Here is a 129,963-nt window from a genome sequence, read left to right on the forward strand (position 1 = left end):
GTTTTTACGATTCCAAGGGAATTGTCCTCAAGGAGCTCGTGCCAACAAAAAAAAAATCAAATATCAAGTTTCAATAATTGTAAAGCGTTTTTCTATCGTGTAAAATTTTACATCTGTCTACTTGACGAAGGTCAAACATGACATTGAAAAGGCACCGTCTAGTAAATATTCACTACTGGCATCTATGCGTCACTTTTGAAAGACCCCTTATTTTACTTTCTTCCTCCGAGTAATAAAGAAAATACGTTTATATAATTATTTAATTTCAGACCAATTTTTTATTTCGAAGAAGCTGTTATATTTATGTATATTGTATAGCTTTTATATTTTATTAATTCACGGCCAACTTAAAATTAGGTCACCAGATAGTTTACTATAGATGTCGTTGTAAATCTCCGCCCAAAGAGTTTACTCGAATATTGACAACGGGAAATAAATATGAAAATTATAATGAAAAGAAATTTTAAAAAGTAAATGTTATTTAAATGAAATTTGCTAAAGAAATCCAGCCACGAAACGTGCGCACACAACAAGTTTTCGCCGTACACTTCACCCCCTACTCGCAGTACTACATCAGTGCATCCCAATTAATTTCCCATTTATACACCGACTTTAATCAAACAGCAATAAAATAAAACCCATTCCAAAATCAAGTTATAGTCACGCGCGACAGTGAAGTGCAACGGACAATTATCGAATGCTGACACGCTTAACTAGTGACTGAATTTTACTTTCCAATCTCGTCATCCTAACGAACAAATCACCCAACGTCTGCGCCACCAGCTCTACCAAAAAATGGTCATATTTTTTTTGTTGTTGTAATGTTGAAGGGTAGGTGCGGCACAGAAACGTTCTACTGTTACTCCCTTCCTCTTTTATGGATAAATGTTCCCCACAAATAGCTGGCGACTCATTGACATTGCTCGGGTATTAATGGTGATTGTTTTGTATATACGTATGTATGTATCGGATGATCAGCTTTTTGCATCTTCCACTTATTCCATTGCCTTCGTCCGACATCTCCTACTGCTTTCTATCTTCCGCTAACTGTTGTCCATTGCATCGAATGTTGCCGCCGCTGCTGCTGCTGCTGCTACTGCTGAGTTGAGTTGAATTAAGGCTTCCCACATATGAAGCCGTTTCATTAAGAATTTACACCCAAGGAGTCCAGCCTTCGTACAGCACAGCTAGATTATCGGGGTTCATTGCCTCGCGTATTATGTAATCAACTTGCTCGGCAATGGTACAACGACGATTCGAGTCTGGATCACGGCCTTCCAATTTCATGCGCACACGCTTCCAAACGGAAACCGCGTATGCGTTGCGCTTTTGTTCACCGGGATTGTTGGAAGCCGGAGCTGTGATAGGACATAAAATATGAAAATATTACAATATTTTAAGTTGTATAAAGTTAATAGATTCCGCAGTAAAATACCACAAAATATACCTTTCTTATCACCAGCGCCGTCATCAGCGACTTCTTCCCTATTGCCGCTTGGTTTTTGCACTCCTTCCAAAGCTGCCGCATAGCTGCCTCTATTGCGCAACGGCGAATCTACAGTTGCGCTACTTGTCGAACTCTCACACTCTTCGGCTTTGAATCGTTGTACCAACTCCAACAATGCACCGTAATTTTGCTCATGAGCATCCAGTAGCTCGCGCACTTTCGACTTTAGCTCTGCGGGTGTGGTGTCGGTTAGGTTGCGCGCAAGTAGTTGCATTTGTAGTTCATTCAGTTTGTTGTGGAATATGCGCAACCCGTGTTGTAGATATCTTGTGTGCGCTGCCAACCCAACTCTATCCGTTGCAGCAGCGTTGCGTACATTACGGTCATTCTTGGTGATAGCTTTGAAGAGCTGACGCATATCGCTGCGCATTTGAGGCTCCGTAAGAGGCTGTAACAAAGAAATGATTGAAAAGTTATTTCGCATAACGAGATAAACTACGGTTCTCACCAGCAACTGTTGCCCCAGCTCGAATAGTCCCTCCTTTAATGCATCTTCTTTATGTTCGAGCGTGGCTAATTTGCGCTGCGCAGTGAACGTCATTTCATCCAGCAAACCGGCTATATTCTGTATCCAACACTGATCCACTTTGCCTTCCGGGTCCAACAGCTGTACAATTGATTGCTCAACTGGTGTAATGTTTGCGTTACTCTGCTCCATTGTTGTCATGGCATCCTGCCACTGCTGCAGTACCGCTAGAAAAGCGTTGTCAGCCTGTAGGCGATTGTCCTTACCCTGTAACATCTCAAACTGCAGCAAGACGTTAGCGTAATCGTACATTTGTGTAGTTAGTTGCAGCAGCGCATTATAGCGCAACGCTTGCGCCTTCACACACTCCACGAACCTCTCCTGCAATGCCAGCAGACTACTGTTCGATTGCAGCGCCCAGTTAAGTTGCTGTGTCACAGCCGTCGTGTATTCATCTACATCTTCGTGTATCTTTACCATTGTGTGCTTCCAAACGCTCAACGACTGACTGCATGTCTGCACGGACTTTAGCAGTTTTTCCTTCGGAAAGCCGTACATGAGCTGTGTATCTGTCTGCTGGAGCTCAGTTTCGTTTAACCAATAATGTGCAGTGCCCGCCAGAGCGCAATGCTCCGCTAATTTGGTATGCAAAAGCACCTGTGTTTGCAAGTGTTTACTACTGAAGCCCTCTTGTAACGCGTGCAGCAGATTTTGACATAAGGCTTTGGCATTCAGGTATGTGGTTGGTTCCATGCAATTAAAATTGAGAAATTTTGACGCGAGTGTATTGAGGTTAGCATGTAACAAGTGTGCGAACAGCGATGGCAATCCGCAGAGAGCCGAGCGCTGGATCGTGTTGATGTATTTGGTTAACGGTGCCGAAAAGCGACGCATATCGTAAATGAGTTGCAAATCGCTCTTTATGAACGCGGCCACATTATCGCAAGCCAAACGGAAAATGGTAACGATCACAACGTACTTCATTGAACCCTCGACCTCGGCAATAGTGTTTTCAAGGAAACGTGTTTGCTGTAAATATGTTGAAAAACAAGAATTAACAGTAACTTACTAAAGAAACTCAATTCCAAAACTCCATTACCACAAATTCTTTGAAAACAGGATCGTAGTTATTTTCCAGCATTAGCTCCACCTTTGGTTTGAGCAGCCTAACACGACTTTCGAAATCATCGAAGAGCGCGTAAATTTCGTTGAAGAGTAACGCCACTTCCGTGCTGTCATCGCTTAGCTGCAGTGCCGACTCGAAATCGTGTGGTTCGTATGCACATATCTCAGCCAAAGCCGTTTGCACTTCAGAAACATTATCCTGCATAAACAAACGCACAATACGTTCGGGCAGCGACACTTCAAATGCCGTTTTCAAATTGTACAACGATTGTAGCGTATCGGATAGTGCAATTAAATCATCGCAGTAATGTTGATTTTCATTTGGAAACGCTACTTCGCACATTTGCTGTAGCATTTCGAGGAAATTCAATTGTTGGTTGAGCAAAGAGAAATCTTCTGTCTCCAAAGCTTTCTCTTCGAAGTTCAAGAATGAGTCTTTGGCTTTTGAAAGCGTTTCCAGCATGGAAGATTGAATCGCTAGTGCATGGCTGTCCGGATTCAAGGCGATAAACGCCCGTATAGTCATGACGGTCGACTCGAATGACATTGACTGCAAGGAAAATCAACACAAAGACACATTAATAAGTAATTCCCCTTATTGTTAAAAATAAATTTGCGAATTCATTTATCTAAAAAAAAAACGTTTAAATTGGATTTCCTTTTCGCTACTCACCACTTGATTGGGGTGTCCATTCAAATCATTGATTGCCGTAGTCAATTCCATATTCACCTCAATCCATATCTTCTCCAGCGAAGCTGCATACTGCACGATCTGCTGCTTATCTTTGATCTCACTCACTTCTTCATCGCTTTCTTGCCACTCCTCCAGTAGCTGTTGCAGCTCTCGCACACTCAGTTCTTCACTTAATAAGCCGTTATAGGCTTTTTCATATTTAACCAAACGATTTTGTAGCAAACGCGAACGGGGATAGAATTGCATTACACCAGTATATTGTTGCAACAAATCAATGCATTCCAAAACACAGCGGCACTGCTGATAAAGTGTATTGTCCATTTCCTTGCGGGTGAAATCACACTGCGCATACAACCGCTCCTGGCCACTCTGCTCAAGTAGAGTGCGTAGTAGTTCGAACTCATTCGTTGGCACATTGTGTTGCAGATCGCACACCTGTAATTGTAGAGCTGGTAGTTCGTTTGCGACATAAGCGGCAAGCAGGTGTTCAAAGTATGTGCTCAGCAGAATGCGAGTGTCACCCTGATATTTCCTAACATTTTCCTTAATTGTACTAAAGGCTTCTTTGTCATGCTTTAAAGTGTTGTGACGATCGGTAACCGTATTCAAGGCGTGACTACCCATCGCTGTGCCGAGTGTTTGTAGTTCTCGTATCATTGCCGATTGTTTAGTAATGCGATCCCGCTCTTGCTCTTCCTGACGGATCTCTGCCTGCAGCGCGGTTAGACGATCAAGAACGTCTTCGATCTCAATCAAACGCACCTGCAGATCGTTTCTGGAAGAACATTTTTTGAGTAAATTGCAGAAATTCTATGATAGAATATATACAGTGAAATCGGGGTTGAAAGAACAGCGTTTTAACTGCACTTCTTTCATCGAGCAGAGTGAACAAACATTAATAATTGAATAAAAAAAAGTGCGTTAGCGTAGTGCACATAACAGAAGTGAAACTTTCAAGGCAGAGCAGCCAAAGAAAGAGGGAGCGACCAGAGAGAGAATAAGAGAGAGAAAGAGAGAAATAATATATATCTAAATAAACTCACAACATTTGCAGAGAATACAAATAGACAAAATTTACAAAAAATGGAGAAGAGTCGACCGGTGTAGGTAAACGCCGGACACAAACCGTGGCAACAATGCGCACTACTCCGAACGTTTATCAGCCGCACAAACGCAGCGATTCCAGGACCGCAGCAACGGCACAATTTACCACAAGGGAATACCAATAAATCCCACGACAGTCGGTTCTACGTTACCGGAACGACCCGGATTTATATCCGGCCAAGTACTGTCACTTCAGCAGCATTCCCCATATGCATATGTTGAAATGACATATGCTGGTAAACGTTTACAATTGTTTACATTATTTACAATTGTTTACAATACAAGTGTAAACAATCCAAAAAATGTTGTAAACACTCAACCCTGCTTTATAGTACGCACCAGCACTAGCCAGGAAACGGAAATAAGCGCCAAAAAGTAGGCACCAAAAAAAAAAAAAACGCCAGAAAAATTGGGACCAAAAAACGCCCCAAACAGTAGGCACCAAGGAAATATAACACCAAAAAGTAGGCACCAAAAATATATTTCCTACAAGTTTGCACCAAAAACAAGCGCCAAAAAGTAGGCAGTGTTATTTCTCACCAGAAATTAGCAACCATAAGGAAAAACGCAGGAAAAATATATAAGGTATAGCTCTCTCTCTCCCTTTCCTCTACGTTATATCTTTTTTCTCTCTCGCGGAACGAAAATGCCCAAAACGTTGCATGGCCTTGAAATTTTACTCTCCATTCTCGCTCGCCCGTCGACGCCTAAGAAGTTTCACTTCATGTTATAACGGCCTCAGAAGCTATTCCAGATTTTGACAAGGCCACAGAAAAAATTAATTCTCTTGATATCATACTACATATACTTGGCCTTCAAACTTTTACAAATTAAGCTGTAAAGACGTGGCACAAAGGAAAATAAGAAACAAAGCATTGTTGTTAAAGACTTTTTTGGAAAAAAATATTATTGTATTATTTTAAATATTATTATTACTTATAAATATTAATGTTTGAACTGAATGTATTATATTTGAAATAAAATATATTTTTTATGAGTAAATTAAATTGTCTTTAAATGCCTGATTTGAGTTCCGTGAACAACCTTGGTTGAGTGAACAGGTCTTACAAGAATTAGTTCACTCTACCCGGATTGTACAAAATATGTAGGCTTTGCATGGTGGTTCTTTCAATTCTGAATCAGTTACTTTAATTTCAGTGCCTCAAACCCACGAATTTCGTACGTCGAGTGAAAATAGCGCAACCTCCTCTATCTAAAGAGGCACAACTAAAAATTTAGAGAACTTTGTCATTGTTGATCTGTCTACACGAAATTCTATCTCACAACTGTTATTGAAAATTGTCGAAAAAAATTAAGCCTTTTTTGTTGTTACGAATTGACTGCAATGCATTTTATACTTATAATCGGACATTAATGTGATCATTCGCTGCCGCAGTAACTCTGGCATCTCTCTAAATATCAAAAAATGTTTTCATAGTCATGTTGCAATAGTCAAGTTAACTTTGTTGCGGCGTAATACCTCGAAGCTCTCGGACCCTTACGTTCTCAAATTAGTTTTTACTTCATTTGCTCGCTCTAGATTAGAGTATGCAACATTTATCTGAAGGTCTTGGCACCAATTTGCAATTGAGAAAATTGAACCTGTACAGAAACTGTTCCTGAAATATGCTCTGAAATCCTATCCCTTCCTATAATTCCCGTTTGATTTTAATTAACTTAAAGTCTCTAGAAAGTTAAAGGCCTATAATCTTACTGCCTTTTAGTATAATTAAAGGGGAAATTGATTATTCATCCCTATTGCGAAGCGTTCACTTTCATATCCCTATTAGATATCTATGCAACACTTGCCCATTTCATCTTAAATCGCTTAACTGGGAGCATAAAGGCCGCAGTTTAAAGGCAGTAGGCATCAAAAGGCACCCGGTGGCTATCCTGAATGTGATATTTTGATAGATATTTAGCTTCGCCCACTATATCCTACTAGTCTAAGGCGTACAAATTGAAGCTGGTGGTCTGAGAAGCTTCGCTTTGAAATGTTAGTATAGGCATGAGCTAGACTGAAAGGTGAATATCCACGCGTTTTTATGTGTCGGCCAATTTTAATAACTTAAGATTCTTTAAAAAAATCATATTAGATATTAGAAAATAAGGTTTCGTACTCGCGTGGCACTCGGTCTCGCCTAATGAAACCGGCTATTACAACATAAATTATTCTTCAATCACTAAAGGATTATACGGAAAATACGCGCGGAGTATATACCTGGCCTCTTCGGTTTGCCAAGCGTTAGCAAGTGGCGAATTGATGATGCAACCGGTATAAAAAAAAACGGTTGGCAGGACTGGAAAAGAGCTGCCAAAGATTACATTTGTTTGGAAGCACTTAATGAGTATTAGTAAGTCCGCGTTTATACAGGGAAACGTTTATTGCTTCAATTCGTTACTTGTGATGCTCGTGCTCCGTCAACACCCTTTGTGTTTTCGTTCTTCCCAATGTTGTCGACTTTAGACTAAAAACTAGCAATTGCTAAGTGTGTGAACACGATGGGCAATACCAGAATTCGCAATATTGAAGCAACAAAACGCGGTCTAATGAAACTCTCTTAAAATGGGGTTGCAGCATTGAAAATAGTGAATCAGACCAGTTTTATAAAGTAAAACCATACTCACTAGCGGTGAGTGTGGCTCGATAACTTTCTTTCACAAGCAAATTTTTCGTCAAGCAAGCATAGTCTAAACATAATGTGCACAACGAATCCACTAAGTTAGTCCCTGCTACTACTATACAAAATTTTCTCTCACCTAAATTGCGTCCAAAATGGTTTGAGCTCATTCAAGCGCACTTCCAACGATTGTCGAGTGCATTCCCAATTCTGTTTGCGCTGCACTGCGTCGTCGACGGGCCCGTTGGATTTTGGCAAACCCGCTGTTATCGCATCCAAAGCATTGAGGCTCAACGCAGCTGCATGAGCTGAGGTGGCGCGTGTTACCGTTGTTGTACCATCATCGCTCACAGTCCAATCTACCAGCGGATCATAAACAAATGCCTCCAGCAATGTGAGCAAAGTTTCGCGCTCCTTGCGCAATATTTTAAGCACATGCTCACAGCCCACACGGAAAGTTCCCTGTAAAAAAAAATTAGGAAAATGAAAGTTAGCGCTAAATATAGTAAATAAATTAAATGATAAAAGAATTAATGATAAATAAGTATATTACATTGAATGGAAATATCGAATACTGGAGTAATGGAATTACATAAATACAGAAAATATATGTATCTATATATGTATGTATGTAAATTATATTGTTAATTGAAAATACGCAGGTTCTCGGAATCTAAACATGTTTTTATATTTTTTATATTATATTGCACCTTTCAACCCATATTAATGAATTCCAGTATACACCTACACGCAGTCCTTATTTAATTATTGTATTATATGCAGTTGTTTTACAGGCCAAAAAGGATTAAAAAGGTGATTGATTGATATTCGAAAAAAAACTTTGCCGCCTAAGGGGTGACTATGAAGACCACATTAGCATAATACTTTGGTTAGAAAAATAAAAGTTATTCCATTGTAAATACTCTTGGTGTTTTAGGTTAGGTTAGGGCCTCGGCGGGGGATTTCACGATGAGTAGAAAATTGAAAAGTCAAAAAAAAAATGACGAAAAAATTTCGAAGTCAAAAAAGTTTCGAAAATGCATTGTTTTAAAGAAATTTATCAATTATTTCAACTAATAACAGCACACCTCTACAGTACTGAGATTCCGTTAAGTCAGTGCTTGAAAGATGGCATGCGATAGTTATTTGGGTCAATAGATTTTAGCATAATAATGTTAGAGATATTATTAAATAGAAAATTTTCCTATATACAACTCGATATGAAAATGCTAAAACTACGATACATAGTAGATATTTCTTTTGTATCAGATATGCACAATAACACGTACTGATACCAATTTTTTAGGTAGGTACCATTGATTTGCTCATTTTCGAATACCATCAACGAATGCCTGGCATGAACTATTTCGCCATCTCATTATCTGCTACGATTCACACTCAAATATTTATATGGGGTTCATAACATTATTTGATGGATCGCTAGAGTATTCGTATTAACAATGGCGGTACCTAAGCAGTGCTATGTCCTAATCCAGTGGTTTGATGAAAATAAACCGAAAAGGAAGAAGTTCCTGACGAGTCATGTCGTGCAGTGCTATTGTTTTTGATTAGATATGAAACCGCACTAAGTTCAAGAAAAACCCAAAAATAATTAATACAAAATTTGATCGACTTCGGTAGCTTTTTCAACTAATTTACATACTTAGTCCTGCCATAAGTTCTGTTACAAGTTAAGTCCGTTATAGATATGAAATTATCATATTTTTGTGATGAAGTTAGTTTCATTTAAGTTTGTAAATAAATATTAAAAAACAAAAATTTTAATTTTCGTTCGAAATGGTCACAATTTGCTTTTACATAAGCCTTCAAACGATAAGGCCATTCAGCTATTACAGCATGCACGGTTTCCATCGCTATTGACGTCGCTGCTCGAACCAAAGATTGTTTGAGACTCTCCAAATTTCTGTGAAGTCTTCGACAGGCCATGTTCTCCAATTCTTACCGCAAACTGTAGTCCAATGGATTCAGATCTGAACTTCTAGACGGCCAATCTTCTGTGGCTATTAACCCAGGAATATTGTTTTTAGGCACTGCTGAGTGGTTTTTGTCTTATGGGTTGGAGCGGAATCTTGTTGGAAGATCTCCAGCGCTCTCCATTGAAGAAAGTACTGCGCAACTGCTCCACCACGCCTTCTAAGACATTCTCCTGGTATACTTTTGCCTCGGTCTTTACCACTTTTTCGCAGAAATGACAAGACATTCCCCACCAAACCATTACGGAGGCTGGATAGTGGCCACGCTGAACCCTTGGAACAACATTTTTGCGTCTTTAGAAGATTTAGCATACATTTTGTCGTTTTGCTTATCAAAAAGTTCTTCAACAGTGAGAATTTTCTCATTTGTGAAAAGAATATTTTCATGGTCGTTGACCACGTGCGACAGAAGAAGCTGCTTGCATCTGTCGAGTCTAGTTTTCTTCAAACGCGTTGTCAAAAGATGACCAGTTGAGCGACGGGAGGCTTTCAGGTGGAGATCATCTCTAATTAGTCTTGGCATAGAACTGGTCGATACATTCATTTCCTTGGACATGATTTTCTGCTTTCTAGGGGTGATTCTGCGATTTTTTTCTCGAACGGCGTTTATGGCTGCACTGGTTCCAACCACGCCGAGGTTCGAGGACGACCCCACTTCTTTTTCTGTCTGTCACTTCAGACGTTTGGGATAAACGATTGATCATGCGGTAAACCAACATTCTCGAAATATTAATATTTTTCAGCAATTCGTAAATCTCACTTGCACTTTTATCACACTTTTGTAATGCAATGCTATATTCCTTAGCCTCCACTCCATTGTTATCCAGCGAAATTTGCCACGAAACTGAGTATAATTTGTGAGTAGACACTGCACAGGAGCAAAAGCAAAAAATAGCGTAACTTTTTTCTGCGAATTTGTTCTCGCCCTATGCATTGCAAAATTTGTCACAGAATTTATGGCAAGACTAAGTATACCTATAAGTAATACTTATTTATACAATCCGGACAACCGATAATCACGCACAAACACAATCAGGTCCACAACTGCAAGATCTCTGGCAGGCTGGCTCCTTCTTGCGTGACTCCTTCAATTGTGTTTTTGTGATGTAGAAAATAATTATCGCCTTTATAAGAGCTTGCAATTACTGATTTCTGTCGACAATATTGATATCATTATCTAATAAACAGTCAGTGCATTTACATCTCAGTACCCACGCCACTTATGCCTTGTTTTCATTCATCATTATTTTGACGACAAAATTTGACATAATATGCCATAATATCACTCAAAATGGCAGGTGCTTTCTAGCAATGGCACGCTTTGTCATAAACAATGACACAATAAAAAAACATTCAATACTAACTGCTAACTATATTCTCATAGACTTGGAATTGAAAAATCTGTGCGTCTCCCTAATACTAGCAGTGTCTTCCAGGCGAAAGTACTGGCAATTGGGGAAGCTTATAGGCGACTAATCATGGATTTCTCTTTTAAGGGCAATAGCGGATAGCCAAACTGCAATCCAGGCACTGGATTTAGCTACAACAACCTCTATGGTGGTGGAACAAAGTTCTCCACCTTGAGTGAAAACCAAAAAGTAACCTTAATTTGGGTCCCGGGACACCGGAACATAGAAGGTAACGAAAAAGCCGATGAACTGCCAAGAGGGGGATCAGCCATGAATAGCGTTCTTGCAGTACCGGTATTCACACCATTAGGTGCAGTCAAGAATGCAATTTCCCTAAAATGCCTTCGAATCGCAGATTGTAGATGGAGAGACCAGACGAAATGCAAAATCAGCAGGCGTTGCTAAATTATGTTTGTTATATTGGTACACTCTTCATATGAACGCTTGTGAAGTTTCATTTCAATCGGCCAATTCATTCTTTGTTTGCATGCCATTTAGTATCGACGTGTTACAGTGTTTTCTACAAGGGGAAAAATCAAGTATCGTGCATTAATTGAATTTTTATTTTTTGGGAAGATTTAAAAGCAAAGAAAATTCTTGAACGAATGTTGAAAGTGTACAAGGACTTTTCACCACAAATTAGTACAGACGAAAAATGTGTTGCTGAATATAAACGTGATCGTACAAGCCTATTGGATAATCGTCAAGTGACGAAAAGAGATTTAATAGAAGCTCTAGTCAGTGTAAGCAATACTTTAACTGAAGTATTGGGTTTCAGAAAGCTGTGTGCCCAATGGGTGCCGCATTCGCTAATGATGGTACAAAACCACATTCGATTGCGACTTTCTCAGCAACATTTAGAGCGTTTTCGAAAGGATAAAGTGAGTTTTGCGCGTCGATTCATCGCTATGGATGAGACTTGGGTCTATCACCATGATCTTAAATCAAAACAAGAGGTTAAAGAGTGATGTAAACTTGGTTCTTCGGCTTCAAAACGAGTTCGTGTCCAGAAATCGGCAAAAGTGTTAGCTTCAGTTTTTCGGGATGTGAAAGGAATTTTGTTTGTGGATTACTGGTTTGTTGGTTGGTTTGAGTGGTGATTCTTCCAGAATCCAACTAGCGCTTCCGCACCATTTTGTTGCCACATCCTCGTTAGCAACTTGTGTACCAGTTATTTACGGCATGACTATATCAGTCTGTGCGGTTTAAGAACCTTACTAGGCTGTAGACATCTGAGCCAGACAGTTCTTCGAGACTCTCGAACAGCGGTTTGCCCAGAGTTAACATTCTGTCCTTCCATAGGGCAGGACATTCACAGAGGAAGTGGCAGATTGTTTCCTTTTTCTCCGGTTGTTTACAACTGTGACAGTATGTGTTGTAAGGGATGCCCATTTTGGCTGCTTGTTCTCCGACAGACCAAAAGCCAATTAGGACTGCCGTTAGTCTCCAGGCGTCCCGTCGTTTCCTGTTTAACAATATTGATGATTGTTCGAGGTTGTAGGTGGACCATCGTTCTGCTGATTTTGCATTTCGTCTGGTCTCTCCATCTACAATCCGCGATTCGAGGGTATTTTAGAGAAAGTGTACTCTTAACTGCGCCTAATGGTGTGAATACCGATTCTGCAAGAGCGATATTCATGGCAGATTACCTTCAATATTCCGATGTCCCGGTACCCAAATTAAGGTAACATTATGGATTTCGCTCAAGGTGGAAAGGCTATTCCACTTTGTTCCACCACCATAGAGGTTGTTGTAGCTAAATCCAGTGCCTGAATTGCAGCTTGGCTATAGGAAAGAATAGCGATATTTCCCTTAAAAGAGAAATCTGCGATTAGTAGCCTACAAGCTTCCCCAATTGCCAGTACTTCCGCCTGGAAGACACTGCTAGTATAATATTAGGGAGACGCACAGATTTTTCAATTTTAAGTCTATGAAAATATTTATCAGCTCCAACACCACAATCCATTTTAGAACCATCTGTGTAGACTGTAGTGTCGAAGTTATTTAATGAGAATCCCTTATTCCATTCCTCGGATGACTTGCAAACTGGTAAAACAATGAATTCTGAATATTATTGAAACCTTTTAGACCAGCTGAAGGAAAAAATACCCAGTTTGCAGAAGAAAAAAATTATTTCAAAGGAAATTGGTACACATATTACCTTTTGGCCAAAGCAATTTGGTCATTTTCAAAAAACGTAATGCCTCTGTTTTAAACGAACCAAAATTACGCACATTTGGTACAAATAATGAACCAAAAAAAAGGCACATGTAAAACTTTGAGAATTGGGCGGTGTTACATCCATTTTTGGGTAAATGCGTGTATCTCGATAAATCCCAGCTCCCCAGATCTTAATACATATTCTAGAGATCAGATAGAAACCACGTCCACTCTTCATATTTTAAGAGTAAGCCCGTCTCCTGCCACAAGCTATTACTCTCATTGTTTATGAGTCTGGTCGATTCCAGATCAAATCGAAATTTATTAAAATGTGCACGCGTATTAAAGTTCAATTTGGACCTTTTTACTTATTGTGGTTTTTTTTTTGTGGTTGGGCTCCCAAACCTAATTCAACCCAACATATTCCAATACTCCCTAATATCTTGGGTTTTCTTTGATTAAATACAATTGATTGGGTTAGAGCGACTTCACTTCCATCGTTGCCAAAACTAAATTCCTGTTATCGCCAATATAGCAACAAAATCGCGAGCATTTACTGATGATTGAGTGGGTATTTATGGAAAAGCGGGGGATAATAAGTGGCGTGGGAAAAAACGCAGCTCCTCGTATTTTGCGTAAACTAAAACTCCCAGTTATAGATTTTACAACGAACACAGCGTTTAGTCTTATTCCACTTGCCCAACAATAAACAACAAATTATAGTAGAGCGGTAGACGTTCAATACACTTTTTCGCGTAACCACTTCGCCGCTTGGGTATTTTTACTGAATGACAAACACAACATTGTTAAAGCTGTTGAAATATTATCACACGTTGGACACAATTGGCCAACAAAAATGTAACGCATACGATTCAACATACTATTTAAAACCGCAACAACAACAAGAACAACAGCCATACACACCAATGGCAGCCAATGAATTGGAATTGCAAGTAATTATGAATGTTATGATGGTATCGTTAGACACATCTACGAGCACCACCATAGCCGAAACGACTACAACAACAACAACATCGTCAGCAGTGACCAGCACCACCATTTATGGCATCGATGAGGCGACCATCTTTTGGGCCACATGCAACGCATTGATAATGGTTTGCATTCTAGCTGGCAACGCCCTCACCATATTGGCCATAACCACTTGTCGTCGTTTACGCAGCTTAATCTCAAATATGTTCATACTATCGCTAGCGATATCAGATTTCGCTGTCGGCATATTGCTACCATACCACATCGCCTTCTATTTAGGCTCAAGTCTAGGCCAATCGCGCGATTTGTGTGTACTGCGATTTGTTCTTATCATCTTCACCTGTTGCGTCTCAATATTGACGCTCATTGCAATTGCTGTGGACCGGTACATAGCTATCGTATATGCATTGCACTATCGACGGTGAGTTGTGAGGAAGAAAGGAGGGGGAGTGAAATTTTCACAAATTCTTACTTTCTACATTTTAACATAAACATCGCTATTGCAGCTTCATGACGCGCCGCGTTTCTATCATTATTATCTCCTTTAATTGGATAGCAGGCGCGACGGTTGCTATCATACCGATTTTCTACAATCGCTTCAACACCGCCATTGAGTGCGAATTCTATCAGGTATTGCCCACATGGTATATGGCGGGTATTATAACCCCCGCCTTTGTGCTGATCTGGTCCTTAATGCTTTTGATTTATTGGCGTATAATGCGTGAAGCCGCAAAGCAATCGGAGCCATCGCGTTGCAATCATGAAATGCAGAGCCGTAGCAGCAACAAGCAGGGACGCCGTATGCCAGACTGGAAATCGATGCAGGTAAATAGGAGTTATAGTTTGCGATAAGAGTTCCCATCAGTGTGATTTAAACAATAAGCAAAAACATGTACATACACATACGGCCATTGAATTAAGCACGCATTCTATAAAAAAGACACACTTTCTTCGACAATTTTTCTATTTGTAGTCAGGTCGGTAAATTTGGCAGTTATCGAGCTAAGATAGGAGATCGGCTTGCCTAAACAGATTTTCAATTACGAGTGCAAAAGATTTGAAAGTGAAAATAGGTCTGCGCTACCGAAAAACAAATATTCATAAAAAACTTTCTGGCATTCATAAACGTCATAACTAAAACTGGTCCCTATCGTTTTACCCACAAAAATGTTGGGGCAAACTTTGTCTAAACACCTTTCAACGATGTCTTTATTAAGAAATAGAGAATTACTAAGAAGAAATTTGTATCAGTTTTCATATTCAAAATCTCACAATGTAGAAAAAATACAGATGGCGTTATTCATAGTTCCGCTGTTATTTGCGCATTTGACATTTGAGTGACATCAGCACAGAAAATAAACAAACTTTTGTATGCAAAGTTATTTGTTTGTGAGTCAGTCGGTGAATATTTTAATTTTTAATATGAAGAAAATAATAAAAATGAAGAGCCGCGTATTAAATTGGGAAATCACGAATAATAAAAAAAGCCTCAAAATGCAGTTGTTGTTGTAGCAGCATGAACATTCCCCATGCAAATACAAGGAATGCTGCTGAGGTGACAGTCCTTGGCCGGATACAAATCCGGGTCGTTCTGGTTACGTAAAACCGACTGTCGGAAATACTGCTGTCTTTTTCATCGCTTTCCACATGCTGTCGCTTATTCTACCTCTTTTATTCGTTTGTTTTATGTTTTTGTGCTGATGTAACGGTCTAGGGATGACGCCATCTTGAATTCCATCATTCTTGTCAAGAACAACTCAATATTAAAATCGAGATATTTATTGTTTATCTAATAATAAAGCATGAGAATTCTCTGTAATTGTTTGAGGATGCTATTAAGATGGCAATCGTTGGTAGCATGTGGAATTCTTGACGTTCCGATAACCTAGAACCGACTGTTGTGAGAGCGTGTCAACGTCGACTGTTATATGGTATTCGACTCTCTTTCGTATTTAAAGAGAATGGTAAATCGAGTAGATGATTTGAGCGGGCAGCCAAAATGTTGAACCAAAAACTAGACAAATACTTTGTTGAAGGTTTTCTGATACGTATGTTGAATACGAATCTGAATGTCGTAATAACCAGAGAACGTCAGACTTGCCAGATTTTTTAAAAATATATCCTAAAAGTGCAAATCGTGTTTCTATCTGAAGTCATGTAGCATGACGAGATTATTTTTAATTCGAAAATGGTTGTAACATTATCTGAAAGTCTCAGTACTTTACGCTTGCGAAACGAACTTTGAAGCCTAAAAAATCGGTAATTTTCTCGAAAATCATCCACTCAATATACTGAGCTTAGCGAAATCGTCGACTTTCACAAACTGTTGGTTGGTGAAGAGAACCCGAGTGTAGTGTATGGGGAAATGCCACTGAGAAAGAGATGAGCATTAAAAATATCGCGAAAATTCAGCGATTTGTGCCCAAACATTTAACCTATCACAACAAGGGACTTATATGCGATACAGGGCTTCAATACGGCAAAAAAAATTTTGTTTAATGAAAATAATTAATTCTTGGATCTAAATCCAAATCACACTGAAAGAAATAAAACTATTGAATAGTACAAAAATAAAAATAAAAAATATAATTTGATCTCGACTCGTCAGCAGATTTTCTGAAATTATTTTTTTTAAGTCATCACTACGAGTGTATAGTAAAAAATATGAAATTTTAAATTTAATATAGCATTATCTTCAAGACTCGCGGTAAAAAGTGTTTAAAAGAGTATATATTGGGTTGGCAACTAAGTAATTGCGGATTTTTTTAGAAAACCAAAGACAATTTTTTCATAGAACTAAATAACTTTATTCTGTAATGTATTGCTCACTTTGATCAATGACCTTTTGCCATCTTTCAGGCAGCATCATAATCCCACGTTCATAAAACTTCTGGTTTTTATTAGCAAAAACCGAATCAGTAACGATTTGGCATCATCAATATTATTGAATTTTTTACCATTTAAGGAGTTTTGTAAAGATCGAAACAAAAAGTAATCAGATGGTGCAAGGTCAGGAATATATGGTGGATGTGGCAAAACATCCCAACCAAGCTCCAATATTTTTTACCGAGTGGCCAAAGATGTGTGAGGCCTTGCATTGTCATGATGGAATACAATACTTTTTCGATTTGTCAATTCGGGCCGCTTTTCTTCAACTGCATTGTTTAATTTCGTTGGTTGTTCAATCTAGGCATCAGAATTGATAGTTCGGTATACAATTCCTTTGTAATCCCACCAAACTAATAACAAAACCTTCTTGTGATAAATATCAACTTTTAATGTTGTTTGAGTTGGTTTACCTGGCCTGTTTCACGATCTTTTCCGCTTGATATTGTTGTAAACAACCCATTTTCCATCACCAGTTATCAGTCGTTTTAAAAATGGATCATTTTCATTACGTTTCTTTAGCAAATAGCAGCTGTTAATGCGTTGCGTTAAATGCGTTTCTTTCAGTTTGTGAGGAACCCATGAATCGAGTTTTTGAACATAGCCAAGTTGTTTTAAGTGATTTCCAGTGCATGTATGTGATACATGAAGCTTCTCTGCAATCTCACGTGTAGTACTGTGACGAGCCGAATGGATTATTGCTTTGATTAGGGCGGCATCAACTTCAATTGGACGACCAGAGCGTTTTTCATCTTTGAGTGAAAAATCACCAGAACGAAATGTGGGAAACCAATTTTGACCCTGCCGTTCTTATAGGGATTCACCACCATAAACAGCACATTAACTTTCAGGATTTCTCCTTGCAGAAATAGCAAAGCAAAATCTGACGAAAATTTTCTTTCTGATTTTCGGGCTTGCACATCGTTATCTTTGGTGTAAAAATACAAAGGCACATTTTAGGGGCATCACTTTACATTTTGTTGAACTTTAGACATAGGGTTTTTCTAAGTTTCAAGATTCTCCTTTCTAGCAGTGTTTTTTTTTTTTGACAGCTGTCACAGTTTGATGTAACCTCTTTTGACAGTTTTTGACTAGAACATCAAAATCGCTCTATAACAATACATAAAAGCCACAACGAAAATGGTAGAGCGGAAAAAACTAGAATACTTTTCTGATCTGAAAAAAAAAAAAACTTTTCCACTACTCAAAACTGTGAATATTCTCGGTTTATATCCGCCCGGAATGAAAAAAATAATAGAAAATTTTGAAAATTTTTCTGGCTCTCAAGACATAAAAACATTAGCACCAGTCGTTTACTTCAAAATATCGCTGCTAACGGGGAAAACATTGAAGAAGATCAAAATATGTCCATTGAATGGCATTCACAGCAGACCGATATGGCGATATGTTGTTTAACAGGTCTGTGCGACATGCCATACAACCAATGAAACACTTCATTTATTGCAAGTTAAATTCCTGGGGAGAATAAAATCACGGTATTCTACAACGATTTGGCCGTCAGGATCGCCTTGCTTAACGTCTTTTTGTGGCGTCATGAATAAACCAGGCACAGCTGAAGTTTTGGCAGATACCGTTTGGCACGAAGTTCCAGATATACAGATAAAGATATCTGCGAGCGTTCAGGCAATAATTTAATAATTAATAATTCCCATTCAAAATATGGGTTAAATTTCAATTTAAAAAAGAAACTCTTGACTTAACTTGAAACATCTATTTAATTAAAAAAACAACTGGATACTGCATACAATATGCATTCTGAAATAATATAAGAACGCCAAAATTAATTTGATCAAGTAAATCTGGAAAAAAGAGTTTATTTCCTGTTTCTGCGACCTTGGGTGTATACTACACCCCAATGCTAGCAGGTTGTGCCCCTATAAATAGCCAAATAACATGCGGTTATCTGAATCATAAAAATGTGACATGGCGCTTTTCACCAATGACAGGCAACTGACAAGCAGTGGTGGTAAAAAAATACCGCTATGCGGATATACGAACAATAGCCGCGTTGTTTTTTTACGCGCATACAGCAAAAGAACATAAACACACAGTGACAATTGTCTATAATCCATGAAAACATTTGGAATCACTGTTCAAAAAATATCACACCAACATTTTCTTGAGTAAATTACGAGCAGAAAGTGCAAGCGGTAAGAAAAGTTAATATCTTAATTATGACAAACTTGACGGGAATATAAACTTGAATATTCCGTGATAGAGTTGTCGACAAAAGACGCAAATCTAATACAGAGCTGCAGCCGAAGAACCAGCGAGGAGCTCTAAAACTCGTTGAAGATCACATTATGGTGTGGGGTTCTCTGTCATCAGCAGGGGTGGGAAACGTAACTTTCGTAGAGGAAACTAATTTATTGCAAATTGATGAAAACTTGTGTTTTTGCGATAAAATTCTAGTCAATCAAGACAACGACTTCAAACACAAATCGGATATTGTTCAATCTTAGCTTAGCCGGGACAGTCCCCATGTGGTGGCAACGCCAGCGCAATCACCCGATTTCAATGTAGTTGAAAGTTTATGAAGTGCTCTTTGGCGAAATATAAGAAAATGTCACATAAGCATAGGACTTAAACAGGAAGTTACAACAAGAGGAGTGGAGAAAATACCAAAAAGCCGAATATACAAAAAGCTTGCAGGCTCCATGCAGTCCCGGCTAAAACCAGTTTTAAAACAAAAAGGCTACTCTACAAAATATTACTTTGTAAAAATCTTCATAAATTTTTTATAAATTTTCAAGTTTACGAAATAAGCTATGAATTTAATTATTGATGCTCATAATTCTCAATATATGTGAGCTGGTCTACGAAAAGGTACCTTACGTGCGAAAACAAGTTTTCGAGAAAACAGCAGTTAAAGTTTAAACTTCTAAAAACCCTTGTAACTTTTTTAAATATTAATATTTTTCAATCCGGTTTGGCTTATTTTCTTCAGCATAGATCACAGTATCAATAAAATCACAGAAGCAGTGAAAAACATTTTTTTTTATATAAATAAATAAAAAAAAGTTAATGCAAATCCCAGAAATCGTTTTAAAAAATAAGTTAGCTTTTGTATTTTCGTATTTGTACTTTTCTTTTTTTTTTACTTTTAACAAACTTTTAAACAAATTATGACTTTCTGGTTTTCACCATTTTAAAGAGCCTTCCACACACTATTCGAATCAACAAAAAAGTGAAAAATGATTTTTTGACACGTAAGGAACCTTTTCATAGACCAGGTCACATATATTTATTTTTGAATGTACCTACATTTAAGTTTTTTTGAAAATATAACTATTATAAAAAATGGCATACATTTTCTTTAAAACAAATGAACGCACGAAATAAGCAGTACCTCACTGTACATACATATGTCATTTATTACGATTACCGTTGCATACCAGTAAATACGTAGGTGTGTTTTATGTAAATGTTTTCTATTCAACTTCCTTATCACACAATTTTTACTGATTCAACTTTTCCGCTTCTCATTCACAGATGGTTCTCCTTATAATAGGTTGTTTTTCCATTTGTTGGCTAACTTATTTCATTGTTGTTTGCCTGGAAATACTACAAGTATACAAGATATCGATGGTCCTATATAAGATAGCCTTCTCTTTGGCCATGTTCAATTCGGCTATGAATCCGATTATTTACTGCTGGAAGAATACAAATTTTCGACGTGCTTATTGGCGTTTGTTACGTTGCAAAAATCCGAATCATCACAAGCCGAACAAAATGGATTTGATAGTATATAGTGGCAATTCAGTACAGAGTTTGCCGCGACGTCACAGTAACATTACAATATCTGTTCTACCATTGCCAGTGGCAGCACCGATCAAGGGAAATGAACATCTGATGGACGACAAGCAAATTGGTACGAAGGAAGGGGTGCGAAATGAAGAGCAGAAATGACTGAGGCGAAGAGCCACAATAGAATTAAGAAAAATATTACAAAAATGTATAAATAAAAACTTTCAAAATCAATAAAAGTCAACAAAGAGCAAAAATGTATGCCGGGGCTGTTATAAATATTTTTAGAATCCTTAGAAAATTCTGGGTAAGCAGTTAGCTCATAGTCTATTCAATTTTATTATTAAACTTTGAAGTCACTCAAACATCGCGATCGAGTGTGTTAATTTCTGACTCAAAATTAGCCGAATTCGCCTTGACTGGTTTGACTATTTTTGCTTAACTATTTGCCAAACATTTTCAATGGGTTTAGCATCAGTCGACTCTTCTCTTCTTCTTAATTGGCGCGATAACCGCTTACGCGATTTTGACCGAGTTTAACAAAGCGCGCCAACCGTTTCTTTCTCGTGCTAACCGGCGCCAGCTGAACGCACCAAGTGAAGCCAAGTCCTTCTCCACCAGATCTTTCCAACGCAGAGGACGTCTTCTTCTTCCTCCTCTTCTACCACCAGCTAGTACCGCATCGAATAATTTCAGAGCCGGAGCGTTTGAATCCATTCGGACGACGTGACCCAACCAGCGTGGCCGCTGGATCTTGTTGTTGTTGTTGTTGTAGCAGCATAAACATTCCCCCTACCTACATACGGGGAATGCTGCTGGAGTGACAGTCCTTGGCCGGATATAAATCCAGGTCGTTTCGGTAACGTAGAACCGACTGCCGTGGAAACGATCTTTATTCGCTTCGATCTGGATCTTTATTCGCTGCGCTATATTTATACCGTCGTAAAGCTCATACAGCTCCATTCCATCGGCTGCGATATTCGCCGTTGCCACGGTGCAAAGGTCCAAAAATCTTGCGCAGAATGTTTCTCTCAAACACTCAAAGCGTCGCTTCATCGGATGTTGTCATCAGTCGACTGTGAAGGCCTATTCAACATTTCGGTCCCATGTTGCTGTTTCCACTCTGCACACATTATTCGGCTTCGATGCTTGGAATCGTTGTCTTCTTGTGCAATACAAGTTTGGTTAGTTCTTTTAAACATTTTCACAGCTTACGGTAACAATGCTTTTTGGTAAATTTTACTCATCGAAACTGCATTCAAATTGGCAGTACAAACAAATGCACGACCAAATCTTTTCTCGCAGAATCAGCCTTAAGGGGGTCTTCTGGTCTCCAGCGAAAAAAAAATCGATTTTTTTTTTTTTTGCATAATTTTGTTGTATGTGTATGCGAGAATACGCCACAGAAAGGATTTTTTGAAAATCGCATTTTTCACATTTTTCTGGGCACCGAAGTGTACCCTCCTCCGGCCGTTTTATCATAAACTTTATCTTTAAACGCGTTTCCCCGAAAATCGTGTTTTTTAAGCATTTCGGTCACACTTTTCATAGTAGTTATACTCCGATTTCAATGGTTTTGGTTTTAAAAGGTTCGGAAAACTTACCGCTAAGTTTCCCCGTGTACGATTTTTGAAATTTTTTTTCATTCCATTTTTATAACCTTTTAAAGTTCAAAAAATGAGCAAAAAAAAATTTTTTTTGCAAATTGTTGCATAACTTTTGAAAAAAAATTAAAAAAAAAAAAATCTGTCACGGGAAAACTTAACCAGGGCAACTCTGAAGACAACGCATATCTAATTTTTGCTTTCTGATTACCCAGGTGGAAAAACCGTGACCAAAATGGAGACCTGTTTCGTTTGGAGGTGGACGTCTTCAGCGCCATTTCAAGGTCGCGGGTGTTAATTTTTTTCAAAGTCAAAACCATTTTTTAAAAGCCAAGACATGTACCTTTAAAATAAAAAAAAATTTTTTTTTTAATATTCACAGGATTTGTCACAATCAATCCCCAAAAAAACCCTTCATTTCAGGGCCTCGAGACCAGAAGACCCCCTTAAACATGAACCATAACTGGGTGCTTAACAGTTCGTTGAAGTTGTTGATTATCAGCAGTACACCAGGACCGACGTGTGTAACTATTCGCTTAAAAAGAAGAATATTACTTTTGCCTTATTCCGTTCTGAATTTGCCCATTCAAGCCGACATAACAGCAAATCTTTTGCAATGTATGATAATGAGAGCAGCGGTTTTTTAGTGTGCTCCGAAATTTGAGATCTTCTGCACCTAAACGTCATCAGATTGTGTATTTGGATATATTAACACCCCTTTTCCTTAAAACTGATTCAGCTTCAAGCAACGAGAAGTTCGGCTTTGTCAGAAACAAACAGAGCACAAGCAAGTTTCAGCCAGATCGGTATATTTTTTTGTGTTTGGCATTCGTCTGAATCGAGGAAGTCGAGTGATTTTCCTTTTCCATCACGACAACGCACCAGCTGGCGCTTCGGCACTTGTGGTAGCAAAATTAATGGAAATAGGGTTCCAATTAAGTAGTTTTTGTTTTTGCATGGACTTTTCAAACGACCTTCGTAACAACAAAACTTTTACCAGGCTGACAAAATATAAACCAAAAATAACGTTCATAGTTAAAACGAAAAACAACAGTGAACGGGTGTGGATATCACGCACACTTTTTTATGGAAAATAATAATTATATATTCCATCATAATCAGATAACCCGATCTAAAAAACTATAAAATTCCCAGCTCAATATGAATTTATAAAGTTTATGTATTAGTCGCACTTGTTTTGTTCCAAAGAATTTCCAAGAATTTCCCTCTTTTCTCTATTTTCAATATAATAAATTTCATTTCTACTCACCTCTATGCCAGTTATGCCCAATGCCTCCTCTAAGTTGGGTGTCAAACGGAATGGCACTTTCTCGGGTACACGCAGCGTCTTGCCCTTCTCAAAACACACATTATAATCGATATGCACAATTTCGCCCGATGTCAAGTTAATTAGCACATTATCCAAGTGTCGATCGCCCAGTCCGATTACATAGCCGATAACGGACATCACACACATTGATAAGCTATAATTACGCACCGAGTTTCGCCAATCGGTTGCCGTATTCGCAAAGCACCATAACTCCTTGGCGAGCAAATCTCTTGGGGTCTCTTTAATCAGCTCTTCCAGCACACGGCGTAACGTTGCAAGTGGCCACTGCTTCCGTGGGTCCGTGATTTTCATACCCTGCTCAGCCAGCAAAGGTGTCAGTTTGCTATAGAAAAGCTCAGAGGGACGCGTAGCAGCGGGCGCTACTTCTGTTTGTTGTCCGCCACCTTGTTGCGGTGTTTGACGTTCCTTTTGTTGCTGTTTTATAGCGGCGTCGCGCTGTTGCCATTTCTTGTAGATGCCAAAGAGCGGTGTGACCCCATCAACCCAACTGATCAGTCCAGACTGTGAACCCAACGGAATGACGGAATAGTGGTGCGCTTTGAAGGCACGCGCTCGTTGTAACGAGTCGACGCCTATATTAGCGCGCGCCATCATGGAGTTGGAAATGGAGAGAAACTGCATTATGCGCTCATCCAGATGCAAATCTTCAAGGCCTTTAAATAAATAGGTGTATTTGCGTCCGTCACTGCCATAGAAAGCCAACTTCTTAGGCTTGGTTTTGGTGGGTAAAATATGCACCGTGCTGTCTACAGATCGTATATAGACCGGATCCTTGGCATATGTGTCGACGCCTGGCATAGATATGGCCGTGTTGCGCATATTCTCCAGCACTGGACTGAGGTCGGCGATTTTCAGAGTGGACGCATAACCTCGCAGTGAGCGTTGCTGAAAAACGCTGTACAATTGCTTGATGCGCATCCAGCCCTCGAACGGCTTGGCAATGTTAAAAGGCTGATTCAGCTCATTTATTGTGCTGGCGATTAACGCGCTGTAGCGCTCTTGGAAATTACGTTCGTAGTTAGTGTCAGCCGATGTAGCAGTGACCTTGGCAAAACGTTGCATATCGTAAACCAAGTGATTCATAAGTATAGAATACTTGGAGAATATTTTTTCCGTCCCTGTACCGCCAGTTTTCTTCAGCTCGGCTTCAAGCGCGTTAAAAAGTGCCGCATATTCGCTGTACACTTGCGAGAGCGAGTGCACCCAATATTCCTCCCAAAGCAGGGTCACACGCTTCAATTCTTTCACAAGTAGCTGCACATGAGCGACAGTGTCCGGCGCTTGCTGTGACAGCGTTTGAAGCAATGAGCGGAAGCAGTTCGATAGAGGTGTGCTGCATTTCTGCTCTTTGTTGTTGGCAGTGATGTTATCTTTGGCCGTATTTCCCAACACCGGGGTAGACTCTTTTGATTCCTGATGTGCACCTACCACAGCAGGGAAAATTACTAAATGAGGTCGGTCCTGTGCCAAGCGGCAGAGTAGATCCGACACACTTTTGCGTACGTATGGTTCATGATGATTGAGGCGGCTGAAAAGCTGGGGTATGATGACCTTCCAGGGTCGCAGTGGTGTGTTACGCAAGCCATCTTCGAGTACCTCCTGTAGCCCAGCAGCATATTTAACAATTAGTCGCAGCAGGCGCAATGTAACAGTGACAGGAGTACAATCGCTAGGCGCGTTCTTTACCTCCGACTGCGTGTTTCCGATTGTTAAGTAGTTGAAGTATGCTTTCGTTGCCATTTCGTAGTAGACGTAGACGCTACGATGTGCTTGTTGCCATATTTTTATTATGCTCGCTATTTGTTCCGACGGTCTAAACGCCAATACGTCAACACGACGCAGCGCGCACTCAATTAGTTCACTAGAGCTGAGTTCGCTCTTTTCGATATCCTCTTCCGCATCAATACTGTTTAGCTGCTGGCCATTCAGTACGTTCACCACTTGGTTGATCTCTTCATCACTGGCATTGCCGCCCAACACTTCGCGTATGGCTTGCATATCACGCTGTGATAGTCCGCTTTTCATTTCATTCGTACTCTTTGCATCCATCAGACGCTTACCCCAGCGATAACACCAATTGCCATAGGCGAACCAAGCTTCACACGAGTTTCTCTGCTGGCATATGCTTGCATTGATCAACTTGCCTATAGCCTTCTCCGCCGGTGGTATCAGCGTATTAATCGCTTCGTCGCCGCACTCTTTCAATAAGTGTACCGACACATCGGGTAGATACTGTAATAATTTCTGCATTTCCGTCAGGGCCAGAGCCGCGCTGACGTTGTTGTTTGGCACACTTGGTGGACTAACGATATAACAAGTTGAGTTAGCACCAACACGCGGCGACAACCAGTCGGCCAATGTGAGTAGCATATCCGCGCTGCTGGGTGGATATGTCGCGAGTGGTTGCTCCTGTACTTGTTGTATGATTTGGGTGCAGTATGCAGCTCCCAGACTAATTGCGTTCATTTGATTGGCCGAACTAATATACGAGCACTTGGCCAATTCGCTAAATCCACGAATCAAATCCGTGTCATGAACATTTACAATGTACTCATTCTCACGCAACTGTCGAGCCACTTCGGATAGCGATTCTGTGAATCCTCTTAGCCGGAAGAAGCGCTGCAGCATCAAGCGACAAAAGCCAGAGTTACCCTCACGTCGTGCACTATTCGATATATCCAAGTAGAGAGAATGATGGCGCGGTGCAACAGCAGATGAAGATGAGATTTGCTGCTCGAACAATAGTGTCCACAACAGAGATTTTAACAAAAATGTCGACTTCTCAGTATCGTTTGAACCACATATGTCGTTTATTTTGTCAGCACTCATGTGCTGCGTAGATGACAACCTTTGCACCACATGGTTAAGAATGAAAACATCGCTCAATGCATTGCGCTGCTCACCGACACGGCCATTGTTGTGATAGGGCAACTCTTGCACCCCACTGCGTATACCTTCTTGCACTTCCTCGCTGACCGGAAGCGCTGACATAGCGTCCCACCTCAACGCATGTGTGATGCAAGCATCTTGCAATTGTTGACTGATGTAGTCATAAGAAAATGTATCCGGCGCTTGCGCTATTTTACCAACATCACTGTTGTTTTGCGACCAGTAAGATAAATCCATGATAGCATTTTGTAACGCCTCACTACGCCTGGCCTCACTTTCGTAGTCATTCACGAGCGCCTCCGCTAATTCGAAGTAGAAACCTTCTGGCTTTTCACCCTTTTTATAACGCGCATGCACTCTACCACAACGCGCCCACTGGCTAGTGTAGTGCAGACAATACATTAATTGATCAACGACAAAATCTTTGGTGCGCGTATCCAAGCTAGACTCGTGCTCTGCAAGAAAAGCTTCGTAGTTATCTGCAGCTTGTTCTTTATGCCCAGCTGCCTGTTCAGCGCTATACAGTATCCACACGCAACGCTTAGCGGCTTTTGGGTGATGCGACTTAAGCCAAATGTGCAGGCCTTGCAACGTACACGGCTCGTCGCAGCACAGCAGGGCCCAGACAAATGTTATAATGATGTGGTCTAGCTGCACGTCACTCAGTTTATTCATGCGAAGAATAGCCTACAAAGAGTACAGAATGAAAAATTTGTAAGAAAAAAAAATTGCAAATGTGTATATTTGATAGATGCTCTTCCTCCCACTTACCTCCGAGTTGCAAATGACTAGCTCTGGCATCATGCTGTGCATTGCGATCATATTCACGCTCGGCCTAATGCGATTCAACCACTCATTGCAAGTGTGCGCGTTTATGCGAAAGAATGTCTTCACCGGCTTCTCCAGCGATGGTATAGCAAACGCGGTTCCTTCGGCCGCATTATAAATATGCTTCTCTAAACTGTCGATAAAGCCAAGCAGCAAACGCGTATTACGTTGTAGAGACATCAAGTGAGGTAATGTTACTCTGCGCACATTGCAAGCGCTCGCAATTCCACTCTTGGTAGACAAAATACGCGCATACTTGGAAATGACCGCTTCGATGGCGAGGAAAGTCTCCTGTGGCTTTCCGATTTTGGTGCGCAACTTATTGCGCACACATTGCCGCGCCGCTTCATATTCCAGCCATAGAGCGAGCGCACGGCAACTCCGCCGGGCTGCTACTTCATAAGCTGTTGAGTTTTCACGGCAACGCGCCAACCAACATTTCGAAAACACTTCGATGGCATATTGGCAGAGCGGCTCATATTCACCACATGTTGTGTCACTTTCCAGACGCTCTAGAAAGGGTTTGAAATATTTGTTACGCAGTGGCGCGTAGTAAACAGTTGAACGATACCATTGCATTAGATCAGTAAGCTGTGACTTGCGCAAACTTATGTCGTTGACTAGTTGCGCAGACGTAAGGCAAGTTGAGAGCGGCAATTTTCCAAGAATAGTGGTATAAGCGCGTCGTGCGTATGCGTCGCTTGAATCAAGCATAACGATAGACACATCACGGAAGCTCTCCAAAACTTCTATATTTATTGTGTCATAGTCGAGTACAATTTCTATGCATTTGGCACATTTTAGCGGCGACATAAAAGCCGATTGGCTGATAAGCTTACAAATATTTAGAAAGTTTGTGTGTTGTTCCAGCACAGCGGCGTGCTCATGGCACTCTGCGAGTATGCATCTGACCCAGTCAAGCAGTAAATTAAGGTTAGCAACAGTTAAATCATTTGCAGCGCCTAAAATACCTGCTAAAAATTGCAAAATCAAACTGAAGTTCTCCGATGTTGGTGAGTTATTTTCGTCTAGCGCGTGTTTCGATGCAAACAGAGGTTCAGTGAGAAGACGTGAAGTCGGTCGGAAGTTGTGATTCTTCTGGCAATGAACGACAAGCACATTAAGCAACGCATTGTGTAGAGTGGGATGATATTGCCACAAGCACATATCGCCTGCTTTGCAATTTGTAATCAATAATTCCAATATCGATGGGTAGAGTGCATACATACTGATAATAGAAGACGTTTGTGTGGCCAGCGCAGACAAGGCAGTCAAATAGAAATTTAGAGTTGACTCCGCTTGTAAAACATCACTGAAACAACCTGCAACTCCACCGCCGTACCTTTCCAATATCGCTCTTGCGTTAAACATATCGGCAGTTATGTGGCGATAAATTTCCTGTAGTAAGGGCACATTTTTTATCATCAAAATTTCATGGTAGACTTTCAGAAACATGCGACGTAGCTTAGTGTTGTTGGTAAATTTAATGATGGCAAGTGGATTATGTTTAGTCTCGAACACCAAAGTGACCATTGATAGAGGCAGTTTTGTGCCTAACTGCCTAAAAACGCAAAGTATCAAATAAAGCAAACTAAGTTTTTGTAAATCGCTGAAGTGATGAAGTTGTTTCAACTGCAGTACTATTAACTCCTCGATATTTACCAGATTTATTATATTGTGGTTGTTAGAGAAAAGTAGACAAAAAAAGTCATTGATATTTAGGATGGTATCTTCACTAACCAAAGTTACCATCAATGTTTGCTCAGTCGTTTTTGAGATTGTCATTGCTGCTTCATTTACAATATTTTGTCCCACAATTATGCCTACAAATTCGACACGGTTCGACAGCGATTTTAGTATAGAGTTGAACGCGCCAATAAAGCAACCAAGACGCACTTCTACTTTATTCTGGCTCGCCTGGGTGCCTCCTTCGTCCGTTAAAGATGCAGTGGGTGAAGGGGCATGTGATATTTCATCGCCCAATGCAACGATATCTTCAAGAAATTGGCCTAGCAAGCCAAAGGTGAAATCCAATTCTTTTAGGAAATATTGCGCAAACTGTTGCAAAGCAACAGAACACTGAAGTTTAAGATTAGCCGGTTGCTCTGCTTCCAAATGCCAGCCAACTATAATATCAACTATGTCCGTGAAATGTACTTCAAAAGCTCTTTTATAATTTTTAGAAAACGCCACGATTGCTTCGCTCACAGCTATAAAGTTATTAGCAATTTCAGCATTTTCCAAGTAGTCCTTCAGTACGGTCAATAAGCGTTCGCTGTATACAGTCAAGTCCAAATTTACAGCATCACAGCTACGGTAAAACGTTTGTGCATTAAAGTTTAATGTAAATGCAAAGTATTATCTACTTTACCTGAAAGTGGTCTTCAGCGCCAGCATCACATATTTCCTTAACGATTTATACGCCTGATAAGTTTTCATAATATAATTTTTATAGACTGGAAAATCTTTGCGGTTTATGTAGCCCATTAGACCCATCACTGTGCTGGCCTTTTCCAAGCAATCTTCCGGACATTGCTTCAGCACAGTTATCATGTTATCCATCAATAAATCAAAAGAGCGACAAATGTATGCCGCATTTGCTTGCGCACGCACAGCTATTTCCAACTTGTTGCAAAGATCCAACGCAGCAGTGGCTCCATTGCTTTCCGATTGCAGGCGGCGCAGCAATTTGGAAATTTTCATATCTTCTCCGAAGATATGTGAACCAATAAGTGATGGCATCTTTGTAGACGACATCTTTTCCACCATTGACAAATAATTATGTTGGGATTGTATTCGCACGTTGTTGGCTGAACCTTAACCGCATACGATAGCATGAAGCGGGGGAAGACGTCGGAACTTCAGCACATGTACACAACTGAAATGTATTCGATCTTTTTATTTACCGCCCAATTTTCCATCCTGAATTCTACGTTCATCACTCATACGGTCAAAAGTCTATTTGATATTAACAGTTAACAAGAGATTACTCAAATTGATTTCACGGAAATTACACAGCAATGTGCAAAAGCCACGAAAACAACAAATGCAAAACTTTCAGTGGTGTAATCAAAGTGTGGAGAATGCGTCCAATATGAAGGCTTATTAGAAATTGTGTTCACATAAGTAATAATTCCTAAAGCTGGGCACACACTGATCAATTTGGCATGCAACTCGGCCATTCGATTCAAACTCTGTTTATGCTATGTTCCCACGGCACCCATTTCCACGGGACATTCGTAATTTACTTCGACACCTCTCCTTCTTCTTCGTATTCTTTGCCTTTTTAATATTATTTGCTGTGAATATCGGCGTTGGAGAAAACAAATGAATTAAAAATAAAAGTGTTTGTGTTTTTACCGAACAAACTGTCATTACGAAAATATAACCATTTACTTGACGAAAATATTGCGTATTAAAGAGTAAGAAAAACACAACAGTTCCAAAAATTATGTATTTAATATAAGAAAATATTTATGTGTTCGTAATTCGCAAGGTAATTTTTACCTGAAGTGAATGATGTAATTTTCTTTCAAAATGTTGTCTTGCGAATTGAATTATGTATGGCGAAAGGTGTTTGGGAAGTGAATTATGAATGATAGATGTAATTTCAAATGTGATAGCGAATTACGTGTCGTGGGAACTTAGCATAAGTACCACTAGGCATGATGGGATACCAAACGAGTATCGATATCAGTATTAAAACAGGTATCCGAAGATGAGTATCGATACTAACATTTGCCTTGGTACCGAAAATAAAGTATCGATATTTTAACCTTTAGATACAAAAATATAGACGATACATGTAATTTAATATGAAACTATTTACGTAATAAATAAAGCACAGCAAATCTGTCAAGCAAATTTCCCGTAATGATGGTTTTTCTCGCAAGGTAACATTTCACACTAAACAAATATTTTGCTGTTTGTTCTTTGTTTCATTCAGTTGTGAGTTATAAGGTTTTAACAATGGAAGTTCACCAAAGAGAAAATTCGGTACATTTTACAGTTTTTCTTTGATAAAGCCAAAAATGCAAGCCCAGCCGCTGAAATTGTGAATGGTGTTTATGGTGCCGTAACAGCTTATTTCGTGCAATTTTGGTTTCATCGACTCCGTACAGGCATTTTTGATGTTAAACATGCACCTCGCACCGGCAGGTCTGTCGTCAAAAATGTCAATATATTCAAAGAAATAATCGAAGTTAACCGGCATCTTAGTAGTCGTAGCATTGCTCAGAAGCTAAAAATCTACTATGAATAATGGATTTCTTTTTCCCCAAACTAATATATTAAACCTTAAAATAAACTTTCATAAAATGAATAAAAAATAGAAGTAGAGCTGAAGCTTTTATTTCAAAATTCATCCCATTAAATCCCTTTTTGGTTATAAATATTTCTAATAAATAATATTTATAAATTGAACTGCGTATATTTTTATATCTAGAATCACAGCTTTATTCACAACCATTTTCAGATTCTTTTAAAGAAAAAAGTTGTTAAAGACTTGTCAGTATCAGATGGGTCCTTTATCCTGGAACAGTCGCCATGATGTTCAAATACTTTCTTGCACTTTGTTATAATAAAGGTATCGCCTCCTTGATCAACATGATCAGCCTAATAATCTATTCAACAATTGGCTGCATGAACTATTCGTCTGCGGAAGTTATCGTCTCTGCTTGTAACCTTAGGAGTCTTCGATTTGGCACTTCTCTGCTTGCTCGCTATAATGGGTTCTGCTTGCTTCACAAAAAAAATTGCATGTGGAAGCAACAATAAAGTTATCGAGCAACATTTGTCACAAGCGAGTATGATTATGTCTCATAAAAGTGGCACTAGTTATGCCACCCAACTCTCCTTTCTGATATTAGGCGAGTCTCATTATTAATACCATTAATGGGTAAATATGTTTAATTATGCCAGTTGCTTCATCTATTCGCACTCACTACCGGATGGCGAAACGAAGACCGCTTTTCGTAGTTATCGTCTCGATTACGTAGCTTTGGACTGTAACTGAATGTTTTTAGTGCATTTTCAAAGAATTTTTCTTAGATTTCTAATAATTTTAGTTTATTTCAACACTTTTCACTATAAATGGGCAACATTCGCCCTCATTGGAATGAGAATAGCGAAAAATTTTTTATAAACGAAATTTTGTTATAAAATATATTTGTGTTTATATTTCAGATACGTAAAATTTAAAATTAATAAAGTGTCAACATATAAATAAAAAAAAACATCTTTCTAGAATTAAAAAAATATTTACACTAAAAAAACAAAGCATGATTTCAGTACTAGGTGAGATTAGAAACATAACACAGGCCGACAAAATTTAACCAACATTCAGACCCAGAAACCAGACTATATATTTCCGAAGGTTTATGATGCGCTGAATCCAAATCTGGCCTCAGAATTGCTCTATTAGTTTGAGTTTTCGAGATATCCTAACCTAAAAGTGCAAAAAACCCCATTTTTGCCCATATTTGAGGTTATGTAGCCTTGCAGATGTTTTCTTTTACCAAAATTAAAGGATGGCATCTTTAAATACAATCCTTCTTTTTTCAAATGGCGGTTTGTTTGCTCAAATATCATTTTTTTTCGCAGAGATATCGCATTTTGAAATTTTCATGTTTCGAAATTTTCCTACACCTGAAAATCGATTAAGATAACATAGACATGATATATTCGATTACTAATTTTCTTGAATTGAGTCTTATTTTTCTTAAAATTTTGTCTCACACCATAAGTGTGCTGACTCACCACATCCCTACACTATCTAACCTTTGGGTACCGAGTCACACACAGCCCTAACCCCTAGAAACCACCCCTATCATACCGCGAGCAGGCTAACCCACATAACCGCAAGCAGGCTTTCCCACAAACTCCAAATTTACATACTATTAACCCATATATTTCAGGCCCTCAAACCCAAGAAAATTAGTAAGCGACTATATCATGTCTATGTTATCTTAATCGATTTTCAGGTGTAGGAAAATTTCGAAACATGAAAATTTCAAAATGCGATATCTCTGCGAAAAAAAATGATATTTGAGCAAACAAAACGCCATTTGAAAAAAGAAGGATTGTATTTAAAGATGCCATCCTTTAATTTTGGTGAAAGAAAACATCTGCAAGGCTACATAACCTCAAATATGGGCAAAAATGGGGTTTTTTGCACTTTTAGGTTAGGATATCTCGAAAACTCAAACTAATAAATTAATTTTAGTTATCAATCCGAATTTTGCATGGACAGAGAAGCAGATATTAGTTTAAATTATTTCGGATACTTTTCCTTGTAGACTAGTGTAATAAGTGGTTTTGGAAGTATCCCAAGGGATTCCCAAATTCGAACAGAACACAAAAGAGAAAGGATAATCGTTCAGAACAGACGCAAGGTTGGTTGTAATCATCATCAAGAAAAGTAAACAGGTAACATTTTTTACTTTATTTAAGAACAAATATTGGTATTTCAGCTTATAGCGCTAAAAAAAACTACAACCACTCTAATTGAGTAGTCCCCATCGGATCGAAAAAATGTAAAGGAGCGACGGGAGGAAATTATGTAGAAAATTAATTCTCTTGGTCCACCTAAAACTGCGTCGAATAGAAAAAAGTCTGCATAAATTGCAAGCCGTACTTAAATAGTCAAAATCTTTATTGTCATGGTATTGTTTATATGAAAAAAGAGGGGCGAAAGTGGGGTCCTTTCCCATATGAAAGATAACCGTGTGCTCACTTAGAATAAAATTAGTGAAAAAGTGGCCTACATCTTGCTGTAATGTCTGCACTTCCCTCAGTAACATCGTGCACCATACAGGCTGAAACTAGCAAAAGTTTTCCGATAGAGCCCTCCAGGTTTATAATAAACACGTCCTCATTGCTGAAATTAGGCCAAATTAATGACCCAAGTACTGGTGGTGTCATTGACATAACATATTTGGCAGTTTCATCTTCCTCCCTACTGAGCCTGCAAGTTCCATTGAAGTATATTCCCAGGTTAGTAAGATAAATCCAGCAGGACAAACCTGTACTTTGCTCTTTGAATGCATGCACCTGTGTTTCAAGCGGAAGTGTATGCGGTTCAAGAAGCAATGAACTTTGTTGTTGAAAACAGATGGAGAAGAAGATCTACACGTGTCTGCAGCGACAGCCAAGCTGCGCTCATGGCCTTAGACAGTCCCCCAACCACATCAGGGCTGGTCGAGTCCTGTAAATCCAGGCTGAACTATGTCGGTAGACATAATAGCCTGATGCTAACATGGGTCCCGGGACACGTGGGTATCGTGGGTAACGAGAACTCTGACTTCTTAGCTAGCATGAGCTCTGAGGGCAACTTCTTTGGCCCAAAGCCCTTTCTGTCAATCCCTTCTGCAGCCATCAAAGCGACGGTTAACAAATGGGTTAATACAGCCCACAAGCAAGCTTGGAATGCAGGGACAATGGACTTCATTGTGTCTGAGCGCTGCACTTGCTAGTTGTCCCGACAAAAAAAGATGATAAATTAATCTACAATGCCCTGTTCGAATTTCTAAAATTATTCTTTGCCCTTCCCTTATTTGAAGTGCTTTCGGGTGTTTTTTTAAAAGCTTGAGAACTGAAAATTATAATGCAATACAAAATGTTGGAATGAATTTTTTTATTATAATCTGGTGGATAATTTCATGAGATTCATTCTGTGAATATGATTTTCGGCATATGTATGTCCGCTGCGGCTACGAGTTACATAGCCTATTCGATCAGTCCAATTTTTGACTACTTTTTCCAATAACTTTGGCCGCATGACATCAATGATGGCTTGAATATTGCAAAGAAATCGATTTTTAAGCGCGCTGTATGGCAAGTTGCGCCGTCTTGTTGAAACCAAATGTCGTCGATAGCGCTTGCCATTCATGGTAATGATAGCTCATTCCTCACGTCGAAAGAAATAAGGACCAATAATGCCGCCAGTGCTCTCTGAACTTTACAAACAGATTTATTTTTTTTAAATTTCCACAATTTGGAAGCTTTATTCTGGCGTTCAACGAATTATGATGACTTGCCAAACCTTACAGAACAGAAATGTCAATAGAGTTTGTTATTCTCAGCTGTTACTGAAAGGCAAAAACTCGATATCACAAATCCCTTAATAATTATGAAAAATGATTTTGTATCTCCAAAAATATATTCTCCAACCTATTTTTTAATTTTTAAAGAAAGTACTGAATAAGGAAGCACTGATTTGACAAGAAATAAATGCATGCTTCATTACTTCGGTTGAAATTTTCGACAGCTATGAAATAATGGGAAATTGCTCTTGCGCATTTTCTTGAGAGGTGTGGAATAAGTTATACAATTGAACGAAATCCAAATAAACCTAGTTTAAATTTTTCGCGCTGGTAATATAAACTATGGCCGCCATAGCCGAATGGATTTGTGCGTGACTACCATTCGGAATTCAGCGAGAATGTAGTTTCGAATCTCAGTGAATCACCAAAAGGAAGAAAAAGTTTTTTCTAATAGCGGTCGTTAGTTAATGGCAAACCTCCGAGTGCATTTCCGCCATTAAAAAAGGGAAGGAAAAAATCAACTTGTCACAGATATCTGTGTTTACGGGCTGCGACTAAGATAGAACTGGTGCATATCCGGTATAAAACTGATTGCTTCGCGTTTATGAAAGACGCACACCACAGGGTGTATTGTAGAGGAAAGAAAATTTAATAAAAACATGATTAAAACATTTTTAATGGGAAGCAGTGTCTACGGAAATGCTCTTGTGCATAGGCACTCATGAACCGTAAACAAAAAAAAACCGACAATTGCCATAAACTGATTATCTGTTACAGTCAACAAAAGGTAGACAAATGAAGCAAATCAATTTATTGCAGAAAGATTGCAAATTATCAAATTAGGAATAAACTATTATTTTTTTAACAGGTGTATACAAATATAAGGTATCCCACCATGACTGCATGCATTAATTATAAAAATGACAGAGAAGGTTCTGTGTACAACACAAAATGCGATAAATGGCCGCCTCGAGACGTTGGCGTTGGTATTTTGACAAAATTTTCGCCAGGTCAGTTTCATGAACGGCATTTCAAGTTTCATCTGTTAGCTCAGCAATTTGTATTTGGTGTTTGCCATGAATCTGCTTCTGAAATAAACGACGACTTTGCTGGTACAACTTTTGTGGTTAACTTATTTCGCCACAGTGCGAAATAACGGCGTTCAGTTTCTGCAGTGGATTTTCAAAGTGGCTATGCGTTATGCCGACGAGCGATTCTCTAAACCTCAATGTTTCCTGTACACATGGCAGTTGTTCACGAACTACGCTGAACGGTTGACACCAAAATAGCAAGGCGGTGAATTCAAAATAGGCGGTCTTAATATGGCACCCAATAATTAAATATGTTAAAGATACGAATATATGTATGTATGTAGTTTGGCGAAAGCATATTATCTCCTATCCAATACGTAAGTCGGTATTAAAAAAGCACTGACATATTTTCCAATTAAAACACTGCACAATCTTTTTATATTTTAATTAATTTTTAGCTTAAGGCGCTGCAAAAAAATCCAAATATGTAAAATACATCAGTACATAATATATATTTTTGGAAGTGTGAGTGTGTAGGTGCGCAAATGGAAATGAAAACTAACTGTGGTAGTGTGATAAGAAATGTGAAAGATAACTTCGACGACAACAGTTTTCGAACCACCTATATAAGCTTCCTCACCTTAATATTTGGTTTAAGTTAACTTATGAATGGTGTGAATAAGTAATTTTGTTCACAACACAAATAAAATGCAATACCGCATCGCTTTGATAGGCCTCTTGGCCACCACGCTTTTCCATTTGGTAGAAAACGTGGAAGGGGAAAATTTGATTGTGAAAGTGGTTACGCCCGAGGAGATGAATAAAATACTCGAGGAATATCCGGATGCTGTAGAGATGACGGCGACAAAGACAGCAATTGAAGGTCGTTCGATGCATCGGCAGGCCAGGAGTGTGACCACCTATACTTTGGGTACCGGGAGGGTTTCTGGTGCGTATAAGTGTAATTGTACAAACATACATACATACATATATATGTATTGTTCTAATATTTTATATCGGGTGAGTGTTTTTAAGGGGTTAGGGGTAGTCAGAGGCCCGAAAAAATGATGATTTTCAATAACTTTTTTTGCTAGTCAGTTGCTTTATTTCTAAAATAAAACCATAGCATTAATACACCATGCTTGGGCTTGACTTTAGCAAAATTTCAACAACAAAAAATTAATAATGTAAAAATTATCGCTGTTTGTGTGGAGCTCGTTTCTTCAGAAGCCTCTTGCGGTAACCATCCCAATTCCTTGGAAATTCATCTAAAATCAATCAGACAAGGGAATTAGTTTAATTTTGTTTTTTATATCCCGTTTATTACAGTCTGTTATATATTAACAATATGTAATTTTTGTACAATTTGGGCCTATTACGTTCTTTTACCAATGTAAGAAGAATCTGTTATTATTATTGTAATTACAGTGTAAATTTTATAGTCAGGTCAGTCGGTGTGAGGCGCTTTAATCTTCGTTTGATATTTTCTTCCGGTACTATTTTACGCATTTGTTCGTTTTGGTGGACTGACAGTCCCTGTATTTGCTTAGTGCTACATTTTGTGATTGTTTCTTGGATTGTGTCTACGTTTAAGTCACGATGGATGGCTTCATTGGAAATAAACCAACCAGCATTTGCTATATAGTATTTCGTAATACTTTGGATGTGCTCGCTGTATGAGCTGAAGATTTGTGTTTTTAGCCGTTCCCCATATTTCTATTCCGTATTTCCAGATAGGAGTAATAATTGTTTTGTATATAGTCACCTTATTATAGAGTGATAGTTTTGATGCTCATCCGATTAGCTGTTTAGTGTTGCCGTCTAAATCCGAATTGATGGCCTGGTATCACTTTTTTTGCTGTCAAAATTGGTTCTAGTCGGTCGAACAATATTTTTTCAAATACTTTGGCAATAAGCTGGTGGGTCGAAATAAGGCAGTTTTGGTGGCATCTTTTCCTGGTTTGGGTATGGCGGCAATTTGAGCAATTTTCCATAGTCGTGAGAAGTATTTAGTCTCTAACATGCAATTAAATATATTTCTTATGAATTGCAATGCTATTTCACGTAACTCTTTTAAAATTTTTCCATTTATTAGATCATATCCTAGAGCTTTTTTATCGTTTAGCTGTCTTATTTCATTTTTAATTTCGCATATGGTTGTCTTTTTTGTTTTGATTTGCGGAACGTTTATTATGTTATCAGATTTAATGTTAATGTTTTGATTATCCATTTCGCTTATAAATGTGTGTAAGAAGTGTTTGGCTAGGGTATCGGCTTTTTCTTTGCTTGTTTTTGCCCATGTGCCGGCTTCTGTTTTGATGGGAGGTTTATGTATTATAGCGCCATTAATGTATTTTGTTGCTTTCCATAAGGAGTAATTTGTAGATGCTGCTGTTCCAGGTTTGCCAAATAATTTTGAAGTTTACTCTCCTTGTGTTTTGTAAGTAATACTTTTAGCTCATTTGTCGCCTTATAAAGTTTGGTTTTATCTGCTAGATGTCTGGTGGTTTGCCATGCTTTGCGGAGTTTTCTTTTTTCGCCGATTTTCTCTTTAATGTAAGTTGGGATATTTTCTTTTTTTGTCATTTTCGGTGTTGGTGTAGAGGAAGCAACTGCTTGTATTACGCAATCATTGAAATATACAATAGCGGAGTCAATTTCATCTTGAGTTTTCAGTGATATATTTATTTTGAGTTTTTGTTCTAATATTTGACAAGCATTAGTCCAATTTGTTTTGAACTACAATATATAGGCCCAGAGATTGTTTTATTTCAATAGGTCCAAGTAAGGTCATAATTAATGGTGAATGGTCTGAGGATAGCTCTAAACATGATTTTATTGTCAGATTTTCATACGACATATTTTTAATGATGCAGAAGTCAATTAAGTCCGGTTGTTTTTTCGTATCTGTTGGCCAGTAGGTTGGCTCACCTGTGCTAATAAACCGACCATTATTTTTTCTAATGACTTCACTTAATTGCCTCCCTTTTTTATTTGTTAACCTTGACCCCCAAAGTATGTTTTTAGCATTGTAGTCTTCTCCGGCTAAGTAACGATTCCCTAGCGATTTTAGATAATGCATAATTATTCTTTTGTGTTGTTATATTTGGGGGGAGATAGATAGATAGGGGTAAACAGACAGCAGATATTGTTATTTGCCCTTTTGAGTCTTCTATGGCTATTGTGGTTGCTTGGATGTTTTTTTTTTCTCTGTATACCTTCAGTTCAATGTATTAAAATATTTCTTTTGATAATAATAGCTGTCCCACCGTGTACTTTGTTGTCGGGTTCATTTGTGTAATGTATATTATAGTTCGGTCTGTTAACAAAAGTTTTGTCAGTGGCATGAGTCTCAGAGATCAACATTATATCGATTGATTTATTTATTAAAAATGATTTAAGTTCCAGAACGTGGCGAGCAAGTCCATTCGCATTCCATATAGCTAAATTAATTTTATTTCTTTCGTTCATCTAGTTTGGTAACGAGCATTGTTATGTTCATCATACTTGTCATTTGGGTTGTTTCATCATTTCTTTTAGTTCGATCATATTAGTTTTATTAGTTTTAATAGATAATCTTGTGCCTGATCGAAGCTTTTTTTCAAAACTAACAATATGGCGGCCTCAGGAAATATTTTTCAGATTTTCGAAAAAAAAACCGACAATTAATTGTTAAAAAAAATCGAAATTTTTGAAAAAAAAAAAATCCTTCAGGCACGAGTTTTTTATGTTTTTCAAAAGCAGTATAAATTTTATTGAAACCTACCAAACGGTTTTTAAGTTACAGTGATCACCAGTTCAATAGTTTTGAGAAAAACGCATTTAAAGTTTTATTATCGACTACAGGCATACGGGAACAGAAAAATATTTTTCAGCACTTGTACTACCTAGAAATTGTAAATATATATAGGAAATATATATATTTAGGTATACTTCTACATACATAAAAATGCACATTCATAACAATAAACCCGAGAAGTCGGTTGCTTGCAGCTGCTGCTAGCTACTTGCTCCCGAAAGCTCCGGAGCGCCCTTTGTTATTTGTTCGAAAAGTATTTGCCGGATTTACTTCAAATTTTCACACAATATTTTTAAGATATTATACTTTAAGAAAATGCAAAAATAAAAGAATCCAATTTTTTGCAAATTCTGACTACCCCTAACCCCTTAAGAGCTTAACAACTTAAAATGATAATACGAAACAGAAATATTTTTGGAAGGAATTTTTTGTATTATAAATCTGGTAGATAATTTCATGACATTTATTTGTTTAATATGATATCCGGTATATGTATTTTTGACTACTTTCTCCAATAAATCTGGATAATAAACCTAAATGAGCCCAATCGCTCATTGTAGGTACGTAAGCCAAGATTCTCTCGTAACATTTTCCACGTAGTCCTACAATTTGAGAACGACGACGAAACGGCATTTCGGCGCTCCTTTCAACACTTTGCGCTATGAACTGCGCGAACAGTTTTTTTTCTTTTCAAAATAAATACACAAAATTTGGAAACGCTTTTCTGGCGTTAAACGATTCGTGATGACTTGCCAAACCTTGCTGAATAGAAATGTTAATAAAGTTTGCTATTCTCAGGTGTCAAACCATAGTTATCGATATCGTTAGTTCTCATGCAGCTAAAAAAAAAAACACCCGATATATGTACACATAATATATCTTTTTTTTTTTAATTTTTAGGTGACAGTTTAGTCTCGAGTGAATCGAGCACAAACGACTTTGATGTTGCAACTACCGTGTCAGCAAATATAAGATATCCCTGCACTGGCACTGGCACTGGCGCGGTCGTAACCTATGTGAAAATCAATGTATATCAGAGCAATAGCGATGGACGCGCTTATGTGACTAGTGGTGGAATTGGTTCGACGTACGTTGCTATTACTGTAGAGGCGGTGAAAACATACTACTTTGATTTGTATACTTTTGTTTATGGAAAATAAATTATAATAATAAAGGTATTTGAATAAAAGGGCTTTTAAATGTCGCGCCTACATGTTGCTTTATAAAGAAGCATGTAAAAATTGTACTATTTTTATTCAAACTAAGGCTCTTAACAATTACAAGTTAAAAATGGCATAATTTAAATGTCTACAGTCGATTCAGGAATGCCTTATTGTTGAGGACTTCGAGATATCGATGTTGACTGGTTGAAGGTTGTTCAGCCGTACTTTGCGCTGCAGCAACAATATTCTCAACAGAACGTCCAGGTATTTGGTTTGTCAGTCCTTTTTGTATCCCCGACAAAACCAGTCTGGTGAAATTTTGCAACCCACCTTTGAATTGTCGACTCATTCCGATGCATTTTTTACCAAAAAAATAACGTATTTTGCGATATGTTGTTCTTAAAGAGCGACCATTTTCATAATAAGTTTCAATACTTTTGATGAGTTGCTCTATCGTACAAAATTATACATTTGTCTACTTGTCGTAAAAAAAGTTACCGTGCAGTTATTATTCGTTACTGGCATCTAGGCGTTACTTTTAAAAGACGCTTTACTTATGAGGAAGTGCTTCAAAACGTTGCGCGCTACCACAAGCGCCGTCAGTATATGCCGACGACATCGACATTCTCGGCGAAACCCACCGCGCTGTATGCTCGGCATACTCCAGTTTAAAAAGAGAGGCGAGCAATGTGGACCATGCGGTGAATGAGCGTAAAACAAAGTACCTGCTATCAACACATAGGGAGTCTTCGCGTCTTGGACAATATGTCTGTGTTGGCAACCAACAATTGGAGGTTGTGAAGGACTTTGTCTACCTTGGGACCAGTGTTACTAACAAAAATGACGTCAGCTTGGAGATCAAACGGAGAATAACTCTTGCCAGCAGATGTTACTTTGCGCTCATTAGGCAACCAAAAAGTAGAGCTCTCTCGCGTAGAAGGACTAAACTGGCACTCTAAAAACGCTCATCATTCCCGTTCTAATATATGGCGCAGAAGCGTGGACTATGCCAGCGGCGGATGAAAAAGTTTTGGGAACCTTCGAGAGAAAACTTCTACGTAAGATCTTTGACCCCCTTCGCGTTAGTGAGGAGTACTGCGTACGGTGGAACAGCGAGTTGTATGAGCTATATATAGGGACGCCGATGAAATCCAGGACAAAACTGACCGCAATCTACTGGACCTGACAGTATTTAGACAGTCAATAAACGACATTCACCATGAGACCGTCACCACCTTCTTAAGCTCCCGTCCTGTGAATGCCTTAATCGGAGCTCAACCACCACCTACAGCAGATGAAGAGCTCCAGCTTCCTTGTGAGACACGTGTAACACTGGCACAAGTACGTTCTGGATACTGTGGCAGGTTAAACTCCTACCTATCCAGAATCGACAAACATATATCCGGCACGTGAAGGCACGGGGCACAACACTAACCAGCTTCTCACATGCCCCCTAAAACCGACTCATCTAACACGCCTCTCCCTCTGGACCCATCCCGTCGAAACAGCATGTTTTCTGGGTCTACCCCTAGATGAGGTAGACGAAGATGACAGGTGATATACCCGAAACTGGCGGGGCTACTATTACTGTTAACAAACAAACAAACAAAACTATATATAGGGACATATACATAGTTAAGGGTGCAAACATACAACGGTTACGCTGGCGTGGCCATGTCACCCGTATGAAAGAAGGCGCTCCAGCCAGGCGAATTTACGACACGGTACCCCAATAAGGAAGGCGCGGAAGAGGAAGACCACATCTCCGTTGGAAAGGCCCCAGTGCGGCAGGACCTGTCTTCACTCGAGATTTCCAACTGGCATAAACATGCGTAGGACAGCTGGTGCGCCATTTTGGATTCGGCCAAAACCGACACACGGTTGTAGCGCTACATAAGGAAGGAAGTGCTTCAAAGAAATTTTGGAGCAGAAAATAAGAAAAAAATTGATTTTCTGCCATCTAAAATAATTTATTGCGACAGTAAGGATTTCAGTCAGTAAATATTTCTTACAAGTTTTTTTGGGTAACAGACTTTGATCCCGACTGTCTTGCGAACCAAACAAAACGCCATTACATTTGATTACTTTTTTTTCCAACCCTAAGTTTTTTTAAATTTCAAGCACGATATGAAATATGTGCATTTTTCTTAAAAAGTTTGTAAGAACCTTTGATTTTCGCCCCACTTGTCATGTTGTCCAGATTTATAATTCAAATATAAATAGGTACAAATACAAATACAAATACACGTACGCGGCTAACGTTTAATTTTAAAACTTAGTCTTTATTGCAGTGACTTTTGCAGGACTATACACATATTTTTCATTAAATACAATACAATAATTACATAGTATGTACATGCATGTATGTTTGTGTGTAGTCGTGTATCATTTATGCGTTCATATGATAAATACATATTATTAGTTGTGCTTATAATAATAATTACATTACATTTACAAATAGCTATAATTTCAAATGTACAGTCTGACATGGTATTACATACATATATATTGCATATATGTACATCGCCTGGAATATTCATATATTGTACACACATATATGCTTACATATGTACGCGCCTGATGGGTTTTATAACTAACTATATATACATACAACTATTTTTACAGTAATTTGCTTAGCATTAACGAAACACTTGAAGAAAAGCTGACAGCTCGCATACACATATAAATACTTAAATACATAATGTACGTATATACCGATAGATCCGCATATGCACATATGAACACAGCGATTATAGGCATCCCTATAGAATGGCGGGACTGGGAAGTGATTTCCTATAAGAAACTGGCTCACAAAGCTGGGAGACCGGCATCCCTTCATATACATATATCAGCGCAGTTTTGTTTCAAACATTGTTGGGAAGCGGGACAAAGTGGAAGAGTTAACAATGAAAGCAGTTGGTGGAGCAACGCTAATAAGAAACTAAGGTTTAGATGCTTTAGCATAAGAGAGACTCATTTTCCAAAGATTACGTATGACTCAGCAGCACGAAATTTGACAGCCATGACGAAAGTATGCGTAAACAGCTGAAGAGGTGAAAACGCCTTTAAACACATATATGACGATGCAGACGCAAATATTTGGGGAGCTGCGTACAAAGTTGTGACGTCAAAAACTACTTTTTATGCCTATTTGTACGCAAAATGTAGTGTCCAAGTGTATGCATTAAAAAGTATGTGCAAAATATTCTGTTATTCTGTTACCGCTTCTGTGCTGTACCCAAACCCAACACACCCTAACTTTGACATACTCCCACACGAACATTGAGATCTTTTGCTATTTGTAGTTTGTTGAAAAATCACAGTTAAATTGACCAGTCGCTGTCGTCACAGCACTTGGCGTATTGGTCGGCATATAAGGCTTATAATTGCAGCTCACCGCTGCCGTCGGCGCGGACTTTTGCCGCAATGGCGGTTCATAGTGGGCCGCTTCTCCGTCATCGTCGTCGTCCTCACTATTGGAGAAACTTTCTGGCGCCGACCAACGGCGTTTTCGTTCTGACGCTGATGCAGACGTCGACGCTGATGTCAACTGCTCGCGCTGCTCTGGTCTGATGTTATTCGATGGAGGTAACGACGACTGCGACTGTGATGCTGCGGCTGTTGTATCGTGCGTATGTTGAGCGTGCGTAGCATGCATGGGTAGTGCGGGTTGCGCTTGCGTCGTGGGAAAGGAGAAGCGCGCATAGCCGTCCGTAGCTCCATAGGCAGGATGTATCGGTGCATTAGTAATCAGATGTGGTGGCATGAAATGCATTGTACCATGAGGGCTACGTAGTATGGGATATTGTGCGGTGGGCGGACATGCGCTAGCGGGTTTCAAATGCGTGGTATATACATTTTCACTGAGTATGAGTGGTTGGAGATCGCGTTCTAGACATTGTGTTTCGTTTGTTGTTGGGCACGTTGTTGCCGCTTCAAGTGGATATATGTGCTTATTGCTATTACTGCCTTTATTGTTGTTGCTTAAATTAATATTCGGTGGTTCTCGTTTTGTGAGGGAAATGCAAATGTCGCCGACTTGTAAGCGTTGACATTTCAAGCCGTAAGCTTTAAGAGATAACTCGGGATTGCAAGATGCCCAGCCTTGGCCGTAAACAAAAAACGGGTGATCGGTGGTTACCTCCATGTCAACCTAAATGAAATTGGGAGAGATTTTAGTCATTTGAGTATGATTCGGAAAAAGGTTTGAAAAAAGTTAACAGAAATCGCTTAAGGAAGTAGCAAAAGAAAGCCTGGAGAAAAAATTATACAAATATGTACATATGTAATCGCTGATTCTCCAAAAATTCTATATATACTTTATAATTAATAATTAGAATTACACTAAAAAACAAGTGAAAACGAGAAAATGAACTGAATGTCATGCAAATTTTGATATAGTTTTCTACAAGGCACAGAACTCAAAGCCTTTGAATTAATATATAAGGTTAAATTCCTGCATTGAAAGGAAAATCACGTAAGGAGACTAAGTTTGGTCCACACCGAACTTTACATGTATATAGTTGCCGGCGCATATTTTACTAGAATCTAATTTATCCTGGCTAATAATTTTTGGAATCAAACAAACTCATAGACAGCGAGAGTTGTAGCTCGTAACATCAGGCGGGCGAATAGAAATTTAGTTTTCACGTGGTTTTTATCCGTTCTAAATAATATTTATGTCGGATCTATGTTAATGAGGTACATTCATTTGGTTTAATTGCCGTTTTTTTTACTTTTATGAAAACCGACCGGATTCGTGCACTTGCAATAACTACGTTGGTATTACACACCTTTGACAGTGGGTGCCTTTATGTACTAGCACTATGTGATTCTTGGAAATATACTAATTTTACGAATTATCGTCCTGACCGACGGACAGTCATGGCTAAATCGACACTTCTTATCATGCTAAGCATTTTTGTACACATAACTCTATATCCATTTCGATTCCTTTATGCTGTTTCATACAACCGTTATGTGAATAAAATTATAATACCCTTATCTACACGTGGGTAAAAATTATAATACCCTTATCTCGCATGGGTATAAAAATAGTCGAAGAAACTAATTAATTCTTTAAGTCTGTTTGAAATTTGTAATCGCATAATCGCAATCGCTAAAAAGATACTTCGCTTAAAAGCATTTTTCAATGCTTTCACTTCCCCTCGACTATTTCATTTAAGTGACTTTCTCCGTTGTTTTCTTCAGGCGATTCCTTAACAGCATTTATTTGCCTACTCACCTTTGATTGATTCCGATCGTAACTAAATGCAATGACAACACTATTCGACGCCGAGTTATTATTGATTTTCACCACCGTGGACTCGATTAACTGATGATATGGGCTGCGCTCAGCGCATTGTATGAAGTCCTCTGTGCGCATATCCTCCACACGACGCAATGAACCATTTGAAAGTTCAATATATGAACCCTTCTTGAAACTCGACGTGGAGTTGTGAGTGCTAAAGAAGAATAAATCAGAGTAAAATTAAAACTTCTCACACGGTTACTTTAAGTGATAATTTCACTACACAACTCACCGCATAACAGGTGTCTTCCCGGGCGTCGTGGTAGTCTTGTCAACACTCGCCGGCCTTGTGAGTATGCGATGCTTTAGCGAGCCTTCTTTACCGCTGGGTATCTTGAAGAATTTTTCTGTTTCCGCCGGCTTATCAGGTGGTGACCTCTTCGCTTTTTCATATAAATAAGTACCCGTGGAGAGTTTTGTCGTCGTCGCGGTGCGTTGTTCGCCTTTGGCTGGCGGTGAGGCCACAGTCACTGGCGCCGACATAGTGTTTGCAGCGGGGCTACGTAATCTCGACTTAGTTATACCGGCAGACGCCGTGGAATTGCTATTGGCTAGCGGGGAGGCTTGAAAAACGGACGTTGAATGGGGTGACGCCGCTTGAAAAACTCCTGCCGCTACTGCGTTCTGCAGCGCTTTCAAGTATTCGGCGGGGTAAACACCGCTTTCATCAGGGGAAATCGCTGGTGAATGTGTGCCCATTGCACCGAGGTAGGCTGGTGGCACGTGCGCGCCATGTACGGCATTTGGATGCTGAACTATATGTTGTGAAACATGCGGATTGGGTGCTGTAAAAATAATGGGTGCATTGTAGAGGCCCGCTGGACGACCGCCCCCATAGATTTGAGAATAGTTGTATTGATAGGCGGCTACTACCGCAGCAGCAGCTGAAGAAGCGCTGGTTTCGCTATAGGTGGGCTGTTTGGCGGCAGATCCGCCACCGAGCAACGTCGCATGATCTAAAATCTTGCGTCCGACTTGCGCTGAATTACTACTCACAGGTGACATGCTCTCATCATTCTCCACATCTACGGATGAGGAAGAGGAAGACGGGCGACTATTGTCGATGGATGCGGGATTGCTGCTGTTGCTGGTGTTAGCGGCCAATTGGTAATTCGCATTGCCCGCGTAAGCATTGCTCGCATTTGTGACCAGATTTATGGGGCCAGATTGGCCATTTTCAAGCGTATGTGTGTGTTGTTCGTGTTTCAGTTTTGGTGGTGGGGTGAATTCAGTAAGTGGCATCATTGTTGTGGTGGTATCGCGCGCCGAGCTCATATACTTTGGCGCGTTTGAGGAGCGTGCCAAATTAGCGCCGATTGACTGTTGTTCTCGCATATGCTGTTGCTGTTGTAGGTGATAGTGGTGCTGTTCTTGTTGTTGCTGCTGCTGCTGCTTATGAGCCAATGAGATGTCTGCTTCGTTAAGCGCGCCCACTGGTGCCTGTGGGCGATGCGGTAGCACCGTAACGCCAGCTATTGTGGAAGACTGGGAGGAGGCGTTCAGAAAATTTGTCAGGTGTTGCTCGTACTGTTGCTGAATTTGGTGGTGCAACTTAAGCGCTTGCAACGTATTCAATTGCGTTAACTGTGTATGTGTGAGCGGAGCTTGTGTGGTGATGTTGACGGCAGAGGGAACTGACGTGGGTGGCGATAGCGCAGCCGTAACGCGCACAGTGGCATCAGCGGCTGTGGCGGAAACTATGTCCAGTGCATAGCCACGTTGAGCGGGATGCTGGTGGTGTTGAATGGTTTGAAGATGATGCGTCGCGGCATGAGGATGGTGAGAGAGTGCAACAGCCGGACCGACCAACGGGCCAAAATTTTCAACAGCCGATAACATTTAATACTCTGACGTTAATGACAATGACAAATATTTAGCGCACGCTTTTGATACAGCTACTACAGCCACCGCAGCGCTAACTTGACAAACTACTGCTACCCGATTTACTACTGCTGCTGCTACTGAACGCCTGACGCGACTCATGCGCTTCGTCCGTTGCTTATACTGTTGATGCGCAGCTCAAGGCGCTTTAAAACATTCCACGCGTATAAATCAGTTCACAGAATTGATGCATAAAAAATAATGACCTCAACGGATTAACTAAAAAATTTAAAAAGAAAAAAGACAACAAATTATTTTTTCGTAATTTTGAAGATTAAATTCGAGATTTCTTTTGAGCACAATTCCATTTTTATTTTATTACTTTCGTTTAACATCACAAAAAACAGAAAATAATCACATAAATGTAGCATATAAAACCTCAAAAGAATTTCTAATTGTTGTCCAATGAAATGCAAAATAAAAAGAATCCGACCAGACAACACAAAAGCTCTAAAAGTTGGAAAGAAGAAGCACACAAATCAAAGAATTTAAACAACCTTTGGGGCAAGTTGCTGTCGATAGGTCGTTTGGTCTCTTTTCGGTGTTTTGATGTTTCATCGACATCGTCGTCGTCGTCGTCACCGTCACCGTCGTCGCCGTTTCTAAAATCGTTTGTCTCGTTTGTTCAATGACTTTACGCTTTGATTATTGAACTTGTACTGAATAGGTGTATACGAGTACTAACCAGACGTGTTGAGATGAGCGCATCGCTGGACAGACGTTGGCCGAAGACGAAGTTCATAACGAGGTTTAAACATAGATATGAGTGTGCATCTGTGTATGTACATGGAGTGTGTGCATAGCTCACAACATCGATAGAGCAGACAGCTAACAGACAAACGGAGAAACAAACAAACAAACATGCCAACTGATAGCTACCTCTGCATGTAAATATTCATAAAGTTGTAAGAACATACACGCACGCATATGCACACATTTACCCATAAATGTATTTTGGTGTGTAGTTGCTCATAATCATAAAAACGGAGGTAGAACCAGAGAACGTTCTTTGGCTCAGTAAATTTTTTGAGCTCTACTCATCTCCTAAACAGTGGGACACTGTGTTAGTTTTGTAACTACTAGTAACAGAAATTAAATAATCAAATTCACGTACGAGGGTGGACTAAAACGTTATTGAAAATATTAGCAGCTATATAGACTTTAAAAAGTTTTTTTCAGTATCTCTGATTTAAATTTTCGGGGAGTTATTGGTCCACCCACGTACATATAAGAATTATGAAAAACTATAGATTACATCGGCCGTCGTAGCCGAATAGGTTGGTGCGTGACTACCATTCGAAATTCACAGAGAGAACGTCGGTTCGAATCTCGGTGAAACATCAAAATTAAGAAAAACATTTTTCTAATAGCGGTCGCCCCTCGGCAGGCAATGGCAAACCTCCGAGTGTATTTCTGCCATGAAAAAGCTTCTCATAAAAAACTATATGACGTTCGGAAACGGCTTAGGTCCCTCCATTTGTGGAACAACATCAAGACGTACACCACAAATAAGGAGGAGGAGCTCGGCCAAACACCCAAAAATGGTGTACGCGCCAATTATATATATATGTATATATATAGATTAGAAATATCTGCGGTAAGATATTCGATCCGCATCTTGCCTATGTCGATTTTTTTAAACATAAGTTCGCCCGGTTGAAGGTTACTCAATTTGAGGTTAGGCTCAGGGGTTGATATTTTGACACTCCACAAGCTTAAATTCGATTTGTGTCCTGTAAGTAGTTAACTAGAAGTTTCTGCTCAAAATAATCTATACATTTCTTGACTAAAAATGTAATCTAGTGAGCACCCCACTACTTACATATATTAAGTGCATGTTAAGTTGAGACTTTGCTTAAGGTTGGTGCTTATTCCCAATGTTTAGTAAGCTGTAAACCTTTTCTTCACTTCTACTTTGCGTGTATTGAGAGCTACTTTGCATCGGGGCAATATACATATCTAATATCGCGGAAACTCATTACATTACAAACAATGGATTAATTGGTAGTGTACTCACTCCATCTGTTTGAAGTGGCGCAATAACGACTATTAACAAGCTTGCACATACCAATATTGGTTTTATAGCATACTTTTTGACTGCCATAATCGAATACTTCAGACTCAAGCTGGTTATTTAATTAAATTAACACGTTCCCTGTCCGCTGAGCCACATATGGTTCAGGAAACGTGCGCCTGATAAGCACTGATACGTTCCTGAGCCATATGTGCGTCAGGGGGTATATGAAACTTCTAAAGCAAATGATTCGACTGGATGAAACGGAACTGTCCAGTTTCTGCACTGGACGTGGTGGTACGATAATAAAGTAAAGAAAAACGCCGGGACATACGAAAAAATATTTTTATTTTACGCAGAAATCACAAATTATTTTTAATTATTTCTTATTACGACACTCCCAGGCTTATCCAAATCAGCAATCTCGGGGTCACGTCCTATGTAAATATCATAATTCCAGACAAAACACTCTTCTGTGCACAGTTTATAGATTTTCAAGCCGTATTTATGAGCTTTTCATGGGTTGTATTGACGGAAAGATATCCTGCCTCCAAACGGCATCATCTACTCGTCATTGACGGAACATTCACCAGGTGTTAGTAAGCTCTTCCAGTTATTGATAACAAGGTCCAAAAGTGGTTTTATTTTGTATAGACGTTCGTTTTGATCCCTCGGAGCTTCATTATCAACAAAGTGCCAGCAACGTAATATTAACGAGAACCGATTATATGACATGTTTATGTTGTGAAATATTGGACTTGTCGGTCAATTTTGCATTTTTGTATTGGGACAGAGATACTTTAAATAATATCAGCGGCAAACATAGATCTTTCTGTGCGGAACTACTGGTCTCCCATCGGATGCGTTCTCAGGTAGCGGATAGTTCAATGTTCGGACCAAAAAAGGACCATCATCTGGCCTAGGATGGGCGACTGTAAACAGCGTATGCCTTGCATCAAGCGGCTAACTAGCGATACGGCAATATGTGCCTCCAATAGACGCGACAGCAAGAAATAATACTAACAATAATAAACGTAGATCTTTAAATACCCATAGTTGATGGCGAAATCAAAAACAACAGCAAATTGCAGACCCAGCCGAGTCCTCTTGCTACGGCTCTCGTAAGACAATCTACATTTGCTTATAATTATCTCCACCTTTGATAGGATTGAACCCAGATAGAGCAATACATGATACCTCACGAATATTGTGTCGAAATTTCAAATCGCTGACAACAAAATTGATTAAGTAATGAGTTGCTCCGGGTTTCGAAACACGCTCGACTTTAACTCACATAATTCACCAGGTATTCCTGGTAGCTTTCTTGCTTATCCGAGATTTTAGAAGGAACTTTGCGGTCGAGTTTTAAGCAACTTACCGAGGAACCAGCGACTAGAAACAGCTGCAATTCAATATTTAGCAGTTTGTTTCAGGTTTTATCAAGCTTTATAAAAAATATAGATGACAACTATAATAAGTATGAAACTGGTATGAGTTGAGGTTGGTTAATTAGTGCGGAAATAAGGCGATACAACTTTTTTTAGTGGTACCAAATGGTTCGATGCAAAAACAATTTGGTATGTTTTTGATAATTCATCTGGCTTAAAATAATCTAATAAAGAAAATGTTCTGCGTTATTGTTATGACCTATTGAGACATACATTAGAGTGAACAAACAATGCTTGTATTTGGCGTCAAAGATTTAGACGCAGTAGTTAAATCAATTGGTTTTGTCATTGGTGTGGAATAGGGCGGCTTTTGTGTGAAATTTCTTCCTTACTGCGCGCGAGACTTTAAGGATCCTTATATTAGGCAAACGCTTTATACTTAGTTCTCTAGTATGGTCAAAGTTGGAGTCCAATTTATACGGTTTACTCCCAAAGGATCGAAAGAGTTCAACGCAGCTTTGTACAATTTGCTCTGCAATCGCTTCATTTTAAGGAGCCACGCCCGTCTTATGGAGACAAAAATAACATTGCCTATGATACGATTGTCCAGATCTACTGGAGCAAATAAGCTTCAATATTCCCGAAAGGGATGTGAGTTAAAATTTTAAAATCAAATTATTTGAAATTATGTTTAGTTTATGTTCAGTTTGTTATCCAAAGAAGGCGTATGGATGTATGCATTTGAGCGTTAAACTATGTACCATTATCATCGTATTGCCCCACAGTGCACACAATGAATGCTCGCTCTCAAGTAGGTACCATATTGATTTCTCCCACCGCTCACTCTCTGTGTATTACTATGTGAGTAGAGCATGGAAGCAAACAGGTAGACAGATACATCGAGAAAAAAATTCTTGTTATGCTGGTTTTGCAATCTGCTGCGCAGGCGCGCAGGTTGATGCTGAGTTGCTGAGATGCAGAGATTCTGAACCACTGAGATGTTTGTTATGTATTTATCGATGTGTGCATGTTTGCATGTATATACATATGTATGCAATAGCGTATGTTGCAGACGGCTGAACCACACAAACGTGCAGTGTTTTTTATGATGCTGCATTGCAGATGACTATGACGCTGGAGTTGATCGTGTTGGCGTGTCGCTGTTGAGGACGTGTTGAAGCCCTGTACCGTGTTTATCAATATCGATTGTATCAAGTGCTAGCTGGACGTAGACTGTGATTGTTGGTAAATGGGAGTTGAGTTGTTGTTACATTTTTTGTTTCATAATTTGCTACGTATTTGTTATTGCCTGAGGTTCGTCGTACTTTTGGCCCTTTTTTGGACTCTACTATGGAGCACCGACGATGACTACCTCGGCATCGGACACAAGCACAGATCCATATGTATATATGTATGTACATATACACACACACATACCGAAATACTTTTGTAAAGCGACTTTGATGATGTTTCGGTTTTTGCTGTTTCTAACTCTTGTTCTTTCTTTGCCCTTGTGTTGTTGTTGCTGTTGTTGTTCACTTTTCTTCAAACAGCCGCATACTTGAACACTTGAATGCGCTGTGCACTTGAGTTAATGCCATTGTTTTGTATTTTATGGCTTTCTTCTTCTTTTGTACTCCCGTTTACGTCGTTTTGTTCCCTATTGTTGCTTTTGTTTCGGCTTGAAAAAGCCATAACAGCATTTTCATTTTTTCTTTCGCACCTTTTGGGTAGCCGTGCAATATGCAGGAGCAGCAACACAAAAAAACAAAAAAAAAAACACTAACAACAATCAAAAGGAAGATAAGGGGAGATCTGAGGTGTAGATTCTTGAGTGCCGATTGCGCACAAGGACACGCTAATTCATAAGATCGACGACCGAAATATTATGATCAATAAGAAACAACAATGCAAAACGATCTAAGCCGCCAATTAGACTCAGGACGCTTCATTCTACAACTTCGATCCATACATTGTTCGTTCATTGTACTGCGCATTCATTCTTCATTTAGATTTCAGTTTTCTTTGATGGTTTTCTTTATCACTTTTATTTATAATGTGTTTTTGTTTTTTTTTTATAGTGACCCTTCAATTCCAGGGAATCACTAACCACTTGGCCAACTGTGAAAAAAAATCTAAACCCTACATTATAAAAATATGTAATCGACTTCAGAATGAGTATGCACTGAGTGAGGCATTAATATTCGCTTTTGATTTACATGAAAATTGCTTTAAGTGCTTTATGTACATATTTTCTCTTGTGCTTTATTTTGATTGGCAATTCAAAAGTGTATACTCAAAGTACAAAAAAAAATAATATAAATTCCTTAAAAACCCAAAAATAGCACCAGTTACGCAAATAGCAACGAGTCAGTAATATTCGATTTTGTATATAGATAATTACAGTACTATCTCGATAATCCGGACACGCGGTAGTCCGGTCACATCTATAATCCGGACAACTGCATAATTCGGACAGTTTAACATTTTTTACTCTATAATCCGGACATTTTTCAAATTTGCTTCGCAATATGTACATACATATGTATTTTAATTTTTAGTTTGCTTTGTGAGTTTTTCGTAAAATAGCGGTACTTTAACAACAATATATGTATACGAAATGCAACAGCATAAATCACGCGTTGTGTTTATTCTTTAGTGACAAACTGAATTGAGTGGGCATTATTATTATGAGCAGTGGAAAATTTAATAAAAGGGCTCATAAAACCCTTACTCTTCAGAAAAAATGTGAAATTTTAGATCGCCTTGATAAAGGAAAATCATTAAGATGGTTTGAAACAGAATTTGGTGTCAACAAATCTACTGTTTTTGACATAAAAAAGAAACGTGATGCCATTAGAAAATTCGCGACTAAATGTGAAATGAAATAGTACATACTAAATAAAAAAAATGTTTGATTATGTACAGATGTACATATTATTATGTAAGTATGATTGTACTGTATTTAATAAAACTATTTATGTAAAAAGCAACGTTTAGTTGAAAAACAAAAATCATCTATAATCCGGGCACCCCCATAGTCCGGACGACCCCTAACATTAAAGGTGTCCGGATTATCGAGATAGTACTGTACTATTTTAAGTGTAAGCTGATAATTAATACTTAATGGTTTATCATTTTTGGCATATTTCCCACTATTTTAGCTGTATTTAGATGATTTGCACCCATTCCCGCTGTGTAATATATTTCAACTCAGCAGCCCCTGTGCTTGCGGATACGATAATCTAATTCATCCCACATATTCTCTATGGGGTTGATGTCCGGAGATGGACGGATGAAGTACTTTCGGACAGTTATAAAGAAACCATTCTTGAATTAATCACGTTTGAGGTCCAGGTGATTGATTATCTTGATAAAATTTCAATGCTTTCAAAGTACCCAGTCTTTCTACGCTAGCTTTAAATTATCTTTCAAAAATCATCTTTTAGGTATGACTCCTTTTTCAAGATTCTCTAAATGAAAATCAATTTCCCAACTACACATTCATCCATAGACAACCGCACAATAATAATGATACAAAATAGTAAATAATAACTACCATTGCTGCGTATAACAGTAGGCAAGAGAGAGTGCAAAGTAATCACTCCTGGTCACTTACAGATCTATAGCAGTCAAAAACTTTATCTATATTAGCCATTGTGTGAGATAAGCTGCTATTTAAAAATATTTTGCGCCCGATCAAAACTAATTGAAGTTTAAAAGTGTTAGTACTAAGATTTTATACAATATGTCGACCAATTTTAAAGTTATACATGCCTAAATATAACTCGATTAGTGGTTAGGCGTAGTCAGAATTAAAAAACATTGATTTTTTTGCATTTTCTTAAAGCATGATATCTTAAAAATACATATTGTGTGAAAATTTGAAATGAATCCGACAAATACTTTTCGAGTTGTTCAACAATTAACAAAGGGCGCTCGGGCGCTCCGCAGCGTTGGAGAGCAAGTAGCAAAACTTTAAATGTGTTTCTCTAAAAACTATCTTTTTTGAACTGGTGATCACTGTAACTCCACCGTTTGGTAGATTTCAATAAAATGTATACTGCTTTTGAAAAACATAAAAAACTTGTGCCCGATCGAAAGATTTTTTTTTTCAAAAATTACGATTTTTTTAAACAATTATTGTCGGCTTTTTTCTCGAAAATCTGAAAAATATCTCCTGAGGCCGCCATATTGCTAATTTTGAAAAAAAAAAAACAGCTTCGATCAAGCCCAAGATTATCTATTAATAAAACTAATTTCCCTTGTCCGATTGATTTTAGATGAATCTCCAAGAACTTGTGATGAGTTATCCCTTGCGGTAACTTAATTATTAATATTTTTTTTTTGAAATTTTGCTAAAGTCAAGTCGAAACATGATGTAGTAATGCTATGCTTTTATTTTTGAAAAATACAGCAGCTGACTAGCAAAAAAAAAAGATTGAAAATCATCATTTTTTCGGGCCTCTGATTACCTCTAACCCTTAGTCAAATGCCAACCAAGAAAAAAGGTAGGAAACCCTTCCTGGAAAGGAGATGCGAAATAACATTTTGTGTTATTTGAAAACTGGTGTGTTAAAATGAGTAAAATAATATTTGCGATAATTTTATTTCAGCAGACCTAAGAAAATGTGTAAATAGGCGAAAAATCTGCAAAACAGCTTCATTTTGAATTGATAACCCCATATTTTTGAAGTCGGCTAATAAATAAATTGTTAAAGAATTATTTCATCGTGTTCGTTTACTTTGAAAACCGCATGGCGAGATAACATATTTTCGAGATAAGCGTATTTTTTACAATTATAGCTGGGCTTGTTTTGACGAATGTAGGTGCGTGTGTGTATGCTTCAATATTTATTTATTCGATTTTTCGTTTATTTGCTTATTTTTCTTTATCGTTGAATAGTTGCAGAGAAAGTTCACCCCCACTCCATACCCTGCTACGCTCTTAGTTAAATCAAATATGGGACTTTTAATTTTTTGCTCTCTGTTCACTTTCTCCCTCCGCGCGGCCGCGCATTGACTACGAGTAAAGCTGGTCACTCACTGGTGTTGTGCTTCCTTGTTTGTCTGTTTGTTTGTTTGTTTGTCACACTCGAGTTATTTCATAACAACAAAAACAATAGCAATAATGATAGTAATACGTGCAGGTACCCCATGGAGCTACACATCCACGTACACACATACATACATACATACATATGCATACATATGAATTCGAACCGAGTTATACTCATACTCGTATCTAACCAGGTCCATAAAGCTTCAGTCGCATAGTTTTGTTGCTGTTTACAACAGATAGCTAAGCAGCGCCAATTGCGGTTGTGCTCGTGTAGCTTTGTTGGCCGTTTGCATAGTATGACTAGTAGTGTCATTGCCAAGGCTAACAACATGGCTCGATAGCTGAAACAAGTTAATTTCTTCGGTAGCGTCGTCGCCAACGTCTTCGCCGTCGTGGACGCGGTTGGTTTGGTTTTTGTTGTTGGCTTTCCTTTTATTTCGGTATTGAATATTGTTGTTGCTGTGGTCGTTCTTGAAGCTGTTGTTGTTTTGGTTAACAACAAAGCACAGCTTCCTTCGTTGATTTCAGTGGCAGTTTTATTGCTTTGATTCTTTAACTTCTACTTCGCTTCATTTCGTCTTTTTTCGAACTGTGTTTTTTTTTTTTGCATTGCCGCCTCTAAGAAAAATAACACACAAAAACCACACAATCGTTTTGTGGTCTACGTAGTAAACGCGCGCGGTAAAAGGAGGAGAAGTTAAGGAATTCGAACATTCTTGTTCGGTCATATGCAATTAAGTTTCTTCTTGGTGAAAAATACATGCATTCATATGTACACGCATAAGTATATGTGTATGTGCGTACAAATTTCATGGTATCAGTGGTGTGGTGTGGGAGGAGAGAAGGCCAGCTACTAGTCTTTCAAAGCCTTTTCAAGTAATTTTCTACACGCAACGGCTCTTAACGAGAATCTACACTATAGCGCCAATCAGAGTTCGTTCTCGGTCTGGTAAAAAGTAAAAAAACATATCAAATCAATCACAAGTTCCTTACATCTAAGACACAAAATATGAACAATAATGTTATGTAGAATACTGCGAGGATCAGTTATTTGGAAGTCATTATGCCTATACCTTTCTGATGACCTAGGCAAAATTTCAATGAATAATGACTTAGTGATTTCGCTGGCTAGCTCACGTATGGCCTCCTTCGCATTACAATGATCCAGTGGCGTCGACTAAGTGCTTTTATTGTAAGTGATTGCCTCAGGGGTTTTCAGTGCAATCAAGGGCTTGACATTGGCGTCCGTAGCGCCAGGCTTGTCGTGTTCAGTTTTTTTTGAGTATATAGCAATCAACACAATCAATAACTCTAAATATAAGGAGTCAAAATGACTAAAAGACTTTCGGGCATGTGCTTTATATGGAAGGAAATTCTCAGAATCGTATACAATAACTGATCAAAATGATCGGGCAGGTTCTGTGATTAATTTCCGAGTGAGTTTGATTGAAATTTTTTGTCAACTGCACTGAAATTTACAGGGAAGTAAATTACAGAACCTGCTCGAATGTTCTTTGATTCTGCTTTCGAGAGAAGCTTTATTTTTAGATGATCATCCAGAATTCTTTTTCACTTACTGGTCAAGTTTATGCTTTGCAGTTTCGTTTTTTACTCTACAGAATTTCCGCATTTTCGCAATTAAATTCCTACTTTATTCGGTTAATATGGTACATAGTTCAGCAGCATTCCTGTAATATTTCATGTGTTGTTCTTGGATAGCCTCAATTATAGAATTCTAAAATTTCATTGGAATTCAGCAATTATGCCAGATTGTTATATTATAATTTTCTATGAACTTCTTACTCTTCTTACCTCCTTACCTATACTATAGAAGAGCTCTGGGTGTGTAAACAAATTTGATTATCCTTTATTTATGTGTTTATCAGCAATCGAAAGAAGACGATACTCAGAAAATGTAAACTTTATTGGTCATGCCAAGGTCAGCTTACTAAGGCAAGTTTGTTAGAATCAGAACATTTGAATGATAGATGGAGCATGAGAGGTCTATAATAAAAAAGATTCCAAAAAGGTATTTACTCTAAAAAGAAAACCCATGTTGCCTACGGCACTTGCAAAGTAGGGTTATGACCCAACTGGGCCCAACTGTACATATACATATTAAGAATTTTCATAGACTAATTAGGCTATTCATTCAAACGCGTTGTATTTTGCTATGATCAGTGCTGTGCTGAACTCAATGTCTGAAGTCTTCCAATTCGAAGTGATAAATGTTTAAAGAGTTATTTATTATTACCGCTATAGCCGTAGCCCAATTAGTTGGTTTGTGACTACCATTCGCAGGTTCGAACCTCCGTGCATGAAACACCAAAATTATAGAAAAATTGTTTTCTAGTAGCGGTCGCCTCTCGGCAGACATTGACAAACCTCCGTCATAAAAAGCTTCTCCTAAAACATATCTGCCATTCGGAGTTGGCTTAAAACTGTAGGCCTCTCTATTTGTGGAACAATATCAAGACACACACCGTAAAAAGAAGGACTACCAAACACCCAAAAAAGGGTATACGCGCCAATTATATACACTTTATTTTATTTCAATAACACCTCAAATCTCTTTTCTTCCATTTCTTGTTGATTTTGACCAATAACTTCCCCCCAACTAACTATAATACGCCGGACTGTGATCCCTTAAACAAAATGTGCCGACACAGTCACTGTCTCCTATTTGTTCATGAAATACGACTGCACCAACATTGCCCACATTACCATAAAATGGACGGCAGCTACAAGACAACAAAACTGAAGACGATGACGCCGACTCCTAGCAGTAACCACGAAATGCCTAGCGCAGTTCACATAATAACAAACAAACTTTTTGTGTGTGTACGATTCAAAGACAATGTACCCCACAGTAATTCGTTCTGGCACAAGTTAAAAACAGTTATGAATGATGTTCAAGTAAATGCAGTATAGGACTAGGTGGCGAACGTAGTCGAAACGAAGATAAAACACGACCTTAATGCCAACTGACAAGCGAATCTCCGAGTGGATTTCTGCAGTGAAAAACTTTTTATAAAAACAGTATATTATAGTCCGCCGTAGTTGAATAGGTTGGTTGGTTGCATGAAACACCAAATGATAGAAAAAGTTGTTCAATCCTCTGAGTAAATTTTTGTCATAAAAGAGCTGCTCATAAAAACCACTTGCCGTACGATTTTTATCCGCTTCAGTCTTATCCTAAAAAAGTAAGCACATGGACTGGCACTGGTCCAAAAGCGGCAAGTTCCGTGTTCGTCCTGAGACAGTTCATTTTACCGTCGGGTATATAAACATGTACTCGGAATTGTGTATGTACGATAAAGAATCTAGGTAGTAACGTGGTTTTTTGTTTACTATCTTACGGCTACAAACACGCTGATGCTCTAGAGTTGGCACATCACCAGCCACGGTCTACTGATACTCGTACTCACTCTACTCGAATGGTCGTAAAAGAGGTTACTTGTATGAATGTGGGCTCATAATAAATACTACTATTCGTAGCAACGAACAATCACAACATTAACACCAACAACAAGAAAAACAACAGCAACTGAAATGCCTACTTTTTACAAACACTTTGCTTAATCATTTATATACGAGTGTTTACGCTTAAAGCCCGCTTGGTATGTGGAAAAACTAGGTACGACTACGTTGTGTGCGTGTCGTCGACGGAAACGGGTTCTGGCACTGAAATGCCAAAGAATACGCCACAAACCGTGTCGTTGGACCATTGGACCCTCCCCCTGTCACCTTGTGGAGTTTTGCACACTTGTAATGTTGTTATGCGTATGAACGTAAACGTGGAGTAAGCACAGCAGTCATGTTGTTTTTGTTTTGTATTGCTTTATGGTGAGTGAGTGAAGGGGAGTGAATGGTGAGTATAGTGTTTTGTTAAGAGGAATGCGGTGAGGTATTACATATCGTGGCATGCTGTTCTCGGCAACAAAATGGCCTTGAACAAAAGAAGAAGAAAACGAGGAAGAAGAGTCCGGTAGCAGAAAATAATACGTTTGAAGTGGGACTTGCATTTAAACATACAGGGTGGTTCTTTGGACTGATTTGTAAAAAATTAATAAAAAAATGAAAGATGTTAAAAGGTAAAAAGTAAATGCAGCAAATGTAGTCGAAAGGGGGGCGAAATGAAAATGTTACTCTACTACCATGCGTAGAGAGGCAGTTGATATACAAAATTCAAGTACGTCTGCTAGTATGCATTATCATGTTGTATTGAGTTATAAGCAACATATACCGGATCAAACTATTTCTCATACCGCTGTACTTCACGAGATTCATTAATTTTCACTAAGGTGGCTGCAACTATTAGGAAAATGCAAAATAAGCAGGTCCAATGGCACAGTACTTACACCCTATGTAGCCATTGAAGCAACCAAGGCTTTATTAGCGGACCATAGTAAGTTTGGGCTTAACCGAGTACTACTTTGAAAGGCATGTGGCTACCATGCAACTTATACTTACACTTATAGTGGCTCGTGTGGTTTTTTATGAGAAAAAAATAATAGTAGGGACTGGTGAAAGAGCGCATCGTCCGACTGCTCGCTATCATATTCATAGGCATATTCTACACTCGAAAAAGTACTTCCGTCCTCTTCTTTGAGCCTTTCAGAATAAGGAACAGTTGACAATGTCTCTACTCTCCTTCGGTAAATCCCTTCCCAAGATGAGTTAGGCACAACATTATGTATCACAGAACCATCCGCGTCTCATACGAGATATTATTCTGGCTGACTGCAATACTCCAGTGAATTCAAAGGTATTAGCAGTAGTGTCAGTGGAGCTCTCTTATTTCATTTTCGTTATCAGCTTTCTCTCCTTACACCTCTCTTCAGAGTGCTCAAGGTAAACTTCTTCCTACTATTAAAAGGTCTCTGACAGTAAAGTTATTACCGACTTTTATCCTTTTCTGGCAACAAAATCATCCTGAAAAATATCTGATCAATAATAGCAATCTACCTTCCTTCGATATCGGATACTTAGTTCGTGGTTGGTGTTTCCACACTTAGCAAGTTTCACCAAATTAATCTACCTCCCACCATCCCCCAACTACCTGGGACATACTGGATATATGTAATAGGACTATGAATAAGTTCGTGCGGTTTTACAACAAATGGCGTAACTTGATTATTATTCCATCGATCCACATTTCCAAACATTCATTGGAGAGCTACTGTCGTAAGGCACAAACGTCAGTATAAGTTTTTTATTTGAAGCGTAAACAACAATATTTTTACCACACTTGAAAATGTCGAATTTCGTGCCAAATAATGTGTTTTTGCGGGGAATTCTTCTTCATTATTTTAATATGAAGAAAAAAGCAGCCGAAAGTCATCGTATCTTGGTGGAAGTTTATGGTGAGCATGCTCTATCTGAGCGAACGTGCCAGAAGTGGTTTGCACGCTTTAAAAGTGGTGATTTTGGCTTGGAAGACGAAGAACGCGAGGGTGCGCCGCCAAAGTTCATGGATACCGAATTGGAGGAATTGCTCGATCAAGATCCGGCTCAAACGCAAGAAGAGGTTGCAAAAACTTTGGGAGTTGATCAATCAACCATTTCCAAACGTTTAAAAGCCATGGGAATGATCCGAAAGGTAGGCCATTGGGTGCCGTATGAATTGAAGCCAAGAGACGTTGAACGCCGTTTTATGGCATGCGAACAACTGCTTCAACGGCACAAAAGAAAGGGTTTTTTGCATCGAATTGTGACTGGCGATGAAAAGTGGGTCCATTACGACAATCCAAAACGTCGGGCAACGTATGGATACCCTGGCCATGCTTCAACATCGACGTCGGCGCAGAATATTCATGGCCTGAAGGTTATGCTGTGTATCTGGTGGGACCAGCTGGGTGTTGTGTATTATGAGCTACTGAAACCGAATGAAACGATTACGGGGGATGTCTACCGACGACAATTGATGCGTTTGAGCCGAGCACTGCGAGAAAAACGGCCGCAATACGCCGATAGACACGACAAAGTTATTTTGCAACATGACAATGCTCGGCCACATGTTGCACAAGTGGTCAAAACATACTTAGAAACGCTCAAATGGGATGTCCTACCCCACCCGCCGTATAGTCCAGACCTTGCGCCATCCGATTACTATCTCTTCCGATCGATGCAACATGGCCTGGCTGACCAGCACTTCCGTAATTACGATGAAGTCAAAAAATGGATCGATTCGTGGATTGCGGCAAAACCGACCGAATTTTTCACAAAGGGAATCCGTGAATTGCCAGAAAGATGGGAAAAAGTAGTAGTAAGCGATGGACAATATTTTGAATATTAAATTTGTAACCATTTTACGTCAATAAAGTTTCAAATTTCGAAAAAAACCGCACGAACTTATTCATAGTCCTATTACGTACATACGTCACACTCCAGTCATAAGTCTCCAACTTTTGGAACCGAGATTGAGATTAACTTGAGTTAGTTGAGTTGAGCTCAACTAAAAGAATAGGTCTTAATTCGCACTTTTTAATTTCTGCGGAGTAGTAATCGGTTTTGGGAATATATGGGTGTGTGAAATTTATTGCTGAATAGCAACGATTATGATAGATTACAAGATTGCAACAATACAACAGTAGAGTCAAAGCAAATGTCCAATTATTACGTCAAAAAATCAGCTGATTCTGTCAAATTCACTGGGAGCGGTAGCGCTCCAGAATATAGAATACAAGGTTGCGCAGGTTGAAAGGGGAAAAGAGCGCAACTTTAGCATAACGTAAGTGTAGATGAATTGTGTGGGAGAATTAAGAACCGAGCGTCAAAATAGCAAAGATTTGTAAACAAAAACGGAAAGATTGATTAGGTTAATGTAAACAAAGACAAAAATTTATAGTAGAATAGAAAGAAACAAGTTGTTTGTAGGAGTAAACATAAATAAAGTGAATAAAAGTATACAATAGCTTATTCTGTCAAATTAATTGAGAACCGGGTAGCGGTACTACGATATGTGCAGTGTTTTGCATTCTCGCAATCGAGGCTGAGTATTAGGATTCTTCAGGTCAAACCCTCTATAATACGATTTGCCAGAAATTTTGATGCTCGATTGCAAACGAAATCAAATATTTTTTTAAAATATTTATTCTATGTATGACAAAAGAATAAATGTAAGCCACAACCATCTACGAACAAGTAAAGCACGAGAAAAAAAACAAGCAAATGATTTCTATACAATAACGACATGCCCATATTTACAATAATTTACAACTTTTCACTCAGCCCTCTCATTCACTCTTTGCCATATTTTGGTAGTCTGTGCTCTCTTCACTATCACACATTTTTACATTTCCTCTCTCAGCGCATTGCCTCGCACATTGGTCGTGGTTAGCCTTGCCTGAGGGCTGCTGTTGTTGCTGCTGCTACTACTACTGTTGCCACTCCACAGAACCGGTCTATTTTTAGCCAAAAGCCATGGCTCATCAGTGTAATTTTTAATGTTTGTCTGGAAGTGGCCGGGCTTTTGGCTGCCAACTATCGCCTTATGAACTTACAGCCTAACGCATAACGCACAACACAACAATCCAATTTACACATTTCAGTACATACATGCAAAATGGAAACGTTTGTCGAGGATGGCATATAATCTTTTACGCTGCGTAGTTTTTTAATTGAAGAACAACAACAACAGCAACAGCAATCGAGGAAGAAAAATGAATACTACAGTAAAGTAAGAAAATAGTAAGTTGGCGTTTATATGGACAATAATCATCCGCGCAAGTAGCAACAGCGACTTACATTTACAGACTACCACTCATACGCCCCGCATACCCCGGATGCCCCGTATATTCGGTGCATAGCACAAGTGGTGCAGCGTGGCGGCGCCGGCCAATGTTCACTGCTTGCTGCTGGCACAACTAAGAAGTTGCTGTGTTGGCGTTTAATTTGAAATCGAAAATATTTTTGTTGTTGTTTTTTTCTGTTTTGTAAAGTTTTGAATTACAAAATCAGCAACGAAATTGAAAACGGTGATAAATTTGTACACATTACACATTTATTTATTCGCAATAAGCACTTCAATTTGTTATGCAATCTGAGTGATTCAATACGACCATCTATCAAGCAATCATCTAGTAAAGTATTTTTCGTCTTATAACTTTTTTGAATTTATTTTAGTTTTTTGTGTTCGCTTTTTTGTTCTTATTTGCCCAGTTAACCGCTTTTTCAACGCTCCGCATGTTCTTATTGTTGCTGCGAATTTATTTGTTTGTAGTGTGTATGTACGAGTATTTTTTGCTTTCTTACTTTACGTCCACTTCATGTGCCTGCATATTTTATACAATTTTTTTATTACTTTTTTATTGAGTTTTTAATTCTTTTAATTTTCGTATTCGGTTTTTTTGTTTATATTTTGCTTGTTTGCATTTTTACAGCTACGTATGTATGTGTGTACATATATGTACATATACATATGTACGAATTTGCTGTCGGCAACAACATTTTATATCGGAATAATTCGCATCCGTTGTCGCCGCCAGTGTTTGTTGCTGTGACTGTTGATTTGTTCTCGCCTCCACACGTCACGTTGTGCCGGACAATCTTGCCACTGGAATTGAGATTCGTACTCTGCGGACTTGCAAATGCGGCCACTTAAGTCTATACACAGATACTTCGCCACACAGTAGTCGATTTGCGCGCATTCGCCCGTCACTTGGTCAGTCGTTGGGTTTGTTTGAATGCCCGTCTGTCTGTTACTCTCCTTTCAATGGAGTTGGTTTTTTACTTTTATTTTATTGGCGACTGCCATATGTGGCTACTGCGGTTGTTATTGTCATTGTCGATTTTCATTTTCATTTGCGTATCTACGGAACAAAACTGCTGAGCGAGCACACGAACATGACTTCACCGAGCGGCACAATTTGCCAACACGCGCATCGCCTTACAACGACCACAGCGCGTACACTTCTGAATACTGAATCGAAGCGAAATCATTTCGCACTCCATAGCGATTTGCTGTTGATAGACCCTACCGACGGGCAACAAAATACGCATATATATGTATGTACAAATATACAAGTATGTGGGTATGTGCAGAAATTCATCGACTCCTCACAATAAAGTCACCTAGGCATCGAGGTGGGACTGTGGAGGAGCCGACTCCGTCCAACCATACATGGAATAGACTTCGAAGGTATTTCGAGCTAAGTACTTGTATTTATATACATATATACAATACATATGTATATAAAAGGCAACAAATAAATAAATATACAAAAACAACAATCGCTATTCTTCATCATAGTTATCAGCTGTTGTTAGTGTGAGCTTGTGTATGTTTATGATTATGTGGAGGCGTTGGATCGTTATCCATGGGCATGGGGTGGATGGAGGCATGATGCGCGTTCATTGTTTGCGAATTATCATCAAGTAACGTAGCGGTACAGACCACAATACGCGACGTAATAGAAAATCAGCTGCTTGCTACACAAATGCATGCTGTTCACTGCTCGCCGTGCGGATTAAATTACATGAAAGGATACTCGTGTGTGTATATAACTACTAAGGGCATCGATAAAAAGTGTAAATAATGGTTGAATCTATTTTCGTTAGCAACATAACCTCAAGCATGATTCTAGGCACCATACATGGAGTGCTAGGAATAGACTAATTGGAATTTGACGTCAGTGGCAGTGCAAAGTGTTGTATTGTGGCGGAGTGAGGGCCTTTCGGTGTCTAAATAAGTAAATCTCAAAGGAACAAAAGGGCAATTAATGGGCTTACGCAAAAAAGTTGCAGTATTTCAAAGAGAGAGAGAAGCAGATCTCGTGGGACCACCCAAGTCTAGTGATTGTACAGTATTTCATAACAGCTGTGGAAGCTCTATTTTGCAGCCATTCCAGATTATCACTTCAGGAATGTAATTCATAAATTGGAACAACTGTATTGGTGTTCAGATAGACTATATTAAATAAGAAAGTGTATTTCAAACCATAAACTTGTATTCTTCTTATCGAACCGCTTATTCAAAAACCTAGTATTTACATATACTGTGTGTTTGGCGTATGTTCTTAAACTTAAGTAAATATGTTTTTAGCAAAATATTAGTCTTTAACTCTCCATTGGCCACCCGGGACCGGCCAGACTTCCTTTTTCGACTTACTATCATATATTTCTTACGGCGGCCACCGTAGCCGAATGGGTTGGTGCGTAACTACCATTCGGAATTCAGAGAGAACGTAGGTTCGAATATCGGCTAAGCACCAAAATGAAGAAAAACATTTTTTTAACAGCGGTCGCCCCTCGGCAGCAATGGCAAACCTTCGAGTGTACGAGTATTTCTGCCATGAAAAAGCTCCTCTTAAAAATATCTGCCGTTCGAAGTCGGCTTGAAAGTGTAGGTCCCTCCATTCGTGGAACAACATTAAGACGCACGCCACAAATAGGGTGAGGAGCTTGGTCAAACATATATATATAAAGGGTTTTCCAATAAGAGGTGTTACTCCCGTAAAAGATCAATGGTTCCGTTGCTTGTGTGGCAGGTAGTGCCATCTTGTTGAAAATAAACGTTGTCCAGATCAATATCATCCAATGCCGGCCACAAAAAATTGATAGCGCGATTGTAACTGTTGCTCCAGCTTCAGTGTCGAAAAAGTAAGGTCCAATGACTCCGCCGGATCATAAACCGCACCAAACAGTCACACGTTGAGGATAGAGAGGCTTTTCAACAATAACTCTTGGATTTTCTGAGCCCCAGATCCGAAAATTTTGCTTGTTGACGAAGCCACCGAGGTGGAAATGGGTCTCATCTTTTAAGATGATTTTTTGATGGAGTTCCGGATTATTTTCATGCGTTTCAACGCCCCAATCAGCAAAAATACGACGTTGTTGATGAGCGGCCGGCTTGAGTTATTGTGTTAACTGGACTTTACAAGCCTTAAGACCCAATGCTTTATGCAAAATACGGTGTAATGACGTTTATGGAATGCCTAATTCCCAAGAACGACGAGGAATGGACAAACCTGGGTTTTCTTCAACACTTCCGGCTACAACAGGAATATTTTCAGCTGTTCTTGAGCGACGTGCACGGGTTTTATTCTCACATCACTAACTTGTCCCAACAGCTCGAATTTTTTCACCAATTTCTGTATTGCGGTCCGACAAGGCGCTTCACGGTGACCCAAAAATGTTCGTGTTTTACGAACTGTCTCTGCCAAATTTTCACCCTTTTTATAATGAATTTTAATATTGGAAATACCTTCATATATTTATATATATATATTACATACATATATATTTCTATTAGAGCTAACGACTTGAGCTTCCAGCTAGCTTCCTAAAAGTTAATTTTCTATCAATTTATGGATAAAAAGGATCCTCGAACAAGACGACAAAAAGAGGCTCCCGTTCGTTCAGAGCATAAGCAGCCAAAAAACATTGCACTCTTTTAATAAAATCCGTTAACATGCAAGTTTATTTACATTTTAAGCCAGCGTCCTTTTTTCTTATTTCGAACTTTAACTCGACTTAAAATGTAATCGAGCAAAAGCAAAAAGCAGAACACCTAATTTTGGGTTTTCACAAGAAGATGTTCTGAAGACAATCGAAAATACGTATTACCTGTCAAGCAAGAGAAAACTTGTTTGTAGAGCCTAGACGTCCAGACTGTAATAGAGGCAATTCGCTTTCACTTGACTTCGGTTTGTTTGGGTATTCATTCCGAGTCCATTGAATTTTGGTAATAGTAAATAAAGTAGCCGCCGTAGCCCAATGGGTTGGTGAGCGACTACCGTTCCAAAGTGCCCAGGCTCGAACTTCCGAAATGATAAAAAAGATTTTTCTAATAGCGGTCCCCAGTCGGCAGACCATGACGAACCTCCGAGCGTATTTCTGTCATGAAAAAGCTCCTCATAAAAAATCATCTGCCGTTCAGATGTCGTAAAAAATGAGCAATTTCTCCGTATGAAGGACAATTTTTAGGTGTGCGTCAGAAACACGGAAAATTTCGGCATAAACACAAGTTTGAGAAATGGTGAAACGACTTCTTAATTTTTTCCAGATTCAATCTTATCTGGCTTTTGCTTCGCATTTAGAACGGATTTTCATTTTGGTAAAATCGAGTCCATGTTGCATTCATAGAAGGATTCTGTACAGCTTCTAATATGTATATGTAGTTAGTTAAAATTTTTATTTTGGAGCGTAAAAAGGGCCAACAAATTATTAGAAAATTATAAACAATTTAAAATTTTGTATGCATTGAAATATTTAACAAAAAAAAATGTATTGACATAAGCAATTTATGGCGCTAAATATAGAAGAGATGGGCCGGATTAATTCTATACAATCCGCCATTTTCGTAATTTTAGCGTATTCTGCTAGTAGGGTTTCTGCTATTGACCCTAGAACACTACACAAATTTGCATGAACTTTTACTTCTGTGGGCGTTCAGGTACCTTAGCATGCAGTACTCCATAGCATCAATAAGTGGTAATAAAAAGTTTTCTGGAAATTCATCAAGCACATGTTAGTAAGTGAGAAAGAGAAAGAAATTTAAATTGTGCCGCCACGCACAAAAGAAATATTCGTAAAATATACCAGGGTGTCGCATTAGGGTACGATTGTCGCATCAAGTTCAATCAGTTGACGCCGTCAGATATTCTACTTTTATCGAAAGAAGTTCATAAGCTTATCATCTGTACCAGCCCAGTCAGTTCTATACAACTCTTTCCGAAAACGTCCAGAAAAGGGAGGTCAAAAAATTAAAACTTACTTTCTCTAAGGTTAAAATGCTGGCACTGAATCGATTGAAGGTTATTACCTAAATCATTGATGCCGGTCGAAGGTGGTAATTGATTTCATGAGTGTTTTGCTGAAAATTTGAATGCTTGGTAATGGCATTGATTTCAGATATGAGCGATATCATGAATTTGGACATTGTCGTCAATTCTTCTAATAATTGGTTTGTTTGTGGGTTTGAGTCAATAAAAAATAAACTGAAAATATTGAAAAAAGAATGTAGTATATTAATTTTGATATTTATTCAGAGTTGAAAATTGTTGTATAGAGTTTTTAAAGTGAAATATCTTAGGTAACTTTTAATATTTTTGTAAAAACAATTTTATAATTTTTGAGAGAAAAATTAGTTTTTTTGTTAAAGATTTCTGAAATAATGTCAAACATTTCTGAAAATATCAAAAAAAATGTAATAATTTTGAGATTTATTCAGAGCTGAAATTTTTTACAGTAAAATATCTTCGGTTACTTTTAATATATTATTTTTACATAATTTGTTGTTTTTGGGGGAAAAATTTGTTTTTTTGTAAAAAATTTTTAGAGAAACATTTTTTTCCATCAATTCTTTTCTTTTGGGTTTGTTTGTAGGTAGGATTGATAATAAAAAATAAACTGAGATATTATATTAAAAAAAATTAATAAGTTTGAGGTTTATTCAAATTTGAAAATTTAATATTTCTAATTTTAAGGGAAAAAATAATTTTTTTGTACAACAATTTGGTTTTCGACAATTCTTCCTACAATTGCTTTCATTCTATATTAGACTAGACTTTTTAAAACGAAAAAAAAAATTTTAATTTTATTTGTTTGATAGATATTTTGTATGGATATAGAGAAGGAGGTAAATGGAATCGCAATGGAATTGATCAAGTTACATTTACACAAACGTGAAAAATGACGAAACATTTATCAAACTCATGAAAGGTATGTTCAATTTCGATTGTGCATCAGACGTTAAATAGTCAACAACACTATGAGGCAACATCATCGATTTGATTTTTTCAAGACACATTACACTGGAAACACTCCCTTTCATTTCCTACTTTTCCTATCATCGTCCTATTCTCAACAGAGAAATGGTTCATTACCATGCACACAGGAAGAAGGCATATGCAAACACTAATATATGTGAATTTATATACTTATGCGCATATGCATACATATATACATATGCTCGCTCAAGTAGGAGAGAGCCAGATGTCGAACGTTGCCGAACGCGGGGGCCGATTGTACCTCTTTGTCGTTCGTGCCGCGCTCTCGCTTGCAGTTCACGCGAGGTAACGGCGCATGAGCAAGATAACGTCGCATTTTTGGTGCGTGCAGCCGGCTACATCGAATTATAAGACGTTAACACGTCAAAAATTTTGGAGGAAAATTTGGTTTTCGTCAATACTTCTGACTATTAGTTTGTTTGTAGGCTTGAATATTCAAAAAAATATTAAAAATGTTGATGTTTATTCAAAGCGGAACATTTTGGTACAGAGTTTTTTGAAGTAAAATATCTTCGTTTATGTTTAATATTTGTATAAAATTTTTTTTTTTAATTTTTTGAGGAGAATATTTTATTGTTAAACAATGTTAGGGAAAAATTTGTTTTTGCCATATAAAAAAGCCCCCAGATTTCTACTTATTTTGTTTATTAATAGCGGAGACTATTCCTGTTTTTAATGGCGAAACTAAGTTCTCTGGAGCTGAAAACTTGAAATTGAAGATCGGGCGAGCAGGGAAATTTAAACTAAATTTCTTCTTTCCTTCACCAATGTCATCCCTTACATCCTACGTAAATTAACACTAGCAACAAAAAGTAGTTTAACCCAAGTCCAGGCGATGCACGAAAGCTCAATAACAACAAACAAAAAAAATAAAAAATGTGGAAAAAGTATTAATTTAAAAGGCATACACACATACCTACGTACAGCGCAATTGAGCGTGTGCATATGACAACGGCAACGGTTTTGTTATCACATGCTATTTATATATAGGCATGCATGTACGTACGACCTCCAGCTGATTTCTGTAGGCAACAACTAAGCTTTTGTTGCATTTTTTTTTGTATACATTTACTACGGAACTGATTTGCGCATGCCTCACGAATGCTTTATATTTGTATTCCTTTTTTGCGTTGTCGTCTTCAATTTTTCCACTGATGTTATTTTCTTCTTATTTTGCATGCTTTGCTCGTTTCCTTTTTGCGTGTTATTGTTTTACGCTTTTTTTGTTGTTTTGAAAGCTTTTACTATTTTTACACACGACCACGCGCCTTCGCGTAGTCCTGGATGGATAGCTTCGACACTCCTGAATGGGTTGCACATGCCTTGGTAATGCACACATACATATATACATACATATTTAGATATACTGTTATGTAAATGCGAAAGTGTGTCTGTCGGTGTGAAGGGTGGTACACACATACTATTGAAATTGAAGTAAACTGGATATTCGTAGAGCGGTGTAGAGGAGAGTGGTATTTGATTACTGGCACGTGGCAAACAACAGTAGTCGAAGGCAAGCGAAAATTCATTCAAGTCATTCATTGCAATGACACAAACGAAATTGGGAAAAGAAGGGAAGAGGAGGGAAAAAGGAACACAAAAATCAACATCAAAATAACTAAGAGGCGGCAGTTTGACATACAGACATTGCTTTAGGGAATACATACGAATATGTATGTACGCATGTATGGATGTATTCATACGTGCAAGCATTTTTAAGTACTTTTTGTAGACCAAGATCTTTGATTACCTAAACTCGATGGTTAGCAGAGAGTTATGCAATTTTAGTGACTAATGGAAATGGTGGAAGACTATGCATAGAGATGTATGTAAAGGGTCTTTCAAAAGTGACGCTGCGATGTCAGTAGTGAATAATTCGTAGATGGTACCTTTTTATGCCATCTTTGACATTTGTCTAGTAGCTAGATGTACAATTTTGAACGATAGACTAACGCATCACAATCCGTGGTGGATGATGAAGCTATGGTCCACTACGGATTGTGAAGCTAAGAAGAAGAAGAAGACTAACGCATCAAAATTATTGAAACTTATTGTGGAAATAGTCGATCTTTAAGAACGGCATATCACAAAATTCATGATTTTTTCTGTTTTTGTAAAAATAGTAGCCCAAATGAGTTGGCAATTAAAAAGTGAAAAATTTGAAGCAAGTGGTTCGATAATAGAAAAAGGCAGGTAGACTCGTAAACCAAAAACTGTACGTTCTGTTGAGAATATTGCTGTTGTAGCCCAAAGTGTTGCTGAATAACTTTCAACCATTCAAAGTCGATACCTCGACGTTCTCAACAATTAGGCATTCATAAATCGACTGTTTGGTGGAGTTTACCCATAGACGTGCTCATGGTGAACATTTAAATGATGCCATTTTTCACTTATAATTGATAAGAGCCGTATTTTGAATAAAAATAGTGAAACCTGAAGGAATCTAAATTTGTAAATGCTCTTTTTTGAAACCACAACTAGGAGCGTCTTTTGAGATACAACTCATATTTGCTTGTTTGTTGTGAGAAGAATTAAATTTCCTTAGTAATTGGGGAAAATATTATTTACACTGCTTCGTTTTCTCGAAAAAAGTGTGCTTTAATTACAGCCGACATTAGGAAAATATTATCATGCACCCTGCGAAAGTGATGCTCAATAGTAGTATTTATTATAAATAAAAGTAAAATATACTAACTTTTGATAACTACTTATTTTGGTATTAAGAAAAACAAAAAAATGTTTACAATAAAGTAACGATAATGACATGTGCCGTCTGTCGATTTATTTTTCGTGCAAAATAATTTATCCGGTTTTCGATTTTTAAAACTAGTTAAACTCTTCTATTAAGTAATCTCTGTATCTAAAGGCGTATTTAATAAAGCGCAAAAGTTTATCTCTATGATATAATATTTACCCTATTGAGAATCTTAATCAGTTGTGAATCATTTGTAAGCATGTAAATTTTCCGAAGAAGACTTTTCTATATTCTCTTAAGGGGTCCCGGTGGTCTAGAACTCGAAAATTGAGGGTATTCTCAAGAATTTTTTTACAATAAAAAAATGAAAAATGATTATAAATTTTGTAGGCCTTTTATTTAACTTATTTTACATACAAAAAAAATTTCATTTTTGAATTTTAATAATTTTAAAAATGGCGCTGAAGTTGACCCTCCAGAAAAATTGGACCTGAACGGTGTTGCCCATTTCGGCTCTTCTATTTATCTGAAACACAAAAACCGAAAAAATGATTAATCAGTGTGACTGTAGCTATGTCCCGTACTAGCATTAAAAAAAAATTGACAAAATGACGCGATTCTGAATTTGACGAAAAAATTGAAATAATAATTTGGTTCTAGTACGGGCGATAGCCATTGATGTTGTGAGCAACATATTAAAATTTCAGACGATTCGGTTGAATAGTTTTTTTTTTGACAATATCAGGCCGAAAAGACTCGGTTGGAGATAAATGAGTTTAAAGTTTGAGGCATAGGAGCGCGCGGATACCTAATTAATGGGCTGTAGAAGCTATAATAATGGGAATTTCCGCACGAAAGTTTCACAGTATATTTTAAGATACTATACATTCGAAATATCGAAAAAACATAAAATCGATTCTTTGAAATTTCTAGACCACCGGGTCCCCCTAATATTGGGCAGCGCACCAGGAAATATGCTACGTTTTCAAGCTTGCCTAAATTGCACATTGAGCAAGTTTTATTTTCTATATCAAATCTGTTGTTATTTAAAATTACCATGCCACTTTTAGCCCTCATTATCCATATACTTGATTCTAAGTCATATTTTTTTTAAATAAACCAGACCTTTTGACCAGCCTAATTTCTTATATACCCTACTAATACTTAAGCCTTTTTGTATGTAGATACTTATACACATTCACCTCGCCTGGTGGTGGTTTATTAAAAGCAATTTTGCATTTTCTATCCAGCTTTCTGATTGTATACTAAATAAATTCTTTAAATCCCTAATCCAGAAGACTATTTCTTTATAACAATTTTTGGCAGCTGCTTATTTCTTATGGCAATAGGGGAACAAAAAATTCAACACTTCCACAAATATATTGAATATAATGAAATAGTTCGATTTACTTCCATTTTTTGTAAAATTTACAAAAAAATCGTATAACTACAAGGTGAAGTCCAAAATTAACAAGACTGGCGTCATAAAAATCTTTTTGATGGCGCCATCTTTTTAATGAGTTAGTGGGTTAGAAGTTACATTCCTAGCTGACTTCCAGTGAAAGCTTGGTGACATTCAATTCAGCGGAAGCGAAGTTATTGCATCTAAAGTGTCAGTATGTTTGTGGCATCGGTACAAAAATGAGTTTCGAACAAAGAGCTAATATCAAATTTTGTTTTAAAACCGGTAAAACGTTTACCGAAACATTTGAATTGATGAGAAAAGTTTATGGCGATGATCTTCTATCTCGATCCAGAGTTCATGAGTGGTTTACAATTTTCAGAGATGGTTGTGAGGACATAAATGACAATGCCGCCCAAAACCAGTAATCACCGAAAACTCCATCCAAATTGTTCGTAAATTTATCAAAACTCATGGAATCGGAGTTGAATATTTCAAAAACATCGATTTATCGCATTTTAAGTGATCATTTGGGCTTTCGAAAGGACTGTGCACGTTTCATTCCGCACAAGTTGAGTGAGGACCAAAAATTGCTCAGAATTCAACAGTCGAAAGACTTCATTAAAGAGGCGAGAAAAGACGAGAACTTCCTTTACAACATTGTAACTGGTGATGAAACGTGGTGTTTTCAACATGAACCTGAAACTAAGCGTCAAAGTGCCAAATGGAAGGCCCCAGACTAGCCACCACCCAAAAAATCGCGTTTAGGAAGTCTGAAATCAAGTCGATGCTCATTTGTTCTTATAATTCCCAGAGAATTGTCCACAAGGAGTTTTTGCCGATGGGCCAAACCGTCAATGCAATTTTCTATCTTGGCGTTTTGAAGCGTTTGTTGCTTCGCATTTATTGAATTCGCCCTGAATACCGCGAAGGATGAAGCTGGCGCTTTTTGCATGATAATGCACCATCTCATCGATCCATCAATCTCTGTACCTCATACTGGAAACTCAATTATCTCGAAACGACTTTTGTGTTGTCAAAAAAAAAATTATTCACTGAATCGTCTGAAATTGTTATACACATAGTAGAAAAAGTCTGCGTTCACCTATGCAAATATTCTTTGCATTAGAAAAAGTTCAAAACAATAAATATTTCAGAAATTTTTTTTAATGAGTTTTATTAAGTTCACTTAAACGTAACTATCACACATATTTCGCTACCAATAACAAAATCAAATTTAAAATGAGATCACATAAAATTAAAAAGGCCATTCAAACTAAACGGAAAAAGTTTGCGTTCACTTCAATAATAATAAAATAAAAGGCTTAAGATCATAGAAATGTTTTAAAATTAATAGCTAGTTGGATATCCCCGGCTTTTTATGACTTCTGGGAGGCGTCTTTTCATTGATCCAACTAGGTTGGCTGTTATTTCTGGACTTATGGGTACCCATTCCTCTTTAAGCGCGTTCTTAAGCATTTCCTTGCTAGTTATTGTACGCTCTCGTATTTTTTTTTCTAGAACGTCCCATAAGTGCTCAATGGGGTTAAGGTCAGGTGATTGTGGGGGTGTGCGAAGTTGTTTTGGAACATTATACAACAACCACAACCTAACAATCTCTGCTGTGTGTTTCGGGTCGTTGTCCTGTTGGAAAACAAATCTTTCACCGAGTCCCAGTTTGATTGCACTTTCTCACAAATTCGTTTTTAAAATATCGAGATAATCATGTCTGTTCATTATCGACTCAAAAAACTGCATATTTCCAACGCCCGAACTAGCCATACACCCCCATATCATGGCACCTCCTCCCCCATGCTTTACCGTAGGTACCAGATTTTGCTTTCCAAGTGCCGTTCCGTTTTTCCTCCAAATAATTTTACGACTTTTTATCCCGAAAATGCAAAACTTGCCCTCATCTGAAAAAATCACACTATTCCAAATCTCAGGTGGCTTGTTTACGTATTCCTTGGCGAAAGCCATTCGCTTAAGTCGATTTACTCGCGATATGAAGGGTTTTTTTCGGGCCACTCTGCCGTGAAATCCGATTCTTTTTCGAATTTTTCTTACTGTATCTGGATGTACTTTCTTTTGGTATTTTACTTCTATGTCTTTTGAAATTCGGCTTGCTGTTAGTCGTGGATTAGAATTCACAAGAATAGTTATGTTGCGTTCTTCTCTTTCCGTCAGTTTTTTTGGACGCCCAGAACGAGGCTTAGACTCCAAACAATTCGTTTGCTTGAAGTTGTTTATCACTCTTTGGACCGAGGATCATTGCCTCCCAGCAATTTTCGCGATTTCCCGATAGCTCATACTATTTTGCCACAAGCTTACAATGATTTTCCTTTCACCAATATCTATTTCTTTTCGCCTTTGGTCCATAGTAACAAAAAATGTATTTCTAATATCAATTTTTCCCTCTTTAGATTTGTTAATAACCGCGTCAACTACATGAATGATTTAAAATTTAATTTAACGTAATTGCCATGCAAATAATCGTCACTATTCGAAATGAACGCACACTTTTTCTGCTTAGCCTATTTAAGTAACTGTACTACAATCCCGTTATCTGAACACGACGCAGCTCAAACTCCAAAACATTTTGTTCATAACCTGAGAGTTTTAAGATAAACACGTTAAATTATTTTAATACTTTATAACAGTGGATGAACGCAGACTTTTTCTACCATGTGTATGTTGTTCACAACATCATGGCTATCGCCCGCACTAGAATCATATTATTATTTCAATTATATCGTATTTTTTGATTAAAAAACTGAAAAAACACCTATTTTTAGAGTGTGAAATTTGTGCCATTTTGTACATTTTTTTTTTTTTACTAATACTTTTTTATACTGGTTTTTGTGCTTCAGATAAATAGAAGAGCCAAAATGGACAACACCGTTCAGGTCCAGTTTTTCGGAAGGGGGAACTTCGGCGTCATTTTTTAAATTATTATAATTAATTAATTTTTCATTTGATTTTTGTATGTAAGAGAAGTTAAATAAATAGTCTAAAAAATTTAAATGTCGTTTTTCATTTTTTGGTTGTAAAAAAATTCCTGAAAATACCCTAAATTTTCAAGCTCTAGACCACCGGAACCCCTTAATCAAGGAGAGGTTGCTAAACGTCCACGCCTTACAACAAATCTACCCGAATTGAAACTCACCGTGCCTGAACGCATACTCTAAGGGCACGTCCATGGACGAACTACATTAAAGTGTATACAAAATAGAAAGGGGACTTGCCTTCGAGGAATTTACACTAGGTATCCCTCCCAATATAGAAGGAGTTTCCAACAACCTCTACCCGGATACTGTGATCAGGATACTGGATCAGCCACTGCTAGAATTCCTTCAGCTATTTCTTGAGAAAAGAACTATCGGCTCTGAGATGGGGGAATCACTATTAAAAGGTACGCAGTGAGGGGCGCTTCTCAGGGGGAGATCCTATTAATATACTAAGATTGCAAAGTACTGGCAGTAATGTCACGGCTTATGCGGAAGCACCTTCATCTGTGTGAACTATTACAAAAGGGTCCATATATTATGGATAGATGGGCCAGGGAGAATGAAGCCCCACAAAAATGAAAATGCTAAATATTTATAAACAAATATGTATAAATTACCCGTTTTCAAGGCCCTAACACTAAATGTCTTGCTACAGAGGTAAAACACCTCGGGATTATTCTTGACACCGTAAACTTAACTGGAACCGAAACATCGAATACAGCGCATGAAAAGCAGTAATTGATCTGTATGCATTGAAAATGCTAAAGATAAAAGGGGTGGCACAAAACCGAGCATCGTACACTGTGATTGTGAGGCCCTTTCTCTTCTACAGAGTCACTGGGAATTAGTGTTGAAAAAGAAGGTATCCGGAAAGGGTACACAGGACATATTCCATACTTATTACAGTAGCACTGACTTCTACTCCCACGAAGGCTCTTGAAACTCAACTGGATCATCTCTCCAAGATACCTCGGAACCCTTCCGGGAACTTATAGGCAAATATACTACACTACTCTGCAATTCTGCTTTAAAAACTGTTTTTCCACATGAATACCAAAAAGATGTGAATGGAAGAGCATTAAGGACCTCAACCCAGGGCCAGTGGCAGTCTTCATTGACTCCTTAAGGCTAAACAATAGCCCGACTAGAAATTTTGGTAAGGCGGTGATTAGGTGCAAATAAGGCAGACCGCATTCCAAATTTGCGCCTCATAAGGCAGCCAAACTAGGCCCAAATTCCGAAAGGTATCGCCACACATCTGCCTCATTAGGCGCAGGTTCGAAAAACCGAACTTCGGTAATACTCCGGATACCCTTCTACAAATCAGTTAGGGATTCCAATTTATGTCTAAGTGAGACACTGCCACAGATTTTCGTGCCCACAACCAAATTTGGTATTGTTCTGGCATGACAATCTTTGCCTTGCCTAACGTGGGCCTGGTAAAGTAATAGTGAGGCGTGCCTCAGTAAGGCCTGTCTAATTCGGGCCTAACTGATTCTTCGGCATGCCTCACTGTAATTCTAGTCGGGAGGATCCAGAGTGGCATTCACCCTGAAGTTCTGCAGCGAAAGTAAGCCTACGGTTACCTGACTACCGCAGTATCTCTCAGGCTGAGTTAAGAACTACAAACTGGATCAAGCTAGGTCAGAGATTCGCCTGTTGTAGCGCAACCGATCACCATCTACTCTAAGAATCAAACTGCTATAAAATATTTTCAGTCCAATAATATTTCTTCCAAAGTAGAAATCAAATGTAGAGCTATTCTAAATGAACAGGCTAAGCCCACCTTTTGTGGATGATATCGATGACAACACTTAGGGCAACCCGAATCTAGGCTGGCCTTGGTAAAGAAGCTCTTTCCCGAAAGTCCTATGTTATTGGAGGGACCTGGATGTATATTTATGTTACCAAAGACCGACACCCAAAACTGTATAGGAAATAGTTCGTGCTGATACAGCAATAACAACACCTCTTCTCTGCATTATAGGCCTATTCTTGTTTGTAATTTGCGTCAGCGCGAAAGAAGAAGAGAAGAATTCAAGTACCTAATAAAACTCACTTCAAATTTTATATTTCAGTTCGGTAAACTATTTTTTCTGCAAATTTTGATAAATTTGTGTATTTTGGCACCTGCAAGTCCGCAACGCACCAACGATTGCGTCTATTAGTGGCTATAAATTAAACAACTTTGATAATTCACAACACACAAACAAATTTACCTGCAATATACGAAAATTACTGAATGTACAATAGCAAAATTAATATTAGGGAGGCCCATAGCAAGAATACCAAACAAAAAGTTCTTACATCATGCCATAGTGAGCGGGATTGAAAATAATATTTTTCGCAGCTTTAAAAAAAAATGGTGGTATTTAAAAATGTACATGAAATACATATATAACTATATATTTAATATATAATGTATATATACAATACATTTACACTAATAAAATTTATATACACATATTCGGCCGCCGTAGCCGAATGGGAATCGGAATTCGGAATTTCGAATCTCCGTGAAACACCAAAATGAATAAAAAGTTATTTTTAATAGCGGTCTGCCGTTCGGCGTCGGCTTAAAACTGTGGGCCCCTCCATTGGTAGAACAACATCAAGACGCACGCCACAAATAGGAGAAGGAGCTCGACCAAGCACCCAAAAAGGGTGTAAACGTCAATTATATTAAGGACATAGTCTGGTCAAATACTCATTTTTTGTAGATATTTTTTAGGAATTTTTTTTTACGAAAATAAATTGCAATTTTATAGTATGTTATTATTGACATCAAATAGTATACAAAAACAATTTTTTCTTAATTTCTTAAAAAAAATTACTTAAAAACGTCTATAAAAAATGAGTATTTGACCAGACTACGTCCTTGAATATATTTCCCTACGAGTATTGAGCACCGCTGAAAAATTAGCCTCCAGCATGGTGGTATTTAAAAATGATTTGATTTGAAAAATCACTGCATCTAGATACATTTTTGATTATAGGTAGTTTATTGGCTTTTCGTCTTACATTAGTCTAAAAATTCGTTCCAAATCTACATTTTCTGTCATACAGTCGAGCAGCCAAAAATCAACCCACCCTAGTAAAAGCTAGAAACAATTAACGCAAAATGTTGTGAAAATCGCAAACGCATGTCTGTTATGAGGTGACAAAAATAGATTTACCCACAGAAAAAAAAATAAAATACATACAAAATACAAGCAAAGAAGTGTCTAAGTTCAGTTGTATACAAATTTTACGAGTGTTTTTACGAAAATGTGTAGACGGACGTTCGAAAGGCAAAAATTCTTTTCTGCTGCCCATATTTTTTATTTTTGGATCATACTAAGGGCAAACCAAACGAAATACATTTATGAAGTTCGAGCAAGTAGTTTTGGATTAAATGGACATACTTCGAACTGAGTGCTACCACGCGCGTTCGAAGAAAAAATTCATCAAAATTCATCATCCTCTGCACCAAGATTTCTACTTATTAAAGAAACAACTGAATTTTTTTTACTGACGGATTTCACCCATTTAACATGCCAATCTATTTATCAAACAGATAATAGCTGTTTTCGATTCACCACTTCTTTGCTTGCTACAGAGCTCCGCAGCTCGCTAAGCGAAAGCATTCTAAGTGAAAGGAACAACAGTTCAAGCGTCTTTAGAAGTTTTCGATTCGCCACTTCTCTGCTGGTTATATTTGGGCTCTGCTCACTTGAGGAAAAATCTGCACATGAAAGGAACAGCAAAGTTATCCAGCAAGATCCGCCATTAGCGAGTGGGTTATGCCTCATAAAATTGATATAACTCACTATATTGAACACTGCCAATTTTTGTTTTCTGATATTAGTTTCACTACCAATAGTTATTAAGTGCTTTCACACAAATTGCGTTTTTGGCAGCTCTTTTCCAGTGCTGCCAACTTTTTTATGCCAGTTGCTTCATCTGTTCGCCACTTGTTAATGCATGGCGAATCGCAGACGGCTTTTGTTTTTGGTCGCTTAGCTCATACCTAGGCCTAAGCATGTCCAGTGCTTCCGAGTATAAGGGATTCTCTCTTTGTTTGTTATATCTTGCATATTTTCATGTTCGATGCTTTGAAAAGTGATGGAATTGCATAACAGCTTATCAAAGTGAAAATAAGGCAGTGCAAAGCATATGCAATGTGGGATTGAAGGAAATTTTTTTGTTTTATTGACTACTCGCTAGGTTAATAATAGTTATACGAGTAGTGTTTTCGCCAAAAGAGAAATAAAACAAAATTTTTACGTAAATATAGCTTTCTAGTAACATGCGATCTGTTCTCCTTCTATTATGAGGGGGTAAATATGTACTTATGTATGGAATTTGTATAGAAAATGCAAGGAACTTTTTGCAGGTTTTGTTTTTTTATTTTATTTTTTGAATATAATTTTTATTGTAATTAATTTAAATAACTTCTTCCAGAAGAAGCTTTGTGCTTACATATTTCAGAAACTGTGCATCTACCCAGAGCAGTTTCGGTATATTTTCTAACTGAAAGTTGGTAGGAACCGTCTAAAAACACATTAAGCTTGTTGCAAACTTTAGTATAATAGGATAGTGATTTGTTTTACGAAAAGCGTTATTTCAAGTAAAACAAAATCGCACATTTTGCTATTTCGGATCCGATTTTAAAACGCGCGGTTTTCAGAACAAGCCTATATAGCGCGGGAGGAGTCCTGAAATTTCAGGATATTTTTTACATGTAATTCCAGAAACCTGAGATCAATAATAATTTTTAAATTTAATGAAGTTATGTCCCGGGATTTCGGGATATTTTTGGATGTAGCACCCGGTTTCAAAGAACGGGTGCATTTTCCAGAAGCTTCTAATAGAAAGCCCTCTCTAAAGTCAATCCTTATAAATAATAAATTTTTAGCAATTTTTTTTTTCGCTAGTTACAGTGTTATCGGACATATTTCTTATTAGTAACTGAAATATAATATTTATTTTTTTATATTTATATTTTCATGGGGAAAGTGAGCGTGGTTATTAACGTATTTTGCCCAATTTCGGTACCAACCCACCTTAGGTCAATGGATGTGTATTAAGATGAGATGAGATACTAGAACTGTCTAAAGTTTTATTTGAGTTACTTTATGCATTGATGAACACACAAAAAACGACCCCTTCCATTGCAAACAGCATTTTAATATACGAGAGGGGGTTCAATAAGTACCCGTGTTAGAAATAAAGACATAATTTTTTTACATTTTTTTTATATTTTTTAACATAGTCCCCTTCTAGAAAGACACACTTCTCCCAACACTTCGCTCATTTTTTAAACCCCCCAAAAAATAGGATTTGTCGAAGTACCCAAAATACGCCTCTGTCTCGGCAATGCCCTCCTCGTTTGAACAAAATTTTTTTCCGCGAGCCATTTCTTCATGTCAGGGAACAAAAAAAGTCGCAGGGAGCCAGATCGGGTGAATACGGGGGTGTGGCAGCAATTCATAACGCAATTCATGCAGTTTGGCGGCGACAACTCTGGATGAATGTGCTGTTGCGCTATCGTGGTCAAACAGCACCTTCTTTTTCGCCAAATGCGGATGTGTCTCCTTCAATTTTTTGTGAAACCGGTGCAATAACCTTAACCTTTCCGGCCGATGGGACTGTTTCCGCCTTCTTCGGAGCAGATTCACCGGGAGAAATCCATCGGTTTGATTGTTGCTTAGTTTCTGGAGTGTAATGATAAATCCAGGTTTCATTAACGGTGACAACTCGACGCAAAAACTCTTCTGATCTCGCTTAAATTGCTCCAAACATTGCTTCGAAGTTAACAGCCGCATCCGGTTGTTGTCTTTCGTGAGCAGTTGCGACACCCATCGGGGCGACAATTTTTTCATTGCCAACTAATCATCTAAAATATTAATTGCCGTTCCGGTCGACACACCTATGGCCTCTATTAGCGGTCAGCGAGAATCACGTCGTCGACTTTTTTAATGATTTCCACTCCATATCAAAAACGAATTTTCGCCCATGTTTAAATTCGTTGAACTATCTCTGGTCATAGATGGCGAAGCGTCCCCATAAATAGCATCCAATTTTACTTTTATCTCCTCGCATTTTTCCCATCCAAAAACAAAAAGCGAATTGCCGAACAACGCTGCCCATTTTCCATCTTAGCGAAAATCACGAAACACGTCTTACTCGAATAGCTGTCAAATCCAAACTAACCTATCAATAAGCCTGAAATTCGTTTTGCCGTCGTTTGATAGATGGCAGCATACGATGCTAACGCCAACTTTCCTCAAAAACGCCCTCTGTTATCAAACACGGGTACTTATTGAACCGCTCTCGTATGTATTTTTGTACATGTTAGTGGTCTATTTCGATTCCTTGACGCTGTTGCAGTCAACCGTTATGGAAGTCATAACACCCTGATGAAATAATCTTTACGCGTATAAAAAATAATAAATATCTAAATATTTGAAAATTAAAAAGTGTTCAGTCTATATATGCATATACATACCTGAATGTATGTACATATTTACACATGAATTTAAATATAGAATATAAACAGATTTGTGCAGTTCTTAAACCATTCTATAGGCATGGGCACTCACCTAATTTGAAATTTCTCTGCTTCTTTTTTAATGGGTGTTCAAAAGTTGTGTATAGATTAAAGTAGAGGAATGCTCGAAAAAGCTTAGGTGCATACATATGTATATATGTATATATGTATATGTATGTGTATACGAATTTCAACATTACCACTCTTCTTGCATACATTTTTCAGTTTGTAGACACTTTCGTTTTGCTGTATTTTTGCGTCTGATTTTGTTTTTAATGTTTTTGCAAGAGTTCTTTCTATTTATAAAACAATGAGATCACTGCTGAGATTTTTTTTCCTACTGCAACTGTGAACACTCACTCATACAAAGTATATGCATACCATATGTACATACATATAGACACGAGTCTGGCTGTACAAAGGTATAGCCTATGGGTACTAGAGCCGCGCGGCATTGATGCTATAGGAAGACACTTGAAATTTTGTTTTCATATTTTCGATTTATTTATTGCACAAATGAATATTTAGTATTTCTGTTTGCATGTCTGCAAATACATATATATATATATATGTATTTATGTATATACATACGTCAGCTCTATGTAAGCAAAGGGTATTTTAATAGGTGTGTAGGTCTTTTTTAATCAGAGTTCATCTGTCAACTGCCGGTTTTTCATTTAATTGTTTCAAAATTTCAGCTCGTCAGACTGAATGGTTTTGTTAAAAAGTTAAATTTTGGCATTTAGTCAACCAAAAGACTTAAGCCAAAATTGGATAGTCACTTGAGCGTGCCGATATTAAAGCTGCCACAACCACAAGTAGTAATTTTTCTGGAAATTTCTTAAAATAGCCGATAGTTTCAGCTACTATGTATATTTCTAAGAAATAAATAAATAAATTGGCGCCCACTTCCTTGAAAAAAGTTTAGGTGAAGTTTCTTTTCTGATCTGAGTGCCTTTAAGTTGTTTCACAAATGAAAAGCCCTATTTATTTCATGGTAGAAATACACTCGAAGGTATGTCGAAAAGCGCCTATAAGAGGGCGGTTCAATAAGTACCGTGTTTGATGATAAAGGGCGTTTCTGAGGGAAGTTGGTGTTAGCATCGTGTGTTGCTAATTATCAAAAGACGGCAAAACAAATTACAGATTGATTGATAGGTTAGTTTGGATTTGACAGCTATTCGAATAAGACGTGTTTCGTTATTTTCGCTGAGATGGAAAATGAGCAACATTAAGCTTCGCTTCATATTTCGTAATATAAGCATCATTAGGCCCAGCCGCTGCGCTCTATCCACTATTGTCGTAGAGTCATTAAAGCACATATTAAAGATCAAAAGCTAATTTCACTACGCAAATATATTTGTTTATGAGTCTAATTAGTTCTATTTATATACATATATATTTTTTTAAATTTATTTATTTATGCTACATGGTTCTAATTGGATGGTAGTTCTGGTCTAAATTCTGTGAGGTTGTTTTACGCTGTATTTTGTTTTTATTGTAAATCTTCTAATTAAATTAATGTTGCTTTGAATTTATCTGTTGGTGTTCATAATTCAAAAATATATACTTTTGAATGTATTTACATTTAAGTCTTCTTGAAAATGATAAATAAAAAATTGCACACATCTTCTATTGAATAAAAGATCACATTAATAAGCTAGAACCACGGAATATTCTGGCGGATTTACTTTTTCTCGAGAAAAAAATCCTTCAATTCTAAACTCACGAGGAGAAGATTTTTCCCCAAAGTATTATTCTTCTTCTTAATTGGCGCAATAAGCGCTTACGTGATTTTGGCCGAGTTTAACAAAGCGCGCCAGTCGTCGGCGCCTGTTGGAAACACCAAGTGAAACCAAGTCCTTTTCGATGATGCCAATATCATCTTCATATGTCAACAATTGTATGCTCTTATAAAAAATTGTGCCATAGCGATTAAATTCTGCTGCTTGCACGATCTTTTCTAACATCGGATTAAAGAAGTCACACGACAGCGAGTCACCCTGTCTGAAACCTCGTTTGGTATCAAACGGCTCGGAGAGGTCCTTCCGAATTCTGACGGCGCTACTGGTATTGAGAAACGTTATCTTGCATAGTCGTATTAGTTTTGCGGGAATACCAAATACAGACATCGCGACATATACATAGGTAACTTCTAACCCCCAAAGTAATAGCAATAGGAAATTCGAATTTCGAAACAGCTGAATTCTGTATATTTGGCAGCTCTTAGTGGTGTGAATTTTGTGAAAATTTAAATTGTATCAAATAAAGTAGATAAAAAAGTAAATACAATTGTTAATCAATGCATGGTATAGCTTTTCGAATGGTAGCAGAGAAGTAAACTGCTGAGTTGGAGCGCCAGGCAAAGGCACAAAAAAAAGATTTAAGAAGTCATATTCGCTAAAAAACATACTCGCTTGATTTGCCACAGTACTTGTGGATACTATAAATACACATTTTCTGGAAGTGACCATTAATTTTCCATCTCTACAAGTTAATAAGTACTATAGACTATGCAAAGCCGTTGTACAAGGTGACGCAAAATTTTTCACCGCATCGGAAGATTTATAATTTCCAGGTCTGATTTTCAATTATATGTAACATTTGTAAACTTGACAGCTACAGTATACCAACAGACAAATAATGGAGAGCGTAAAGGTCAAAATAAAGATTTTCATCACTTCAAATATTTTTTTTTACTTAGTAAAAAAAGTTATTCAAAAACAAAATTGGATGATAAATTTTGCACCACCTGGTATTCGAATGAGGTGCTTGGAATGCATATGTAGCCAAATAAAAAACCCATTTTGTGTTTTCTTATTATAGAGCAGAACAGAGGACACCTTATAGAATCAATTTCTATAACTTCAAATTTTACATATCTTCAAATAATTGTAATAAAAACTGAGCAAAAAGTTCAATTGAGATTAATTTGTTTTATTACTGCCCTGTTTTTAACAATAAAAAAAAGAACTAACAGAAATATTGATTATTAGTACTAAAACATTTATGTTCTTATTCTCCTTTACAAAGGGTAGGCACATTTTTGGTTGTTTAAGGGGGAGCCTGGTATATAAGGTCAAAAAATCATTTTTTTTTTCGTTTTAAGCGATTCCTAATATATTTCAGAATATTCACTCAAAGTTACAGAGCCTAATTCTGAATATTTCCATAGATACAAAGCCAAAGTTAGGCGAGCGTTAGGTAGTTACGCTGTGACCGGACAGCTATAGTACAAACTTTATCTTCTTTTCTCGACTTTTCATTTATATGATTTCTTTGAATTGGTATACATGAATGAAAAAAAAAACTAATGAACCTTTTGAAATGAATCATAGCTTGTTTCCTTCAGTATTAAATTCTCTTCTATTTGAACTAACAAAATAGATAAAAAAAAATTTTCAAGATTTTTATACCAAGTTGAAGTGAATTTTTTTTTTATAGAAAGGCATCTTTAAAACCTCCAAAAAGTTGAAATTTTAGTTCATCTTGAATAAAAAATCATGATAATTAGAAATCCATTTGAATTTTTTGCTTTAAATAATAATTACGAGCTGTATCTTGTACGCCTGTTGGAAACTCCAGCGTTGCAGCGCTCTACTAATTTCTATGTTAAACATTTTTTTCAACTTATTTTAACCAGTACAAAAATTGTTTATACTTTTTAAATGTTCATTAAAAGATAGAAAAAACTCTGCAGTGCTAAATTAATTTTTTCCTTAAAAAAAAAAAATCGCAAAGAGATGCAATTTTTAGACCTCATAAACCGCCTCCTTTCCTTGCTGCCTTTATAAAATTCTCATGCGGTTCAAAGATTTTCTTGCATCATATTTGCGAGTCACTCTAGTTAACTTTTGTTGGCAGTTTTTGACCTAAAATAATTTTTTATATTGTCATTTTATTTTATTTTATTGTTTTCTATTTAAAAGTTTAAATTCTTATTCTTTTGTGCACTGCTCCCCTCATCACGTTTGGAAGAGCCATCCCTTCCTCCTTTTTTCCCATTCGTTATACCTACTTTTTCCAATTTCTTGTCGGCGAATCTCATTAGTGATACTCGTAAAGGAAAGGGAGAAGATAAAATTATATAAGAATTTTTATTCATGATAACAGGGAAGGGAATAGCGAAAAATCTACCAAGGAGTTTCTATTCAGAACTGGATTCAGGGCATATTATATGCGAATAATCTGGCGAAGATGTATATTGGACTAAACACAAATAGGAGGTGCTCCACAAATGCTGGGACCTACAGTTTTATGCCGCATCCGCATGGCAGATGGCTTTTTATGAAGAGTTTTTTCATAGCAGAAATACACTCGGGCGTTTGCCATTGTCAGTCGAGCCACAACCTTTTCCATCAGTTGGTGTTTCATGCCCACAGTGGGTTTAGAACCTGCTTTTTTATACTTTTTTCTTAAGATATGCACTTAAAAACTTTAGTCTAGGCTAATCCGCTAAAAACTTTGAAGAGCTGCAGCAACAAATTAATCAAAAAATGCACCGAGCAGTTTTCGAAAGAGTTCGAATATCTTTCAGACAAAGACGTCGTGCCTGTCTTTTTTGCTTGTACATAATAAATAAATAGATAATTGGAAATAAAGGTTTCAGAAAAGAGTAACTTGTTATATCTCCAAAACAGTTTGTTTGCTGGCCCATGTTTATTACGGCTTTTTGCTTCCTACATGTCGGCTAGCCAAAGATTTGGGCTCACGTAGCACCGTCTTGGAAACTAAAGTTATAAAATTTAAGGGCAAATCTCTATACTTTCCTACACTTTTCTGTAAGATATTTGAAGGATGCTGTTTCCATCAAGATACAAAAACGCTTGAATTTCATGTAAATGCAAAAAAAACGCCACTCATAATGAAGTACCCTTTTTTGTGCCAATAGCATGTCTTGCGGGAGCAATGGGGTTCGGGAAGGTGTTGATTATGTGTGGGCAAACTAAAGCAAGAGTAATCTAAATATGTACGATTTGGGTTTTGCGAGACTGCAAATAAATAAATATGCATACGTACATATTTATTATATATTAATAAGTATTTGTGGTTTATAATTGATTGAGGCGGCTTGGAGGCGCCTGCACACAAATATCAAACACAGCAACTAGTTGAATATTTATTTTTGTTTTATTTATTAAGCTACATGCATACACACACACACACATGCATTGTAATATGTAACAAGTGGAAGATAGTTGCAACCGGGTCAAACAGGGGGCTTTGGTAATCTAACTATGAATATACATATGCATGTGTGTGCATATGTGTGTATGCTTGTATTATTTGAATTATTAAATTCTAAGGTTAATATGTGAAACTATTTATAGATGGAAAGCTACATTTCATATTTTATTTGTAATCTTGCAAATAAATATTTAACGAAAGAACAAGGATTTGGAGTGGGCGTCATAGGGTACGGGAAATAGGTCAGGTTATGCTAGAATAGTTTCAAAGCGCGTAAATTCCGCTAGAATAACGTATGATAGTTTTTAGTTCTCTTGTACAACATACATACATATGTATGTGGGTTCAGGTCCGTGGATACAACAATTTATAATTGTAAATACTTTCCAGTAATATTTTTCTTTGTATGTAATGATAGCTATGGCTTTGAAAAAACCCTTCACAAGGATCTATAGTGGCAATCACTTATAAGCGCAAGTCTGTATATTACCTTGATCAAAAAGTTCCTGGATCAACCGCCAGGTGGCGCTCTAAGGCAACCGATATGAATTCTGATTTTTTGTTAGGTTGCCACATCTGTGATTAACAGTCCTATTTAAATTTTATCACCATCGCTACACAATGTAAAAGTTAAGCCGTCTTGAGTAAATCTTCTTCTGCACGTGTTTTCGATTTTTTTAAGTTTTAAAAATAGATTTGAATTTGCAACGACCAGTTTGTACTCAATTTTGCATTCAAAATCGATTTAATGGTGGTAAAATCTTAGAAATGTTAGGAAACTGTTTCGGTAATAAGACTCTAAAGAAAACAGCCATTTACGAGTGGCATGAACGCTTCAGAAGAGATCGTGAGTGTGGCGGGTCCTCGATATCGAAAACTGATGAAAAGATCCATAAAGTGAGAGAAAAGTTGGTCAATAGTCGCATATTAACTATCAGAGAGCTGGTAGAGGACTTATGCGTTGCTTTCGACTCGGTTCAGGATATTGTAGTTAAAGATTTTAGGTTTGCGGCGTGTTGTTGCAAAGCTGGTCGCAAAGGACCTGAATTTCATGCAAAAAAGGGAACGCTTTGATATGATTTCCAAGGTTGAATCAGACCCAACATTCATCTAACGTATCATTATAGGAGAAAAAACGTGGGTTTATGAATGCGGCATGCAATCCAGGCGATAGACGTCGTTTTCAGTCAAAAAGGAAAAATATGCTCACGGTTTTTGTAAATTGAAACGGTATTATATGCCATGAATTTTCGCCAGAAGGTCAAACAGTTACTAAGGACTATTATTTGGGAGTTATGAGACGTTTACCTGAAGCTATTCGCCAAGAAAGAAAGGATTCGGAGGAAAACAACTTGTGGATTTTACACCTTGATAACGCACCGTCGCACAGTACCATCATTGTCCGTGAATTTTTGACGAATAACGAAACGAATACCATCCAACAGTAATGCGATTTTTTTTTCTGTTCTGATTCTGATCGAGTCAAAAAACCCCCACGGGGAACGCGTAAAATGTAATGAAAAAATCGGAGACGGTTCTGATGGCTTTACTGAAAACAAAGTTCCAAAAATGCTTTGAGAGCTGCATCAAACGCTGGCATAAAAGCATTGATGAGAAGTACTTTGAAGGCGATAATATCACTTTTGTGGAATAAAGTTGTATTTTGAATTTTCTGAATAAATTTCTCTGAATGAAACCAGACCTTTACTGAGCTCTTCACTCGAATTCGTTTTTGATATAATTAATTTTTGTTTTAATAATCACCTTTCAAAGCAGCTATTAAGATAATGAACTCTTATAGATTAGAGGTTTACCATTTTCATGGAAATGGTCGAACTTATCGGAAATATCTAGTCTGGTTAATTGAATACTGCATGCTTAATCCACATCAAAGTATCTCACTCTGTAGTAAATTCAAATTTCTATGCGAGGAAAGTATTTTAAGTTACTTACAAAGAAAGTTTTAACGTAAACTTTAATAAGGACCTAAAAGTCTGTCGTGATTTATATAGCGGAGAAGGCTTTAATGGCATTGCGTGTCTGGATTATTCTGTCTGAAAATACACTGATTGTAGCTTTTTACTATGACCAGAAAATATTGAAGTGATCGATTTAATTGAAACATGAAGATTTTTAGAAATCGAACCGCAGCAAGGAGACCGATCTTCAGCTTAATTAGTATTGTCAAAGGAATAGTTTTACTAGACAACGCTTTCATAGACTAATTTTGTACAATGGACAGTACGCACATACATATGTATATACACAACATTCGATAGAAGTCTGCAGGGCACATTTGTAAGTATATCTTTAGACGATCAAGCGACCACCAAGGTCCAGTATGACCAAACTTATTAAGGAGTGATAGATACTCATCAGCCTATCACAGCAAAAAACACAATTATTCTGGATAGAATCGACTACTTATAGAATTGAATGCAATGAGGTCACCAAGGAGCTGGCAAGAGAATGATCAGAAAATGTTTTTATGGAATCTTCGAACTGTTGAGTCTTTAAGTGGTCATTTTCTCTTGGTCCTTGACAAATCGTGTATCAAGGATGTTTTAGCATAACCTGGTGATAATATTGTTCTATAAATAATTAAAAAAAATATTTTACGCAGCTAATGAAGATGGGACATTAGGAGAATAAATCCACACCGCAGCAGATTCAGCTGCTAATTTTCACCATAAAAACTTCAAACTTACAACAAAATTACAGAAATTGTTAATATGAAGTTAAGCACAGAAGGAGATATTGTTTCACGATACAAAAAATGGTCTATTAAAGCAACCTGCTAAGCCAAATAACCTAAATCAGAGAGAACAAAATATTACTGTGCGAAAAATAAAGCCCAACTCTCGCTTGAGCGCCCCGAAAATCGCCACAGAGGTAGCAACTGATCTTGGAAAACATGTATCAGCGTCTATACTAAGAAATACCCCTAATTCTAGGGGTTTTGGTGGCCGCGATTCGCGTCGCAAGACTCTGGTTCAATTAAAGGCGTGTTAAATTCCCACAAGAATGTATTTCCCAACCAAGCTCTTGGTTGGCGGACATTCTATTTGTTGATGAGAGAAAATCTAATACTTTTGGATCTGACGGCCAAATCCAGAGCTCCAACCTCAGAACTTAAGACCTATAGTTGAACACTGCAATGGTTGCGTTATGGTGTGGGGTGTATGAGGACACGTGGAGTTGGGAAATTTGGGGCGCCCACTATTAGAATAAACATTTTCATTTTGCTCTTTTATGCATGGAGATTCAAACCTACGCACTCCGGCTACGGCGTGGCCGCGGTATATTAATGGCTCGTTATTATATATTTATACATGTAGCTAATACTATTTTTAGTTTTCCATCGAATTGAATTATTTTTTTTACTTCGAATACACACTTTTGAATTATCAATGAAAAAATAAAACACAAGAAAAATCATATAAAGCATTGATTTAAATTTTCATTCACATGAAAACCGAATATTAATGACTCTCAATGTAAGAGTACATACATTTTTTCACATATTTCTACTTCTTTTTTTACCCACAATACTTTGCTCTTCATCAAATTGATTTATGGGCTTTGATTTAGCAATGCTTTAGTATATGGGTTGGGCGATAAATGTAAGACAGTGTCAGTGTAATTGGCTCAACTAGATAATTTGGACAGCCCCCATCTGAACCAATATCTTGACTTGAATTTGACAGAAACAACTGTTGAGCTGACGTAGTTGTAGGCAGTTGTTTACAAACACATATACTTTTTTTCTATTCTACCTTTTATCTTACTTGTTTACATTAACCTAACCTAACCTTTCATCTCATCTATAATTTTTTCACGCAAAAGTTTCTCTTATTTGATAACTTCAATCTGCGTATTCTCGTATTCATACAGAGACTATCAAACATTCTGAAGAAAAGCTCTAATGCGAAAGCTCTGGTAATACTGATTAGGTTGTGAATAACCGGTACATAGATATGTACTTATACATAAAATCCTTGGAGGTAAAAGCATATAGAAGACCACGCGAGGCCTTGTACAGACGTTGCGCACTGAGGGTGATAAGCGCATACAAAATCACCTCGGACGAACCTGCAATAGTGATCGCAGGCTGATGTCCATCGATATATTGGCGGAAAAACGAGCAAGAGTATACGTGCTAAAAAAAAACAGAGTCACATAGCAGCGATCATGAAAAGAGATGTCCTTACTAAAATGGCAGGAGCGTTGGGAAAACTCCACAAAGGGAAGGTGAACCTTTACGCTAATACCAAACATTGAAAAATGGCTAAATCGAAGCTACGGTAAGCTTACCCTCCATCTTGCACAATTCCTGACAGGATACGTGACCCGCCTTAGGATACGTGACACGCTTAGGGGATCGGTACATTGACGGTAGGCGGTTTAGTTCGGGTTAAAGTTCCACACTGACGCGGTAAAAAAAAGCACAAAATAAGAACATACACATGCCTCACAAAGTCTGCGTTCACCCGAATAGCCTTCTTAAATCTATTAAAAACAAAATAGAATATTTTGATTAAATTGAAATCTTTACAATTTGTTTATTCACTACATTCCCAGCTTTTAAGGGCAAAAAAAAACAAGATTCCTCACTTCACTTTTTAGATAACGGGAAAATAATTTCAGCAGCATGTAAATGTGGCACCAAAAAGTCTGCGTTCAGCCTGTTTATTTTAATGAAACCGTTAATTTTAAGATATTTTTCCTTGTTTATATTAATTTTTGATTGCGCATTACTTCGACTGAATGTTAACAAAGCTTAGTTGAACATTTTATTTATAACTGGAGATAATTAAAGAACATGGAAGGAAAGGGAAAAGAAATAAGCGTTTCTGAGATGAAAATAATTATAAAAATGTGGAAAGACGGAAAAAGTTTCCGAAATATTGGAAAATCTATTGGGAGAACGTATTCCTCTATTCAGCGAGTTGTAACAAATTTTCAGCAAACTGGAATTATTACATCTAAGCCCAGGTCAGGGCGTCCGAAAAAATTATCGACCCGGGAAGAGCGTTATATAATCAACTTGGCAAAGGTTAACCCCCGGATTACATCCTCAAAATTAGTTGAAAACATAAATCAAACATTTAAAAAAAGTATTTGCGCTGAAACTGCCAGAAAAGTTCTACGTCAAGCTGGATACCATAGTAGAGTCGCCCGATGATAGCTTTTCATTTCTCTTGTGAACAGACGTAAACGCATTCAGTTTGCTAATGAGTACATAAATAAGCCTCCCGAGTTTTGGAAAAAAGTAATATTTTCAGACGGAAAGTAAATTTTGTATATTCGGAATAAAAGGCCGTCAAATTGTTTGGCGAAAACCTGGAACTGCTCTTGAAAAGCAAAATCTTGTTGGCACGGTTAGGCACGGAGGTGGCGGAGTTATGGTTTGGGGCTGTATGGCGGCAAATGGGGTGGGTCAGTTAGAATTTATTGATTCGACGATGGATAAATGGGGATACTTAAACATACTAAAACGGAATTTAAACCCAAGTGCAGAAAATCTCGGCTTGGTTTCAACCAGATAACGACCCGAAGCACACAGCCGAGATCGTTAAGCTTTGGCTCTTGTACAACGCCCCAAAACAGCTCAAAACACCGCCACAGTCCCCAGATCTTAACCCCATCGAGCATCTGTGGGATCTATTGGAAAAAAGAATTCGTCAGCAAGTGATTACTAATAAAGAGGTTTTGCGGAGTGTCATGCAGGCAGAATGGAGGAAGATAACAGCAGAGGAAACAGAGAAACTAGTAAGTTCAATGCCAAATAGGCTGAGTGAAGTCCTGAAGCAACGTGGATATCCAACTAAATATTAGATTTAATTTTTGCATATAGCATATCATGTTTTGTATTAGACTTTAAGACTGAACGCAGACTTCATGGTCGCTTTATTTACTTGTAACAGCCATTATTCACCGTTATCTAAAAACTTATGCGAGGAATCTTGAAATTTATTTTTGATTTGAACCTGAATACAATAAACATATAAATATATTATATACAAATTTATAAAAATTATAAAATCAGGTTGTGTTTTATTCACTAAAAAGTTATTGTAGGGTGAACACAGACTTTGTGGGGCATGTGTACATACTCGTATACAGTGGCTCAATAAAAAACTCGGACACGCAAGTGATATGGATTTAAAACTGAATATATATATTAAAATGCAAATCGAATGCGTTTATGTGTCACATTTATTTTCGTTCTTCAAGCGTATTTTTCAAAACTACAAAATTTTCTGACTTCAATTGAGTTTTGTCCACGTTGTCCTATGTTTATAATTTGGAATTCACCAAAACACGACGGAAATTTTATTTTGGTTCGTTCTTTGCACTGTTCTACCGAGAGCAAATTAATTGTGGGATTCCCTTTTTAAAGTGCTAAACTATCGCAATAATGCCAGATGTCCGAATTTTTTTTTTATACCAATTCTGCGAATGATGCATGATAAATTTTGTATAGGGTGGGCCACGTAAAATTTGCTTTTTGAATCGGCTATAAAAAAAACTAATCAATATTTATTCAAACTTTTTTTTTTATTTTGAAGATTGAACATTGTCATTTATGAATGAAAAATAATATCGTTCAAATGACTGCCACGACTGGCTTTACAGTAGACCATTCGATCAACCCAATTTTTAAGCCCAAACACTCCAATTTCATGAATGGCAACTTCGATTTCGTGTTTTAAGGCATCAATCGTCTCTGAATGGTTCACATAGCATTTGTCCTTAACGGCTTCCCACAAAAAATAGTCCAACGGGCTTAAATCACAGCTCCGAGGCGGCCAATTATTCGGTTTTCAAAAGTTCGAGTATAACTTTGGCAGTGTGACTAGTTGCACCGTCCTGTCGAAACCAAATGTCGTCCATGTCATCCTCTTCAATTTTTGGAAACAAAAACTCCTTGAGCATGTCACGGTAACGCTCGCCATTTACTGTAACCGCGGAAGAAGAAGAAGACTCACCACTTTGGAAATAGGTTTTCAATATTTCCCAATTTTGTTCAAACGTATAGCGTCCCATTTCGTAAATGTTAAACCTTTAAGTAAATTATGAACACATTTGACATGTCATTTGTGTTACCATTCTCAAAAAAATAGGTGGTTCAAAAAGCAAACGCTATATGGCCTACCCTGTATAACAAGGAGTATTTGTAATGGATTTGTAAATTATTATTACTATTTTTAAAATCCTATTTGAATACCCAATAGAAAAATAGAAAAATAAAAATATTTAATTTGCATTTCGTACAAAAATGTTGAGCTTAAAGCTGCATGCCGAGTTCTTTACTGAGCCACTGCATGTACTCGTACATACTTTGTCGTTTGATCGAGCTTTCAGAATATGTACATGGATCACTACTCTTTTATACCGCCTGCCGACGGCAAATGATTTTTTATAAAAAGGGTTTCATCACTAAAATGCGTTGGGTGACTCGGAATTGTATTAGTAGAAGAAGAAAAGATTTATGTATGTACTTATAAAATGTAAATACATACATATGTACATACATATATGACTTACGGTTTCAAGTTCACCGAAACCGAGATTCATCGAACGTCAGTCACGCTCTAACCACTTGACTAAAGCGGCCGTCAAGATTATACCGAACATAAATGTCAAAAACAAATGTTTGCTTAGACAGTTAGCTCGCAGATACCCCTATCAAAATTTCCAAACCTTTAAGAAACACCCATTACATTTGTGAAATATATATGTACGTATGTATTTGCATACAGATGTACATACATATGTACATATATGGAAAAATTCTGAAATATAATTTTGCTTATAAATTACTAAATATAAGGTATCAAATGATCTTGTTAAGTGTTCGGTTTCCTTGCTAACTTAAACCACCACAAGCAGTAACAGACAGACGGTGCAAGTAAATGCATTATGTGCATATGAGTGCATGTACATATACACGTACGTATGTATGTATGTAGTTCGAAATACCGGCCGGCCGGTCAGCCAGACAAAACAAAACAAAGCAGACGCTTTGTACGAATGCTTGCGTGGGTATATATGTCCGTGTGTGTATACACAATATTTGTATAAGCATATGTACATATGTAAGTGTCACCTTATTATAAGCACATACATGCAAATATACATACATATGTATATACATATACATACATTTATACATATTACAATACACTCACAAACATATGCCAATATGAAAGTTTGTACCCACTCGCAAATCTTTTGCTCAACGTTCAACGATTGCACATTCCTGACGTTTATCTTCGCGCCTAGCACAAACTCCGCCACCCCACAGCCCCTTCACTCTTAACTCATCCGAACGTGCATGGGCCTAACAGCGCCTTCCAGAACCATAGTTTGTACTTATTTTGCTGTTGTTGTTTGTTTTCACTTTTTTATTATTTTATTTCGCTTTGCTGCGCCTCAGGACATCAAAATACTCGGAAATCTATTTTTAAAGCACACGAGTATACAACGAATATACAAATCAAGCAAAAACAATATGTACTCGTATTATAGGATTGTGTATACTAATAGGAACAACAACAACGATAGATATGCCAGCTACAAAAACCACAACAACAGCAACAACAGCGCCAGCTATTAAAAGTACTGCCACGAAATAAATAAATATTTCAACGGCTACCGCAGCCACACAAGCCCTCCATTGGCGTTGTTGCTGTCTCAGCTTTGGCCGCTATAATATAATACATACATATATATGCCGCTCAGGCCATTGTTGTTGTTGTTATTGTGGTGCTACTCTTACTGCTATTTTTCCATACATTGCATGCAAAAGAGCTTACTCACACGATTTTCTATGTCCGACGACGATGTAGTATGACAACATTGCTTAATCGGCAAATTATAATAAGAATAAATATTATTCAGTTGACAACAAAACACACACACACGAGCCTGTAAGAATGTTGGTGTTGGCGATAAGAATGGCTATATTGATGATTGTGGCAGTGGCAATGGCGATGGTGACGGCGTTGGTGGTGACAGCGGTAGTGTTTTTTTTTTACCAACCGGCAGCCGGTTCACCGGTTAATCACTCGACGTTCCGACACTGGAACGCGCTACTGATTGAGAAGATCGATTCGTTTGGTCAGCGCGATCGCGGTCGTATGCTCCTAGTCGAATAGGTATGTTTTGGACGACGGAGTCCTCCACCCTATCGCATAGATCACAGCGTCGTTGTTTTTGTTTGGCGTTGACGTCAAGAACGAAAGAGACAAGCGGTCGTGAGTACATGAATATGTAATCAATTCGCGTACTGAACGTTGACGATCAGAATTGCTCACGGTAGCAGTATTTTCGATATTTGCCGCTCTCTTGAGTATCAACTAGGGAGAGAAAGGCGCGATGTAGGCGCACGTGCACATATTCACACAAACGTACACTTGTGCACCGACACTGGTACTCACACTCGCTGGTATGTCGCGTCCCGCCCGCTGCAACTCTGCATCCGTCGTTCGACCACAAGCACTTTTCAATTCTTAATTTGCGTTGCGTGTTTACGCGACTGCAATAGGATTTTGTGAAAATAATTATAATTATTAATTTTTATCACATTTACACTTGAGCAACAAAGACATCGCGCTATAAATATGTATTTCAGAACCAGTTTGCACTTTTCTATGAATATTTTCTAATTTCTCATTCGTCACTAACATGAATTCATTATTTTTTTTCGATTTTCGTTCTTATTCCCTTATGAAATCACAAAGCAAATGGTTTATTAATTATACATTATTGTGTTTGAACAGTGCGCGAACAGCTAAAGCATCACACGCAATTAAACCACACCGAAACAGACTGTGGATACTATATTACTAAATAAAAACAATGCACAGCTCTCATCGACTCGACTTCGCTCGCACGGTATCTCAATCAAAGCACGATACGATATCATCGAATGGAGCTTTCGGCCACACTGAGACGCGCGCCACCAATTTGTTGACGACGACGCATGCGGCTTGCGCTCAGACTCGTGCTCCACATGAGCCACGAAGCAGACGCAATCGTGGTCGTGGACGTTGACGCTAACGTTAACCGCAAAGCGCGTCGTTTTTATGCTCTTGGCACAAACATATTGGTCACGAAGCCCACGGAGATATGCACACATACATATATGGATCCCACATATACTCATACTCGCACACATATTGGCGTACGTTGGCATTGCTGCATGAATTTACGCTGGCGGCACTGTTCAATAATACTCGTACCACAAGGAATTCCGGACGAAAGCGAATTAGAGTGCACACTACATTTGATATACAGGTACATGCATATGTAGGATATAATAAAGTCGCCGATGTGTTCAGAACGCAGATGTTTCGAAAATGTAAGTGGAAATAAAAAAATAAAATTATTTCATAAAATTCATTATAAATCATTTTCAGTGGTCACAACTAACAGTATCACTAACCAAGGCTCTCAGTCAACATTTCGGTTAACTTCGGAAAAATGGATCTATGTATTATGATAACCCTAAGCGTCAAAATGTTGGAGCCTGCCAGGTGAACCACATCCATCGACAGCGAAAAAAAATATTCATGCTTTAAAGGTTGTGTTGTGCATCTGGTGGAATCAGAAGGGTGCCTATTATGAACTCCTTAAACCATCTGAATCCATCACTGATGATAGTTACCGACAGCAGCTAGTGCGTTTGAATCGACCTCTCAAAGAAAAGCGGCCGGAATGGAACTATAGACATGACAAACACATTTTACTGCATGACAACGCCTGGCCACACGTTGCTAAATCGTTCAAGATATATTTAGAGGGACTGAATTGGGAAATCTTGCCCCAGCCGCCATATTCCCCAGATATTGCACCTACGGATTACCATCTGTTCCGACCAATGCCGTCAGCCCATATTGGAGAGCGATTTACTTCTTACGAGAGCATCGCAAACTGGCTCAATGAATGAATTAAGTCAAAAGAACTCGAATATTTCGTCAGAGGAATCTGTATGCTGTCTGAAAGTTGGAGTAAAGTTGTAACTTCCAATGGCACATACTTCACCTAATATCACGTATGATATTATTTAATTGTTTAAATAATTCGTAACTTTGAGTGAGAAAAGACGGAAACTTATTATATACCCAATAAAAATATTCAACTTGCATGCGAGAAATGTTTGAAGGCCTTTGATGGTGTTTATTCAAATGAAAATTATATAGAGATATATATAACATATGGCCGTCAAAATGGAGTAGGAATCGTACTTGTTCATGATGAAAGAGCTCAGAAGATGCGGCCAACTTTAGACCGTTAACCTCTCAGCAAATTTGAAGAAATCAGCTGATTCACTTACGTCATGGGGGTTGTAATAGCCGAGAAGAACCAGAAGAAGCACGCTTTAACAATATCTTCTTTATTTGCATATTCGATTTCGAATGATTAGCGATCGTACAAAAGTAATTGAAATCATAAAATAAGCTCATGTAATTAAATTGACTTGACTAGATTCACATAAAACAAATTATTAGGTAAATAAATACAATATTTTAATGTATGTTATTAACGATATTACAAAATGCTCCTCTATCCCTGGCAACGTTCCATAGCTCTCTTATATTGCTCAAGCCCGTCCAAATTTCTAATGTTTCGCAGCCATGGAAATTGTTTTCTTCTGACGCATCACTTCCTTCCACTTTACCCTCCAAGATTAGTTGCAAGAGTTGGTACTTTGGATTTCTGAGAATATGACCCAAATATGCCCTCTTCCTTCGCTTAATTGTGGTTAAAAGTTGTCTATTTTGTTTTATTCGGCTTAGTACTTCGTTGTTTGAAACGTAGTCTGTCCACGGTATTTTCAGAACTCTTCTGCACAGCCACATTTCGAACGCTTCTAGCCTCTTCAAGTCAGTGATTTTAAGGGTCCATATTCCCATTGCGTTCAGTATCTTCTTATAATTGTAAAGGAGACCCTTGCCATTTCAATTCTTGTTCTTGTTTCTTCCGTGCAGTCCCAGTTCCGGTTAATCCAGCTTCCAAGACATTTGAATTTAGGCACCATTTCTACCGCTTCTCTTCGAATCATCAGTGCTAAGTTGTTATATGTGATTTGTCTACTAACAACCATAAATTTTGTTTTATTGCATTAATTATTAGGCCATATTTTATGCTACTCTCATCTATATATATATATAATTGGCGCGTACACCCTTTTTGGGTGTTTGGCCGAGCTCCTCCTCCTATTTGTGGTGTGCGCCTTGATGTTGTTCCACAAACTGCGGGACCTACAGTTTCAAGCCGACTCCGAACGGCAGATATTTTTATGAGAAGCTTTTTCGTGTCAGAAATATACTCGGAGGTTTGCCATTGCTTGGCGAGGGCCGACCGCTATTAGAATAAAGTTTTTCTTAACTTTGGTGTTTCACCGAGATTCGAACCAACGTTCTCTCTGTGAATTCCGAATGGTAACCACGCACCAATCCATTCGGCTACGGCGGCCTAAATTAAAAGGTGCACAGCACAGTAGATCGGCTACTCCTCGAAATCATTGCACATATCGGGGTTGTAACCCCGTCCTGGTCGTTTAGAAAACACATCACTTTCCAGAATTTGCTAACCACAACGTTTCATTCGCCAATCGAAGTTACTCTCACAATTTGGATTCGGATGGTCAAATCCTGTAATCAAAGAATTTTTACTTCCATATCAAATCTTGGGGTAAAACAAGAAATGTAACTCCACTCTACCTCATGACATTCGGTCAATAAGGAGTCCGCCACTACTGTCAAAATTTGTTCAAAAGTTGATGCTGAATCAAATCATGGGGTACCTATCAGACCGTTGCCCCATTTCAATATTTCGAATATCAATCCAGGTATCGACAAGGGCATTGCTGTTTAACTAAAGTGCTAAAATTTGTGGAGAATATAGTATACCACCGTTCTTTGATAAGGCAGACCTCACCATTCTCACATTATGGGACTTTTCTAAAGCATTTGTTATAAAATTCTTTTCCAGAAGCTTAATTCAATCTTCCGATTCGATTTTTTGCTTTTGTTCCTGTGCAGTGTCTACTCATAAATTATACTCAATTTCGTGGCAAATTTCGCTTGATAACAATGGATTGGGGGCTAAGGAATATCGCATTGCATTACAAAAGTGTGGTAAAAGTGCAAGTGAGATTTACGAACTGGTGGAAAAATTTAATATTTCGAGCATGTTGGTTTACCGCACGATCAATCGTTTTCCAAAACGTCTAAAGTGGCAGACAGAAAAAGAAGAGGTCCGTCGTTCAACTGGTCATCTTTTGGCAACGCGCTCGAAGAAAATTAGACTCGACAGATGCAAGCAGCTTCTTCACTGCCACGCGGTCAACGGACAGTAAAATATTATTTTCACAGATGAGAAAATTCTCACTATTGAAGAAGTTTTTAATACGCAAAACGACAAAATGTATGCTAAAACTTCTGAAGACGCAGAAAATGTTGTGCCAAGTCATCAGCGTGGCCACAATCCAGCCTCCGTCATGGTTTGGTGGGGAGTGTTTTGTAAAGGCGTTACATCTCTTCACTTCTGCCAGAAGAGGTTAAAACCAAGGCAAAAGTGTACCAGGAGAATGTCTGGCGTGGAGGAGCAGTTGAGCAGTAGTTTCTTCAATGGAGAGCGCTGGATCTTCCAGCAAGATTCCGCTCCAGTCCATTAAGAAAAAACCACCCAGTAGTGGCTAAAAAACAATATTGGGTTCATAGCCACAGAATATTGGCCATCTCGAAGTTCAGATCTGAATCCACTGGACTACAATTTGTGGTAAGAATTGGCGAACATGGCCTGCCGAAGACCTTACAGAAATTTGGAGAGTTTCAAACAATCTTTGGTTCGAGCAGCGTCAATATCCATGGAAACCGTGCGTACTGCAACAGCTGAATGGCATAATCGTTGAAGTAAAAGCAAATGATGGCCATTTCGATTGAAAATTTAAACGGACTTCACTTGCAACAGAAATTTTGGCAGGACCAAGTATATATATAATTAGGAATGCTTCAATTTTTTGATTGTAGCTTGTCTAAATTTTTTGGCAATCGATTAAAACAAATCAGCTACCTCATTAACACAGCTACCTCAAAATCATTTTTCGTTAGAGATGTAAAGCTGTAGAAATAATAATTAAATTAACTCTTTATCTTGAAATTAATTATATTTTTTCTATCACTCCAAGTCTCAACAATTTAAATTTTTTTCATTAACTTTTCTTTCTTCATATCCGCATACAGTGATGGACAAAAGTCGACATATAAGTATGTATATACACTCAATTTTCGTTGGTTTGAAAGTCCAAAAAGTGCATTGGAAAATGTTTTGATATAGTTGTTTTTTGAAAAATTTTTGTAATCACAATAAGTAATAAAAATTCCTTTGGTGTGAAAATTCTACTTAATCCTGTGTTGTTGATACATCTGCACCCGTTTCTGTAAGAAATCGACAAAATTGTAGATTATAATGACGTCTCATCGATTCGAATTACTCGATTGCTCAGAAAAAAGTGTTTCTATAAACATTAATAAATATACAACAAAAAAGTTTTGTAAGCAGAGTCTAAAAAATCTGTGTTTTTGTATAGCCTAATCCGTAGTGGGACATGGCTGACTATAACTTAACATAAGTACATAAGGCTTCGAAGTCACACATTCATGCGAACATACATATGTATGTGCATTAAAATTAATATTAGCAAAGGTGTGATCCAAAAAATGCAGGTGTGCGCCTATGGATTAGCGAAATTTGACTTAAACTACAAACGAATTATTACTGCAGATGCCACCAGTTCGCTGTGGCGTGCAGTAGACCGCCTGACAGCAACGAAATGAGCTACATATGTTTAGCAGCAGCCGCCGATGTCCCATGGTCAATCGATACAATACGAGTATGCAATCTGTAATACATTTCTAACTTGTTGCGCTTTAAAACAATAACAATAACACCGAATGATACGTACAGATCAGCAAGCCAGCCGATTACATTGCATTTCGCACAATATACACCGATGCCGACAACGGCTTCACAAATCAATGGCCAACAACTGTGCTTCGAGTGTTTTGTCGCACCCAGCCATTGTCCACCCCCATTAGTAATCTGCCATCCACAGGCCATTTTCCAGTGTCCTGCCATTATGTGCAAAGTGTCCAGCTGAGTGATGGTACTTGAACTAGTGCTCAGCGACCCTTGAAAGACAATAGTATTTGCTTAATAACCACTCGAGTTTGCAAGGCGTAGAGAATCACATAACGTCGCCGAACAATAAACACAATTGAAATCACTGCGGGTGCACCAGTAATTGACTAGAGCGACGACGACGATGACGACGCCTTTGAAAATATTGAAGATCAGGACGAAGAAGGGAAGACCAACAAACCCGCAATTCAAAAAGAAAAAGAAAAAGAACACAGATAGGGCAACAATTGAGCCGATCGTAGTAACAGATCGTGTAAATGCAACACGGCAATTCCAGTGAAATTTTCAAGGAGCATGAATCAAAGGTGAGCTGCTACGAAGTGAGCAATTGTACTACCTGTCAGCTCTAGCGCTTGGGAAATTGCGGTACAACCAACCATAGTGTAAGCAAGCATTAAAGAAGAATGGATCAACATATGTACGAGTATGTATGTATGTATAAACAAATGTAAAAAGTAACAACAACAGTATGTTGCGATGGTTTTCCGAGTAAACGCCTAGAAAAACAAGTCAATATGCAGTCATAAATACTGGAAGGTACAACGCACACACTAGCTCATACTATGTAGTACTTACATACACACATACATTCGTACATACATTCATGCAACGTAGTAGTCTCCCTGCTAGGTACTCGAAAGATAGTAAGGACATTTTCGGCGAAACAAAACAAAACCCGCCAGAATTCTACGAAGTTATTGTTAGACGGAGAAGCGCCACAGTAATTGCAGATGCATTTTCAATTCATTTGCGTGTGAAAAAACCATTCGCACGAATGCAACTCTAAAATACGTAAAGGGTGTGTAAAATCTTAATGCACTAAGAAGTTTGTAATCGTCCTCACACACGTCCATTGTTATGTAGGTAAGAGGATTTTATGTTTTGTGCCAAGGTCTGCTTGTGTGAATACCATTTTCAGTGATAGCAAGGAACAATGGCCAGCAATGGAATATTGTGAAACATTACTCGCCTTTGATTTTGAAATTAGTTTTATAAATATTGTAATAAAGTAAAAACGGTTAGAATTTAAGAAGGGTTACCGCGTAATTATTTTTGGTTGGTCCCAGAAGCATCAATGATAGAAGGCATTTTGTTAATAAAAGACTAATGTGACCATTTGGCCCCGGACTAGAAGCCCACAATGGACATGAAACGTCAATTAGTAAAAATATTTTTCTTTTATAAAGCAGTTGCTCCCTCACTCCTCCGAGTGCATATTTGCCAAGAAAACTTCTCTTAAATATCCTCTTCATTTCCTAAGGATTCATAACATTGGCATTATGCTAATTTCTGAGACTCATTTTACCAAAAAATCATATGCCTACATAAAAGGGTATGAAGTTATAAAAGCCAACCACCCGTCAGACAAAGCGGGTGGTGGGGCTGCAGTTATTATTAAAAATACGTTTAAATACAAACAACTTGACAGTATTAACTTAGCGAATATGCAAACCGCCGCTATTCAGATTAAATGTATGCATATTGATGTATCCATAGCAGCGGTGTACCTTCCACCAAGGTACGTCTTTAAAGTTGATAATTACAAAACATTCTTCCAAAGTCTTGGTAACCACTTTATTGCCGGTGGAGACTACAACGCCAAACACCCTTGGTGGGGATCTAGAATAACTAACCCTAAAGGGACTGAACTTTTTAAATGTATATCTCAATTCAAATGCTCAACTCTCTCTACGGGGAAACCCACATACTGGCCCAGTGATCCTCAAAAAAGACCAGACTTGTTGGATTTTATTGTGTACAAAGGAGTTTCACAACAAGTACTCCACATCGAGGAGAACTTTGATTTAAGCTCTGATCACTCTCCAATAATAGTAACTTACGGGGCAACTGTGCCGAGCAAACAAAAACCCTATAAAATTATTTCAAAAAATACTAATATAGTTGCATTTAAAAACTGGCTTGAAAATCGAATAAGTTTGGATATACCACTAAAAGCGAGCGATGAGATTGACTTAGCAGTTGATAAATTTACAAATACCATTCATGAAGCGGGATTTCTTCTTACTTCTGAACCAAGCAGAAACGATGCAAAAAAACCATATCTTCCAATTGAAATAAGACGACTCGTCATAGAAAAAAGAATGCTGAGAAAAATATGGCAAACAAGTCGAAGTCTTTATGACAAAAGAATCCTTAACAAGGTGACTAAAGACTTAAAATCTAAACTGCGAGAAATTAAAGATCAAAAGACCGCAGATTACCTGCGGAATTTAGATCCATATGCAAATAACTCTGAACACAACCTGTGGAAGGCAACCAATTATCTAAAGAGGCCCACTAGAAGAACCACTGTCATAGAAGATAGTAGCGGCCACCGGTGCCGAGAAAATAAAGAAAAAGCTGAAGCATTTGCTCAACATTTGCAATCAGTTTTTCAACCGAACTTGATTCCCAATAACGAAAATACTACTCAGGTGCATAACTTTCTGGATTCGCATTGTCAGTTAAGCTTGCCCATTCGCAAAACTTCTATTAAGGAAGTAGCGAATAAAATTAAGCAAATAAAGCTTAAAAAATCTCCAGGTTTTGACAAAATTAATGGACTTACCATAAAGAACCTGCCTCCAAAATGTATCAGACTTCTTACCTATATATATGATGCGATGCTTAGACTCAACCACTACCCAAGTCAATGGAAATGCGCCGAGGTAATCATGATACCGAAACCTAACAAACCAGAGCATTGTCCGTCTTCATATCGTCCAAATAGTTTGCTGGTGACCTTCTCTAAGGTATTTGAAAAGATACTTTTAGGAAGAATGTTACCTGCGATATAATACAATACCTGAACATCAGTTTGGGTTTAGGAGGGGGCATGAGACTCCTGAGCAATGCCACCGAATTGTTCAAATTATCAAGAATGCTTTTGAATATAAACAGTATTGCACTGCGGTATTTTTAGATATCAAGCAAGCATTCGATAAAGTTTGGCACCCAGGGTTACTCTATAAAATAAAAAAATGGCTTCCAGCTCCTTACTATTTAATTATAAAGTCATATCTAAGTGGTCGTACGTTCTATGTCCATGAAAAAGATGAATCTTCAGAGTTGTACTCAATTATTGCTGGAGTTCCTCAAGGGAGCGTATTAGGCCCCGTTCTATACACACTATTTACCGCTGACCTACCGATTAACAGTAACATAAATGCTGCAACATATGCTGATGATACAGCTTTTATTGCCACAAACTGTAATCGTATTGACGCATCACTTCACCTACAACAACAACTGAATATGGTTGAAAAATGGCTAATGAATTGGAAGATGGAGGTTAACACTCAGAAGTCTGTTCAGATAACGTTTACTTTGAGAACCGGGAATTGTCCTCCCGTATTTTTGAATGGCTCTACCATACCTGAAAGTGAAACTGTCAAATACCTCGGAGTACATTTGGACCGAAGAATGACCTGGAAAACTCACATTAAAGAGAAACAGAAACAACTCAAGTTTAAAACGAAAAAAATGTACTGGCTCTTAGGCTCGCCATTACAGCTTAGTCTCGAAAATAAAGTACTGCTCTACAAAGCTATCTTAAAGCCAGTATGGACATATGCGATACAGCTTTGAGGAACAGCGAGTAACTCAAGCATTGATATCCTGCAAAGATACCAGGCCATGACTTTACGAAGCATTGTTGGTGCTCCTTGGTATATAACTAATTTCGAAATTCACAAAGACTTGAATGTACCTTATGTTAGAAATGAAGTCACCAAAGCCTCTCGAAGATACCTAAACAGACTGTTGTACCATGAAAACTTACTAGCAAGAAATCTTCTACACAATAGCATGGAAGTCAAACGCCTTAAAAAAATTCACATTTTGGATCTCCCAAACAGATTTGAGGAAACATAATTGATTTGTAGCGAATACAACTGTTTTACAATATATTGATTGGTCTCAATGGAGCGCAATCAATCCTGTCATAATTCTTATTTTTAAGTCATAATTCTTATATTTAAAAAATTTGCTGATTGTCAACTGATCGATTGCAAATAAAATTTATTCATAATAAAAAAAAAATATCCTCAGCCGTTCGAAGGTGACACAGAACTTCAGGCTGCTCCATTTGTGAATCGTATTTCTGATAAGTAGCCCGTTTCTGTAACAATCAAGTTCTGTAGAAAAAATAAGTCGAATTGATCAACAACCGTGGTAGCCAAATGCCGTGGTAGCCAAATGCCGTGTTGCATTCCATTTCGGTATGCATACTCTATTGAAAGGGTTTTTCTAACCAAATGAAATGAAATATTATCGACCTTGAGGTGGTGACAACACACATTTGGCTTGTGTGGTTTTACTTTTAGCTTCTTAGTTTAAAGAAAGGTGCACGTAAGTCACAGATCTTACTGGACATTTAATGAATTCGTATTACCAAAGAAGTAATCTATAGGATTGCAATGCAGACGAGTATTACCGAGGCCAGGTTCGAGTATCAGCTTTTAAATAACCTTAATTACTTGTAAATAACCTTAATTACTTGTAAATAACCTTAATTACTTGTAAATAACCTTAATTACTTGTAATATGTAGGTATATATCTCAACAATCCATTGCTATTCTTAACTCGTCGATTCGATCGCGATAAAATCAGGTATTTATGTTTAGCAGCGAGTAATAATTCTTTTTGAATAAAGTACCAAACTACTCTAAGCACTCTGTGTCGATTTTCGAACACCTACAAATTTATTGTTGAAGCCTTTCATAAAATTTTTACCACTCAAGTGTGATTCAAATACTCACTCGATTTGATGCAGATGACGTTGCTCTAGTTATTGCACGAAGCTGTCTATTTTCGCTAAGCGCTCTAATGGGCGACGCTCTTAAAACAATAGCAATGCTGGTCTGAGTGTCACTGCTGAAAAAACGGACTCACTACTCTTTACAAAGAAGTATGTACAAAGTTCCATAATGGAACTTACCTATGCTCGACAGAGTCTCGCTATCGCTGAATTCTTGCACCAAATACCCAGAAGCAAAAGTTGACAATAAATATACGTGGAAAGTAACGAATGCTTTATACGCATGTAAAAGAGTGTTTGAAGCTCATGGGGCCTCTCACCTGCTCTTATTCACTGATGTTCCACTGCAATTACTGAAGGTCATATTGGTATGGTGGAAGTCGGTTAGGAAGAAAATATATCTGAAGCCATTGCTAAAAGTTCAGCGACTCTCCGCGCTTTGCATTACAGGGGCTATGAAATCAACTCCAACGGCAGCTCTTTAGGCTATCCTCAACCTAACACCGAATGTCTTTGCGTAAAATCGGGCTGCAAACTCGGCTCTGAGGCTATAAAAAACCGATCAGCTTACCTCTAGAACCTTCGCGCACAGATCTATTATTGGAAATGACACGGTTCATTCAGACTATATGGTTGGAGTTACGAGTTTCGGAAAACCGCTAAATACAGTTACCGAAGAAGTAGCAACATCAATGTATTTACCAATGGATCAAAAATGGAAGAGGGGGTTGGCGTTGGCATATACTCGTATTAGATTGATAGATTATTTAAACAAAAAACAAAAATTATATCAATAAGTTAATCAATTATATGTATATTCGCCGTTGCTGTTTACAACCTCTTCCCATTCTCGACAAATTTGTTGATACCGCTCCGCCAAAAATCGCCTGGTCTAGAGTCAAAAAAGTTGTTGAGGTAGTTTTTAAGGACCTCTTTGTTATCGAAGGTAACGCCCTTAATATGGTGTGACAGGGAGTGGAAAATGTGGTATTCGATCGGTGCAAGGTCCAGAGAATACAACGGATGTTGAGGGACCTCCCACTCGAGCTCTTGGAGTGCGGCTTTGACGACTTGTGCAACAGGGGCCCTAGCGTTGTCGTGAAGAAGTATGGTTTGACCATGTCGATCAGATCTTTTCAGTGAAATAGCCTCATTCACGCGGTGTAGGTGGGCAATGTAGAGCTCCTTGTTGACCGTGGCATTCTTTTCGAGCATTTTCCAGTGCACCATGACCTCCCAGTTCCACCAAACACATATCATCATCTTCTTTGGATAAAGACCGGGCATGACTCTCGGCTTTTGCGTATCTCCTTAATCCACCCACTCCTTTCATTGCTTCATATTGATGTAAAGGCACCATTTCTCATCTCATGGGACGATTCAGTACAAAAATCGCTGTTTATGAACGTGTGTTGCTCGATGGCGGGTGAGATGTTGAGAAGCAATTTGAAGGTCACTTTCTTTGTTTTTTTCGTTGAGCTCGTGAGGCACATAGACTCCCAATTTTTCGGTAAATCCCATTGAATGAAGGTGATTGAGAATCGTTTTATGATCGCAGCTCATTTTTTCCGCCGTTTCACGGCTCGTTTGGTGACCGTTCTCCTTCAAAAGTGATGTGGCACGTTCTTCATCGAATTCAGAATGCCTTCCACTGCGAGATGTATCATCGACGTCAAAGTCGCCATTTTTGAACTTTGTAAACCATTTCCGTGCTGTAGTCTCGCCTATGACACCTTCTCCATACACGTCGCAAATGTCCCGGGCTGTTTCGGCAGCTTTTTGATCTCGATGAAAATCAAAGAAGAGCAGGTGTCGAAAGCAATGATTTTTGCCCAAATAACTCAAAAATGCAATTAACTTAGTTTTTTAGAGCAGAAAGAGGTCTATCGAATGAATACTCAACCTTTGCCAAACAGCAAACAAATCGTTGTAAAATAAAAGAAAATATAAAAACGCCATGAACTTATTCCCCAACACAATATTTGGCGGAATTAAGCATCTCCCTAACTATTGCACTGTGCTTCAAGCGGAGGTCTTTGCTGTAAAGAAAGTAGCAGAGCTTGTACGTACAGAAGCAACAATTAACTGAGCAATACGTTTCTACGTGGATAGTCAAGCGGCTATAAAAGCGATTAAATGATGATGTCTATCTTCCAAAAATGTCCATGAATGCATGGAAGCACTCAACAAGCTTACTCGCAATCGCAGGATTTGTGTCTATTGGGTTCCTGGGCATAAAGGCATAGAGGGAAATGAGATAGTGGACGAAATAGCTAAAGAAAGCGCGAGACTTACAGGGGATCAAATAAGTCAAGTAGTTAAACCCCTGCGCACAATTCAAAAAGAACTAGAGAAGTACATGTTGAGAAAGGCGAAAGGCAGATGTCGTAGTTTAACCAATTGCAAAGTTGTTAGGATCATGTGTAAGCGCGCATACGATGATAGGTACACTGAATCGGTTATATCGGTAGAAGGAACTGTAGATCTTTAGTTGCTGTACTAACAGGACACTGCCTAGTTGCAGTGCATGCTCACTAGCTAAGTCTACAATAACTCTTAATGATGCTTGCACGAAATGCAATGAGCCGGGTATAAAAGAAACTCTGGAGAATCTTCTATGGTGCTGTCCGGCTCACTTGAAAGCTAGACTATGCTATCAGTATGCTCTCAGTATTGAAAGACTAGAATATATTTCTGAACTGGAGCTTGAGTCTCTCGGTATCGCTATGGACCAAAATGGTATCCGCATGGCTTCGGCCCGACAATATAACCTAACCTAATTGTGAAATGAAGGCACATGTGATAATTCAAGTTCGCTGAACACAGTTAGGTGCAATCAATTATAAACATACTGATTTGCGCCAAGAAGGGATAATAGGTAGGTAGATAGGTGAAATAGTTGAAATGCCGGTCTGGCACTCCTCAGGTAGCAATAAAGCGCCGTTTTGATACCATTATGAGACCTCCAACAGGCAGATATCTACAGCCAGCCAGAGCTGGTGATATAATAGAGGCGATTGATTGGATTTAGGTTGACGCACTACCCCAGGTTGTCGAAGAAAGGAGCGCTCAGTGACATTTGTCGTCTAGCTGCCAAACGTGGACATTTACAGAGAAAATGCTATGCAGTCTCTTTCTGTGAAAGGTCCCCACAGCTTATGCAATGGAGGTTAAATTGTAACCCTAACGCTTACGCGTACATGCCGATCGTCCAGTGACCGGTAAACACAGCTACGAGTTTGGAAATTGAATGGCGAGGAGTCCAAAGGACTTTCTGAGTCTTTCGCATATCGTATTGGGGCCAAAGGATTTTTGGAATGGCACATGAAGAAAGAGTTCCACCTTTTTTGCGCTTTCCTGAGAAATAATTTGTGCAGTTCGCCTTTAAAAACTGTCTGGGGGATGCCGATGACCGGGTAGGAGGTCTCTGAGGCCAATTTAGTCCCCCTCTTGGCAAGATCACCAGCAATTTCATTTCCCTCTATGCTCCTGTGTCCTGGAACCCAGATCAGAGAAATGTTACCTGCACACCCAAGAGATTTTAAATTCTCCTTTCAGGAGAGTGGCAGTCACCGTAACCTAGCGTAACCTATGCTTAGCGTATTGCGAAATGGACCATGGTCCGCGGTGTTCAACAACTTCCTTGAAATAATCATTTTTTAATAGGACTATGAATAAGTTCGTGCGGTTTTACAACAGATGACGTAACTTGATTATTATTCCATCGATCCACATTTCCAAACATTCATTGGAGAGCTACTGTCGTAAGGCACAAACGTCAGTATAAGTTTTTTATTTGAAGCGTAAACAACAATATTTTTACCACACTTGAAAATGTCGAATTTCGTGCCAAATAATGTGTTTTTGCGGGGAATTCTTCTTCATTATTTTAATATGAAGAAAAAAGCAGCCGAAAGTCATCGTATCTTGGTGGAAGTTTATGGTGAGCATGCTCTATCTGAGCGAACGTGCCAGAAGTGGTTTGCACGCTTTAAAAGTGGTGATTTTGGCTTGGAAGACGAAGAACGCGAGGGTGCGCCGCCAAAGTTCATGGATACCGAATTGGAGGAATTGCTCGATCAAGATCCGGCTCAAACGCAAGAAGAGGTTGCAAAAACTTTGGGAGTTGATCAATCAACCATTTCCAAACGTTTAAAAGCCATGGGAATGATCCGAAAGGTAGGCCATTGGGTGCCGTATGAATTGAAGCCAAGAGACGTTGAACGCCGTTTTATGGCATGCGAACAACTGCTTCAACGGCACAAAAGAAAGGGTTTTTTGCATCGAATTGTGACTGGCGATGAAAAGTGGGTCCATTACGACAATCCAAAACGTCGGGCAACGTATGGATACCCTGGCCATGCTTCAACATCGACGTCGGCGCAGAATATTCATGGCCTGAAGGTTATGCTGTGTATCTGGTGGGACCAGCTGGGTGTTGTGTATTATGAGCTACTGAAACCGAATGAAACGATTACGGGGGATGTCTACCGACGACAATTGATGCGTTTGAGCCGAGCACTGCGACAAAAACGGCCGCAATACGCTGATAGACACGACAAAGTTATTTTGCAACATGACAATGCTCGGCCACATGTTGCACAAGTGGTCAAAACATACTTAGAAACGCTCAAATGGGATGTCCTACCCCACCCGCCGTATAGTCCAGACCTTGCGCCATCCGATTACTATCTCTTCCGATCGATGCAACATGGCCTGGCTGACCAGCACTTCCGTAATTACGATGAAGTCAAAAAATGGATCGATTCGTGGATTGCGGCAAAACTGACCGAATTTTTCACAAAGGGAATCCGTGAATTGCCAGAAAGATGGGAAAAAGTAGTAGTAAGCGATGGACAATATTTTGAATATTAAATTTGTAACCATTTTACGTCAATAAAGTTTAAAATTTCGAAAAAAACCGCACGAACTTATTCATAGTCCTATTACATTATCTTCTTTTTTCCCTTTCATTATTAAAATTAAACTTTCTCTGATTATTATTCAATGTTTATTCATTTTATTTGGGTTTGTACTTTCGTTTTGATTTAATAGCAAATTTCGATACATTTCTATTAAGGGGGGCTGGGAAGGGGGTAGAATCACTAGGTTCGTACATAGGGGTACACCGCAGGGCGGTCTCACAGTCAACTCTGACTAAACGAAGTTGATGCTATTCACCAGAAAATACAAGCCTCCATCTTTAAGCTTCCAAGACTAAACAACCAGTGTCTTACTCCCTCATCGGAAGTCAAGTATCTTGGTGTAATACTTGACCCCAAGCTCCACTGGAAGCTGCACATAGAAAATCGAGTTAAGAAGGCCTATATAGCCTTCTACGCCTGTAAATCTATGTTCGGCAAAAAATGGGGTCTCAAGCCATGTGTCGTTCTTTGGATGTACAACTTAGTGGTTCTGCCAATTTCGACATACGGTTGCCTAGTTTGGTGGGTAGCTCTTCAGAAGGGCTACAACACCACTAAACTAGAGAGAGTGTAGAGAGCTGCATGTGAGGGCATCAGTGGTGCTTGTAGAACATGTCCCACTGCTGCGCTCAACGTTATTCTGCTTTTACTTCCTGTGGATCTGCAGGTTAAATCCATTGCTGCTCAGAGTGCTATTAGGTTGAAGGAGATTGGCCTTTGGAGAAAACTTCCTGTAGGACATAGTAGCATCTTGAAGCAGATCTCCCCTTCCTTCTCTGTTCTTCGTACTGACCTCTCCATCCGCAAACTGTGTTTTGAGGGGTGTGCTAGGGCTATCTTTCCGAGCAGGCAAGATTGGAAAGAGGGGAGAGTCGGCACGGATATTGATATCTCTGTTTTCACTGACCGATCCAAGATGCAGTCTGGAGTGGGAGTGGGAGTTTACTCTAAATCAGCCCTGTCGTCACCGTATTGCAGCTCTCTTCTAGTGAACTCCTGTAAAGAGGATCTCAAACATCTCAATATAGGAGGAAACATCTCCCTTTTCTGGGTTCCGGGGCATAGGAATATAGAGGGAAATGAAATTGCTGACGAGCTTGCCAGGAAGGGGTCGACAGAACCGGTTTCAGGTGTCCCCCTCTCAGATATCGGTGTCCCTTTGTCAGTTGTTAAAGAGAAACTACACAATTTCTTCCTTAAAAAAGGGATAGACAGATGGAGATCTGTCTCATCGTGTGCTATTTCGAAAACATTATGGCCTCAATACAATGGAAACCGAACGCTTAAGGTGATGGGAATCCCCCGCCATTCAATTTCCAAACTCACTGCGGTGTTCACTGCTCACTGGGTGATCGGTACTCATGCGGAGAAGCTTGGAATTCCGTACAACCCCTATTGCAGAAGCTGTGGGGATCCTGCAGAGAAAGAGACTGTTTCTCTGCAAATGTCCGGCTCTGGCGGCTAGGCGCTTGAGATTCCTTACCGTGCCCTTTGGGGATGACTTGAAGAAATTCTCCAGCCTAGATCCGTTTTCTCTCCTCCACTACATCAACAGCACTGGATGGCTGTAGCAGGTTTTCTCTTCCCAAATATTTTTCTTTGCATAGGTAATGGTCCACATTATGGTATCAAAACCGCACGTAAGTGTTACTTGAAGTGTGCCTGTGGTACTCTTGCCATCTTACCTACCTACCTAAGGGAAGTCCACATTTTTTTCGTTATAACTATGTTAAGCATAGTAATTGACCCTGAATTGCAGAATTCGCTCTTGCATTACGTCAATTTACAAGTGTTTTACTTAACTTTTACACCAATTCTGAAAATACAACAATAGATGTTTCAGTTGTAGCTTTATATAAATAAGAGAATAAACAAACAAAATTAGTAAAAATGTAAAATTAATTAGCTGTTATCGGAAGGCCTCACCTACTGTATTGTTACGAATTTTCTTAGGTTCACATCTAAATAAATCTTTCACAATAATTCCTCTGAGTTCGTTCACTAGATTGTCTAATGAAACTCACAAATTAATGGCAACACAACTTGCTTTACTTTATTTCCAACTCTTAACTGCTTTACTTGACATGCACACTTTTACCTTAAGCCTGAATCACTTTATTACATCTCTTTTATTATTATTATATTATTTACGATAGACGTCTAAACTAACTGAACACCCTATGCGCATGCACCTCTGCTTACATGCAACGTGCCCAACAACCATCATTATTTCTAGATATGGCAGCCCATATCTTCTGGCGATTTCTGTCCCGCCATCTATACTATTACATTTAATGTTAGCATAGAAATTTTAATATGGCATAGCAACCCTGCCAATACACTCAAGCAAAAATATCAAGTACTCACACCACCACATACCTAGACGCCTGTCAGACTCTCAGCTAAGTGCCAGTCAAACAAATTGCAGGAAGAAGAGTATTTTTACTTGTAATTTAGTACAATGTTCATACTTTATATGAGTTCATGCCGTGACACTCATGACGTCAGCGCTGTTAACAAACAAATAAAAAGAAGAGGAAAAGTAAGCGAAAGCAAATATACTCTCATACTTTCTTGCCATGGTGTCATCGGTAGGAAAAATTACATTTGGAGGTATTATTATTATTGTTGCTTTTATAATTTAACATGCGGCACTTCGTTTCTATTAATTTGTTTCATTTAAAATCTATAGATCTTAAATTCATTAAATCAGCTTTTTCGCAAACAACCTGCTGCATGCCCCTGGTACATCGGCCCATCAGCTGGTTCGCTACGGTTCGTTGAGAGCCGGTTAATGATCTGGTCTTAACCACACCTCTCACAATATTTTCGCCATGAGAACAGAGCTGTCCAAAGTATATACTCGCCCCGTAAGCTTTTATAAACGCGAATCCAAGGCGAATTAGTAGTATGGTTGCACCGTTACAGTTACTTTATTTTTCGCGATTTTGACAAGTCTGACGTCAGCTCTGTTCGGGATACAAAACAAACAAAAGCAGGAAAAATTACGTGTTTGTAAAAATTCAGTGAATGGCTTGGTAGTTTTGTGATTTGTGAGATTTAAACTAACCAAACGAAGGGCCGTGTGCAAAATTGTAAAAGCACAAATTAATATAAAGCCTCCAAATACAGTTTGTATGCGTTTTAATACGGAAGACGCCGTAGCAGGAAAGTATGTGTGTGTGTATATAATTTCTTGTGTTAGGTTGTTTCCATTGCTTTCGCGTACTCTTCTTCTTCACAAACAAGTAATTCCCCTTCCTTTTGCTTGTTTCTTGAAGAGCTCTTATGACACGGTGAAGGCGCCCTCTTCTCTATCATTCCTGACTAAAGGTGGTATTGGTAGAACAGCTGATTTATTTTTTTTCTTTCGCCTTGCACATTCGGATGTCAGCATAAAATGAAATGACGAAAAGCCGATTCGCATTATCGTCGTATGCTTCTAGCTCGAACTTTATATCGGCTGTGCAACATAGTTCATCCTTTTCTTTCTATTATCTTACTTTTGTATTACAAGATGGCCACAGATATCTTTACGTTCAAAGAAGTATAAACTATGTTTGAAAGGCGGCTGAAGCATTGAAAGTTTTTACTGTTCCAGAGTGTTAAATTTGTTTGTCTTGCAGCAAATCAGTTGCCCTAATGCCACCACCTTGGATGAATTCGTATGTGAGTGGCAGTAACTCTTAACAATATGAACCAATTAAACAAGACCACTTATTCCGAAGAAAAAGAAAAAAGGGCTGTGATTTAGTACGGTTATCATTGGTAAATTATATAAAAAATTGGTTGAAAATTTGCTAGAGGTGATTTTTTAATGCGGTGTAAAGGAAGAATGAAAAGTAAACAAATGTAACGTCATCATCTTTTTTCGAACGACAAACTCGAATACAAATACACGGTTGGCAGATTATTAAATTACTGCTAGCAATTGTTTCATGTGCTAGCAATTATTGATTGCCTGTGGAGATGCTCTGTTACATGACTAGAAATTTTTGACAGTTGCTGTATTTTCTTTATTCGTCACTCACACTGCGAACGACGCGGATTTGCGAGCGAACGATAAAGAAAAGTATTTGGCAACTGTTTTCTAATTTTCTTTAGTTTTTTGTGCGAATGGTCAAAATTTGTATTAAAATTTGAAACAAAATTTTATAAAAGACCAATGAGTTGGAGTGAAAAACCTAAGGAGTCAGTTGTGGACGCAGCAGTTGCAGCTGAAGAAGAATGTGTGTGCTTGTTTTAAAGAGGAGGACTAACGAGGAAGAATAAAAGTGAAGAATTAAATATATCTTTTAGGTTAAGAAGTGGCCAAGGGGGGTTAACTGCATCGAGTATCGAAGCAAGCAAAGAATGTCAAATGGAATGAAAGAAAATAATATTTGTAAATCTGTCGAATGAGGTGACTGTGCTGTGATCAAATAAAGAAAACGAACCAAAGACTGAATGCAACGACTACACTTTACAAAACGGGAGCAAGGCCCCTTGTACGGGAGTGTATTAAAGAAGGGCTAGTTTGTCGACCGACTGACTATATGGGAGACTGTCTGATAGTGTTGCTAATGTGCTAGATAAGAGTGTGACGGGTGTGGGGTATCGCTAGCCACTGAATAAAGGCCTGTGACTGATACTAAATGATAATCGCTCACTGATTTCAGTGCGTCTAGCATTGCAGGGCAAACAAATATTCGTAAACAAAGCATGAGAGAGCTGAAGTGGTTATTTAGCACTTTGCTGATGTTACCAAACACGCAGCAGATCTCTTTGTGGTACATATTACGCACTGCTAACGCAACTGCCTTTATAAAATATAAATTTTAATTGAATGGGCGGTGGATTACTTGAGGAGTTTTGTTAGAAGATCAATTGTTTCAGCTAAAAATAGACGGAATATAAATAGTAGTTCCTTGTAGCAAAATTATTTTAAAAATAAAAAACATACTTTTTATTTACAGGTTAAATCTATTCTAGATTCACATCATCAAGTTACGCACTGCCATTAATACTAGAGATCTTAGCGATATACATATAATATAGAGTATATAATTAGTCCTGCAATAAATAAAAAGCAGATCCTGGTACCAGTATCAAGTTGAAACTGCGTCCATAACAAATCTAAAATAAATAGTTTTAGATATATTAAAACATAAACGGAATCCGGGTCCCATTGTAATTTAACAAGAAGCAACGATTTAAACATACAAATTTTATTTTGTAAGTTATACCAAACAAGAAGAAGACAGTAAGGATAAGGAGAATCAAGTACAATATGTCAAATAACTACCAGCACCATAACAATTACCGTGGCTCAGGCACGTCACATATGAACGGTGTACGGCCGCATCACTTGCAGAACGGTGATTGTGGGGACGATGGTGACAGCTATCGCCGCGGTGGTGGCCCTACTCGACTCACAAATGGCTACAGTGTAAAACCATTGGACAATGTAGCGGTGCCTGATATGTGTATATTTTGTTTCGAGGTACTAGACTGCGAGCTTAACAATTTAGAAGGTCCTGGTACACCTAAATTCACAAATGATGCTTAGTAAGTGCATGTAATCTATAGTTTCACAAATAAAATGGAGTAATTTGTTGTTTTTTAGTCCATTATTTGTGACTTGGAAAACAGGGCGTGACAAACGGTTACGTGGATGTATTGGCACCTTCAGCTCCATGCACTTGCACAATGGACTGCGCGAATATGCGCTAACGAGCGCTTTAAAAGATTCGCGTTTTGCGCCCATAGCTAGAGAGGAGCTACCCAAATTGACAGTATCTGTGTCGATTTTGCAGAATTTTGAAGAAGCTCACGGGTACTTGGATTGGACATTAGGCATACATGGTATACGCATTGAATTTTTGAATGAACGTGGGTGCAAAAGGACTGCTACTTATTTGCCACAAGTGGCAACCGAACAAGGTAAGCTTTTCAAAAAAAAAAAGCAATGTGTTTAAAAGAAAATTTACATATTTACACATTTTAATTTACATTTAAATTATAAATACAATATATAGTTTTCTAACTGAGATATAAAAAAAATAAGAGCAATGCCTTGTGGTACTACATATTTGTATGTATAGCAAATTTTCAGGGATGTCTGCTGTTGGTCCGTTCACTATTTCTTACAGGCAATAACTCTAGTTTTGAATAGAGATATCAACAATATAATCATATATAAGTAAATAGTGGCGGTCACTTCAGTCTAATTCTCTAAGTGCTGATGAAGAATGTTTATGTTTTTACAACAACATGAAATAACAAAAACCTAACCATATTATTGGTTTTAGATAAGTTAGTGTAAAGGCATTTACCGAAATTTTCAGTTGCACTAATTAATGGTCGGTTCTAACCGATTTTGAACAAATCTCTATTGTTTCACTACTTTCTGCACTCACTAAATTTCTTCTTCCGTTTCCCAGGTTGGGACCAAACCCAAACTATTGACTCGCTACTCAGGAAGGGGGGCTATCGTGCAGCAATCACCCCAGAAACTCGAAAATCAATCAAATTGACTCGTTATCGTTCGCAAGAAATTCAAATGAATTATAAGGAGTATCGGGAAATGTTGGAACGTCGGGCGCATTATGGGAAAGTGTTGTGCTAACAAACACCGAAAACACGGCTAAACCAACAACAACAGCAAATTATAATAATGCAGCAGGAACATCAGCAACATAAACAGTTTCGGCTACAACCACAAATACAAAATCAGCATCAGACTACACACAAGAAGACGCAGCAACAATTTCAAAAGCAGCACCAACACGGGAAATACGTTGGTGCCCAACAACGCCAACTACGAGAAGAAATATCGACTATACCACATAATAGATATTATTATTATAATTCTTATTATCTATAGTTTATAGCTATGTATAACGCGCCGCGACAACGCTAGCCGCAAAAACAACAACAAGAATCATGATGACAGAAGCCATTGCAGTTTTAGCGTCAGTAATAATCGCGTTTTCCAAACAATAATAATTTAACGAAACATAGAAAACAAAAAACAATAATGGTGAATACATATTCATGTATATGTAAAGTTCAAATAATCAAAAATCAAATTTTAATCTTAATTAAATTACTAAAATTACTAAAATTTTATTAATTTTACTTTTAATACGGCTGTTTAATATTGTCCGCGTAGCGCCGGCGTGCTTCTAAATACTAACGCATAAATGGTTAACGAATTATAATTTGCAATATATCTAAATATTTATAATTTTAGCTGAGCTCTGGGCATAAGTATGAAGACTAATTGGCGGTTTTAGGTACCAATAGAAAACATACGAATTGCGCCCTCGTAATCTTAACACAAAAAGCAAATTTAACTGCGTACAAAAGCGTTGTGAGATGACGAACAAAAAAGGGTGTTTTTAGAATTAATTGGTATTGGAAGTACACAAATAACATATTTTGTCACTTTTTAATAGTTGTTCAATTTACGATTAAGTCATTTGCTATTCATTTAATCCTTTGCAAAACAAATACTTTTAATTTGTAATACTAATCCGCCTGTTTAAAAACACAATTAATTACCATTCAACAAACTTAGTTATGAGAGTAGTGTTTTTATTATTCCCAATTATTTCACCATTTGTTGGGAGCATTCTTCCCATAAAAGATTGCTCTTGAGCGTTGTTATTACCTTTAAGACAGCATTTAAGTAACATTTTTTCTCTTGATCAATCCTAAAATTTAGTGAAATTAATGTTGTAAGCAATTTTTAGGAAATAAAAGAAACAGAAAAAATTGAACATAGTTTTGATGTGGTCCGAGCGAGGGTAGAATAAGAAGAAATATAAGAAAGAAGTGTAAAAAAATAAAGTCAATTAGATGGAGTTGGGAGGGATAGAACGACTTTATGGCCCCTATTATGAGTTGCATTCGATCTTCGATATTCGTTGGTTGTCGAAGATCGAAAATCGAATGTCAATTTGGTATTATGAGCGGTGCAACGCTGTCGAAATTTTCGTTGCATACCGAATTTAGAGTCGAATGCAATTTTGCTTTCGATTGTGTAGCGTATTGTGGGAAAACTTGTTAAAATGTAAGTTGTTTGCGATTATTTATTGTTTTATAGTAACTAAATAATAAATATATACTAATTTTGTTAATATTATGCAGGTCGAAAGTCGTGAGTACCAAACAGCAATTAGAAAGACTAGTTGCATTAATGGAAGAGAATCCACAATTCGCAAAAGGGATTTCCACCAAAGTACAAGCAGCAAAAAAATGGGAGGAATTTACAACGGAGCTGAATTGCTTGGGACCACCAGTTAGAACGGCAGCAAAATGAATTAAGGTTAATAATAGTTTTTTTTTTTTGTGATGTTTATAGAAATACATTTTTATTTTCCCTTGGCAGGTATGGGCTGAAATACATAGAGGAACTGAAATACATATTTTTTTCGAATGACGAATAATTGAATAAAGAAAATTTATAACAAAAATAAAACAGAAACTGTGGCGTTAAGGTTTCTATTTAATACTTTTTAGATTTTTCTATAATATTCTAAGAATTTCATTTCTTATGTTTTCTGCTTCTCCGTTATTTGGCTCCACTTCAATATCTTCAGCATCATCGTTGAGGGTCTCATCGGATAACTCTTCATCCGGAAGTTGAACATTATAAAACAAGAAAATGTTGTGCAAAGCTGCGCACACATTAATAATTTGTGTTGCTTTTTTTGGAGATTAGTGAAGAGCTCTTGGCTCGGGTGCACTGCTGCAACTGGTTTTCTGTACTGGACAGTAGGTTCATAAACGCCTCTTTAGATAATCTAAAGTTCTTAAAAAAACTGTAAGGAAATTTCTGTAATATTAAGTACGTCAACACATTTTGAAAATACTAAACTTACTCAGTGGAAGCCATTTCTAGGGGGTTGTATGCGCCCCCCAGCTGTTTTCTACTTCTAGCTAGTTCCACTAATCTTTCATCGACCGATGAATCGTCGAAACACAACTCCGTTGTACTTATTTTCACAAAAAATACTTTTTTTTACTTTTAAAAATGTTGTTAGCAAAGAATTTCAACACAATCGGTTTTTCTTTTATTTTAATTTGCAGTATCAGCTGAGAAAAAATTATCTATTGTAAATGCGTCGAACGATCGAAATTCACAATAGTCCTATTCTTCAACGAATGAGCACCATAATACCAGAGAATGTTAATGCAATGAGAAGGAGCAAATGTTAAACGAGCTTTTTTCGAGTTCTAATTTGTAGATTCATAATAAGGTCATTTCAAATTCAACTTTGCTCACGAGTGGCGAATTGCAGATATTTACCACGCGAGTGACGCGAGTGGAGGGTTTCTATATTTACTTACCACGCTAGGACAAGAATTCAGATATTTTCTGCGTTTACCAGACTACTGAGGAAGTTCATAAGATTTTTCGGCACACTACTAAGGAAATCGAAGCGAATAAATTTGCGATTAAGAAGGCCGCGCGGCAGTTAGTTTGTGGTGCAGAAGCTAAAGTCGGCGGAGTTATTCGTTTTGTTTTTTGGCACGTATTTAATTCAGGTTCAAGTCCTGAAGTCATATTTTTTTTTTCTTGCACATTTTATTTTACAATTCAAACCAGGAAAGTTTGGTAAAATTTATTTTAATTAAAATTTCTTTAAAATACTGTTTTTTTTTGTATTTTATAAATGGAAATTTCTTTTCGGTATAAAATAGTTCATACTGGATATGACCTGACTTTTATATAAATCAATCAAAACAGAAAATATGTACATATATCTATAATCTATTTCATCAAATCCAAATTATATTGATGAGAATATATCATTCTAATATCCGTCCAGAAAGCCAAACGCGCATACACACATGCATATTCATATAATTACGCATACAAATTTTCAACTAACGCAGAATATGTGCATATAAAAGTACGAATCGAATAAATGAGTGATTTAGAAAAGTCCATTAATAATTGTAGTTTAGCTCAATCGTGAAAAACGTGTCGTGTATGCAGTAAATCGTCCCATATGTGATTCAGGTTCAAATCCTGTACACAGTTTTTTGTTCGATATTTTTATTTCATTTTTTATATTTGGTTTAATTAGAATTGATTTATTCAGGTTTTTCTAATACCTGTTATTTAGAAATTTATTTTCTATATAACATTATTCATACTTCTTTTGAATTAATTTATATGTAAAACAGCCATAAAGGCAATCATATGAATATGCATTCCTATATTTAATCTCTTCAGTCAAATCTGAACTACTTACATACACATATTGATGAGAAAATATTCTAATATCCATGGATGCATCCAGAAAGTCGATGTATACAAATATATACAAACGCATATGTATACAAATATATACAAACCTTCAACGAACGCAAAATGTATGCATATAAAAAACAGCAATTGCGACCGTCTTCTTGTCCGTCAGTGAAAAGATGGGATATGTATACCCTATGAGCAAAAAGAACCGGGAAGGTGATGTTGACTGTTTCCTTCGATTGCCAAGGCATAGTCCACCATGAGTACCTTCCATCGGGCCAGACAGTCAATAGAGAATATTATTTATCCGTTTTGAAACCTTAGAGAGATGCTGTGTGTTGGAAACCCCCGGAAATGTGAGCAAACATTTCTCAGATTTTGCATGATGATAACGCGCCATCGCACTGATCAAAGAGAATACAAATCGGCCTGCCGGGGGTGTTTGGAGGACTGGGTTAAACGTTGGCACATGTGTGTTGCTTCAGACGGGTCAAATTTTGAAGGAGATAATATAAATTTGCCTTAAATTTAACTCTGTTTTGTTTAATTTAAACATTTCCGGTACTTTCTGATCATAAGGTACATATATGCGGCTTTGCGGACAGCAATGTGTGATTCGCTGGAAGTCGCATTAACTCGCGACTGTCGCACAGTTAGAAGACATATTTACATACATATAAGGGTGCATACATACATACGGAGGAGCGGCCACTCGACATGACACAAATTTAAGATTTATCAAATATTGGCAAATAATTCCACGCGAAATATTCCAATATTGACTATTTTCGAATGGTCGCGAAAATTGGCATATGGCGGGTCGTTTTATGAATGAAATTGAAATATGAGCTCGAACTTATGAATGAACTTTTTGTTTTTGTTCTAAATTGTTCAGCGCCGTCGCTGATAGAATCATGGCCGCTGCGACTGCGTCTACGAATGTATTTTGTTTTTGTAGTCGCTAGGCTTAGATTTTAGCTTTGGGCGACATGCGCATGTGAGGTATGTGTTTTTGTTGTGTTCTAGAACATTTTAGAATGTGTGGTGGCAAAGCGGCAATCGCGTTATGCTTGCTGTTGCTTTTGCGTCTATCAAAGTATTGTGTTTTTTAAGTACAATATTAGGAATATCGACTGGTGAAGGACAAAAGTACACGGAAGCAAGAAGGGAGCGCTGTGCTCGCGCATACATGATGCAAAGAATAATGAGATGGCGCCCATCGTGGTCCCGTTACTTTGCGCTCAGCGAATTTGACAACTAGTTACGTGATTTTAGCTCCATTATGGCCAGATTACCATTTTCGTAACTTGATTTAGCATTTTTTTTTGTTATTTTTATTATTTTTTGTCTCGGAGTTTTAGTTCATTCCACATGACATTTTTCTAGCCTATTCTAATTAAAAGTAATGTTTATAATTTTGTAAAATATACATTTTTTAATAATTATTTAAATAATTCACTCAGTTTTATTTAGCTTTACTTTTTTTTAACATCTGGTGGCATTGCCCGCGATTGCCGGTGTTGTTGGTGTTCTTCTGCTTTCGGCAGTCAAATCTCTCTCTCGCTACTGCAGAGTTGCCTAGCTTTGGATATAAAAACGCACTAAATGCCCATTTAAAGAAAATAAAACACGAAATTTTTATTGTGTTACTTAAAGAACTTTGTATGCGTGACAAATTGTCTGTAGAATGTGCGTTTTTTTTAAATAAATGTGTTATGCTTATGTACAATTTAATTTATGATTAAGGATTGATGACCGGAAGAAACGATTACACCTCTATGGTTTTAATTCGCATTCAATAAATTCAAAGACTTTTTAAAATGTGTAGAAAGGTTTTCAATCTTAAGAAGAGTTGAGAGCGGGGCATTTCATATTTTTGCATAGCCTTAAATGGAGCCAAAAATTAAATTTGCACTTTCAAATTATCAAATTTTATAGGAGTAAAAAAATTTTCATTAGCACTAAAATCTTCTCAGAGTGGCCTTTTTTAAGCTTCTTTTGTATAATAATACAGTTTTTTTTTAACCTAAAGTTTCGCTAGCCTTAAATTAAAAACAAAAAGAAACAAACACCAAACTTAAAAATTGTCGCATTTTCGGTATTAAAAAGCACTAAATTTATTGCGAAGATCAAATGGTTGGCAATACTGCACAACTCTGCAAACGTGACGTCACGTACGCTCTGATGGGCGCAATCTTCTTTATATCATTCTTGTCGCGCATATGTATATGTATGCTTGAATGTATGAACGTGCATGGATGTAGTAACATATGAATACAATTATTTTGTAGGAAGTTTAGAAGGCAAGTAGGTATATATGTATGTATATATGCTAGGACATAAAGTCGGTATATATGCATACATAGAGCAGAATTGTTTTTGCACTTGTTAGGAAGAAACTCGTTCACTAGTGCGCATGTGTATTTGATTTCTTGTAAGAATGTGATGTGGTATGACATGTGTACATATGTACATAAGTCAAGGTTATTTGGGCATACTTGCATATGTGATATGATGTTCTTGCCCTTGTGCATTATTGTTTTTCATATACAAATGTACATACATACATATGTATGTAAATGCTGTCGAATACATAAACTATAAATTAACATACAATATAAAATAAGTGTTGATTTATCTTAAACCATTATTTTTTTCTGAATGCAAATACCTCCTATTGACATGTACATACATATTATGTACTTATGTATATTTCATATACCATCATTTATTTACATATAAAGTATACGTTCATTTATGTACATATGTATGTGTGTAATGAAAAACTTCATGAATTACTTTCAGAACTTTATTAAAATTTATTCGCGCCGCGCGCATGCACAAAACCTTTTGTTCACAACGCAAGCGCAGAAATAAACGCTCTGCGTATTTATCCTCCCCACGTGACTCGCCATCAATTCTCGGCACAAATTTTTTTTTTCGTTTTTAAATTTTTTTTTTTTAATGTAATCGTAAAAAAATTTGTAATACATTTTATGTATCCGCTTATCATTTCAAAAGTAACAAAATGGTCAAAAAATAAGCAGTCGAAGAAATAAACGCACCGCCCATTTTTCCTCGCCACATGTTAGACTCGAGTTCAATTCCCGGCGCAAACTTTTTTTTATAAATTTTTATTTTTAAATCGTTTTTTTTTAATGTAATTGAAAAAAAAAATTATGTAATAAATTTTACGTATTCGCTTATTATTTAAAAAATACGAAAATAGTAAAAATTTAATTGGTTTAATGTCGAGGTGAAAAATGTGTGGTGTTTCTAATTTTTGTGTGGGCAAAAGTCAGTGAGGTGTCTATAAACTCGGTGTGCTAAATGACCTTACTACAAATCTTTCAAATCTCAATTGTACTAAAAAAAAGCTCACAGTAACATTTGCACCTTCTCATTGCATTAACATTCTCTGATAATACCAAATGAAAATTCGTTCGATCAGCACTTTCGACTACAGTCGAAGATCGAATGTTGCTCATAATAAGGGCCTATATCTGACACTGATATGAAAATAGGTAAGCCGCTACAGCCACCCATTTCGCAAAAAACGGCACACACTTGTTTCTACTACATAGTTTCCCTAGTTTCCTAAGATTGTGCCCCTTTCCTCCAACTTGAACCCTTAGTATACATAATATAATTTACTGAAACGATAACAAAGACTAAATCAAACGACCCGAATTTATATCCGGCCAAGGACTGTCACTTTCAACAGCATTCCCCATATACATATGTATGGGGAATGTTTATGCTGCTACAACAACAACAAAGACTAAAATATCCCGTATAGTATCCAGTGAGAGTTCATAAGCTCTCTCTATTCAGGCTTAAGAACCTATTTGAAGCTCTTCTTGAGGGAAGGATAAACTGTTAAGCCTGTCTTTGCCCTGGACTCTCCATCCAGTCTTGTATAAATTCCCAGTCTTCCCAGTCTTTTATTATTTTATGTGCGATTTGGTGAGCCCGCAAAAGGGTTATGGTTTTTGGCATTTTGAACTAGCGCCTTGTTCCTCTAGGTTGTGCGCCTTTTCTTTGTTTCCAGGGTATTGAGGATAGTGAAACTCAACGAGTTTGAATTTTATTATGTCAGAGTGCAATGCATAAAGTCTACAGACTGTCTGACAAAATGTAGATGCGCTTCGAAGATATACCTCTTTGAAGGCATTCTCTGCCCAAAACATGCCGTCGATCTCCGCTTGAAAGACTGATATTTTACGGTTTGGCCCACATACACTCGCACCAGTACTAAATCCGCAATCAATGTATGGGTTATCTGTATATGTAAAATCAGGGTGCGGAGAATGATTGAAATACGAAAAATTGTCTAAAGTTATCACGAAATTTCTAATTAAAAACTTCAAAATTTTGATTCTAATTTTTTTAACTTTTTAGTTTTCTTGAATTCCGAATAAAGTTTCTTGTTTTGTTTATAAAGTTTGGTGAGAGACCGCATGCGAAGATTTTTCGTACCAGCGCTAATGGCGAGCAACTGCTTTTTCCCACGACAGTCGGTTCTACGTAACCGGAACGACCCGAATTTATATCCGGCCAAGGACTGTCACTTCAGCAGCCTTCCTCGTGTATGCACGGGGAATGTTTATGCTGCTATAACAACAACAGCAACTGCTTTTGTACGGTCTTTCGCTTTCCAACGCTCGCTTCACAATCGTTCGCTATCGAATTTTTCTGCATTCTGTCTAAAATACTTATCTTGAACTACGTGAAGATCCTTAGCGCAGATCTTTTGAAATACGTGGATTCTTAGCGAACCTCTAACTATAACAGGAAGTTTGTGCGAATGTAATTATGTCCGACCTACCCAAATGAAAAAGCGCGATCTCTAGAGAGCACTATGAGGCCCATCAAGCTATAATATTTTTCCTTAAATGTCTCTATACAATCAGTACAAATAAACAGGCAATACCAGTTCATCCATTCCTAAACTGTTTCCAATTTTGTTAAAATTTTAATAGCCCTGCGCGTCTACATACAATTTCAAATTACCAAATTCACTTGTAATATTGTAGAATTTACTAAACCCAATCTAATACTGACATGCACAAATACAAATCTTATTAACACCGAAGGTCGGTATATACGAGTATACCGTACAAATAATAATAATAAATACTATTAAAATAAGCAAATGAGTGCATGTCTCCA

At 37.9% G+C, this 129,963-nt stretch overlaps 5 protein-coding genes across 11 annotated transcripts; 3 read left to right on the plus strand and 2 right to left on the minus strand.

Moving 5' to 3' along the window:
- Positions 1-246: 246 nt before the first annotated feature.
- On the minus strand, positions 247-30,491 carry LOC128858364 (serine/threonine-protein kinase Smg1). Its single transcript, XM_054094560.1, has 9 exons — positions 29,768-30,491; positions 27,340-29,707; positions 23,599-27,255; positions 7,657-7,979; positions 3,772-4,567; positions 3,073-3,648; positions 1,956-3,002; positions 1,448-1,895; positions 247-1,358 (listed from the first exon to the last, which is right to left on the minus strand). The coding sequence occupies exons 1-9, from the start codon at positions 30,163-30,165 to the stop codon at positions 1,153-1,155; spliced, it is 9,819 nt and encodes a 3,272-aa protein (XP_053950535.1). The 5' UTR covers positions 30,166-30,491; the 3' UTR covers positions 247-1,152.
- LOC128858365 (histamine H2 receptor) lies at positions 13,811-20,969 on the plus strand. Its single transcript, XM_054094561.1, has 3 exons — positions 13,811-14,491; positions 14,577-14,895; positions 20,470-20,969. Exons 1-3 carry the CDS (start codon positions 13,869-13,871, stop codon positions 20,884-20,886), a joined length of 1,359 nt encoding a protein of 452 aa, XP_053950536.1. The 5' UTR covers positions 13,811-13,868; the 3' UTR covers positions 20,887-20,969.
- A 6,591-nt stretch (positions 30,492-37,082) lies between the features above and the next one.
- On the plus strand, positions 37,083-41,434 carry LOC128856615 (uncharacterized). Its single transcript, XM_054091925.1, has 2 exons — positions 37,083-37,418; positions 41,169-41,434. Exons 1-2 carry the CDS (start codon positions 37,178-37,180, stop codon positions 41,426-41,428), a joined length of 501 nt encoding a protein of 166 aa, XP_053947900.1. The 5' UTR covers positions 37,083-37,177; the 3' UTR covers positions 41,429-41,434.
- Positions 41,435-43,692: 2,258 nt separating this feature from the next.
- Positions 43,693-99,495, minus strand: LOC128858366 (ataxin-1). Of its 4 annotated transcripts, none has more exons than XM_054094564.1 (4): positions 98,473-99,495; positions 46,975-48,842; positions 46,677-46,896; positions 43,693-45,584 (listed from the first exon to the last, which is right to left on the minus strand). In XM_054094564.1, exons 2-4 carry the CDS (start codon positions 48,579-48,581, stop codon positions 44,727-44,729), a joined length of 2,685 nt encoding a protein of 894 aa, XP_053950539.1. In that variant the 5' UTR covers positions 48,582-48,842; positions 98,473-99,495; the 3' UTR covers positions 43,693-44,726. The 4 variants fall into 4 exon arrangements, with proteins under 4 accessions (XP_053950539.1, XP_053950538.1, XP_053950540.1 ...); XM_054094563.1 differs by lacking the exon at positions 98,473-99,495 and adding an exon at positions 64,837-66,276; XM_054094565.1 differs by lacking the exon at positions 98,473-99,495 and adding an exon at positions 49,309-54,333.
- A 19,066-nt stretch (positions 99,496-118,561) lies between these two features.
- LOC128858367 (uncharacterized protein CG5902) lies at positions 118,562-121,293 on the plus strand. Of its 4 annotated transcripts, none has more exons than XM_054094566.1 (4): positions 118,562-118,819; positions 119,501-120,092; positions 120,151-120,467; positions 120,968-121,293. In XM_054094566.1, the coding sequence occupies exons 2-4, from the start codon at positions 119,815-119,817 to the stop codon at positions 121,150-121,152; spliced, it is 780 nt and encodes a 259-aa protein (XP_053950541.1). In that variant the 5' UTR covers positions 118,562-118,819; positions 119,501-119,814; the 3' UTR covers positions 121,153-121,293. The 4 variants fall into 4 exon arrangements, with proteins under 4 accessions (XP_053950541.1, XP_053950542.1, XP_053950543.1 ...); XM_054094567.1 differs by having other exon boundaries at positions 118,562-118,774; XM_054094568.1 differs by having other exon boundaries at positions 118,588-118,617.
- Positions 121,294-129,963: the final 8,670 nt, after the last annotated feature.

Source organism: Anastrepha ludens, chromosome 3, assembly GCF_028408465.1.
Source record: "Anastrepha ludens isolate Willacy chromosome 3, idAnaLude1.1, whole genome shotgun sequence".
Classification (NCBI taxonomy): domain Eukaryota; kingdom Metazoa; phylum Arthropoda; class Insecta; order Diptera; family Tephritidae; genus Anastrepha; species Anastrepha ludens.

Coding starts and splice junctions, on each gene's coding strand:
- LOC128858365 (XM_054094561.1), top strand. CDS start 13,869: ATGACAAACACAACATTGTTAAAGCTGTTGAAATATTATCACACGTTG. Junction 14,492..14,576: donor TATGCATTGCACTATCGACG/GTGAGTTGTGAG, acceptor TCGCTATTGCAG/CTTCATGACGCGCCGCGTTT. Junction 14,896..20,469: donor CAGACTGGAAATCGATGCAG/GTAAATAGGAGT, acceptor TCTCATTCACAG/ATGGTTCTCCTTATAATAGG.
- LOC128858366 (XM_054094564.1), bottom strand. CDS start 48,581: ATGTTATCGGCTGTTGAAAATTTTGGCCCGTTGGTCGGTCCGGCTGTT. Junction 46,897..46,974: donor GGGAAGACACCTGTTATGCG/GTGAGTTGTGTA, acceptor ATTCTTCTTTAG/CACTCACAACTCCACGTCGA. Junction 45,585..46,676: donor ACGATCGGAATCAATCAAAG/GTGAGTAGGCAA, acceptor AATTTCATTTAG/GTTGACATGGAGGTAACCAC.
- LOC128858367 (XM_054094566.1), top strand. CDS start 119,815: ATGTCAAATAACTACCAGCACCATAACAATTACCGTGGCTCAGGCACG. Junction 120,093..120,150: donor AAATTCACAAATGATGCTTA/GTAAGTGCATGT, acceptor GTTGTTTTTTAG/TCCATTATTTGTGACTTGGA. Junction 120,468..120,967: donor ACAAGTGGCAACCGAACAAG/GTAAGCTTTTCA, acceptor TCCGTTTCCCAG/GTTGGGACCAAACCCAAACT.
- LOC128856615 (XM_054091925.1), top strand. CDS start 37,178: ATGCAATACCGCATCGCTTTGATAGGCCTCTTGGCCACCACGCTTTTC. Junction 37,419..41,168: donor GGGTACCGGGAGGGTTTCTG/GTGCGTATAAGT, acceptor TTTAATTTTTAG/GTGACAGTTTAGTCTCGAGT.
- LOC128858364 (XM_054094560.1), bottom strand. CDS start 30,165: ATGGTGGAAAAGATGTCGTCTACAAAGATGCCATCACTTATTGGTTCA. Junction 4,568..7,656: donor CCATTTTGGACGCAATTTAG/GTGAGAGAAAAT, acceptor ATGTTCTTCCAG/AAACGATCTGCAGGTGCGTT. Junction 1,359..1,447: donor CGGCGCTGGTGATAAGAAAG/GTATATTTTGTG, acceptor GTCCTATCACAG/CTCCGGCTTCCAACAATCCC.